The 136,248-nt window shown below is 35.7% G+C and overlaps 4 protein-coding genes across 4 annotated transcripts; 2 read left to right on the top strand and 2 right to left on the bottom strand.

Annotated features, from left to right (window-relative positions):
- The first annotated feature begins 31,257 nt into the window (after positions 1-31,257).
- On the top strand, positions 31,258-32,202 carry LOC136039116 (histone-lysine N-methyltransferase EHMT1-like). The gene has a single exon (XM_065722600.1). It carries the CDS (start codon positions 31,258-31,260, stop codon positions 32,200-32,202), a length of 945 nt encoding a protein of 314 aa, XP_065578672.1.
- A 4,682-nt stretch (positions 32,203-36,884) lies between these two features.
- Positions 36,885-66,696, bottom strand: LOC136039507 (uncharacterized). The gene is made up of 4 exons (XM_065723296.1): positions 66,553-66,696; positions 57,332-57,473; positions 45,754-45,957; positions 36,885-37,082 (listed from the first exon to the last, which is right to left on the bottom strand). Exons 1-4 carry the CDS (start codon positions 66,662-66,664, stop codon positions 36,938-36,940), a joined length of 603 nt encoding a protein of 200 aa, XP_065579368.1. The 5' UTR covers positions 66,665-66,696; the 3' UTR covers positions 36,885-36,937.
- A 174-nt stretch (positions 66,697-66,870) lies between these two features.
- On the top strand, positions 66,871-115,724 carry LOC136039508 (dnaJ homolog subfamily C member 1-like). The gene is made up of 7 exons (XM_065723297.1): positions 66,871-67,049; positions 82,695-83,015; positions 88,519-88,637; positions 96,713-97,003; positions 105,494-105,673; positions 112,118-112,382; positions 115,496-115,724. Exons 1-7 carry the CDS (start codon positions 66,924-66,926, stop codon positions 115,631-115,633), a joined length of 1,440 nt encoding a protein of 479 aa, XP_065579369.1. The 5' UTR covers positions 66,871-66,923; the 3' UTR covers positions 115,634-115,724.
- Positions 115,725-126,920: 11,196 nt separating this feature from the next.
- LOC136039117 (ankyrin repeat and EF-hand domain-containing protein 1-like) lies at positions 126,921-127,376 on the bottom strand. The gene has a single exon (XM_065722601.1). It carries the CDS (start codon positions 127,374-127,376, stop codon positions 126,921-126,923), a length of 456 nt encoding a protein of 151 aa, XP_065578673.1.
- Between the last annotated feature and the right edge of the window lie 8,872 nt (positions 127,377-136,248).

A 136,248-nucleotide genomic window follows, 5' to 3' on the forward strand; every position in this document is an offset into this window, starting at 1 on the left:
TTATGGAGCCAAATGTTCCATTCCCTTAAACAAACAGTATCAAGATCCTTGGAATTACTTTCTCCAATGACTTTAGCTTTGCCGCAGGTATAAAAAACGTGGTCAAAAGTGCAAATGCTAGTCTAAAGACTATAAACGGTATGCGTAGGTTCATTGCGACAACAGAGAGTATTAAGTATGCATACCTAGCGTACGTCCATCCCATTCTGGAATGTGTGTGCCCTGTTTGGGCGCCCTTAACACCTAGAACAGCGTATCTTTGTCAGGAGCTTGAATCGGTTTAGAAGCGAGCAGTATCGATCATTTTGGCCCGCCATGACATCGCCTATGAAAAAGGCTCTGGAGGTGCTAGGACTGCCGTCACTCCAAAACCGGTACGAAACTCTGATAATGAGTTTTGGAAAGTTCTTGCTTTCTATATCTCATCACCGTGACATTCTACCTGATCAACCTATACCATCAAGAACGAGAAAGCAAGATAAGTTAGTTCCCATTAAAGCAGGAAAAAACCGATATGGTAATTCTTTCGTCCGGGTTTTCGTCGATATGTACAATAAGAGTTAATGTTTATAGTTTGCTTTATATTTAAAAGTGTAGTTTGATTTTGAATCCGTTGTAAAGAAAAACAAATCAGCGATAGCTGCCAAGTTTTTGTTATTACACCTGACTACTATTACTGCTACTACTATTACAAGACGAGAGGTTAAAAAAAGAAAAAAAATTGTTTGATTCTATTTAAATCGATAGCATTAAAGAATCAAATTTTATGGCAATTAGAAATATATAAAATTCTGTGATTTTAATGTCATCAAGCAAACGTTATAAGCCTTAGGAAATGCACTCCATTTATCAAACAGTTCGTGGTAACAAACTGCAAATAAGGAGTGACTCTGCCCAGCAGTAACCGAAACTCTAAAAAACAGAATTTTGAAAAAAAAGAAATATTTAAGCTGATTCCAAATATGTAAGATTAATTAAATTTAGTGTTAGCTATCAGAAGCTACGACCCTGAGAAAAATTGCCTGATTTTCAAAACAGGGAGAAAACCACCGAAAATTCAAAGAGTCTTAATGAAAATCGCACCATCAGATTCAGCGCATCAGACAATCTTACCGTAGAGGTTTCAAGCTCCCAACTGCAAAAATGTAGAATTTAGTGTTTTTCGCCAGATGGAAGATCACGGGCGCATGTTTATTTGTTGCTGTTTTTTTCCAGGGTTGATAGTATCCAGCTAATAGTCCTGAAAGATCGGGAGACAGCTTGCTCGAGTGCAAATTAAAAGTTCCAGTGCCCCTTTTATTCCAGTGACCAGTGCCTGGTTCCAGTGACCCCATCAAAACCGTGGTAGTGACCATGGTGAATCTTACCAGAATACGCTATGGGATGCGTTTTATCTTCTACCCTGTAATTTCTATGCTTTCTGCTATACCATCCGTAATTTTGGTAAATACCACATGATCAAGTGTTGTTCTGTTTGCTACCTTGAATATATAATTTTACATCAATCAAGATATAAAATATAAACGTTTTTAAAAAAAAATGATAGAAAAGAGGTTTTTTTAAAAAAAAAGCAAGGGACCACATCAAAACTTGAAATCCAAATTTTGGCTACGTAAAATGTAACTAGATTTTTTTTTTTGTCCGAACGTTTTTGTTAGTAAAAAACATACGAAGCATACGAATTAACTTACGTAAGGAACCTCTATATTTGTGTATGTTTATAACGTATATGAGAGGGTTCGCGCCCTCGTCAATACCTCGTTCTTTACACTAAAGCTTGGATTTTATCCCAAATCTTTAAGAATGATCCCTGAATCACAAAGGCCATAGAATAAATAGTTGAAATTATAAAAATACTTTAGCGTAAAGAGCAAGGTATTGTGGAGGAGATGAACCCCCTAATAAACGTAATATTTTCTGTTCGTTTTAAGTTTTAATGTTGCTCGTTACTTTCAGTCGAAACAATTGTTTTTTTTTAAATTTAATTTCTCATTGATTTTTAAATAATGCTGGAAAATCCAGCGACCCCTTCACGGAAATTTTCTTCCCTCCTTATAAATTCCTCCATGGAAATATCCTCCCACGTAAACCTTGATCCCAAACCCCGAACCCCTCTCCCCACCACCGCCAGAAAAATCTCCCTAAAAACATCTGTATACTTCCCAATAACCAATACTATATGTAAACAATAGGCAAAGTTCATAACTTGCAGCCCTTCCCCCGGGAACTGTGGGGGATTAAGTCGTACTCAAAGACATATTTATAAAATTTGTGACTATGCTGAACAAAATGGTTATCTCAAAATTTTTATCTGGTGACTTTGGAGAAAAAATGTGCGAGGGAAGGGGCCTAGTTGCCCTCCAATTTTTTTCGTCACTTAAAAAGGGCACACGAACTTTGAATCTCCGTTAGAATGAGTCCTCTTGCAACATTGTAGGACCACTGGGTCGATAAGATCATCCCTGGGAAAAAAAGTAAAAAAAAAAAAAAATAAATAAACACGCATCCGTGATCTTTCTTCTGGCAAAAAAAAAAAAAACAAAAAAAAACAAAATTCCACATTTTTGCAGATAGGAGCTTGAAACCTCTACAATAGGGTTCACTGTCACGGTGAATGTGATGGTGTGATTTTCATTAAGATTTTATGAATTATAGGGGTTGTTTCCCCCATTGTCTCGAAAATAAGGCAAATTTTCTCAGGCTCGTAACTTTTAATGGCTAAGACTAAACTTGATGAAACTTATATATTTAAAATCAGCAATAAATCCAATTCTTTTGGCGCATCTATTGGTATCAAAATTCCGTTTTTTAAAGTTTTGGTTACTATTGAGCCGAGTCGCTCCTCACTTCTCTTAAAAAGAGAAGTGAGGAGCGACTCGAATAATTTTATTCAAGCGACACGTGAACAATTTTTTTTTAGTTCGTCACTCAACGGCATATGCAAATGTTTCGGCAGGCGAATTGCCGAACTTATACCCCATGCTCTGAGGACTGTGGGAAGGCTGACATCCCCAAAGACATAATTATTGAACCTTTCAATAATGCTGAACAAAATAGCTTTCTTAAAATTTTGATCAGATATGGGGAAATGATGGGCTGGGGAGAGGGTCTCGTTGTCCTCCGATAGCTACTTTTGATTCTTAAATTTCAATTTCCAATCAAATGAGTATCCTTTGAAGTTTATATGACCAGCCCTTCCTTGATTACCTATATGTCCCGGGGTACAGCTTACGACCCTTGCCATGAGACTCTTGGGGTTTGTGTCAACCTCGAAGACCTTGTTATATTATCTTAGGACCATTTATTTAAACAAAAATTCTTTATCAAAACTTTAATCGAATGCATTTGGGGAAAAACTGAACGTGGCTGAGGGGAGCTTGTTACTATTGGCTTTTAAAAATAGGCACTAGAACTTCGTATTTCCAACCGAATGAGCCCCCTTCGAATTCTATACGAAATCTCTTGCATGAGAATCTTATAGGCCCTCGGTTTACAAGCTATAGCTCTTGCCCTGTGGGCTTGGGGGGGAGGTTGTCATCCCCAAAGTCATAATTACTGGATCCTTCAACTATGCCGAACAGAAGGCCTACAAAATTTTGATTGGATTTGTTTTGGAATTTGATAGGGGTGGGTGATCTGGTGGCCCTCTAATCACTTTAGACTCCTTAGAAGGGCACGAGAAATTTCAATTTTCAATCGACTTAGTTCCCTCCGAAATTTCTACGACAACTCTTTCTGTACGAACTGCCTTGATCAGAAAAAAAGCAAAAAAAAAAAAAAAATAATTGTGCCCTTTTAGTTCATTGCTTGCGATTTACAACGTGAACATATTTTAATATTTGTTCATTTGTTGTGACAAATTACAAGAAAGTCATATAGATTACAAAAGTTTTATTTCCTCTTGACGCACCAGGGGCTACTAACTGGGTAACTTGGCTCATACAGACAAATCAATTTGTAGTTTAACTTTAAAAACTTGTTTTTTTATTGTGATAAAAAGCATCAATGGTTTTAGAGTATCTTATGACTTTTAGTAAAGATTTCATGAATTCAAAAAGTCTCATATAAAGTAGATCTTCAGGTTGACTTTCAAAATAACGTTTTAGTTATTTTTTTTTTAGTTTAACTAAAAAAAACTTAAAAAGAATTATATATTGTGAGATTTATAAATAGAACCAAAGAAACTTTCTTCATTAATGTATATTTTTGAAGAGCTTCAACATTTAGGTGAGGTGGTAAGTCCGACCTATATGAATTTGGAGCTCCAATAATATTCTATTTGATCCATGCTCACGGACTACAATTGCTGATTTTTCTCCAAATTTGAAGATTTTTTTTTTCGTTTGGTGATTCTACCTACAAATTGGTGATTCCACCCAAAATTTGGTGATTTTATCATAAAAGTTGGTGATTCTACTATGTTTGCGTAGCAGCGTCTGAATGCAATGCGGCAAATTCTGATGAAAATGCTATTAAATAAACTCGATTGTCAGTAGATGGCAAATTTACTGCATATCACAATATCCAGTCAGGAGAGATGACCATAAGCCATGCTATCTAAATTAATAACGAAGAAAATGTAATAGATAGCAGTCGCAGAATCTAAGACATGCGGTGCTTGATTTCTAAGTTCGTTTCAGAAGAAGAAAATATATCATTTATATTAAATCTATATTCACATATTAACGCCTACGTAGGTGGGTTTTTATACATATTTCATATTAGTTCATATTAATCTGATTTTTATGTTTTGTTTAACTTTACTGCACGTTTTTTAATTGTTTTAAATAGTAAATTTACTCTTGTTTTTTTCAGAATGACATGATACTAAATTATCCCCCATATATTAATCGACGTGATGCTAAATTAATCAAGTCATACAAATGACGTGATAATCCCCCTTGTATCCCTGGCCATGGAGCCTTTTGAGGGGAAATAAGTGCATTGTATTGTATTTTGTATTGAATTTTGTATTGTATAATAAAATTCTTCTTCTTCTAAGAATAAAGAATAAACAGCCCGTTTCATGCAGGTGCAGTTACTTTGTCAGCAAGGAAAAACAATTGAGAAATATATTATTTAAGGGTAGGGCTATATTCGAAAAAAGTATTGGCAGCCTGCCAATACTTGTCTCTGCCATCTATTTTATATTTTGTTTTGCTGAGTTATTTAGTTCAACGCTGAGCTATTTAGTTCATTTGGTACTTGTGTATTACGCAGAACGCACTCAATAAGTGAAGTTAGGTTCTTTCGTGAAACAAACTACGATGCAGGTACATTTTATGAGAAAATCCGGTTTCATAGCCACAAAGGCAAAACTCAATTTAGTTTGCTACGCATAGTGATATAAGATGGTGTCTGAACATGGATTTTGAAATTAAGATTTGGGACTTGCCAAAGACTGAAAAAGAGGCAATTGTATTTTACCAGGATAAGGGGTTGTTGCCCACAACAAAACATTGCGTCAATGGACACAACTTGACTTTATGCTCTCACGAGAAGGAACATTTTTGGAAGTGTAACAATAGGCCATGATATTTTGTTTTAATTCATTAGCTTTATCAAAAGTTTGGGCTAAATATTTGCACATTAGGGAGGGGGTGGTTAGTGTGCATTATATCAGATACCTAACTTAACCTAATCTAACCACCTCTATATATAAAATATTTAATTAAAATGTACCTGCATCGTAGTCTGTTTCACGAAAGGACATAACTTCACTTATTGAGTGTGTTCTGAATAATACACAAGTACCGTTCATTTATTACTTCCCTCTAAGAAGGAGGTGCCCCCGAATTTTACTCGAAAAAACTATCAGGATGTTTAAAAATTTGGAATACTTTAAGCCAGTGCAGTAAAATTTCAAGTCATAAAAATCTATACAGCTTGGGTAGTAGAAAATATAGGGAGGGAATACAAACCTCATTAGCATTGAAACACCGCACGAGTCGGACAAAACATTAAAAATACTTCAGAGCATGCCATATTTATCCAATATTTTAGAGTTTGTCCTAGATGAATCCCAACCCCCAACCCAATAAAATATATGAGATTTACTGCTGAGCATAGTTCTACATAGCCCTGATTCCACCATTTCTTTAATAGAACACATAGTCTATCATGAAATTCAAAATTACTCAAGATTAGTTAAACCAGTCAAAATTTACTGTTTTGTTTGTTAAGTTATCCTGTAGAAAAGACAAGGGTTGCACACATATCCCTCCCTGGTTCAGAAAATGTGATGTCACTCCCCCCTAAATTTTAATTTCAGTTTGCATGAATCGAATGCGCATTTTGACATAAAATGTAAAAAGATACAATTAGTAAAAGGGCAGTTTGCCTGTTGTCATGTATGTACTAATATCTAAAGCAGTGCAGCGACAAACGAGTCAGCTCAAAATAGCAGCCACTAAGCAAAAACACTTAAATTAGGAGATTTTTCCCATCTAAGGAGTAAAACATATAATAAAACTCGTTTGAATTAGGTGATTCAAGTTCCATTTTGGTCAAAACCTTATTGGTTAAAACCATTTTGGTCAGAAGGAGGCTACTTGTTGTAAGATATTGAATTATGCTTGAAATATAGACTGGAATTGGGCAGGGGACGTTTAGCTAGATATTTAATGCATAAATACATAGAAATTTTCGATAAATTTGATTAAAACCCATTTGGGTTTTTAACCTAACAAAAATAAGAAAATGGCAAGAAATGCTAAGAAACATACATTTACCCGCTATATACAGTTATAACCTACATAAGCATTTACTTATTCGTTTTTAGCATGAACGACTTTTCAAATACGTTGAGTATATAAACACTAACGCTGAAATATATTTTCTTAAAAGCCACGAATACAGATTTATTTATTTATGTTTAGTATTTTGGACTTTAAATACGTTTAGTGTTTACATACTTTTGGTGTGCCCAAGACACTCTTTCTAAGAAATTGAATTACATTAAAAAAATTGTGTGTGTGGGAAGGTAAAGAATCAGCTGGAAACTATGAATACATAAACAACTAATATAAATGAGAATTTTTGGTAATTTTGAAGAAGATACTACCAGGCTCTTGATATAACCTGAATAGGCACATTTCAATGACAGGGACCGCTAAGAAAAGTGTATTTGTGCACAATACACAGTAGCAACATGCATCTCACCCTCAAAGAAAAATTCCTACCCCTCATGGCAACCCCTCCACAGAGTTCTTCCCTTGAAAATACAACCCCGGTAAAATTTTCTCAGGAAAATTCCACCCCCACCTTGACATAACCCGAATAGTGAAATTTCAATGACAGGGACCGCTAAGAAACGTGTATCTTTACACAATACACAGTAGTAACATACATCTCACCCTCAATGAAAAATTCCTTCCCCTCATGGCAACCCCTCCATAGAGTTCTTCCCTTGAAAATACAAGCCCCGGTAGAATTCTCTCAGGAAAATTCCTCCCCTACCTTGACATAACCTGAATAGTGAAATTTCAATGACAGGGACCGCTAAGAAACGTGTATTTGTACACAGCACACAGTAGCAACATATATCTCACCCTCAATAAAAAATTCCTACCCCTCATGGCAACTCCTCCATAGAGTTCTTCCCTTGAAAACACAACCCCCGGTAAAATTCTCTCAGGAAAATTCTTCCCCTACCTTGACATAACCTGAATAATGAAATTTCAATGACAGGGACCACTAAGAAACGTGTATTTGTACACAATACACAGTAGCAACATATATCTCACCCTCAATGAAATATTCCTACCCCTCATGGCAACCCCTCACAATGCATCATGGCAAGCCCAGAGGCGCCATTTGGACCAAATCTTGGGGTGGGCATAAACTCCATCTTGGGCCCCCCTGACTCACTTTGTGTCGCGTAATCATCTAGGAAATGGGCATTTGACAGAACTCAAGAATTTTTTTATGTATCTTACCTACTTTCAAAGTTTACAATAATTAATAGCAAATAGCATAATTACCCCAAGGGTTGTCAAGTAATTACGCTCTTTGGTTAATAGGCGTGCAGTAATTTCAAATCAATTGGACAGAATGGATTATGTTGGATATAATGGATTATTATGGCCGGCAAAGGGCCCTCCCTTTGTGGTGGAAGCTTGGGCCCCCCTGGAAAATCTGGGGCGGGCATTTGCCCACCCCTGACCCCCCTCCCAAATGGCGCCTCTGGGCAAGCCACAGAAGCGGCTGGCAGATTGCCCTATTAAGTGCTACTTTTTGGCTCACAACTTTGGCTAACAGAGATCCCATATCAATTTGTCTTTTTTGGGGTTACCCAGGAAAATCGTTCTAAGAAGTTGAAATATGATTAAGAAACAGACAGGGGGAAGAATCTACTTTAAATACATAAACACCTAAAATAAATGAAACTTTTTGGTGACTTAGAACAAAATCCTATAAATTCATAAATTAATTCCGGTTAGTTATTTGAGACTTTTTAAATGCATTGAATATACAAACACTAATACCAAAATACTTTATTTTAAAATCTAGACCGTAACTAGAGGGAAGGTCTTAAGGTGCTTAAAGGTAGCTTGGGTCTTCCTGGGCTCAAGAATTTTAATGTTCATTAGAAAATACTGAATCCAAAATTAATAACTATCTTGAAAAAAGAAAAATAACTCAGCTCTAAAACAAGTCAAAAAGAAGTTTTTAAGACATAAACAAACGAGAGATTAAATGACATAATCTCAGAAAAAAAATATTTCTGATTTTTACCACCAGGACAAACTTCTGCATGTGTGCTTAATGGAGTCTATCGAAGACAACAGGAAGTTTTCCAATCTAAATTTGCAGCTGGAATTTTATAAGCTAAAAGAACCGTAAACGCTGACCTTACATGGCCAAAGACCGCTGTGAGTTTGGTATAAACGTCACGTATGCGGTCACATGTGCTTTACTTAGGTAAAGTTTATGCGGTCACTTAGGTTTTGATGAAGCAAACATAAAAAATGATCCAAGGTACAACTACAGAAGAGAGAATAATGAGGACTTTTCCCCAAAAACAGCGAACCAACAAAACTTATTTGAATATTTCGGCCCTATATCTAAGGGCCGTCTTCAGCAAAGAAAATAATAAACAATAAAACACTTACAATAAAAGTTCTCGATTAAAAATCCATTTTTTTTAAATAGTCTTGGCATCATTACTTCTAATCTAATGCAACACATTTGGTTATTATATCTCCGGTAAAAACTCGACGTACCCTCCCCCTCAATGATAGACAGATAGATAGATAGATATTTTTATTTTCATCCAAAACATATAAATTTACCATTAACGGCCACTCTTAAGACAAAAGAGTCCTGACTGTGGCCGCAATTCTAACCACCATGAATCTGCTAAATCATTTCTTCAAATGATTTTGAAGAAAGAAAAAAAATCCTTGGGGGGGGGGGGGTAAAAAAAACAAAATAATTAATATTAAATACTAAATAAATAAATACCCTTTCCTCTTATCACACTTCTCTCCTTTTTAAAAAAATGGAATTTAACCATTCTCTTGAATGATGCCAGACTTACTGCCGCTTTGACCGATTCTGGAAGGTCATTCCAGACCCTGACACCTATGTTCCTGAGAACAAATCCTGCTCTCGTTGTATTTCTTCTCTCGTGAGTCAAATCCTCCGAATTCCGGGTAAAATATGGGTGATAAAACGAGTTAGTTTAAAAAAAAATCATAAAAGTACTCAGGGCTTACCTTATTTACACTTAAACAAAAATCGCTAGCTGGTAATCACGTAGCTCGCCTATGTTCAAAATATCATTCTTTCTAAAACGCTCCACAGTATTCTGACAGTTTTGAAATTCTCCTATCAGACGCAGTGCTTTGTTTTGTATTATTTGAGTTCGCTTATAATTCATCACGAAATTGCTTGCCCAAACAGAACAACCGTACGTGATGTAAGGGTGCACAATAGCACTGTATAACAATTTGACAACTGCTACCGGGAACACTTTTTTCAGCCTCCTCATCACTCCCAATCCTCTAGCTGCTTTTGCCGACACTATTTCACCATGCTTCTTCCAAGACAAATTACAATCAATATAAAATCTGAGATATTTAAAAAAAACACCTGTGTTATGCTAACACCGTTATAAAGCACATTTTCAAGAAGTTCAGGTACACCAGTTCTACTAAACACCATAAAATTCGTTTTCCTTGGACTTACTGCAAGGGAGCTTAGAGGTGTAAAAACATGAAGCCGACTAAGGACGTGGTTCGCTTTTTGCACAACCTCTTTTGAAGTCCGGGCAAACACTGTGATAACTGTATCATCGGTGAAAGAGGTTAAAACTGAATCATTTAGGTAAAATTGAAGAGTATCCACATATACCAAGAAGAGTAATGGGCCAAGGACTGATCCTTGGGAAACACCACAATTTATAGGCATAGCTGTGCTAGATATATCACTCATCACCACCTTCATTGATTTTCCACACAGATAAGACCGAAACCAACTTAATGCTGTATCTTTAATTCCAAGGTTTCGCAGTCTTTTCAGTAGAACTTCAAAATCCACACTGTCAAACGCCTTCTTCAAATCAATAAAAATAGTTAGAGGAATCAAATTATTTTCTAACGCACTATTTACACAATCTAAAAGGTGATGAACGACATGCACTGTAGAATGACCTTTTCTAAAACCAAACTGCGAATCTGACAAAAACCCAAGCGAATTCATGTACTCGTATATTTTCTTATACACTACTTTTTCATAAATTTTTGAGAAGAGCGGTAGAATAGATATTGGTCTCCAGTTGGAAATATCTCTTTTATCGCCTCCTTTATGGAGGGGTATAACTTTTGCCCGCTTTAGTTCGTCAGGAAACACACCTTTTTGAACAGATAAATTGACTAGATATAATATCACAGGTAAGAGATACGCAGCAACTGCTTTAATTGCTTTAATGTTTAGGCCATCAACACCAGCTGCATTAGATTTGATCGATTCCACTGCTTGGGTAATTTCATCCATAGTACATTCGGTAAAGTAAAATGAGTGATGAAGACCGCGGTTATCGTCAAACTCCTCAGTATCTAGCTGTCCGATTTGATCTTTTGCCTCTTGGTTTATTTGCGATCCTATTTTGGTTAAAAAACTTACAAAACTCTTCACTAACATCTTGCCTCCCACTCACAGTTCTTTCACCTATGGCTAACTTTTCAGTTGATGCTGAATCCTTACCATTGCCGAGAACGCTTTTAATAGTTAGCCAGGTCCCTCTAATGTCTCCTTTCTGCGATTTTAATTTCTCTCCGAAATACTCCCTCATTGCAGCTCGTCGTGTAGAATTTACCCTATTTCTTGCCTTTCTGTACTCTTCCCAACTGTCATCACTCTCACAATTGAGATAATCTGAGAATAATTGGTCTCTCTTCTTCATCATTTCCAGTATCTCATCCATGGCTTCCGCGGTTGGTTTTTCTTCTTAGTTGCAGTTTTTAATGGGCAACACTGATCATAGATGGGAGACAAAATACTCATAAATTTATCAAAAGCAGTCGAGGGGTCTTCTTTCTCCGCCATGACTTCTTGCCATGATACTCTGCTGATTTCATTTTTAAATTTCCTGAGATTTTCAGCTTTCGTCATTCTGAATTGAAGCTTAGTAGTGGTTTTATGTTTACAGCCAAATCTTTTAATGGTGCAAAATACTGGTAGATGGTCAGACCCAGGGTGTAAGACAACGTCAGCACAGCACTCCACAATTGCATCCGAAGAAAGGAAGATATTGTCAATCAGGGTTGCCGAATGATCTGTTATCCTTGTTGGGATTGAAACTGCGGGATAAAGGTTATGTGAAAGCATAAGGTTAAAAAAATCAAGGTTTACTCCTTCTAGATTTAAATGATCGAAGTTAAAATCGCCTAGAAAAATACATTGGAGTTTAGTACTTGACATTCTTTGAAGAAATCCATCGAATTCTCTAAAAAATTCATCTGGGTTTGCGCTGGGCGGCCGGTAAACCAAAGAAATGATGAACTTTCTATTTTTCTCTAACTCTATTTCTATTGATAAAGTTTCGAGCTTACCTTCATTCCAGAGAGTTAAATCATGTCGAATTACGTAATCCAAAGAATTTGCTAGCAGAAAAGTCAAACCTCCTCCTCTCATTGAACTCCTTGATTTTGACACAAGTTTATAGCCTGGAAAAAAATGTGACGAGAGGAAAGTGTCTTGAGTTACGAACGACTCGCAAATTCATTATTTGTCGACTCGCATAATTTATTATGTAAATCTAATTATTATTATATAAATATTATTATATGAATATATAATAAATTTAGGAGCCCCCCTTTCCCAATGTTTTCAGAGTATAATAATAGAGGGTATTACCATGTAGCACTACGAAAAAGTCGAACTCGGTGGCTCAAAGAATCTCCTATCTCTAAGCAAGAAAAGCTTTTATTTTAGAACATTTGTTGCCAAGGTCGCTTTCCAGGAGGTTTAACGCTTTCCAAATGCTTCAAATGAAAAGCAAAGAGTTTTTGACAAGCAAAAGCTTGATGCCGTGAAAATCCAAATAAAACGTGAATGTACGTGAATCTTGGATGACTACGCATAACATATTGTCCCAAACAATGGGACTATCTATAAAACGATTAATGGGTAAGGTCCCAGAATAAGAAGGTTTTTTTTGCCAGATAATAATAATAATAATCCTACATAATTACGAGAGGACTCATGGAATCGCAAAAAAGACACCCAATACAATATTTTATGTGATAAAACCTACCGAAACTATAAAAGTTTCTTACTATTTTGCATCTAAGCACCGCATATGACCACATATGACATATGACGATATGACGTGAAGTTAGGCTAATTCTAATAAGATATATGTTACCTAAGTATGATAAAAATATAATACCTTGAAAACAAATTTGGGCTATATATTTCCACATTAGGGGGAGGGGTAAAGAACAGCGGGCCTGTTTGCCTAATGTGTTAGCTACAATTATTCTGATATTATGAAGTTAGAATTGTTTTCTAACTTCACACTGTCCAAATACTTTACCCCGCCCCCTAATGTGCAAACACTTATATAGCCCAAATTATATATTTTACATCTATTCTGTCAATTATCTTTGTCTTGTCTCACTCTAAGTTGAAAGAAAGTAACGAAATAAACCGGATTAACGAAGTGTCAATGGAGGAACAACTTTAGATGCAAGGGAGTATATCATACAAGTACCAAAGAAAGTATATCGTTAGCTTCTTTATTCAATGCTCTGGTGATATTTGCGTTTAATTTTTATATATTTCGAATAAGCGTCATAATTCGATTCTTTCGATGTATCAATTGTTACCAATACTCAGTTTCTTAGAGTTTTGGTTACTATTGAGCCACATCGCTCCTTACTTACAGTTCATTATTACGAATTGTTTAATTGTTTCACTGAGCAACATCGCCCTAACTTCATTAAAAGAAACTGCATTTGCATGAAAAAACTTTGCTCGATATGTTAATAAGGATTTGACTGCTATTTTCATCCAGTTGAGAAGTAGGTCTTATGCACAGAGAGTTCTTCACCTCACATGCAAGGTTCCCTGGCTTTGAATTTCCCGATAATTCGTAAATTCCAATATCACAGGAATTAGGTTGAAATCATTTTTTTTTTTATTATATTTCAAAGGAGTTTGCTAATTTCATGTTTAAACTTCAAATATTCGAAGCATCTATTTTTTCCAGTGTTTCAGCCCCGCCCCCCTGATTTTTCATCCCCACACACAATATGGGCAAAAATTTTCCATTTAAAGATAATTTTCCGAATATATTTACGTAACTACTTCGCGGTTACTCTCGCATTCTATTATAAATACAAATTTATGCAAGATATCTTGACCCTTGTTTTATTTTTAAAGTTTTATATTTCTAACCTTAAGCTTTGTTTTACTATTATATATAACTTCCTTTTTAACCTCATAAGCCTTGTAAAAAAAAGTCTCAAAGACGTTCTAAAACGAAGGGGATGAAATTTTGTTTTCTCTTTCGATTTTTTTTTACAAAAACAAAAAAACTTAATTCTCTAAGCTGTTCCTGAGATACACCCTTTTGAAAGCCTGTTTGCAAATTTAATAACTTACAATCTTTGCCCGAGGGTTGTGGAGATCGACGTCCTCATAAATAGTAATTGGGCCTTTCAACTATGCTGAACAAAACGCCTAACTGAAAACTTTTGATTGGATTTATTTACGGAGTAAAGGGACTTGGGAGAGGGGCTGGTTGACCTCCAGTCACTTTTAACTCTGAAAAAGAATACTCGAGTTTTCGATTGCCAGTCGAAATAAGCCCTTCCAAAATTTCTAAGACAAAGACTTCCATAAAAAGTTCCTTGGGGAAAAAATATTTGGAACCCATTTCGCTCTTTATTTAGGCAGCACTATTGCGCTGCCTATGATTGGTCAAAAATATATACACAAATATATTAACCATACCATAACAGAAATTTGACCCCCCCCCTACAAAGAGATTACCAACATCTCAACACCCTGTTTTTATCTCGGTAAAGAGAATGTTCTTGCAGATATTTTGATGATAGAATTAAAAAATTTTGTCCCAACAGAGAAATAATATCGAGTGTAGACCCCCTCAAGAAAGACGCTCTTTGCCCGTTTTCCCAACCCATCTTTAACTGAGATCTGAAAATACGTTTTGGGAGAGATCTTGTTGAAGCGAATTTAAGTAAATCTTATCCCCCCCCCTACACATACAGATATATAAAAGATTTCCAGACTAAATATGTGAAAACAAAATTATAAAACTTGGGCATACAGAAGGGGAGCCCTTGGGGAGATCTTTGAAGGAAAGACGACCAGTTTTCGGAAGACAGAGACATAAAGTAGAGTGGACCTAGCTACACCAGATAGGGGGATAGGAGGTAATCCGCGAGTAATAATTCGAAAAAAATAAAATGAGTCAAAATCTAAAATCTATTCAAGAAGAAGGGAGAGGGAGTGGGGTAGGGCAAAACCCTTTCTTAGACAGGAGTTTAGATGGAGGAAGCCCTGATTTAGATGTATATCTTGAATAAAAAGAGGCGAAAACAACTGAATGGTGCAATAAACCATGTAGATTGCTCGGAAAGGTACATATATAGTTTATCAATAATTCTTAATGAATTGGTTATCTCCAAATTTCCATTCAATTGCATTTTTGTCACCACTTGGGCCAAGATTGTCGGTTCAGGCCACAAAAAGGCAGAAAACACCACTTTGCTAAATCATAATCGGTTTTGCTGCTTAAAAAGGGCACAAAATTTCTAATATCCTTTCTAATGAGCTGTATCCCGGAATTTTAGGACCATTGCTATGATACAGTCATTCCTGTAAAAAAAACACACACAAAAAAAATAAAATAAAAATAACATGCATCCTTCGTCATCGTTCATTGAAGAATGCAAAATTTCACATTTTTTGCACATGCTAAGTTTGATGGTGAAATTTTCATCAAGGTCAGATACCTTTTTGTGGGCGTTTTTCTCCGTTTCCGAAAATCTAGCAAATATTCTTAAGTTTGTAATTTTTCGAGGGGGTTAATGCGTAACTACACACACTGATTATCTTTTGATTGATGTGACGACATAAGTCATAAGACATAATCTTCAACACAACAGGAAGACAACGATTGCTCCCCAAAATCGTAATTGAACTAAAAATTTGACATTGTGCAACCTAAACTCCGCAACCTACTTTGTCTTCAACATAATAGGAAGACAGCGATTGCTCCCCAAAATCGTAATTGAACTAAAAATTTGACATTGTGCAACCTAAACTCCGCAACCTACTTTGTCTTCAACATAATAGGAAGACAACGATTGCTGCCCAAAATCGTAATCGAACTCGAACTCGATCTTTTGATGGGCCACAATGAGCAACAGCGGTTAATTAATGGCATTTTGTATGTTCCGTCCTTTTTTACACTGTGAAGCTTCTTCAGTGTTTGAAGATTAAACAATGAAAAATTCATTGAAAAATTATTTTAATTCATTATGTATATGCTGTAATCGTGAAAGTATTGGACCTAAATCCCTATTTCTGAAAACAAAACTTGCCTTAGTGACTAATAAACTCACAAGGTACGCAAATACTTTCAAGATGAACTTTTTTATATTTTAAAGAAAATAGAAAGTCCTTTGATATTTTCAAGAATTTCGTAGAGCCGAGTAAACGCAAATCTCAAGAATCAGCTATGATATTAAACCCTGAAAGCCAAAGAAAGCTTTTCTTCACCTACCTCAACTAACCATCTTCAACATCTTCGACAGAGATTCAGCAATTACAGAACTGATCCTGATGTCCAGGCAGGGTTAATAATCACTTACCGCGCAAGCTATTTTTTCGTATTTTAAGGAAATCAATGGAGCCAAGTGAATGAAAATAATAGAGATCAGCTAAAATATTAAGTCTTGAAAATCAATAAAAAGTGTGATAAAAAGTGTGAAATATTAGGATAGCGAAAAAGGGGTTGTATAGCCCTAAGTGAAGGGGTCAAAGAGCAAAAGATGCACATAGAAGAGTTTTTAGACATAACCATTTGATTACCAGACGTTTGACTGTAAAACTTTGTTCATTTCTCTAATAGCTAGTCTTTGTCCCAATATTCTCATTACTTGTTTCTCCCAGGCGGTATGAGACCCCTAGAAGAAAAAAAATTGTGTGGATTTTTAATACATAACATTTGAAATCCCTCTTTACATCCACTCTGAATTTAAAAATTAAAAATGTTACTAAAATATAATACCAGGAAGCTACGGTTGATCGAATTTTCTGACCGGATATTCAAATTTTGCCTAAAACTCAAGTTACAATCAAATATATAAGCTCTTAAGCAGAAAAAAACTTTTAAATATCCCTATAAATAACCATAGTATCCCCATAAATGTCCTTATAAGTAACCATAGTAGATTACATCAATTGAGAAAGGAACAGACACTAATGGAGGAAAATATTTTCTGAGCAAAAACTTATGCAAAGAATAGTAAAGAGCCATGTTAACAAAATAAATATTGAACTGGAATTTTACTTACATTCAATATTTGAACGTAAATCAAGAATATTTGTAGAAAACAAATATACTCGAGGAAACAAGACTTCTGTCGGCAATGGACTAAAAAAGTGTTTCCACGTTGAGAAACACGGAAATAAAATAGTGGAAAACATAATAGCTTCGAAGGGAACCTCTGCAAATCATTTTGGGGGGAATGTCAATCCCATTTTGCATTAGATCAAAGTATGTCTTTTCATCTTTATTGATGAAAAATTCAAGGCGAGCATTTTTTTTTTCTTTTCTTTTCTGAAATTCAATTTGTGTCAGACAAGATAATTTGAAAGCAAATCCTATGGCTATATTGGCAGAGCTAATCCTCAAATTGGGAATGGAATGAAAGAAATTGTGACCAGAATCAAAATCAAGCAGGCCTGAATTAGGTTAGTCGCTTCCATAGTCAGCTCGTGTCAAGAAAAAACAATATTTGATATATAAATAAAGCAGGTACATATGATTATTAGCAGAATAACTTAGTCTTAGCAGGGAAGAGATTTTTTTTTTTAATTTCATTGTCAGCTCATGTCAAGACACACACACACACACAAAAAATAATAAAGCCGGTGCTTGTTATTAGTAGTGGAAATAATTTTGTCTTACCTTAGTATATTTTAATAATTAAGAAGGGCATAAAACTGTTTGTTTATAATTTCAATATTATTCAAAGAATATGATGAAACATTTACATCAATCTTTCATATTAATGAACCACCCTTGTAACATGAATATGTTAATAAAATTGATATATTTCCAAATGTAATATTTTGTACAAAAATTCTTGGTCTTTCCTTCAAACGGTCTTGTGTCTCTTTTTCTACCTTCAAAAATTGTCAGAAAATTAAGTTAAAAATGTTTTGGTCATATTTTTTGGGCATTTCAGGGAGCTAGAACTAAGAGCAAAGGAATTGTCATTATTCGGCTTCCAGGGTGGTATAAACTATTCAAGAAAGGAAGGTGGGATCTAAACTGAAACAAAATTATTTGTTTTCTTTTCTTCTCTGAAATTCAGTTCGTGACATACAAGATAATCTGAAAACCAAACCTTTAGCTATTAAATTAAAAGAAAGCAAGTTTTCTCCAATCAAAATAAATGGCGACGCTTAAACTTAAAATTAGCAGAAATTATTCCGCATACAGAGGGGGGGGGAGGCTTTCTATTTCTAAACCACCACTCATTACGCTAAAGTTGTATAGCAGTTTAAAAATGCTTCTTTTTCCGTATCAATGGCAGTTGTGTTTGACAAATTATTCTTTAAGGATTGGGACAAAAACAAAACTTTAGCGTAAAGGATGGGAGAAAGGGTGGTTAGGAAAGAGAAGCCCCCCTCATATAAGAAATAATTTCTTTCCGTTTTAGTTTTGGTCTTTATGAAAAAAAACTTATTTTTTATTTAATGTCTCTTCGTTTTCTATATTATACTTAGGGTTACCCTAAATGCAAGGAGGGCTACCACCCTTTCAACAGCCGATGGTAAATTTTTGGTGTCTTTCAATTCTTAGCTAGGTGGCAAGAGTACCCACCACTCGAAATGACTTGGGATGCTCTTTCCAAATATTCTAATCACTTACTTCAAAAATACTACTGTGAGAATTTCTTATTTATTCTATTTTTTTACAGCAAACACTGATCAATCGGCAAAAAGAGTCGCGCTATCGAAAATATAGTTAGAATCAAACAGTTAGTGGTAACGTAAGGAGCGATCCGGCTCAATAGTAAACGAAACTCTAAAAAACGGAATTTTCGAAAGAATCGGATTTTTATATTGATTTTAAATATATAAGTTTCATCAAATTTAGTCTTACTCATCAAAAGTTAAGAGCCTGAGAAAATTTGCCTTGTTTTGGAAAATAGGGTGAAACACCCCCTAAAAGTCATACAATCTTAACTAAAATCACACCATCGCATTCAGCGTATAAGAGAACCCTACTGTAGAGGTTTCAAGCTCTTATCTACGAAAATGTGGAACTTAGTATTTTTTTTCCAGAAGACTGATCACGGGTGCGTGTTTATTTGTTTGTTTGTTTGTTTTTCCCCCAGGGGTGATCGTACCGACCAAGTGGTTCTAGAATGTCGCAAGAGGGCTAATTCTAACGGGAATTAAAAGTTCTAGTGACCTTTTTAAGTGACCAAAAAAATTTGATCAACGGATCAAAATTTTGAGATTGCTTGAGCCATTTTTGAGCCATTTTGTTCAGCATAGTTGAAAAACTATGTCTTTGTGGCTCACTTACTCCCCCACAGTCCCCAGGGGAGGGACTGCAAGTTACAAACTTTGACCAGCGTTTACATACAGTAATGATTATTTGGAAGTGTACAGACCTTTTCAGGATGATTTTTGGTTGGGAAGGGGGGGGGGGGCTAGGGGAGAGGCTAAGGGGTAGGATCTTCCCTTGGGGGAATTTGTCATGGGAGAAGAGAAATTCTATGAAGGGGGCGCAGGATTTTCTAGCATTATTAAAAAAAACAATAAAAATAAATATGAAGATATTTTTTCAACTGAAAGTAAGGACCAGCATTAAAACTTAAAACGAACAGAGATTATTACGCATATGGGGGGTCCATCTCTTCCTAAATAGCTCGCTCTTTACGCTAAAGTATTTTTAGTAATTTCAACTATTTATTCTACAGCCTTTGTGATTCAGGGGTCAATCTTAAATAATTGGGACAAAATTAAAGCTTTAGTGTAAAGAGTGAGGTATTAACAAGGGGGCAAACCCCCTCATATACATAATAAAAATATACGAATATAGAATTTCGTTACGCAAGTTAATCTGTAAGTTATGTATATTTTTTACTAATAAAAACGTTCGTTAAAAATAAAAATTTTTAGTTGCCTTTTTAAGTAGCCGAAAAATTGGTGGGCAACTAGGCCTCCTCTCCCACCCTTTTTCTCAAAATCGTCTGATCAAAACTAAGAGAAAGCCATTTAGCAAAAAAAAATTAATACGCAAATTTTGTTTCAATTATTTATTTGCGGAGAGCCAAAATAAAAACATGCATTAATTCAAAAACGTTCAGAAATTAAATTAAAAAAACAAGTTATTTTTAACTGAAAGTAAGGAGCGACATTAAAACTTAGAACGAACAGAAATTACTCCGGGTATGAAAGGGGCTGTTCCTCCCTCAACGTCCTGCTCTTTACGCTAAAGTTATTTGCTATTTAATAAAGTAGAATTGAGAGAAAGAGTAAAACTTTAGCGTAAAGAGCGGGACGTTGAGGGAGGAACAGCCCCTTTCATACACGGAGTAATTTCTGTTCGTTTTAAGTTTTAATGTCACTCCTTACTTTCAGTTAAAGAAAACTTGTTTTTATTTTATTTAATATACAGAGTAGATTGTACATTTATCCATTAAGGGAGGGAGAGGATTAAAACAACACTCTTTTTGCATTGAGAAAAACAAGCGTTCATTATTGTTTAATGGCAGTTTTCAGAATTTATGGTAACCATTTTCTAACAAGGTGTCATTTTAGGGATCCCTTTAAGGGCTAAAAATAAAATTAATGGATGAAGCTATTGGTATATTTGGAATTAACATAAAAAGACACATTTGGTGGGATATTCACTTTTTATCTAGCTAAATGATGGGGAAAAAATCAAAATTTATCAAGAAAAAGTACTTACGTGGAGTTTTTCACAGCTCAGAGGGATGGGGACTCTACATTAACAAACGCTTTCACTTGCCACACCATGCTTTTTAATGGTGTCCTTTCACCATTTGTAGGTGCATTGCACGATCTAAACAGGCCTTTTCGGTAATTTTCACTTATCAAGTTTTGATATTTCTAAAATTAAATTTACAATTGAAAAGTTGGATAGTGGATAAGCAGCTTCAGCTGTTTTTGGCACCAGTTTAATTTATCCTCCCTTCCCCCAGAAAAAAACACTATAACAACAAGTTTACTTCACTGTACTAAAAATTTTCAATTTTTCGATGATCAGAGTTGTGTTTAGTTTAAGCTTATACCAGGCCCACTCCCTAATGCTTGGATAGAGCATTTAGCTATATTCAGAAAGTTTGATCTAAGTTTGACTAAAGTTTGACTATATTCACAAACGCTAAAGTTTGAATTTTCTCAAAATTTTTCGTAAAAGATTGTTCAAATACATTGAATTTGGATGAGAAGTTTTTTTTTATTTATGACTTTGGCGCAAAGATTGAAGGTTGAGGAAGGAGTAATCCCCCATATAAGTAAAATTTCTTTTTGTTTTAAGTTATAATGTTCCTCCTTACTTTCAGTTGAAATAGATTTTTCTTATTTAATCAAACAGTTCGTGGTAACGAACTGTAGTAAGGAGCGACCCGGCTCAATAGTAACCTAAACTCTAAAAAAAGGTTTTTTATACCAATAGTTACATCAAAACAATCGCATTTTAATTCTAATTTTAAATATTTAAGTTTCATCAAGTTTAGTCTTATCCATCAAAAGTTACGAGCCTGAGAAAATTTGCCTTATTTTAGAAAATAGGGGGGAAACCCCCTAAAAGTCGTACAATCTGAACGAAAATCACACCATCAGATTCAGCGTATCAGAAAACCCTGTTGTAGAAGTTCCAAGCTCCTATCTACAAAAATGTGTAATTTTGCATTTTTTGCCAGAAGACAGATCACGGATGCGTGTTTATTTGTTTTTTTCCTGGGGTGATCTTATCGACTCAGTGGTCCTAGAATGCCACGAGAGGGCTCATTCTAACGGATATTAAAAGTTCTAGTGCCCTTTTTAAGTGACCAAAAAATATTAGAGGGTACCTAGACCCCCTCCCACGCTCGTTTTTCCCCGAAGTCACCAGATCAAAATTATAAGATAGCCATTTTACTCACCATAGTCGAGAAACCTATTAACTGTGTCTTTGGGGGAGACTTACTCCCCCACAGTCCCCGTGGGAGGGACTGCAAGTTACAAACTTCGACTAGTGTTTACATATAGTAATGGTTATTGGGAAGTGTACAGACGTTTTCACAGAGATTTTTTTGTTTGGGGGGGGGGGGGAGAAGTTGAAGGGGGGTTACGTGGGAGGATCTTTCCATGGAGGAATTTGTCATGGGGGAAGAGAATTTCGATGAAAGGGGCACAGGATTTTTTAGCATTATTAAAAAAAAATAATGAAAAGTTTTTTCAACTGAAAGTAAGGAGCAGCATTAAAATTTAAAACGAACAGAAATTATTACGCATATGAGGGGTTCACCTCCTCGTAATACCTCGCTCTTTTCTCGCTCTAAAGTATTTTTAGTAATTTCTATTTATTCTATTTATTCTACGGCTTTTGTGATTCAGGGGTCATTCTTAAGAAATCGAGACAAAATTTAAGCTTTAGTGTAAAGAGCGAGGTATTGACGAAGGGGTGAACCCCCTCATATACGTAATAAAAACATACGAATATAGAAGTTCGCTACGTAAGTCAATTCTTAAGTTACGTATATTTTTTACTAATGAAAACGTTCGTAAAAAATTAAGAGTTCTAGTTGCCTTTATAAGTAATCAAAAAAATGGAGGACAACTAGGCCTCCTCCCCCGCTACTTTTTTCTCAAAATATTCCAATTAAAACAATGAGAAAGCCATTTAGCTAGAAACAATTAATATGCAAATTTAGTTTAATTATTTATGTACGGAGAGTCAAAATCAAAACATGCATTAATTCAAAAACGTTCAGAATTAAATATAAAAAGACAAGTTTTATTTTAACTGAAAGTAAGGAGGGACATCAAAACTCAAAACGAACAGAAATTATTCCGTATAGTAAAGGGGTTGTCCCCTCCTCAACACCTCGCTCTTTACGCTGAAATTTTTTTTTATGGTTTTAAAAATTAGAGTTGTGACAAAGAGTCAAACTTTAGCGTAAAGAGTGAGGTGTTGAGGAGGGGACAACCCCTTTACTATACGAAATAATTGTGACAAATGACATTGGACTATACGACAAAATAGCAGATTTTTTTTTCTATGGCAAAGTAAAAACTAATGATGACTTCTAGGATTTATCTAACTTGAATAAAGATCTTTTTCAAGGTTTATTGTGTATATTTTTAAAAACTAAAACATATTTTTTCTATGTTAAAAATTTTTAAATAACCAAGTTTTTTTGAAGAAAGTGACAAAAGTTAAAAGTTAAAACAAACAAGAATTACTGCTTCACAGTTTATGCGACATATATGTGAAAAACTGTTTCAAATAAATTGGCTCTTGATCTTTCGCTGTGTTCGAAGGATTCTGAAAAACCAACCTAAGAAATGAATACCGTTCATGAACTGTTGGTTTCAACCTTAAATTCCTATCCAAACAAATAGAATTATTAACTAAGCAAGTGTCTTGTATCGGATACTTGTCAACCTTTACGAGACAAGGGTAAGGGGTAGCTACAGGGTTGTGGTTCGTTTGTTCCATTAACGGACCTAGAACTAAAGGGGCGCTTGTTTACTTTGTAAATATTAAGACACAGGTCTAATCCAAACTAACCAGTTCAACCTTCGTCAGGGATTTTAAAATTCCCATTTCATGGTTTGTCATGTGCCTATAATTAGGCCTACTATTATTATTTTGTCATCATTTACGATAATATTTATTATTATTACTGTTTTGGAGCTTGGTAAAGCGTAATGATTCTGGATAGATTGTGAATTGTCTGTGCAAAAAATTGGTCAATTCTTTTTGAAAAACTAGGTTTAATCTATATGAGCAACTGATTCTACTTTCCCCGAATGATAGAGGACTTTCACTTTTGAAACTTGGTTCCTTTGATGGCTAAACCACAAAAAAGTCGAATGATATGTTAAATATTGAATCTCACATCATTGAAAGTGGATATCACTTGAAAAGCACTTTTTCACCTGGCACCATCTTTGAGGGCTCTTTCTTGATCTCTCCATGAGTTTGTTTTGGCAATAAACTGTTACTATTAGGATGAACCGAACAAATAGTTTTTATTCCTGTTTTAGCACTAACGACAAATTTTTCTTACATGACAATTTTTTTAATACGTTCTTACATTTTTAGTTTCTATGGCCTATGATTCACTCTTTAATAGTTGCAGCTACTGCTACAGCCATGAAATTCAAGTGTATTGAGGCCCTGATTTGAAAAGTTTTGTTAATTTCTAAAACATAAGACAAATGGGTATTGCATAAAACAGTATAAATGAAAAACCTCCTAAGAATTAATCAGTCAATGAAGAGAATTTCAATTGAGTCAACTTTAATCACTTCCAACAAAACGGGTTGCGTTATATTTTCCATTTGCATGGCAAAGTTAAGCAGGGTTGAATTGAATAGAGTTGGGTTGCATGAGGTAGAGTTGAATGGGGCAGAACTGTAGAATATTAAATTGTGTGAAAACCCCAATGTACCTCCTTGCTAGCAGGTATTTAAAATCTTGGGTCGGAATAATCTTGCTTTACTCAGGAGGCAGCCTGCTGCAGAGCGTTCAATGTAACGAAGCCTGGCTGAGCAATGCACTTGAGCTCAGGTTAAGGGTTTAATATGGAACAAATTATATTGAGAACGGGTGAAACTTTTAATAAGACAGTTTTACCAATTAATAGTGGTAGGAACAGAAGTGAAACACCTTTGTCTATATTTATAGATATTCGCACGGCATCTGATATAGTCGATTTTCAAACGCTACAAAGTCGGACGGAGTCGTTAGTTGTCCTCAGATAGTGCTTGAAGTGCTTTGAAAGCTATCTCACTGGGATGTCCCTCAAAGTAGTGCTGAATGATTTGAGCTCATTAGCATTTCCAGTGAGATGTGGAGTACCGCAAGGGCAGTGTTAGGTCCACTGCTTTTCCTCATCTATGTTGATCTCATGTGTTCCTGTATGAAATATGTGTGTCTTACCTCGTTTGCTGATGATATAGCTTTAACTGTGTTTACCTCACCTGTGAAGGAGCTCGTAAGGAAAGCGAATCTTGCATTGGAAAGGCTGGAGGCTTTCACTTCATTAAGTCTATTGTGTGTAAATGTTCGCAAGACGCTTTAATGTCGTTCTGTAGAGTTGGTACACCGCTGGATGTGTCTGCCCAGGTAACTTTATGCGGCAATCCAGCTCAACAAATTGATCACTTCCGCTATCTTGGGTGTGATCTTGATTGCCGCCTGGCATGGGAATGTTACAGTGATGCTATTTCATCAAAAACTGCCCGTGGGGCTGAGATACTTTGACGCCTTCAGTACTTTCTCCCTCAGAGGATACCTCTAACTATATATCAGTCGTTAGTTTATCCATACAATAGCTAAGACTACCTCCTATTGAACAGTAAATTCTTGTGCAACTATAGAGGAGTACTAGTTTTAAAAAATAAAGCTGTTAGAGCAGTTGGCAGATATGTTCAGGATGTAGATGCTACCTGTGCTTGTTTTAGATCCCTGAAACTCCTTAATGCAGGCTAGATAAGAGATTACCAAGCTGCAATAATTGTGTTTCAGTGTATGAATTGTTTACCACTGAGCATTAGCACGAATAAACACGAATCCCTAGTAAAAAAAAAAAAATCAAAAGATTATTTTTGTGGGATTACTGTTGAATTTTATTATGGCTGGTAGGGTGGGTAAGGGAGAAAAAGTGGGCTTGGGAGGTAAAGGTGAGCTTGGAAGGTAAGCGTGGGCAGGGGGGTAAGGTGGGTTGAGAGGGTAGGGTGAGGAAGGGGGAGAGTTGAGTATATAAGAGTAATGGAGACTGAATTTGTTATTATTATTTTTCTTTTATAGTTTTTTTTATCTATTATTATTTTGATTCAGTTATTTTATATTTTTTGATTAATATATAGGTTATAGTTTATTTATTTTTGGTTAATTTACAATGGATTTATTTAAATAGTAGGTTTTTTTTTAACTGTCGTGTTAAAAAGTAAGCAGTTACGTAGACTTTCGTGCGACCGTAAACTCTCATACGTTTTATCCAGCGCGAAAGTGCTGTTAAGTTTATTTGTAAAAGTAAAAATTTTAGTCTTAGAACGTCGAAAGAAAAACCATAAATTTTTTTATACTAAGTGCATTGCAAGATATGTGTTACTAATTTCGATTAGATAAAATAAAAATTATCTTTATAGTGAGCATATATTACCAATTACAAATACAAAAATATAATTTATTTTTTGCAGTTTATGGAGGATAATACCATGCATCCTCAACAAGATTCTGGTTACTCAAGTTGTATTGGCAGTATAATTGACAGAAATAAACATCTACAGGAGCGACTCAATGACTTTGAACCAAATAGAGAAGAACGGATAATAACTGATGAATCACGAAACATCATAATAATTAAAATTACTGACGATGAGGATGACAAAGGTGCGGAGTTTAAGAATGTTACAGACCTAGATATAAATGATGGAGGATTAGCTGAACTTTCCTTTGATTTACTTTTGCTGCATGAGAATGCTCTAAGTGGTGATCACACTAACCGTCTCTGCTCCTTAGTAAGGGACTTGCCCTTTTTTCGGTGCATTTACTAGCTTTCCAATACCAGTGCCTTTCTTGTGCCTTATCCACCTTTTGATCCATTTTTCTTGTCATATGAGCATGCGTATGAGCACACAGACTTCAAAGCATCGAGACTCAAAGAAGTCGACACTGACGTCGACATCTATATGTCTATATGTCTGACGTCGACATCTATATGTCTGAGTCGACACTCAGACATATAGATCCACAGAATCATTTCAATTTCAAAGGATATGCTGATGCCGATTCACACTCTACTAATTGTCTAAGAAGTATTCATGTTCATCAGTATGTATTCTATTCTGTTTATCTTTAATTTATTATAACAAATTCTTTTTGTCAAAAATTTACACGTATTAAAGTTTAATACGTGTAAAATATTAACACATATATTTAAAACTTAAACTAATTAAAAGTTTAAAAGATATATTCCTGTTCTCCAGTATGTACGGTATTCAAATGATATTTAATCATTAAGAAATACTTTATATATATAAAATTATCCGTGAATTAGTACACGTTTGACTTAAAACTATTTGTGTAAGTATTACTGTTTATAAGCATGAATTAGATTCAGTTGATATTTTAATCACTTTTAAAAACTCTTTTTGACGTAAAATTTAGCCGTAGATTAATACGTTTATGTCGTTAACTTGGTCTATGAAGTATTTTCTAAGAAACGGATGAGTGTCGTGAAGTATATACACCATAATCCTTTTTCCTTATAATTCAGACGTTCACGAAGTTTGAGAGGCCACCAAATTCAACTAAATTGACAAAAATTCAGACGTTCACGAAGTTTGAGAGGCCACCAAATTCGACTAATTAACTAAATGGACTAATTTAACAAAATTAATTAATTCATTCTTTTAATTATAAATTATAACTGAATTAATAATGAACTAACTAATTAATAATTAATTTTTAATTGAATTAATTAATTTTTAATAATTTTTTTAATAATTAATTTTTAATTGAACTAATTAATAATTGCATTAATTGAATTAATAAATTAATTCATTCTTTTTACGCCAACCTTTAGAGCTTGTCAATTGACTCTTACTGCAAGTCATTTCTTCCACGCTATAAAAATGAAGTTAGAAAAAAGTTAAATTAAAAAAAAGTATAGAATCAGAGGCAACGCGTTAGCTACTTCACAGATTTGCCTAAAATGTTCCTTTTGTCACTTTATGCGGTAGGCGTGGTTATGTAAACCTAGGAGAAGGTCATTCGATCAGATATAGAAGTCTCTAGTGCCCTTATAAGAGAAAAAAGTAGTTGATTAGTAAAATAACCTCTCCTCCATCCTTTTTTACCTCTTAAACCCTCATGGTATCTGAATAAAATTTTAGGATTATCTATCGATTTACCTTGAGATCTTGTCTTTTTTTTTGGACCTCACGGTTGAAAATCAGGCATCGTCTACCGAAACACATCAATAATCCTAATGTTGTCAATTCTATACAAATTTTCTTCAATGAAATCATCAGAATATCCCTTTATTTTTATTTTTGACTTTTAAAAAATCATTCAGATATTTAGCTCAAGCTGTAGACCGTTAACTATATTAAGCGAGTAAAATCACTAGTTTGCCAAATGAAAATAAGCAATGATCAAGCCTGCATCCAGGGGAATCAGAAGGTTTTCTGACTAACTTCTGACCACCTCAAATTTCTGACCGACTCGTAAAAACGTAGCAAAAATAAATGCAAAATTTGAAGTTTTTTTTACCCACCGCCCTAAAACTGCCCCCCTCCACCAAAAAAAACCTGGTTACAGCCCTGGAATGACCTTAAAACTTAAAAAAGAGACTGTCTTGTAAAAGTGGAGCCGCCGAAACCCCTAGCCCTTACACTTTTTCTCTCAAGTTTCACGTTGGCTTAACTGAACAATTTCTTTTATTAGAAAAATTACAGACATTTTGTATGACCACATTACATCCTTTTTACTCTGTGTTTGCTTTCAGATTTTAAAATATTTGATCGAATGACTTATTGAATAATATTTTGCTGCTTCTTAAGCAGTAGATCTTATTCCAATCAAGCAAACAACATTCTTCATTTTTGTTGAACAAGGGATACCTAACCCATTATTGTGCTACAGGTATTAAGTAGGCACATGTTTCAATTTGATCTTAGACTAGAACCTAAGGAAGTTATGAATTGTGACAGTTCCCTGGCCTCCTCGTCAAATGCACCCCAGTTTCACAAGTTTCAAAGGCATAAGTTTCAATTTGATCTGAGACAAGAAGCGAAAGAAGCTAAGACCTGCGACAGTTCCTGGCCTCATCGTCAAAGGCAAAGTTTCACAAGTTTCAAAGGCATAAGTTTCAATTTGATCTGAGACTAGAAGCTAAAGAAGCTAAGAACTGCGACAGTTCCTGGCCTCATCGTCAAAGGCAAAGTTTCACAAGTTTCAAAGGCATAAGTTTCAATTTGATCTGAGACTAGAAGCTAAAGAAGCTAAGAACTGCGACAGTTCCTGGCCTCATCGTCAAAGGCAAGGTTTCACAAGTTTCAAAGGCATAACTTTCAATTTGATCTGAGACTAGAAGCTAAAGAAGCTAAGAGCTGCGACAGTTCCTGGCCTCATCGTCAAAGGCAAAGTTTCACAAGTTTCAAAGGCATAAGTTTCAATTTGATCTGAGACTAGAAGCTAAAGAAGCTAAGAACTGCGACAGTTCCTGGCCTCATCGTCAAAGGCAAGGTTTCACAAGTTTCAAAGGCATAACTTTCAATTTGATCTGAGACTAGAAGCTAAAGAAGCTAAGAACTGCGACAGTTCCTGGCCTCATCGTCAAAGGCCCAGTTTCAAAAGTTACAAAGTTTCAAGTTTCAAAGGCACAAGTTTCAATTTGATCTGAGACTAGAAGCTAAAGAAGCTAAGAACTGCGACAGTTCTCTGACAGTTTGACAGATCTGACAGTTTGACAGATCGTCAAAATATTTCCTTATAATAAAAAATAGAAAAATTTAGAGATACAAAATGATGAGTCTTGTCCTTCAAGCCTAAAACTGGCACAATTTGTTATCACAAGCTATTTTACTATGAGGTTTCAGGTGTATTTCTTATCTAATTTTCTGAATTTATGACTAAAGCACAGGAATGGTACCAACTGTGTATCCTTTACTATATCCCAACTTTGAATGAATGTATAACATTATAATTATTGAGCAGAAAATTTTTAAAAATTAACAAAACATTCCTAATGTTAGCCAATAACAAACATGCTAATAAAAACGAATCGAAACTAATTAAAAAGAAAAAAAAATCAAAGAAAAGTGAAGAGCCATATTGTAACCTGGGTAAAATAAGAAATAAGGTCTCGTGATAATTGAAACATAAAACGGACTGAAATTGATATCAGTATAGGCTATAACTGAAAAAAAAAATTAAATTAAAGTGGATTTTCACTTAAATAAAGCGTTTGACGACACTTTGCATTTTGCCAGTGCAATAATAATTAATGCAATTAGTGTAATTGGTAAAATTACGGCAGTAATAAGCTCCTGACAAAAAATCGATTAAGAAGCTCGATACAATACCAAGGGTTGTCAGACCCTAGATGTCATTGATGGTTTTTTTTTGTCGACACTAGCTCCAGGTTCTACTTTTACAAGTTGCTCATGCTCTTCGAGTAGATGAATTTTTTTTTTCTGAAATATATATAGTTGGCCTCCTATCAAGAAGCCTTTATCGAGAGGAAACTAGGTTAAACAAGTTAATATAGACTAGAATACAACACAAAATAATGTCGTTAAAGGTTATTTGCAATATTACAAGAAGGGTAAAAAATACAATTCCGTTTTATGAGGGAAATTTTTGGTCAATTTGTATTTAGTATTGCTATTTTTTTTATAAGCTAAGGGAATTTTCAGGATAAGTTGTAAATTAATTAGTTTTCAATGTTTGAAGTCTTTTTAAAGTTTGAATAATTGACGTTGGATACCACACATGCCACCCAGTTCTGGTTGCACACAGCAAACTGCCATCTCATAGTATCACCAGCCTCCCTCTCTCTTTTTTGTGTAAACGTGATTTATGATTCTCTTTTTGTAAATTCCTTTATTTAAGCTCGAAACACTTCTGTATCAACACTTTCGCGGAAAGAGCTGAGTAAGAAAAACTTTAGCCTCGTCTCATAACAGCTATGTGAGACTGAAAAGTTATTTACAACAGCCCTGTCCACAACTCAGCTAAGCAAATCATTGATAGGCTCGATAGGTTGAAGACGGTCTGTCTGGAAAATTTGTTGAATTCCTAAGGAAGAGACTGCAACGAAGTGACAAAGTGATTAAGGATAGAAAAATTTTAAGAAACTTTTCACAACTGCTGAGAATAAAGCTGTTCAAACGTATATTCTAAGGAGAATAATTGAGAATGGACTGAAGAAGCTTTAGGTTAATAAAAGAGTTCCCTCCAATTGGTCACCTTTCGTTTTATTCAAGGCTAAAAACTCTCCTTTTTGTACTTATTACAATCTTTCTTATATACCTCACTTGAAAAGCAGTTTACCTAAAACTAAGGATGACGTCACACTTAAATTCACAAAAGTGGTATGTTAGATATATTACATTTTATCATTTTTTGAGAGAGCTTGATGACGTCATATGTGAGTTTAACGAGATCAGGTGAAAACTGAATGACGTCATCCACAGTATAAATATGGGTGGTAGATTGTTCAGCTTCATTCCAGAAATACACGTCGTAGAAGCAAATCGTTAGTTTGAGTAAAAAGTAGACACACTATGACAGTTTTACATTACAATGCTGCAGAAGCGATCATCAAAGAAAGGAAGAAAGATTTAGAAAGATTTTGTTCTCCGTTCACTCCTTTGATGTTATTTGTATATGACAATGTTGATTATGCTGCCATTGAATGTCTTCTGAAAGCCGGGGCAAATCCTAGTTACTGCTTCCAAGAACCACATGAAATCACTGAAATAAGATTGGAAAACCTTTTCTATTACGAATATATATGTGGTCAAAAACCTTTGCATCTTGCTGTTAAGAATGGAAGAGTTGATTTATGTCATTTGCTTGTGTCGTATGGTGCCGAAGTGGATGCAATGAATGAAGATAATGAAACGCCTTTAGTTGCTGCTATCAAAGCCGATAATTTGGATATGGTCAAGTATCTTTTAGAAAGTGGGGCAAATCCAAACTGTGCTCAGTGTTTGCACTATGCAGCTCAGGAAGGAAGACCTGATTTATGTAAGTTACTTATCTCGTATGGTGCTGATTTAAACGCGGTGAATGCAAATAATGAAACATCTTTAGTTACTGCTATCAAAGCCGATAAATTGGATACGGTTAAATATTTGATTCACCAGCAAATTCAGCTTAATATACGTGTGTCCTGTGAATCACTAGAGTTGTTATTTTGTATGGCCAATAGACATCTAGACAATCGTCATTTTGAACAGTGCAAAACATTAAAAGACACATGTCGACAGATAATCAAGCAAAAAACGGATTTATCCACAATATATAAACGTATGAAGAGTTGCTTAGAGTTTTACTTGATTTATGAAAAACAATTGGAATTTCTCGAACTGAATTTGTCCCCCAAGCAATTTGCAGATATGTTGGAAAAAAGTGACAACAGTAATCAGGAAAATGTTCCATCATCAAAGAGAAAGAGGAATGCAATAGATTTTGAGAGTCTACTGGCGAAAAGACGTAAACATTAAAAAAAGGAGTGTATTGTTAAGAGGTCAAGCTAATAAAGATATTCAATGGTGAACCTTAAAGAAGAGACGAAAGATGGCATGAAAAAACTATTTGCCATTTCTATGAATTATTTATTAATTCAAAATTGTTTACCTTCGTATTCAAAATTTATATATTTTTTGTGCGTATGCTAACTGCTTTTAGTTGTTTGATTGCTTCTTCTTTAATTTTTAGGTTGTCTTGGTATTTCAGGTTTTTATTTTGCTAATATCTGCTTTTGATCTTTCTATATTATATTGTTGTTCGTCTAATAAAGCTATGCTACTTATTATCTATAGACTTATAAGAGCAGAGTTATATAGGAAAATCTTGAGAAAACATTATGCTATGTTCAGATGCATAGGAAAACCGATGTGAAAAGCAGATCAGTATGAAAGAAAAAGTATTGAAACAATAGGTGCAAGATTTTTCCGAAAAACACAGATAATATGTACTTTAAATTCTATTTCTTACCACATATCCTCCTTTCCCTTGTTCACTTTGTATAGAGCAAAGCTCGTATTGTTCAAAAGATGGTGCTTCTAAACAAGAACCACCAAATCTCCAACTCTTACATAGTTATTATTATTTATTTATTTAAGAATTAACGACGCTTCTTGACTACTAAGGTCCCTGCGTCGGCCCTGCAGTGCATTCCTGCAGCGTGATTCGATCTCTCGGTCCCGTATTACCAAGCTAAGGTCAAATCCACTGCGCCACCAGAGGACAAAAATACTATTGAGTTTTTCTTTTACTGAAGATACGGAGTTGGAAATACAAATCGACGCCTTACAATGCATGGGATTGAACCTGCGAACCTTCACTTGGAAAGGCAGATCTTGTCCAGTACGCTATCGCAAGGTGCAAGGTGTAAATCTTCAGTCCGCCCTCTTACGGGCATCTTACCCTAGATGATATTTTACAGTCCGTACCAGCGGTGGCTAAGCTTACAGAGTCACGCCACTGACCCCCGTCCCAAACTGAAGAATTGGATACACTAGGATTCGAACCCGCGTCCTCTCAGACAAGGCATCCAGAATCAAGCACACCAACCCACTCGGCCAGGGCGGCTATGGCAACTTGACATGCTTTTTGTTTTCAAAAATGCTTGCCCATTTTTGCTCGACGACACATGAAAAACCGATAGGTCAGTAGGGAAACTAGAAAAACTCCAAGCCCCAAAACCGATCAGCTTTCCCATGGTACCGATTGATTTTCGAGCACTACCCCATGCGTCTGATAGGTTACTAAACGCACTTAGTGGAACCCTGAATTCGAGCTCAGCAGCAACAAAAACCTGTAAAGCTCAAAATTTGATTCTGGTGATCGGTAGCGAACGTCTCCACACTAAGAACAAGAAATAAAATCGGACCCAGAATTTGATTACCATGATAAGAAAATACGAAAACGTCTTCTCGCCAACCCCAAGAGAAAGAAGAAGAAGAAACACACTTCAGGTCCCATAGTAACAAAGAGGAATTGTATCTGAGACTGGTAATTTGGGACTTTTATGCCCTTAAGAGAATATGTAGTTTTGTGTTTTCCGTAAAGTGCAAGCTTTTTAGGAGTATGGAAACACGTGAGAAATATCGCATGTTGTTTTATTTGAGTTAGTTTTGCAGTTATATGCTGTATAAACTGCAAAGAAGCAATTTCATTTGGAGTTTCAAATTTGCTATTCACTTCCTGATCATGCTTTCAAGACTCACTGAAAGCGTTTTGGGTTTTTATAACGATGAGATTAGTTTTGCTACCGCGTTTTTATACATATCTCTTTGGAAAATGAAAAATAAAATAGCTATTAAATTTGAGAGTGAAAATTTCCGCTACTTGGGTAGCGTCATTTCAAAAGTATCGGTGTGGAATCAGGAATTGGACCGGGTTGCGTAATATCCTTGTTTATGTAGATTATTTTGACGAATTCTGTCCTGGGGAATGCAAAAAAGGATTTTGTACAACATGACATAAAATGGGGAGCTAGGACCTTCCTACAGATAAATTAAGCAAACTATTTGAATATCCCAGATAATAGAAATGATCTAAGTTTTGATGGTTAAGAGTAGAAAAATAAGTCTAAAAATTAGAAGAAGACGAAGTCACTTAGACTGGGAATAAATGACAGTGAAGTGATGTTAGATAAAGAGAAAATGGAACAGGTGGAAGACTCAAGTGAACTCAAGTCAGAAACAAACTCAAGTGGACGCAGAATACATAAAAACGCTGGAACTTTTTATTTCCTTTTTCAGTTAAAATTTTTTGGGAGAAAAAAGAAAGAAAAATACGCAAATTAACACTAGAATATCGACACTAAGTGATACAGCAAAAATATAAAATAACCAAGACACAGGATGGTTTTTTCTTTCTTCAATTTACATTGTTTTCCACAACTTTTTGTTTTCTTTTTCAGTTAAAAGTTTTTGGAAGAAAAGGAAGAAAAGTATGCAAACTAACATTAGAATATCGACATGAAGTGATACAGCAAAAATGTAAAATAACCAAGACACAGGATGGTTTTCTTCTTTCTTCAATTGAAAAACTTTTGGAAAGACAGGAAGAAAGCCTGTAAATTACCATTATAATATTGACATCCACGGTAATAACAGTGGCAATTTTTATGCATAGAAAAAACTCTTCCACAAAAGACGTTCTTCAAAGAAAAGTAAAAGGACACATTAAATTACCAACAAAACCAAATTGAGATTCAAGCGTGAAACAAGTATCACTGCCGATAAATAAACGAAACCCCAAAAGAACGGAAATCTCAATAAACAATTGAATCAGGCTTAAAACGATAAAAAACTACCACAAACATGAGCGAGCCTAACGCCCTCTAGGTCTTTCAATGACCAGAACCTTATTTGTGCTTTACTTAATTAAGTAATTTAAATCAAGTTTAGGCAATTTAAAATACGAAAATAGTAATAAAAGATGGGGGAAAATATCAGGAAAGACAAAAAATTCCCAGAGAAAATTAAATAATAAGGGCAAAAGATGGACAGGGCGCCCTAGGATAGGCATAAACTATATTACCAGGTGACTTTATCGTTAGGTGATCTAAATCCTTATGAACTTCTTGGAAGGCGGTGAAAATTAAAGCTTTAAGCAAAGTGAGATTGAGAGCGAATGTGGCTAGTAGGGCAGCTTAATGCGGTTTAGTGGTGGGTAAGCTAGCGTTCCTAATAGAAACTGGCTATAAGGCTTCAATATATTTTTTTTTTATTCAATATAATATTTATTTGATTTTTATTTCCCAAAGCCACTTCATATGGAAAAGGTGTCGGAGAAACTTCGGAGGGAACTCATTAGATTGGATATTGAAATTATCACTGAAAATTGCTGACTTTTCTGGGATTAATATACCTAATATTCTATTCATTTTAATCAGTACTTTTGAGTCATCTTGATTATTATAGGGATTTATTTTTTAATTGTTGTCAATGTTTTGAAAAACTAAACCACAATGTTCAAAATACATAGTATTTTCAATAAAACGCAACTGACACAATAGGCCTTAGAACTATTACGGTTAGGGGAGGGGGAAGGGGGCGGTAGCCAAACATTTGTTTGTATTAATTTTGTTCGTTTTAAGCTTGAATCGAATATTAAATTACATTTTTATCTATTTTAAGAATTATTCATTCATTTATGTCAGGTATCTGTTATTTTTATATTTGACGAATTTATTTTAATTTTTGTTCGTTTTGGGTTCATTTATACTCTAATAGTACGTCTTGAGTTCTAATTATCATAGGACTTCGGCTCTTTACAATTTTTTCAAAAAAATTCTTTTTCTGAAAGTTTTTTTAGTTAATCTTTCAGAAATAAATCTTTAGTCTCACTATTCATTTAACATGTGAATAAAAATTAGAAAACAATTATTTTCCTACTTTAGCAATTAAGACAGATAAACTCTTGAACGAGGCCTCGCCTTACTATCCCATCCAATCACCTAAGACAAACAGTACAACCAAACATAACCAAACAGAACAGGAGTGAGTTATAGTTGCTACTGCGGAAGGGGAGGGGGTAATAAAAGGCTTTAATTTTTTAGGACAGGATTTCTTGATATTTTCAAAGAGGACTTTGAGGTCGTTCAAAGAGGGCAGGGGATTTTCAAGATCAAAATGGAAAAAATATTTTACATTGTGAATCACAAGTTGTGCTTCTGCTAGAATCACACACAATATATTTTGAATAATTCCGGAATTATTAGTTTGCCTTCTGCGTGTTCCATTTGAGGGTTAGTATTCTTGCTTGATTTGATTCTTTGTTCATTAATTCTAAAAAAAATTTTGTGCTCTGTCGCTTTCGATATGACTCTTTGTTGAAAAGCTAGAATAATCAGAGGCTTCTACTAGAATCACGAATGATATTCATTTTTTTACACGCCTAGGGTTAGTGAATAGTTTTACTTCGAAATATTCAGTTTCGATATCAAAAGAAGCAGGATCACTAACCTGTATGGAGCAGGACGTCGCCAAAAAAGAGCGCCACCAAATAAATTTCCCAGGGAAGGGAGGGCACTTACAACTAGGAGTTTTGATCTTGCCTGGATTTAAATGGGAGTGTTTTTAACTTCCCTCTTTTGATATAATTTTGAAATGTTTTCTTGTTTCACAGGGCGGTGAACCACCACCTTCTGTTCTCAAAATAAGGGTAAAAATATAGTAAAAAGACATATATTGTGAAATATAAAATTAGTTAAAATTATACAGTTCAAGATTGTTCCTTCACAATGTCATCAAGAATTTGAAGTAGCCTCTCATCACTTCTTAATTTGTCAGTGTTATTTAATAAGAGAACCATGATGTTTTCTAAGACCGCAATACGGGCCTTCAGTTTCTTGATTCTTGCCAATTCTCTAAAAACGAGATGTACAAAAATAAATAAATAAAATAAATGGATATTGCAAAACTATAAAAACATGGTAACAATCAATAACACAAAAAGGAACTTATACTATCAAATGTTTAAAGACATTTATAAATGTTTCGCTTTATCAAGATGAAAAACAGATACAATGTTTGATTAATGATTATATTGATTCTTACCCATAAATCGTCGTGGCAAGATAGGATGGGAAAAATTCCTGGTTCTCTCAAGGAAAACTTGTAGCTTAAAACGCACATTTTACATGTGTTTGCTTCCTCTTCTGCTGAAAAAATATTCTGAACCCCCTTCCCTGTCTCGGACCCGTGTATACATGTGCAAGCTATGTAAATGGCATCTTTTCATTTAGGACTTCTAGATTTCTACATTTGCCTCAGATTTATTATCAAAAAGCTCAGAGACTCTTATATACTAACCTTGCTAAAAACCATTTAGATAGATATCATTAGTGATTGTAGGATTAACAAAGGATTAACGTCTTTTAACATTAACGTCTTAAGGATTAACGTCTTAGGATTAACGTCTTTTAACAAAGCATAGTCACGATGCAACATTAATCATATTAATCATTATTAATTAATCATTAACAAATTAACAAATTTACATTAACATTACATTATTTACATTAACACATTACAAATTTACATTAACATTTTACATTTTACATTAACAATTACATTAACATTTTACATTTTACATTACAAATTTACATTAACATTACATTAACATTAACAAATTTACATTACATTACATAAACATTAACAAATTAATCATTAACATTAATCATATATAAGCAACACAATTTGGTCATATATAACCTTCCAAGTGATACCGCAATTGACTTAAGAATTCGCTGTCTATTGATTTAGGAATTCTTTTACATTCTTAAATTAGCCTTATATTTGTAAGTAGGGATCACTAGAATCAAAATATAGTCATTTAGAAATAAGTGGCTAACGATTATGCAAATAGCATCTTTTAGATAAGTACAGTCATAGTGTGATATGAATCATATTCAAGCAGTAGAATTTAGTCATTTAAGACCATTCCCGTAGTGATCGCAGAACAGTCATGAGTCAATGACCAGGGGTAAACCATGCTTATGAGTCATTTTGGGATGGAGGGTTGCTACAGATGCTACAGGCCCATTTTGCACCCTCCAATCGTACCCATTTAAAAAAATTCCGAGACTTTGATGTCCATAAGGTGTAACATAGGTACCATTATACTAAAATATATTTTGTTCGAACACAGTTGCTTTCGTTCGACAGTTGCTTTTGTTCGAATTATTCCTATTTCCTGGATACTAATTACCCAACATCACCCGACGAGTAAGTTAATAATCCAAACCATTTTCTCAAATACTTTTAAGTTTAAAAATACTAGCGTTATATTACAAGTGGGAAAGTTTTTCCAGGGGGGAATTGTTGAATTATTGAACTGGAAAATTATGAACTGAATTGATTTAGGAATTCTTCTAAATTCCTAAATTAGCCTTATATTCGTAATTAGCAAGCTCAAAAGGCTTAAATACCAACTTTGCTGAAAAAGTAACACCATTCACTAGTAGGGATCACTAGAAGCAAAATATAGTCATTTAGAAATAAGTGACTAGCGATAATGCAAATAGCATCTTTTAGATAAGTACAGTCATAGTGTGATATGAATCATATTCAAGCAGTAGAATTTAGTCATTTAAGACCATTCCCGTGGTGATCGCAGAACAGTCATGAGTCAATGACCAGGGGTAAACCATACTTATGAGTCATTTTGGGATGGAGGGTTGCTACAGATGCTACAGGCCCATTTTGCACCCTCCAATCGTACCCATTTAAAAAAATTCCGAGACTTTGATGTCCATAAGGTGTAACATAGGTACCATTATACTAAAATATATTTTGTTCGAACACAGTTGCTTTCGTTCGACAGTTGCTTTTGTTCGAATTATTCCTATTTCCTGGATACTAATTACCCAACATCACCCGACGAGTAAGTTAATAATCCAAACCATTTTCTCAAATACTTTTAAGTTTAAAAATACTAGCGTTATATTACAAGTGGGAAAGTTTTTCCAGGGGGGAATTGTTGAATTATTGAACTGGAAAATTATGAACTGAATTGATTTAGGAATTCTTCTAAATTCCTAAATTAGCCTTATATTCGTAATTAGCAAGCTCAAAAGGCTTAAATACCAACTTTGCTGAAAAAGTAACACCATTCACAAGAAGGGATCACTAGAAGCAAAATATAGTCATTTAGAAATAAGTGACTAGCGATAATGCAAATAGCATCTTTTAGATAAGTACAGTCATAGTGTGATATGAATCATATTCAAGCAGTAGAATTTAGTCATTTAAGACCATTCCCGTAGTGATCGCAGAAGAGTCATGAGTCAATGACCAGGGGTAAACCATGCTTATGAGTCATTTTGGGATGGAGGGTTGCTACAGATGCTACAGGCCCATTTTGCACCCTCCAATCGTACCCATTTAAAAAACTTCCGAGACTCTGATATCCATAATCTGATTACTAATTACCCAACAACGCCCGACGAGTAAGTTAATAATCCAAATCCTTTCTTCAAATACTTTTATATTTAAAAAATACTAGCGTTATATTACAAGTGGGAATTTTTTTTGCAAAACCTCACTCTTTACGCTAAAGTTTGACTCTTTGTCACAACTCTACTTTTTAAAACCATAAAAAGAACTTTAGCGTAAAGAGCAAGGTGTTGAGGAGGGGACAATACCATAATATACGCAATAATTTCTGTTCGTTTCAAGTCTTGATGTCGCTTCTTACTTTCAGTTAAAAAAAAACTTATTTTTTTTTTATTTAATTTCTGAACGTTTTTGAATTAATGCATGTTTTGATTTTGACTCTTCGCACATAAATAATTAAAAATAAATTTACATATTATTTTTTTTTTGGGCTAAATGGCTTTCTCATAGTTTTAATGGGAAGATTTTGAGAAAAAAGTAGCGGGGGAGGAGGCCTAATTGCCCTCCGATTTCGGTTACTTAAAAAGGCAACTAGAACTTTTAATTGTTTACGAACGTTTTCATTAGAAAAAATATACGTAACTTACGAATTGACTTACGTAGCGAACTTCTATATTCGTATGTTTTTATTACATATATGAGGGGGTTTACTCCTTCGTCATTACCTTGCTCTTTATACTAAAGCTTAAATTTTGTCCCGATTCCTTAAGAATAACCCCTGAATCATAAAGGCCGTAGAATAAATAGTTGAAATTACTAAAAGTACTTTAGCGTAAAGAGCGAGGTATTACGAGGAGCTGAACCCCTCGATGCGTAATAATTTCTGTTAGTTTAAAATTTTAATGCTGCTCCTTACTTTCAGTTGAAAAGACTTTTCATATTTATTTTAATAATGCTAAAATCCTAAGCCCCTTTAGAAATTCTCTTCCCCATAAAAATCTCCTGTATGGAAAGATCTTCCCACATAACCCCCTTCAACTTCTCCCCCCCCCCAAACTAAAAAAATCCCTGTGAAAACGTTTGTAAACTTCCCAATAACCATTACTATATGTAAACACTAGTCGAAGATTCTAACTTGCAGCCCCTCCCAAGGGGACTGTGGGGAAGTAAGTCGACCCCAAAGACATAGTTAATAGGTTTTTCAACTATGGTGAATAAAATGGCTATCTCAGAATTTTGATCCGGTGATTTTGGGGAAAAATTGAGCGTGGTAAGGGGCCTAGGCACCCTCCAATTTTTTTGGTCACTTAAAAAGGGCACTACAACTTTTAATTTCCATTACAATGAGCCCTCTCGCGACAACCTAGGACCACTGAGTCGATGCGATCAACCCTCGGGAAAAAAAGAAACAAAAAAACAAATAAACACGCATCCGTGATCTGTCTTCTGGCAAAGAAAAAACAAAATTCCACACTTTTGTAGACAGGAGCTTGAAACTTCTATATCAGGGTTTTCTGATACACTGAATCCGATGGTGTGATTTTCGTTAAGATTGTATGACATTTGGGGGTTTCCCCCCTATTTTCCAAAAAAAGGCAAATTTTCTCAGGGTCGTAACTTTTGATGGATAAGACTAAACTTGACAAAAGTTATATATTTAAAAACAGCATTAAAATACAATTCTTTTGATGTAACTATTCGTATCAAAATTCCATTTTTTAGAGTCTCGGTTACTGTTGAGCGGGGACGCTCCTTACTACAGTTCGTTACCACGAACTGTTTGACATACAGTGAAAGGTACTAGTGAAAGAACCTGTTCGACGAAACGCATAAAAAGAAAACATAACCATAGCCCAGACACATTTCTGGAGAAAAAAGAGAAAGAATGTTGTCCGCACTCCCCCCAAACACAAAATTGCAAGTCTCCTTACAAACTACAGAAAATAAGATAGCATTATTGATCTGAAAAATTGTGATTACTTTTATCCTTCCGATTTAATTCTCTTTTCATAAAAATATACTAATTTAATTATCTTATACATTGTAATATACATGATTAACATTCCAGAATCAGGAGTAACTGTGGTATGTCACCGATTTCTTTTTCCTCCACTCCGAAAGGGATCAAGAAAACTTTGGAAAATTTTTGAAAACACTGTTCAAAATTTTGATATTTTTTTTTTTGTGATACATTTTGTAGTGTTCCACTGTCAGCTCGGTGATACTATGGCATTATTTATTTATTATTGTATTTTTATTTGTTGTTTATTATTTATTATTTATTATTTATATTTATTATTATTATTATTATTATTATTATTATTATTATTATTATTATTATTATTATTATTATTTATTATTATTATTTATTATTATTTATTATTATTATTATTTATTATTATTATTATCTTTGTAATTTTTATCCCTATCTACACTAATGCACGGCAACCGCCAGGAGACCAGTATTTCCATCTCGTCCTTCCGTAAATACGCATAATCTCTAGGATTCTCAGCGAAAATCTTGCGGATGCTGACTAAAATCTGTACATAGATATTTATCCGTATATAGATAATTATCCAGAGATGTATTACATGCAGTAAACTAAGGATCTTTGTAATTTTATCCCTATCTACACTAATGCACGGCAACCACCAGGAGACCAGTATTTCCATCTCGTCCTTCCGTAAATACGCATAATCTCTAGGATTCTCAGCGAAAATCTTGCGGATGCTGACTAAAATCTGTACATAGATATTTATCCGTATATAGATAATTATCCAGAGATGTATTACATGCAGTAAACTAAGGATCTTTGTAATTTTATCCCTATCTACACTAATGCACGGCAACCGCCAGGAGACCAGTATTTCCATCTCGTCCTTCCGTAAATACGCATAATCTCTAGGATTCTCAGCGAAAATCTTGCGGATGCTGACTAAAATCTGTACATAGATATTTATCCGTATATAGATAATTATCCAGAGATGTATTACATGCAGTAAACTAAGGATCTTTGTAATTTTATCCCTATCTACACTAATGCACGGCAACCACCAGGAGACCAGTATTTCCATCTCGTCCTTCCGTAAATACGCATAATCTCTAGGATTCTCAGCGAAAATCTTGCGGATGCTGACTAAAATCTGTACATAGATATTTATCCGTATATAGATAATTATCCAGAGATGTATTACGTACAGTAAACAAAAGATCATTGAAATTATATTCAGATATCTAGACTAACAACAGATACAATCTAGACTAATCTAGATACCTATAGATAATCTAGACTAATCTAGATACCTATCTAGACTAACAACAAATACAAAGTAGAAAAAATAGGAAAAATCTTTTCAGGAATCAACTCTGTGAATATTTCCGCCCTATGTCCAATACGAGAAAGAGAAAAAAACAATCTGCATAAATAAATAAACTTATATTAAAATGTGAGAATTAAAACTAATAATGTTTTTTTTTAAACTTTTTTAAAACAGCCCTAGCATCCTTACTTCAACGTAGTTCCACCAGGACTGACAAAAAAAAATGAAGTGAGATGATAAATTCATTCAAACTAAAGAGAACAAAGTGATTAAATGCAATTTCTCAGGGCCAACCTGGCATTTTTAGCAGCTTGTCTCAAAGGCCTTTTCGTAGCTGGTTCAATACTATTATAAATCGGTTTAGTAAAATATTTTGTTAAATCATTTTTAATTAAATCTGAGTATAAAGAATTTAATGAGTACTCCCCTAAGTTACTGTTCAAAATAGTATTATTATTTATTTTGGGACTAATTTCGGTTGATTCCCGAAACACGTGTTTCATCCCCAAATCATTACTGATGAGTGAAGATTTTTCAAAAAGTATCGTGTGGGAGGGATTATTAAATATATGCCAACCTAAACAGAATTAAATGAGTTGTTGGACCTATTCGACATTAATGCCTTGTCTATGTCTTTTTTGTAGTCGTTGTAGTCGTTTTTCTAGATTCTGATGGGTCCTGCCAATATAGTAATTTCCACAGTCACAAGGTATTTGATAGACCCCTCTTTGGCGAGTAACTGGGGTCTTATCTTTACCAGAATTTAAGAAATTAATGATTTAAAATTATTAGTAAAAACTATATACAGATTATTTTTTGTACGAATATTTTTTAATTTTGTTGTGATTTTTAGGATATACGGAAGACAGACAATATTTGAGGGCTTATCAGTAGCCTCACATTGTGAAATATCTTCTTCGGTTTTACAAGATTGTCTTTTTAGTCTACGGTTAATGAACTTATTGACAAAAGGAATGGGGTATCCATTCCCAAAAAGAATATCTCTGATAAAGTTTATTTCTGCATTTATATACTAATCGGAGCAAATGTTCAGGGCACGATCAATGAGAGAAGTTACAACTGCTCTTTTAACTTGTGGGGGGGGGATCTGAATTAAAGTGAAGATATCTATTGTTTTGTGTTGGCTTTCGATAGATAGTTTACTATGCATCGAAAAAAAAAATACAATTACAATTTAGTTATGAAAACATAAAAATAAGCTATAAAAATGAACTTCATCAACTTTGAACTTCATCTTGCCAGCACGCCCCAGTGTGCTGGCACCCTTCACATGTTCACCTAGCACTCAATAATGGTGCCGTTTTGACTTCTCCGCCACGATGAGAATTTGGACCATTGTCTACGAAGCAATGAAAAATGACTTGGAATCACTTTGAGGCTTCCACCTCTTTGGTTGGCTCTGGGACAGTGATTGTATGCATCATATCAAAGCCGTTGGATATGACGTGCCTCATGGAAAACTTCTGTTTGAGAATTTATGGACGCCAGGTTTTTTTTTTGGGAGATTTTCCATTTTGGAGGATTGTCATGTATTGCTTTTTATACGTTGTTTGTCAGAATTAAATTAAATTGTTAGCTTTATATCTCTTGAATTAAATTAAGTAGCTCCTAGTTAGGCAGGTTGTTCCGTTTCAGAGTTCAAACCCAAGAGGTATTTTTTGGGGATGTTTTGGGGTCTTGCATTTTGGAGAATTGTCAAGCATAGGTAATGAGGCTTATCAGATGAAATTATTAAATTTTACTTTATACCTCTTGAGTTAAAGCAAGAAGCTCTTAGTTAGGCAGGTCTTTCCATTTCAGAGTTCAACCTCAAGAGGTATTTTTTGGGGATGTTTTTAGGGTCTTGGATTTTGGAGAATTGTCAAGCATAGTTAGTGAGGCTTATCATATGAAATCATTAAATTTTACTTCATACCTCTTGAGTTTAAGCAAGAAGCTCTTAGTTAGGCAGGTCTTTCCGTTTCAGAGTTCAACCCCAAGAGGTATTTTTTGGGATGTTTTGGGCTCTTGCATTTGTAGAATTGTCAAGCATAGTTAGTGAGGCTTATCAGATAAAATTATTAAATTTTATTTCATACCTCTTGAGTTAAAGCAAGAAGCTCTTAGTTAGGCAGGTCTTTCCATTTCAGAGTTCAAACACAAGAGGTATTTTTGGATGTTTTTGGGTTCTTGTATTTTCGAGAATTTTCATGTATAGTTTGTGAGACTTATCAGACAAATTTATTAAATTTTACTTCATATCTCTTGACTTAAAGTAAGAAGCTTTTAGTTAGACAGGTCTTTCCATTTCAGAGTTCAAGTTACGTTTTCAGAATTTTCATAGTCCAGTTACTTTTTGCTTTAACTAAAAAAGTTAAAGCAAGAAGCTCTTAGTTAGGCAGGTCTTTCCCTTTCAGAGTTCAAACACAAGAGGTATTTTTGGATGTTTTTGGGTTCTTGTATTTTCGAGAATTTTCATGTATAGTTTGTGAGACTTATCAGACAAATTTATTAAATTTTACTTCATATCTCTTGACTTAAAGTAAGAAGCTTTTAGTTAGACAGGTCTTTCCATTTCAGAGTTCAAGTTACGTTTTCAGAATTTTCATAGTCCAGTTACTTTTAATCATCTGACTAATTACAATTAGTAATTTTATATTCCGCTTCATGAGATATACCAAACACCAATTTTTTATAATACAGTTTATGAAATAATAAAGAGAACAACGAGTGTGTTTTAAAGAACTTTTTAACAGACATACCTACAAAATACAGTACGTTTTCTAATACTAGGTCATATCACTGGGTTTTCTAATGCACTCTGGGCAAAAACACGGCAAATAATTTTGCCGAAGATGAAGAATAAAAGAAAAGTCTTACTTTCGTTCAACATCTGTTGCCATACAAGATGAATCCTTTGGAGTATCATGAAGGACGTCTTTCAATTCAGTTTTTGCTAAATTGCATTTCTTTATTACTTCAATTTCTAGCCGTGCTTCATTTTGCCTTTGCATATCTTCATCGTTGAGAATCTCTGCTCCTCGCACATGAGAGCTTAGGTCGTTGATATTACTAGGATTTACCCTGAAATTAAATCATACATGAATCCAGGAGAGAAAGAGATAAATAAAATTTAGCCCTTCAGGACCGTATCGCATGAGAAGACAACAAATTGTATGCGGTTAGAAGACAAGCGACAATGAAAATGCCTGCCGCGTGCCGAGTACCGGGGCCAGGAGCCATATTTATATATATATATATATATATATATATATATATATATATATATATATATATATATATATATATATATATATATATATATATATATATATATATATATATTAGCTGTTGGGGTGGCGTTTCGCGCCACCCCAACACCTAGTTGGTGGGGCGCTTCGCGCCCCCCCATGCCCCCCCGCGCGCGTAAGTCGTTACGCGCCATATTAGTTATGCGCCATTGTAGTTGTGTCCCTGTGTCCCACCTGTGAATATAGATAGATTTATATATGTGTTTCAAACTACGTAAAAATTGCGAATAAACAACATTCTTGGCTTTCCCATTGTCTGTGCATATACAAAGCCGTATGTACTAATAATGACGTCATATGCAAACGCTCTTTTTACAAACAAACAAACATGCATCCACACAACTCGTTTTTATATAGATAGATAGATAGATAGATACAATACAAATTAACTGCGTAAAACTTGCGAATATACAACATTCTTCGCTGTCCAATTGTCGCTGCATATAAATACATTGTCAGGTTTACCGACCCTCGAACATGCAACGTACAATTGTCCATGGGAAAAACAATCAGTATTAAGATCTATACCACATTTTTCTAATGTTTGACCTTGAGCTTTGTTAATGGTGATTGCAAATACTAATCGAATTGGGAATTGCAATCTTTTAAATTAAAAAAGCAGATCCGTTGGAATCATGGGAATGCGAGGAATAAGAACAGCCTCACCCTCAAAAGGCCCTGTCAAGATTGTGGCCTCTATTAGGTTTTCCATTGTTTTTTTTACGGCAAGTCGAGTGCCATTGCAAAGCTTTGGTGGGTTTATATTTCTTAAAAGTATTATTGGTACGCCTATTTTTAGTTGTAGCACGTGTGGTGGAAACCCTGAAAGATCTATGGAATTTAAAAATTCAGATGGATAATTAACCGCTTCATTTGGTTCCAAAACTGTGTCGACTGACTTGTAAAGGACTGCCTGGTCTCGAATCTTGGTCAAAACAATATTGTTGATTTCGTGGACGTCTATATTTTTGGGTGCGAGAATCGCTCTTTCACTTAGCCATTTATTATTTTTATAATTTTTTAGAATATTCGGAAATACTTTTTCAATCAATTCATTTTTGGACGTCACTAAATTACAGAAATCAGCAGGTAGTTGTATACGTCCTGAAATTGAGTCTACTGGGAGCTTTCCGTTTCCAATTGCCAGCAATTGATCTGAAAATGTTTGACCAGAGTCATCGTTTTGCAATCGGACACGCATATTTGTAGTTAATTTTAATATTTTTACGTGTGCCCATAAATTAGAATTTTTCAGGCAAGCAGCAGCTTCCTCGGGTGTTGCCATTGTAGGTTCTTCAGTCATTTTACAATTAGAAATTTCTCTTTCAACGGTCTTCTTACAATTAAAAATTTGTCTTTGAACGATATTCTTAAATACCTGTGTATTTGTCCGTCCGAGGCCGAGTGGTTAACGCGCCGAACTCACGAGCGAAGGGTCGCTGGTTCGAATCTCGGTGGTGCCGACCGTTTGGTTTAGGACGAGGGTTAGTGGCGTTTCCCCGTAAGACAAGCCAAAAGTCCACCCAGCTTCAAATGGGTACCTAGAGAAATCTAGGGAAAAGCACGGGAAAGCGTCGGATGGCTTGCCCCCAACCACGCATTGCACCCCGGCCGAGGGCTGAGAATCAGGAGATCGGCACCTGCGCTACGCGAACCCTAATCGGTTTGCATGCGAAAGTTTGCTTTGTGTCCTGGTCGTCATTTATATTCCCTGTGTCCCGGTCGTCATTTGTGTCCCGGTATCCCAGTCTGTAATTTCTCTTTGAGTGTCCCGGTTGTTATTTATATTCCCTCTGTCCCGGTCGTCATTTGTGTCCCGGTCTGTAATTTCTCTTTGAGTGTTTTTTTCTTTTTAGTATTTTTTAGTTTTTTACAGTTTTTCTTTTTTCAGTTTTCTTTTTCTTCTTTATTTTTCAGCTTCACTATGAAATACATATCGCCGAACCTTTGTTTTTTTAACTAAAATCTGGTAGGCATTGATGACCTTATCCAAGTCAAAATCCCAAACCCAATCATCATCGCTATCATTTTCAGTTTTGATATGTTTTGACTCTCGCTGTCCAGGTGGATCTTCATCTAACTGCGCGGTTTTGCGTTCTTTAGCCTCAAGCCTGTTTCCTTGCTGTTCTTTTGATTCCTCGGCACGCTTACTTTTCTGACTTTCTCTATCAGCAGCAAGTTTTTTGGCATAGACTCTTTGAGCATCTTCATCGGCTTTTGCCATTGTAAGTTCATCAGTCATTTTAAACTTAAACATTAATAGATTTCTACGTGAACATATATGTCTTAAATATCTTTAATGACGTCACCGTCATAGCAAAAATGACGACAACTAACTTCATGACGTCAGTCGACACAGAAACATGACGTCACCTGACAGACAACTTAAACATTAATAGATTTCTACGTGAACATATATGTCTTAAATATCTTTAATGACGTCACCGTCATAGCAAAAATGACGACAACTAACTTCATGACGTCAGTCGACACAGAAACATGACGTCACCTGACAGACAACTTATTTTTATGTATATAGATAGATAGATATATATATATATATATATATATATATATATATATATATATATATGTATATGTACATATATATATATATATATATATATATATATATATATATACATATATATATATATATATATAAAACACTCAAAGAGAAATTACAGACCGGGACGCAAATGACGACCGGGACAGAGGGAATATAAATGACGACCGGAACACTCAAATAGAAATTACAGACTGGGATACCGGGACACAAATGACGACCGGGACACAGGGAATATAAATGACGACCAGGACACAGGTATTTAAGAATATCGTTCAGAGACAAATTTTTAATTGTAAGAAGATCGTTGAAAGAGAAATTTCTAATTGTAAAATGACTGAAGAACCTACAATGGCAACACCCGAGGAAGCTGCTCAAAACGAATGTATTCAAGCCGAAGTAGCTGAGCTGGTAAAGCGTTATGTTTTAGGTTCTAGGTCCGAGAGGCTCCAGGTTTGAACCTTGGCTTTAGCATTAATACAAAAGAAGAAAAAAACTAAAAAAGGTAAAAAATACAAAAAAAACTAAAAAGAAAATACTAAAAAAACTAAAAAAGCTAAAAAACTAAAAAAACAAAAAAAGGTAAAAAACTAAAAACTAAAAAAGAAAAAAAACTAAAAAAAAGGTAAAAACTACAAAAAAAACTAAAAAAAAAAAAACTAAAAACTAATAAAAAAACTAAAAAACTAAAATCTGAAAAAGAAAAAAAAACTAAAAAAAGGAAAAAACTAAAAAATAAAGGAAAAAAAGAAAACTAAAAGCCGGGACACAGGGAATATAAATCACGACCGGGACACTCAAAGAGAAATTACAGACTGGGACACTGGGACACAAATAACGACCGGGAGATATAAATGACGACCGGGACACTCAAAGGTAAATTACAGACCGGGACACCGGGACACAAATGACAACCGGGACACAGGGAATATAAATGACGAAAGGGACGCTCAAAGAGAAATTACAGACTGGGACGCTCAAAGAGAAATTACAGACTGGGACACTGGGACACAAATGACGACCGGGACACAGGGAATGTTCGATTAGCAATCACCATCAACAAAGCTCAAGGGCAATCATTAGAATAATGAGGTATAGATCTGAATACGGATTGTTTTTCCCATGGACAATTTTATGTTGCATGTTCAAGAGCCGGTAAGCCTGACAATCTATTTATATGCACAGACAATGGGACAGCGAAGAATGTTGTATATTCGCAAGTTTTACGTAGTTAAAAACATATATATATATCTATAACGAAAAGAGAAATCTTTTCTCTTTTATCTATATTCACAGGTGGAACACAGGGACACAACTACAATGGCGCGTAACTAATATGGCTCGTAACGACTTATATATATATATATATATATATATATATATATATGTATATATATATATATATATATATATATATATATATATATATATATATATATATATATATATATATATATATATAATAGCTGGGTCTAGCACTGTCTGCGGTTAGAACACAAGGGATAATGAGAATCCATATGTAAAAGCCAACCACGTGCAATACTGGGGCCCCACGGGGACCGGTGGCAAAGCCGCCGCCAGGACCCAGTACTGTCTGTGGTTGGAACACAAGGTACAATAGAATCCGTATATAGACGCCTGCCGCGTGTCATGCTGGGGCCCTCGGGGACCGGTGGCAAAGCCGCCGGGACCCAGCACTGTCTGTGGTTGGAACACAAGGGAGAATGATAGAGCCTGCCACGTGCCTTACTTGGGCCGGGCGGCGAAGCCGCCAGGACCCAGCACTGTCTGAGGTTAGAACACAAGGGACAATGAAAATGCATATATAGAAGCCCGCCTCGTGACAAGCTGCGGCCCGCGGGGACCGGTGGCGAACCCGCCGGGACCCAGAGCTGTCTGTGGTTGGAACACAAGGGACAATGAGAATACATATATAGAAGCCTGCCACGTGCCATGCTGGGGCCCACGGGGACCGGTGGCAAAGCCGCCGGGACCCAGCACTGTCTGTGGTTGGAACACAAGGGACAATGAGAATCCATATATAGAAGCCTACTGCGTGCCATGATGAGGCCCGGTGGCGAAGCCGCTGGGACCCAGCACTATTTGCGGTTAGAACGCAAGGGACAATGAGAATCCATACATAGAAGTTTGTCGCGTGCCATGCTGGGGCCCGCGGGTTCTGTGGTTGGAACACAAGGGACAATGAGAATCCATATATAGAAGCCTGCCGCGTGCCATGCTGGGGCCCGCGGGGACCGGTGGCAAAGCCGCCGGAACCCAGCACTGTCTGTGGTTGGAACACAAGGGAGAAAGAGAATCCATTTATAGAAGCCTACCGCGTGCCTTATTTGGTCCCAGTGGCGAAGCTGCCAGGACCCAGCACTGTCTGAGGTTAGAACACAAGGGACAATATTTACAACACAGGATAGAAGCCTGCCACGTGCCATGCTAGGGCCGGCGGGGACCGGTGGCAAAACCACCGGGACCCAGCACTGTCGGCGGTTAGAACACAAGGGACAGTGAGAATCCATATATAGAAGCCTGCCACGTACCATGCTTGGGCCCGGCGACTCCAGCACTGTCTGCGGTTAGAACACAAGGGACAATGAGAATCAATATATAGAAGCCTGCCGCGTCCCATGCTGGGGCCCGGCGGCGAAGCCACTGGGCCCAGCTAATATATATATATATATATATATATATATATATATATATATATATATATATATATATATATATATATATATATATATATATATATATATATATATATATATATATATATATATATATATATATATATATATATATATATATATATATATATATATATGTATATTTATATAAAACACAAACGTATATTTCTTATATCATTTAAAATATAGTCTCAAACAGCGTGTATAATGTATATAAAATTTACTGGAGGCATGAAAATAGGCTGGTTTTTCGACAGAAATATTGTCTCTATTGAAATTCAATTCAGTAAAAAAAGTTGTCTACAGAAACATTTTTCTAATAAAACAAGAGCTAAGAGCTCATATGGCACTTATGACGAGGTCGGAAGAGCCAAGAACCAAGAGCTCATATGGTATGAGCATCAAAATTCTAATAATCAATAGATTGCTTCAAAAGGAAAATCAGAGGCTTAATGCCGGTCGGGATTTAAAATAAGAGCTCTGAGTCACGAGGTCCTTCTAAATATTAAAATTCATTAAGATTTGATCACCCACTCGTAAGTTAAAAATACCTCAATTTTTCAAATTTTTCCTCTCCCTTCAGCCCCTTAGATGGTCGAATCGGGGAAAAACGACTTTATCAAGTCAATTTGTGCAGCTCCCTGACACGCCTACCCATTTCAATCGTTCTAGCACGTCCAGAAGCACCTAACTTGCCAAAGCACTGAACCCAACCACCTAGCTCCACCAAAAAGAGCGGATCCAGTCCGGTTACGTCAATCACGTATCTACGACATTTATAAGCATTTTCCAAAATTTCCAGTTTCTCCTCTAACTACCCCCAATGTCAACAGATCTCGTCGAGATTTGAAATAAGAGCTCTGGGACATGAGTTCCTTCTAAATATCAAATTTCATTAAGATCCGGTCACCAGTTTTGAAGTTAAAAATACCTCAATTTTTCCGATTTTTCCAAATTAACAACCCCCAGCTCCCTCAAAGAGAACGGATCCGTACCAATTATTTCAATCTCGTATCGTATAAATGGGTTCTCTTTCTCCCTTGTGTTCCAACCACAGACAGTGCTGGGTCCGGCGGCTTTGCCACCGGTCCCCGCGGGCCCAAGTATGGCCGGCGGCAGGCTTCTATATATGGATTCTCATTGTCCCTTGTCTTCCAACCACAGAACCCGCGGGCCCCAGCATGGCACGCGACAAGCTTCTATTTATGGATTCTCATTGTCCCTTGTGTTCTAACCGCAAACATTGCTGGGTCCCGGCGGCTTCGCCACCGGGCTTCATCATGGCACACGGTAGGCTTCTATATATGGATTCTCATTGTCCCTTGTGTTCCAACCACAGACAGTGCTGGGTCCCGGCGGCTTTGCCACCGGTCCCCGTGGACCCCAGCATGGCACGCGGCAGGCTTCTATATATGGATTCTCATTGTCCCTTGTGTTCCAACCACAGGCAGTGCTGGGTTCCGGCGGGTTTGCCACCGGTCCCCGCAGGCCCCAGCATGTCACGCGGCAGACTTCAATATATGGATTTTCATTGTCTCTTGTGTTCTAACCTCAGACAGTGCTGGGTCCTGGGGGCTTCGCCGCCGGGCCCAGGTAAGGCACGCGGCAGGCTTCTATAAATGGATTCTCATTCTCCCTTGTATTCCAACCACAGACAGTGCTGGGCACCGCCGGCTTTGCCACCGGTCCCCGAAAGCCCCAGCATGGCACGCGGCAGGCTTCTATATATGGATTCTCATTGTCCCTTGTGTTCCAATCACAGACAGTGCTGGGTCCCGGCAGCTTTGCCACCGGTCCCCGTAGGCCCCAGTATCGCACGCGGCAGGCTTCTATATATGGATTCTATCCAAGAATATTGCTGATACGGTCGTATCAGAAATCTGTATACACATAGAATGTTCTGTTTTAGATCAAATTTTCCCTTAACGTTTCCTCAGATATTTAAAAAGAGCTATAAATTCTGATTTCAACCAAATGAGCAACCCCTAAAGTTTATACAACCATCCCTTTCATAAGGACCTTAAATGCCCCAGGGGCATAACCCTCAGGCTCTGGTGGTTTTACCAACCCCAAAAGGTCTATTTGATTCATCTTGCGAGAACATGACATGTGTGAGTGTATATTTGTGTGTAAGAGGGAGGGGGGGGGGGGGTTGCTGCACTCTGATCACTTTGACTCTTAAAAAGGACACTAGAACTTCATATCATTAATCTAATGAGTCCGCTCCAAAGCATATATGACCACACTTTCTATAACAACCTTATATGACCCAGGGCAAGCCCCCAGGGGGTGTGTGTCTTCCTCAAACAAATAATTTAAGAACCCTTCAACTACAATGAACAAAATTGCTGTCTCCAACTTTGATTGGAAATGTAATGAAACGATGAGCGTGGAGGGAGGAGGGTTGGTTGCTCTTAAATCATTTTGACTCTTAAAAAGGGCATAATAACTTCCAATTTCAAATCCAATGCCCTCTGATCATTTGGTTTTGAAAAAGGGCACTAGAAATTCTGATTACCAATCCAATGATTCCCCTTTGAAGTATATACGATAATCCTTTCTATTAAACCTTATATGCCTCCAGGGCATAACTTACAACCCTTTCCCTAAGAGCTGTGGGGGCGGGGATTGCCATCCTCACAGACATAATTTACGGACTTTTTAACTACGCTGAAAAAAATAGCTTTCTCAAAATTTTGATTGGATGTGTTTGGGAAATAGTGGGCGTGGCAGCGAAGTTATTTGCCCTCTAGTCACTTTTGACTATTAAAAATGACACTAGCCCCTTCAATTTCCAATTAAATGAGCCTTTTTAGAAGTTTCTAAGGTCCACAATAGCCATCTCAAAATGGTTAAAAAATGGCCATCTCAAAATTTCTATCAGATGTATTTTGGGAAAATACGAGGTGAGGGATGGGGAGTTATCCACCCTCCGATCACTTTAAATCTTAAAGATGTCACTAGAATTTCTGATTACCAATCCAATGAGCCCCCTCCGAAGTTTATACGGCTATCCTTTCTATATAAGCCTTAAATGCCCCCAAGGCACAAATTACAAACCTTGCTCTGAGGGCTTGGGGGGGGGGAGGTTGGTCGTCAAGGACATAATTTCCTGTAATTTTAACAGAGGTTGAACCAAATGACAATCTCAAAATTTTGATTTATGTGTAAGGGGAAATGGTGGGCGTGGGAGGGGGGTTAATTGCCCTCTTAATTACTTTCGACAATTGGAAGAGGCACAATCCCCTTCAATTTTCAATCGAATGAGCCTTTTTAAAAGGTTCTAAGACAACAAATGGTCATCTCAAATTTCTATCAAATGCATTTCAGGAAGATATGAGGTGTGGGGGAGGGGAAGCTGTCCACCCTCTGATCAATTTGAACCATAGAAAGTGTACCAGACCCTCTGATTACCAATCTCATGAGCCCCCTCCTGAGTTTATACGACCGCCCTTAAATAAAAATGTAATATATCCCCAAGGCATAACTTACAATCCTTGCCCTGAGGGATGTGGGGGGTTGTCAACCCCAAAGGCATAATTTCCGGACCTTTTAACTACGCCAAACAAAAAGGCTATTTCAAAGTTCTGATTGGACGTGTTTGGGGAAATAGTGGGCATGGGAAGGAGGTTAGTTGTCGTCTAATCACTTTTGACTAATAAAACATTAGCCCCTTCAATTTCCAATCGAATGAGCTTTTTAGAAGTTTCTACGACGACAAATGGCCATCGCAAAAATTTCTATTAGATGCATTTTGGGAAAATACGAGGTGAGGATGATAGGAGGGTATCGACCCTCCTGTCAGTCTGAATCTTAAAAAGGGTATTAGAGCTTTTGATTTTAAATCTAATAAACCCCCTCCGAAGTTTATACGGTCACCCTATCTATATAAACCTTAAATATCCCCAGGGCATAGCTTACAACCCTTGCCCTGTGGACTGGGGGGGGGGTATCATCCTTAAAGAAATGATTTCCGGACTTTTCAACTACGTTGAACAAAATTGCTGTCTAAAAATTTTGATTGGATGGGATTGGGGATATGATGGGCGTGATAGGGGGGTTAGTTGCCCTCCAATCACTTTCAACTATTAAAAAGGGCACCCGTCCTTTCAATTTCCAATCGAATGAGCTCTTTTCGGAGCTTCTACGACAACTCCTGCGATACAAAGTGCCCTGGTATAAAAACACCCCCCCTCCCCCCAAAAAATATAAATAAACAAAACATTATGCCCGCAGCGCTACTGCACTGCCTATGATAAAGATATTATTATGTAAAGGTGATAGCAACTTTTGAGGGTGCCATGTAAGTATTGAAGACTGACTATTTTAAGCCAAGGACAAAAGGCCAAGGCTGCTGCCAGAGAAGAGCCAGAACTGCCAGGACAGCCAGAGAACTGCCAGAGAAGAGAAGAAGAGAATTTTGCCCAAAAAAGTAGCTCGTACAGAGTAAAAAGACAAGAAAAGAAGCTAACATAAAAATATATTTTCTTATAAAGAAATAGTAATCCTTTGCGTATTGAAACTATATAAAATGGAGTGAAAATAAATGAAAAATACAGTTTTTGTACCTGCGTAATGAGCAATGAAACTTTAAAGAGGCAGATTCTGTCCACTTCAATTCCCCCTCCCGCCCTAGAAAGTGTAAAAAAAATATGCTTTGACCACACTTATAACATCACACTGAAAAGAACTGGTGGATTCAAGTCATAAAAGTCTACCTTTTGGAATGAGGAAGGGACATACAAATGATACAAATAATTGCGAAACTACGTCACTGCGTTGCACTATTTATGATATTGGTTTCAATATGAATCCAAAATCAAAATTTGTAAGAACTATCATAGATGCCAATAGCCCCCCCCCCACAGCTCTCAGAATTTCAAAATTTCTATCATCTGGTAGAAATTTTAAGATGGCCATTTGTTCAAGTTCTTCATTTGTTTTTGTTTTTCAGGTTAACTTCAAGAGTTATAAAATTAAATTAAAAATATAGTTTGTGTCAGGATTAATAAAATATTGAAAAAGTTTCTTCCGCATACAAATAGCAACCCAAACTATGGATTCTTATAGAAAAAACTTAAAAGATAAATATTTTTTTCCCTTGAAAAAGACTATGTCAATAGAAAAAGAAAACAAATTTAATTTAAAAGAAAACAAAAATAAGCAGAAATAAAGTCAAATAATTTTAAAAGCGTAAAACTACCACAAACCACTATCAGTAAATAAATGAAACTCAAAACGAGCAGAAATTACAATAAATAGCCAAGTCAAACTCAAAACAAGCAAAAATTTAAATGCATAGGGTCAATAACCCCCATGCTTTCTCAAGACCAGAACAGAAAAAAACAAAATACGTTTTAAATGTTTTCACTTTTCTACTTTCATAGATAAAAATTATCAAAACATTAAGGAATAAATATCAGTATATGTCAATTAAACTGACAATACATGCTCATTTGCTTTTTCTCTTTTTTTTCAGTAAAGCCGTAAATTACGTTCTGGTCTTGGGGCTATTGACCCTATGCATGCTAATTTTTGCTTGTTTTGAGTTTGACTTGGCTATTTATCGTAATTTCCGTTCGTTTTGAATTTCATTTCTTTATTGATAGAAATTTGTGGTAGTTTCACGCTTGGAAGATTATTTGACTTTATTTCTGCTCAATTTTTACTTAATGGAGCTCTTTCATTTTCTTTGAAAAACTTGTTTTGTAGAAAAAGTTTATTTTTAATTTAATACCTATATAGACGTAGTTTGGGAAGTAAAATTGATTACACCAGTATCATGTTATTTATGAAAGGAACAAGACAGGAGTATTTACCCAGAAGCAGTAACTATGTCCAGGATCAGTAACTAACTAAGACCAGTAACTAACTAACTAACTAACCCAGAAGCAGTAACTAAGTCCAGGATTTGGCTTGACATCCCAAATTTTAGTTCTGCAATCCTTAGGCTTGACATTGATGCCATCTTCACTCGCAATTTATCTCTGTCTTTTTCATCCAAAGTTGGATTTTCTTGGCTTTCATCTATAAAAAAAAAAAAAAAAAAAAACAAGGTGAATTTTTCTCTCATGTTCCTTTCAACTGACATTATGCTCTATACTTTACAGTTGTTAATTCATACTCTCTTCAAGGTGAACCTAACTTTTTGTTTGTTAAGAGAAGTGGTAGAACAACTAGATGAAAGTGGTCAAATGAACCTGATTTTTTGGAGTTGGCTATATGATGTATAGTTAACAATCATAAGGGGCAACATGTACATTTTTAGAAGAAGCATTTTTAAATTTTCCTGTTCCACAGAGTACTAATTCAAAATTCCATCATCTTCCTCTTAAAAACTATATATGTATATATATATATATATATATATATATATATATATATATATATATATATATATATATATATACATAATTAATTAAGTTTATTAATTAAATAAATTAATTAAATTGATTAAGTTTAAATAATTAATTAATACATAGTTAATTAAGTTGCAGGGCAGCAAGTTGCTAGCTCCTTGACCTTTTCAAAAATCCGAACTGAGAAATATTTTACAATTCTTATGGCAACTTTAATATCAATTTTTATTCTTGAAGTAAAACAAATCATGTTCAAAGTTTCCTTTAATAATATAAGTATATCAGTTGCAATTCTAATACAATTCCAATTGAATATATACTAATGTTTTGCAGTGTCATTATGACAACTATAGCTAGTTAATTGCTGCTTTGTTTAAACAAAGGCTGAAGTAAGTCTTTCCAAAGTCATTAAAATCACATACATCTCAAACTTGGTTACCACATACCCCTCCCCTCCAGCCCAATAGTAGTAATTCAGGCCCTTGCCATTAAGTGTGATCTATTTAAGCAAGGTAAAATGCCTAAAAACAGCTTGGGGCGTAGACACATGAGAAAACATATACATAAAACTGCTTCTCCATATTGCAAAACAAAATTCAACAATTTAAATCCAAAACTGCCAAAACAATTGTAAAATCAAATAAAAAAATTTGTCAGGAAATAGAAAACAATTTTGATTTTCATTGCCCAAAAGAACTCTTAGATATTACTAATAATCTACAAAAAGTGGATTATCAACAATAAATAAAAGATGAAGATTTGTTCTAATAAACTACCTGTCGAAAATCGAAGCCAATAGCTCACATACCCTGTATAACTGATTAAGAAATCCATCCATGTATAGAGTCATTGTAAATGGGTTTGCCAAAACCCTAAAAAAACTTCCAATGGCTACAAAGTCCATTACAACTGCTTCCCCCCCCCCCATTAGAGTTGGCCAATTCTCATAATAAACACTAATCTATCAAAGTGGACTAAAGAACTTAACCCCATTGCTTTCATCCAGAAAAAATTTCTGAATTTAATGCAGTTACATGTTAAAACCATTTCCCAATTTTTCTAGATGGTTCCAAAATAAACCAGAAGGTGGCATGTGGAGCTTTTCTCCCATCCCCCAATATTGCTATGGGTGAGAGACTGTAGGTAAAATTATAGCAGTTCATATAACTGACTTACCAATGAAGTAAACATACCACTCAATGCCTTTTTTCATGCTCTTTACGAATATAATAATCGGTTCTACTGTAAATTCAAATTTAAGCACTTTTTGAGCTCTTAAAAATGACGAATTTTCAATTAAAGTATGACTTATCACTCGTTTTCCACAAAATAATGCTATGTTTTCTCAGTGGTAAAATTATTTTTAATAAGGTTAGTTTGGGTTAGGTTAAAAAGTGCTAAAAACTTGAATTTCCAGTTGAAGCAATTATTATATTCGTAAAGAACATGAAAAAGGCATCAAGTGGTATGTTTACTTTATTGGTAAGTCAGTTATATCAACTGCTATAATTTAACCAGACTGTATGCTAATGTATCTATAATGTATGTAGAGGAAAATACTATAATCATGGCATTAGATCACATTATGAATGATCATCCTCTGATGCCTAATATGCAAAATACTATAGTTTATTCTGACTCTTTGTCAAACCTAGAACTGCTCTTCTCAGCTTCTCAATATAAGAATGGATACAGACTAATAATTAATGTTATTAATACTCTTGCTTCAAGAGGCATAAAAACATGCCTTCAGTATGTTCCAAGCCACTCAGGTATAACAGGTAATCATCAGGCTGATGAAATTGCACAAAAAAATTCCCTAAAGATTCACTAGCCAAGTGGGAGACCAATCCCCATTACAGACATATATTGTTGGAAATTATCAGAGGTACAGTTAAATATGAATAAACCAAATCTGTCTCCCTTCCACAACAAGCATCTATTTGAAATATACCATAGAATCTGTTCAGGCTCGAATGGGCTAAATTTTCAAGCGTTTTTGTATCAATTCTCGAATTCAAGGGGCTCAATTCCCTCAACCCTTCTTGGCAAACATTACAATATAAAAAAAGAAACAAATGACCATTGCCTATTTGAATGTAATTAATTTTAAAACTTTTTCCACAAGGGAAGTTTTTCAAAGAAAAGTAAAGAATTCTTCAGCTTTGTCCCCTAAAAAGAGACTTTACCCCACCTAAAGTCCCATTTCCTGTTGTGTCAGAAGTGAAGATACTTGGTGTCATTTTCTCCATAGACTTTTCTTTTGCTGCACATGCTGACAGTGTAATTAGGAAAGGTAATGCTTCCCTTCAAACACTGTCCAAAATGTGTTGCTTTGGTTACGATGTCAAAAATCTCCTCTGTGCATATCTTTGTTATGTGCAACCAATCTTGGAGTATGCCTGTCCTGTGTGGGGCCCTTCAGTACTACACACTACTCACCTGATGTACAACCTAGAGTCAGTGCAAAAAAGGGCAGTTAGGATTATCCTGGGCTCTAGAGATATTCCTTTCCAAGAAGCACTCATGATAATAAACATTCAATGCCTAGAACAAAGATTGTGTGATCTCATCATGAGATTTGGAAAAGCATTGCTTTTAGACCCAGCTATCAAGACATCTTACCTTGAGACAGCCCGCCTGACAGCAGAACCGGATAGAAGTCCAAACTGATTCCTATACACGCATGGACAAACCAATACTATAATTCATCTGTGCCTTTTTATAGGTCTATGTTTAACAGCACATAATTTTTGTTTTTAATGTTTTTGCAACTGTAAATTAGCCAAGAGCTACAAAAGTAGTTTATTAAACTGCTCTCTGATTCTCTCTCTCTCTCTCTTTCTACCTCACTCTATGCCCCTTTAGCTACTACGGTGCTTCTCATTCAAATTAAGCAGCCCTTTGTGTTTCTGCTGTTGCCTTTGAAGAATTATTAAAAAAGTCAAACTTTAGTGTAAAGAGTGAGGTACTGAGGAGGGGGAACCCCCTTACATACATAATAATTTCTGTTTGTTTTAACTTTTAATGTTGCTCTTTAGTTTCAAGTTTAGTTTGCTCAAAAAAACTTGTTTTATTGTTTTTATTGTAATGTTTTTTTTTCTTATTTAATTTCTGATCTTTTTTTAAATAATGTTGGGAAAATTGGCTCTTCTTCCATGGAAAATTACCTTTTCCCACAAAATTCCTTCCATGGATATTTCCTCCCACTAAGAGGTACTTTATAGTACTATAAAGATAAGTTTGTACAAAAAACTGATCTGATTCTGTTGAGGCTTGAATTATACAGGCTTATTTGAAAGAAAATAAATTTCAGCTGGGGAGGGAGGGGGCAAAATGGGGCCTGGGGAAAAACCAAGGTCTGGGAGGAGGAGTTGCCCCCCCCCCAGCCCAATAGCAAATTAGAATCTTGAAATAAAGGAACATTCAGGAAATAATTATCTCAAGAGAAGAATTTAGAAAAGGGGAGAATAGTTTAGAGCATGAATTGCCTAAAGGGAAGAGTTGTGTAATGGGAAAAACGTTTTGAACCCCCTTTCCAATCTTGAAATTTCCAAAATTCTAGTTAACTACTTTTACATACATCTAAAGCGCTTAGAGGTAGAAAAACTAAAAGTTCAGCATCAAATTAAAAAGATATATTATAGACCATTAGAATCAACTTTAGAGGACATATAATGTCAGAGAACAAAGTTTTTGAATTTCCCCTTCTCCCCCAACTCAAAAATTTCCTAAATTCTAGTTTAGATTTTTTTGAACTTTTCTAAAGCACTGAGAGATAGGCCATTAAAAACATCAGAATCAATTTTAGAGGACATATAATGTCAGGGAAAGATGTTTTTGACTTTCCCCTTCTCCCCCAACTCAAAACTTTCCAAAATTCTAGTTTAGATACTTCTTGAACTTTCCTAAGGCGCTGAGAGATAGACCATGAAAAACACCAGAAACAATTTTAGAGGACAAATTATGTCATAGGAAGATGTTTTTGACTTTCCCCTCTCCCCCAACTCAAAAATTTATAATATTCTAGTTTAGATGCTTTTTAAACTTTTGTAAAGCACAGAGAAATGGACCATTAAAAACACCAGAACCAACTTTACAGGACAAATTATATCATTGGAAGAGGTTTTTGATTTTCCTCTTCTCCCCCAACTCAAAAACTTCTAAAATTCTAGTTTAGAAACTTTTTTAATTTTTCTAAGGTGCTGTGAGATAGAATGGAAATACATCAGAATTGACATTAGAAGACAAATTATGCAATGGGAAGATGTTTTTGACTTCTATCCTCTCCTCCAACTCAAAAATTTCAAAAGTTCTAGTTTAAGCACTTCTTATTGTGGTTTCAGTAGTAGCTGTGACCTAGTAAAGAGCAAGCCACAGCTCATAGTAACCACAAGTAAAAAAATACATTTTGAAAAAAAACTGCCCAGTGAAAAACATTGCCATTTGACACTGATTCAGGAATGGTGACTATTATTTCAGTGTATCTTAAAGTAAAAATATGTTGCAAAAAAAAATTTATGGTTATTTTGAAAAAGAGCCTGAAACTCCTAAAAAATGGTGTCAGATCAACATAAAAATTGCACCATTGGAATCAGTATGGCCAAAAACCTTGCATAGGGTAATTAGAGTCCCCAACCTTGAACAACAAGGAAAATCATTTTTTTTGGCATGGGTAGCCCTGATATACTGCCCTTTGTAAGTGACCAAAAGGATTGGAGGGTAGATAACCCCCTCTCCAAAGGTGTCCAATCAAAATTTTGACTTCACCAAAAATTTGACTAGTCATTTTTTTTAGCATAGTTGAAAAGTCCAATAACTATACTTTTGGTGATGAGATGACCTGCCACAGTCCCTGAGAAAGAGTTTTCCATGGGAAGGAAACAGGAGAAATTTTAGAAGAGGGATTCAAATTCAACTGGAAGTAAGGATTAACATTAAAACTTAAAACAAACGGAAATTATTTTTATTAGAGGGGGGCTATCCTTTCCATAATAAAAATAAAATAGTCCATGGCAGTATGATTTATATGATTTATTTTGAAAGCATTTTATAAGACTCATGTTCTTCCATGCTGAGTGGCAAACTTGTAGCTACATGAAGTCACACTCACCCTCTTCCACAGTGTCAAGCATGGTACCTTTCTTCCATGAATGCCATATATCACTTGTTGCAAACAATTTTTGAAGGTGGGCAAACTCTCACTTCACAGTTTAACCTTGGGAAAAAATTGAACTTGGCAGACGCTGTTAGGGTTTTATGCCTTCTATATGATTTTTTATTAAAAATGGGCAAAAATTAATTTAAAAAACAAAGTTTTCTGAGGGAAGTAAAGAACAACGTTGGAACTTAAAATAAACATGTAGAAGCCTCACAACAAGAAACTATTGGGTTTTCAAATATTTGAAGACATAATATTTTTGGCCTGATAATTATGGAAAAGCTGCCACTATATTTTCTTGAGATTATATTTAAGAATACCTTATGACTGAGGAAGATAAATTATGTCATGGGAAGGTGTTTTAGAATTACCACCCCTCCTCCAGCCCAAATAATTGGCCATGCTGATTCCAATGATGCGATTTTTAATTTGACCTGACAGCATTTTTGAGTAGTTTTAGCCTCTTTTTCAAAAATCACCATAAATTTGTTTTTGCAATAAATTTTTACTTTTAAGACAAACTGAAATAATAGTTACCATTCCTGAATCAGTGTTAGATGGCAATTTTTCCAAAATGCATTTCTAAATTTTGGTTACTATGGGCTGTGGTTTGCTCTTTACTAGGTCACAGCTACTATTGGAACCATAATAAGAAGTGTTCAAACTAGAACTTTAGAAATTTTTGAGCTAGAGGAGCTTCTATAGCAACCATGATAAAAAGAGTTTAAACTAGAATTTTAGAAGTTTTTGACTTGAGGGAGAAGGAGCAATTCAAAAATATCTTCTCATATTATAATTTATCCTCTAAAGTCAACTCTGATGTTATCACTGGTACAACTCTCAGTGCTTTTAGAAATATTTAAAAAGCATCTAAACTAGAATTTTTGTGTTGGGGGAGAAGAGGGAAGTCAAAACATTTTCCCATGACATAATTTGTTGTCTAAAGTTGATTCTGATGTTTTTACTGGTCTATCTCTCAGCACTTTAGAAATGTTTAAAAAGTATCTAAATTAGACTTTTAGAAATTTTTAAGTTGGGGAGAGGGGAGGAGTCAAAAACATCTTCCCATGACATAATTTGTCCTCTAAACTCAATTCTGAGATTCCACCAGTCCATCTCTCTGCACTGTAGAAAAATTAAAAAAGTATCAAAACTAGAATTTTAGAGATTTTTGAGTAGGGGGAGAAACAGGAAGTCAAAAACATCTTCCCATGATATAATTTGTCCTCTAAAACCAATTCTGATGTTCTACTGGTCTAATTTAGAAAAAATTAAAAAAGTATCTAAAATAGAATTTTAGAAATTCTTGAGTTGGAGGAGAGACATGATGTCAAAACATCTTCCGATGACATATTTTGTCCTCTAAAGTCAATTCTGATGTTCTACTGGTATATCCAGTTCCAAAAATTCTCTCAGCACTTTAGATTTTTGAGTTGGGGGAGTAGGGGGAAGTCAAAAACATCTTTCCATGACATAACTTGTCCTCTAAAGTTAGTTCTGTTGTTTTTTATGGTCTATCTCTCATTGCTTTAAAAAATTAAAAGTATCTAAATGTTGTTAACATACAACAACATCATGTCTCCAAATCAGCATGGTTTCCAAAATGACCATTCTACAGACACAAACCTAATACAGTCATACAATGAAGACACCTGTGGACATGATTTTGTTGGATCAAGCAAAAGCATTTGACTAAGTCACACACCTAAGCCTGAAAAGAAAGCTTCAAGCTTGTTGCATCCACTTGGACATCATTGAATGGATTGTAGACTTCCTGGGAGAACAAACCCAAAGAGTTGCTGTTATTAATGATAAAGGAGTATGTGTACTATCATCACCTATACCTGTTCTTAGTGGGGTTCCCCAAGGAACTGTGCTTGGGCCATCACTTTTCAACATATATATCAATGATGCTCCTGAAATACTCTAAAACCTTCTTACACTTTATGCAGATGATTCTAAGCTCATTGGGGCAGCATCATCTTGGGTGGAGGCTGCCTCAATCTAAACCAATCTTGACAAGCTGGATGACTGGGCTAGACAATGGCTACTTGAATTTAATTCAAGTAAATGTAAAGTTTTACATTTTGGCAATAAAAATCAAAGACATATTTACACCATGCAAAATCAAATAACTGGTCAAAGAGAACCCCTGGTTGCAGTTACAGAGGAAAGAGACTTGGGTGTCATAGTTGACTGCCAGTTAAAGTTTTGAAATCATACTGAAAAGATTATAGCTAGTGAAAACCATGCTTTATGGACAATTAAATGAACATTCACAACTAGCTCTCCACAAACAATCACCAAGCTAAACAAAAGTCTTGTCAGACCAAGGCTAGAAACTGGCATGTCAATTGTATCTCCCATCTATAAAGTGGACAAGCACATGATAGAGAAAGTACAGAGGAGAGCAACAAAGATAGTAGACAGGTGCCAACATCTTCCTTACCCAATGAGACTGGAAACTCTGAACTTATGCAGTATGAATTACTGAAGAAAAAGGGGTGACATGATTAACACTTTCAAATTGATTCACAACAATCCAATTCAGGGTCTCTTCTTCATCAATTCATCAAAGCGGACAAGGGGCCATTCTAAGAAGCTCATAAAGGTCAACGCTCAGAGGAGGGAATGCCATCACTTCCTAACCAGCTGGGTAGTAGACCAGTGGAACTCCCTGAGCAATCATACTGTATCCAGTAAGACCATCAAAGAATTCAAAGTCTCCCTTGACAAGGAGTGGAGCAATAAGGAATGGAGGCTGGAATGGGACACCTTGGAGTCTCAGACCAGAACATAAACCCTAGTCAATAAAACCAACTCAATATTCAAAACAATTCCAAATTGATCCACATAGCAATTTTTGAAGAAATGCTGAGCAATGCTACAGAATGGAAAATCCTTCAATTGCTCCAAGTTGTAATTTAAGGTGAATTTTAGAAATTTTTGAGTTGGAGGAGTAGGAGAGAGTCAAAAACATCTTTTGATGATGTGATCTATCTTCTAGAGTTGATTCTAATGTTTATACTGGTCTATCTCTCAGCAATTAAGAAATATTAAAAAAGTAGACTATCTAAACTAGAATTTTAGAAATTTTTGAGTTGGGAGAGAAGGAAGAAGTCAAAAATATCTACCAATGACATAATTTGTCCTCTAGTAATAAGAAAATGATAGTAATAGGCCTAGTAGCTTGATAGTATTCCCCAAGGTGTAGCCTATTTCAGCCCTGTATTAATTCCTGAAAGATTCATTTAATATACTTAGAAAGACAACAAGAAAGTCTTCAACTAGGATTTTACCAAATTTTGGGATCTTACAGAAGACATTCCCAACAAGATATGTTTTGGGCTTTAAAACCATCCCTGAAAGTTTCAGAAACCTAACATGCCCTAACTCAATAGTTTCCTATATACTTTTAAAACTCATCATTCAGAATTTCACCTTCAGATAAAGATGGTTAATTGATTACCTCGGTTTTTCTAACAAATTAGCAAATAAAATATCTGTCTTTTGAGGTATAATCATATATTAAAACACCTTCCTGGACTTCTTAATTGGTACGAAATTAGAGAAAAAGAAAATTTACGCTTTGGCCTTTCGGAAACCATGCGTCGGTTATATTTGAGCACACAGAGACTCTGGTATTCATCAATAAACTTTTGAAGTTTATCTAATTTGCTGGGTGCCACGGATTGCATTTTTGAAATTTTGAATCCCTCAAAAAGCGAATTCATTTGTCAAATAGTGTTTTGCCAAAAGTGAATAACAGAACTTTACTGTTCTGTTAGCTAGGAAGTTACATATTAACTTAATTTGAAAGAGATAAATCTAACCTATTTTTTTTCTCTAAGCGTCTAATTTTACCTTTTTTGTCAATAGATCAATATAGCTTTCAAGGATTTGAACATTACGTTTGACTGTACACATATTTAAACATTTAAAACGCGGCTTTTTGAAATGAGAAATTTACTACTATTCATAAGTTTTGGGCTCTGTGTGGCATGGGAATCATTCGAACTTGAAATATTTGATGTTGTTGAAGAAGTTAACAGGAATTTTTATGAGTTTTTAGACGTTGCCCCTGTAAGTAGGCTAGTATCAGCTCACCTAGGCCTAGTTGAGTTAAAACTTCCTTATAAAGAGTTTTCTTTTGGTGATTCTCCTTGAATAGGTAAACTTTATGGTAAATATATCTTGGTCATATTATTGAATTACTAATAAAGTGAACATACCACTCAATGCCTTTTTTTATGCTCTTTATGATTATAATAGGCCTAGGGTATTGCAAATTCAAGTTTAAGCACTTTTAGACCTAACTAGCCTATAAATAATTTTGGAACTGAGAAAGTATAGTTTTATCAGCTATTTTTGAGTAGGCTTGTCGTAACCCAGAGAAGCCAACAGTTAAAGCTTGACTTTGCCTATTAAGAGTCTTTAGGCCTACTTCTTTCGTTTCACCATTTACATAGCCTATAGGCTAAAGAGTCATAGCCTAGGCCTAAGGTATAATTTTTCAGATATAGGCTAATTTTAAGAATATGGAAAATTCAGAAAATATTGTTCTTGAGTGGCTAAGATCATTATCACTCTGCCATTATGGCCCTTCTTTTATTGATAATGGCTATGATGATCTTGAAATTTGTAAGAAAATTGGTGAACAAGATCTAGAAAAAGTGATGATGGTGATGCAATATGGCAACACCAGCTGTTTTTTGCTCTGTGAATAATAGTGAATTGTGGTGGACATAGAACACTAACCAAAGAACAAAATTGGCAAATATACTAAACCAAAACTGTAGAACCAGAAAAAAGAACTTTTCCTGTGTAATATGGACCAGTGTTAGACTTCCAGAACCGCGGTTGTGAATAAAAGTGCTGCCACCTACGAGTACGAACTAATTACAGACTTTTCGAGAAAGAACCACAGATGGCATCGCAGTCATCTAAGTGGAAGAAAGACAGTCCGATTAAAGGCCAAGACAAATGCTCAGCGTGCGCGGTAGCATTAGACCCTAACTCATCTGCCCTTGAATGTGATTCTTGTGAAAATTGGCTATGTATAAAGTGTTTGGAGATGCCCCTGGCTGAGTACAATCTTTTCACAAAGATGACAAGGCGAATTGGTTGCCAGTGGGTATGCCCAGTGTGCAAACTCAGGGCACCGCAGTCGTCCAATCAAAGTAACATTGGTAACCAAGTAAAAACCCTCCTTTCCGAGTTTGAAGATCGAATCACAAAAAAGTTTGATGATTTGTTCAACTTATTTAAGGACAGTATCACAAAAGAAATAAGCGAGGCAGTAAACCCACTCAGTGATCGGATCTCCAACATTGAAAGAGACATGGCATCTAAGTGTTCTGTTGCTGATGTCGATAGCAGAATTTCTAAACTAGTCGCGGAGGGAAAAGTTGGTAGTGACCTAGAGGACCAAGTCCTAAAAGTGATGAGGCAGGATAGGGACAGACAACGCAGGAAACTGAACCTCATTGCTTACGGTGTCTCACCTACAGACGATGATACAAACTTTGTGATCCAGCACCTAGCCTCAGATTATAGTCTCCCCGGCGTCAAAATTCTGAACCTGAAAAGACTCGGTGCAAACAACCCACCCACCCAGCAAGTCCCAGACCGCCCTCCCCCAATTCTTTTTAGTGTTACAGACATTGCCACCAAGGTAAAGATCTTGAAAAAATCCGTCGAGCTGAAAGCAGACATACAGTTCCACAGCGATGAGTCCCAAGAGGACAGAGCTAAACATAAGAGCGCTACAGAGGAACTTAAAAGACGGATTGCAAACGGTGAGACTGACCTCGGAGTACGGAACGGCAAAGTCGTTTCAAAAAACGGTCAGCAAGCTCCACCCCCAGCATTGGGGGCGATGGAGCACTAGATGCACAGCCAGACGAAAGACATGTAAATAGTAGTTTAGTGTCATTTAACAGTGTATTATATAGTAGTTCCATATCAGCTCAAGAACATTCATCGGAATGCAGTTTTGAAACTGCCAAATCTGACACTAGCTGCGTTCTTTCTGTTGAATCGGAATACAACTCGCCAGATTCTTATTCAACTGACGCAGCATCTAGCGAAGCAGACGAAAGTCCGTCATCCAACGATGACGTGCTAGTTCCAGCGGGCTCAGGAAGAAGAAGAAGCAGACAGAAACAAGTGATGAAAGTGTTGTCAACAAACATTGACTCCTTGCCAAACAAGCTGAATGAGCTAAAAGTGTTGCTGGCTCACGAAGATATAGACGTTGTGTGCTTAAGTGAAATTTGCCCAAAAAACTCTCAAAATAGACTGGAGGATAGCCATATTCAGATACCAGGATACACAGTCATTTCGAATCTGGACAGACCCAATGTGAGGAGAGGAGTTGCCATATACATCAAGTCAGCCTTGAAGGTAAATAACATTGACCTTTTCACAAGTGCCAATTATTTTTGGGTAGAGTCTGTCCTGGTTGAATTGACAGTAGGGTCTGAAAAGTTTAGAATTGGCGTGATTTACCGTAGCCCTTCCTCCCCCAGCTCCGAAGAATCATTTCAGTATGTGGCAAATATTATAAATGAAATGACAATATGTAACCCCAAAAATGTCATCATCGCAGGAGACTTTAACATGCCGGACACCAGGTGGGTCGATGGTTTAGGCTTTACTCTTCAAAACAACTATACCAATCCAACTCTTGAAGCCTTTGCTGATAACCTGCTGGTCCAGACAGTTGAGTTCCCTACCAGACATAGAGATCATCAAACTCCATCTCTCCTTGATCTCGTTCTGTCAAACAACCCTGAAAAAATTATGTCAACAGCAAACTTACCCCCCCTTGGAGCAAGCGACCATCTTTGTATCCTGAGTGCAATAATCTTGAATCAGATACCAACCAACAAAATCAAACGAACGTTTGTTGATTACAAGAAAATACGCCAGGACCTACAAGAGATTGAATGGGAAAACTCCTTGCAACAAGACACTGAAGCATCCTGGGAGCTTTTCAAGGACATACTACTGAGTCTTGAGTTGAAGCATACAAAAACTTACTTCTCAGAACGTCCCAGAACCCTTCCGTATATGTCACCACAGCTAAAAAAAGTCATTAATAAGAAAAAGAAAGCTTGGAAAAGGTATAAAAATTGTGAGAGTGCAGCCCATCTAGAGCAGTACAAAAAGGCCAGGAACAAACTGAGAAATGCGACCAGAAAAGCAACCATAAGATATGAGGAGTCGATAGCACTAGAGGCAAAAACCAATCCAAAAAAGTTTTGGAGATATGTCACTTCAAACAACCCAAGCCGCAGGTCGATCCATCATTTTACCTCCAGCGATGGAACCAAAATAACCGACCCATTGGTAATGGCAGATACCCTCAATCAATGCTTCTCGTCAAATTTCTCTAAAGACCCTGGATGCCCCCCACCGGATATGCCAACCACCCACATCAAACACCCTATGCCACCGATCCAGTTCACAGCTTGTGATACTTACAAGCGCCTAAAAACTTTGGACCCATCCAAGGCAAAGGGACCCGATGGCATCCATCCTAGGTTGCTGAAGGAGACCGCAGCTGAAATAGCGGAACCCCTGACAAGAATATTCCAGATGTCAATAGCTTCCAAAACTATTCCCTCTGACTGGAAAACAGCAAATGTCATGCCAGTTTTCAAAAAAGGACAGAAAGATAAACCACAGAATTACAGACCCATCAGCCTGACTTCTGTCCCATCAAAAGTCATGGAAGGCGTCTTAAATGATGCAATCGTTGCACATCTGGAAACTAACAGCCTGTTATACGATGGACAACATGGTTTCAGGAAGGGTCGCTCTGTGGAGACAAACCTAATTCAATCATATGACATAATCACCAAGATGATTGAGGAAGGCCTTCCAGTTGACGTACTCTTGCTGGACCAAGCCAAAGCTTTCGAGAAGGTAGTACACTCGTACCTGGAAAGGAAACTAGAGTTCTATCAACTCCACCAAGATGTAAGGGAATGGATTATCCAGTTTCTCAAGGATAGAATACAGAGGGTGATGATGTATGATGAGGAGGGGAATCAAATCATGTCAAACCCAACTCCAGTGCTCAGCGGAGTTCCGCAAGGAACTAAACTGGGACCTACCCTCTTCAACATGTTCATCAATGACTCAGCCCAGTCAGTGCAAAATGACCTTAAACTGTTTGCAGACGACTCGAAATTGTTTGGCCCAGTCGCAAACAACCAACAGTGCGCAGCTCTGCAGGCAGATCTGCACACCCTCAACAACTGGTCCTCTTCCTGGTCCCTCGAGTTTAATGCTGAAAAGTGCAAAGTCCTACATCTTGGCCCTAAGAACCCAGGAATGACATATACAATGACAGATCGTACTGGGAAGCTCATAACTTTGGAAACTGTCACCAAAGAAAGAGACCTTGGGGTCATTGTTGATGACAAAATGAAATTCCATAGTCACAGCAAATACCTAGCTGCAAAAGGCAACAGGTCCCTTGGTCTCATCAGACGTAGTATCACCAGTAGATCTCCCAGGACAATCAGGAAGCTATATACAGGACTGGTCAGACCGCAACTTGAGTACGGAGTCTCTCTTGCTGTTCCCCACTATGTCGTGGACAAGAAGATCCTTGAGAGCGTTCAGCGGAGGGCTACAAAACTACCAACCAAATGTAAGAACCTCTCGTACCCTGAACGCCTCAAGAAACTCAAGCTCCCAACCCTGACGTACAGGAGGAAAGGCGGAGATGCAATCCTGACCCACAAGCTGCTGGAGAATGGTGTCACACCAGGGCTTTTTAATAAGTCGCTCTCTAGCCACACCCGGGGCCACACCAAGAAGCTCCAGCAACAAAGAAGCTCACGGAGAGAACGTTCCAACTTCTTCTCAACTCGTGCTGTTCCACTGTGGAATTCCCTTAGTGAAGAAACAGTTCAGTCCAAAACTGTTGACAACTTCAAAAAAGCAATTGACCGAGACTGGGCAGCGATGGAGTGGAAACTACACTGGGAGGCCAGTGGATCTACTCAACGGAACTAGACAACGCACTTCCACCTCCATCACTCAACCGGCGAATCTACAGGATGTTCACCCAACCTTATTCGCCGGCCAGTGCGATTTAAGGTAATTTAAGGTAATTTATTTTGTCAAAAACAACTAAGAAAATAGCACTGACAAATTGTAGTGTTATATTGTCAAAAACATCCAATAAATCATACTTTAATTTAAAATTTGTCATTTCTAAGAGCTCAAACAGTGCTTAAATTTGAATTTGCAATAGAAGTGATTCTTATATTCATAAAAAGCATAAAAAAGGCATTGAGTGGTATGTTCACTTTATTGGTAAGTCAATAATATGAACAGTGATATATTTACCAACTCTAGGTATTGGTAAAATTCTAGTTGATTGACTTCTTGCTATCTCAGAAAGGGGCTAGGCTAAGAAAATGAAACTTGCAGGGATGGGTCTACAGGCTAAAGTATGTCCTAGGAAGGTATCTTGAAGTGCCTACCTCCACTCCTTCTCCCTCTAGAGGGCCCTCACCTTTGAAGACCTTCAAAATATGTGTGTTATAAAAGCAAAACATTGCAAAATAGATCTTCTGCTTGAATGAAGTACAACAAAATTGTTTTCAGCTTCACAACTTTGCTCAATTCCAATTTATAAGGTTTTAAAGATATACAAATACATTTCCTAAATTAAAAAAAAAAATACATTGATATGGCTCAGAATTCTACTCAAATAACAGGAATTGCATTTTCAGAACTAAAGGCAGAGAAAAAGCAACTGGTAATGAAAATTAAGGTAAAATGTTATTTTGTCAAAATTTCAATAGGTATAGACCTGTCATATAGGCAAATTTCAGGGCTCTCTAGAGAGAGAAGGATTGAAGGTGGTTACTTTAAAATACCTTTCCAGGATATACTTTAGCCTGTAGACCCATCCCTGAAAGTTTCATTTTCCTAACCTAACCTTAATTACCTTAATTTGCACTTTGGAGCAAATTAGTTGTGAGAACTGTGATGCTCCATAGTTGATTATGGCAAAAAAATCTGGTTGCTGTGCTAAGGTCAAGCAACAAACCATAGGGACTAGAGAGATGCAATTCAAGCCCACTTGGTAACAGTGATCACATGGTAGGTATGGTTCAAGGACCATTCTCCAGTGATTTAGAGTTGGCACCACTGCACAACAGCAACTTTGGATAGAGTGTGTGAGATGGTTGGGTATGACAAGCTGCATCATCCTCCAAGCTAACTCTCTATTGTCTTCCATGACTGTTATGGTAGTGAGGGCTGGGAGGAGTTTTCCCACTGGAATCTCCATGGTTTGGCCCTCATTCCTTGTTGAGCCTCTTTTTGAATTCCTCAGGCGAGGTTGCAGGGACTGTCTCTTGGCTCAGTTGGTTCCAATTGTTCACCACTTGCTGGCTGAAAAAATCTAGTCAGACTTTGCTGTTAACGCTTGATTTGAACAGCTTTTTGGAAAGTCCCTGTGTTTGCTTTTGGTGGGGAGAGAAAGTGAACAGCTTCTGATCTGCTTACTGGAGGTACCCATAGGTGAGCAGCATGTCATTATGCCTATGCTGAAAAAGGAGTGTTGGGAGGTTAACAGATTGTAATCTTCTGCAGTAGGGCTGACTGCATAAACTGTCAATGCATTTGGTGGCTCTCCTCTGGACACCCTCAACAAGCTGGATATCTCTCTTGTAAAAAGGACCAGCAAGACATGTTCTGAAATCTAGGATTGGCCTGACCAGAGCTTTATATAATTTCAGAAAAACTGTGGAGGATTGACTACTGACAGTTCTTTTCAGGAGTCCCAAATATGCATTTGCTTTCGAAACTGCTTTGGCGGTGTGCTTGTGGAATTTTAAGCTGTCATCCAACAGGACTCCCAGGTCTCTACCACTACTAGAAGTAGGAATCAAGACTGTCAATGACGTTTTGCTGTTGTACATAGTGTACTGGTGCTGCAGATTGCCATGGCTGAAATGAAGAGTGATGCACTTTGAGATGTTGAAGGACAGAAGCCATTTATCTGCCCATGGTTGAATTTGGTTGAGATCGGCTTGTAGGCTAATGTTGTCTGTGTTACCAAATAGCTTGGAGTCGTCAGTGTAAAGAGTCAAATGGTTTTTTGTTTCAGCTACCAGGTCATTGATATAGATGATGAATAAGGTCAGTCCAAGGACAGTTCCTGGAGGGACACTGCTCAGAACTTGGCAAGGTGTTGAATAGATCTTTTCTCTGTCTGTGGTAAAGAGCCAAACCTTTTGCATTCTGCCACCAAGGAAGTCCATTAGCCAGTTGATTAGTTTTTTTTATCAATGCCCATGGCTGTAAGTTTGGAGTGCAAACAACTATGGGGGACTTTGTTGAAGGCTTTGGCAATGTCTAGTAGAATTAGGTCAACAGGAAATCCTCTGTCAAGAAGCTGAGTAATTAGTTCATAAGTTTTGAGTAGGTTGGTTTTGACTGACTTCTCAGGAAGAACCCCTTTCTGAGATAGCAAGAAGCCACTCAGCTAGTATTTTACCCCAACTTTACATTCCTAATATATTGCATAACTAAACTCTCAAATTAGGGTAACATGTGAAGAGAACAGATGATAAGCTATTATCAGATCCTCAGCAGAAGATATTAAAAAAAATAGGCCTATTGTAGTTTATCATGAAAGGGTAGGAAAGCTCTAAAAGTCTTTCCATTCATTGAGCAATTTGAAGGCAATTAGAGATCCCAAGTAAAAGTTCTCAAAGATTTATGACTGACCATATCCACAGGACTTGCAGGCAATTGGTTAACTGAGATTGTTCATGTTATATGAGCTTTGCCTACTGGGAAAGCTTCCTGGAATTCCAATGGAGATAACCAAGATTTTTGAGTTGACTCATGATGGACAGTGTGCACTGGACTTGTATGCTAAATAGGGTAGCCTACTCAAGTCCTAAGCTCATATTTCAAAACCTTCCTTATTTTGAAGATTTATAAAATTGAGAAAATTTATATAATAGTGGTTCCTCAGAAGAGGCAGACAAGAAACAAAAGAGGTATTTATAGCTAAATTATGTTATGTACTAGACTATTTTATTGTTAAAGTCATATTTGTGACAATTGAATTTCAGCTCCCCCCTTCTGTTGATCTAGGCTATATACAAAACAAGAGTAGTGCACAGTTAGGCCTACTCAGAAAGAGACACCTAAATCATGAATTCCCATAAACAATATTCAGATTATCCAGCACAACATAGATGAGCTACAAGTTTGGACCCAAGACTGGCTTCTCTGATTTAATGTAGGAAAGTGTTGTGTATTACACCTTGGACCCAATAACCCAATGGCAAACTACATGATCTACAACCCCACCACAAAGTAAGAGAGCAACTAGAGAACAGAGCAGAATTAAGGGATCTTGGTGTCATTATGGATAATAAACTTAAATTTCACAGCAATGTCCAGCATGTTGTTTCCTGTGCAAGCTACAGTCTTGGACTACTAAAACAAACCATCAACAGCAGACAGGCATCTATATTTATAAAACTATATAAGGCTCTTGTCAGACCCCATCTCGATTTTAGCATGTGTCTTGCTGGCCCTTCTTATTGACAAGATGCAAGGCTCATTGAAAACGTACAGAGACAAGCAACAAAATGCATACAAAGTCTAGCATCAACCTCATATGAGGACCACTTGAGGCACCTCAAACTACCAACTCTGGTTTACTGAAGTCAGCAATCTTTGGTGGCAATCTCAGTACCAGCCACCACAACACAAGAGGACACTCCAAGAAGCTACCAAAGTCAAGCTCCAAATCTAAAACTTGCCAAACATTCTTTTTGAGAAGAGCCATAAACCATTGGAATCAACTGAAAGATTCAACTGTCAGTGCTCCCTCCATCCAGTCCTTCAAAAACCAACTTGACAAAGAGTAGAAGAAGAAGCAGTGGAGATTTGACTGGCAGTCATCAACCCAAGATCACTACAGGTCTGGAAGACCTTAAAGCTCTCAGATGGATTAAGGTGATTAAGGTGATTAAGGTAAGGTGATATTGTCCAGCCAAATGAGGATTACTGGTCTGTGATGATAAGAAACCATTCACTCTTTGTTTTCCATAGTTTGATAGATTAACTTTTGTCTGCAGAAATCTTAAAGGAGAGACTATGGAAGCATAGGCAGCTGATATGCATTGTTTGATGACTTCTGCTAGGAGATGACAAGTATGAGAAATGGTATTTCTAATGGGAATACCAAGATAAACAATTTGGTCAGACAGACAGATTTTCAAGTACAATTTCATGAGGAAGTGGCCTTTTCAGTTAAAAAGCACAACATTGAACTTTGCAGTGTAAAATTCAAGAAAAGATTTCAAATAATCTGCTTGCAGTTTTTGTAAAATTTCAGTAATTTTGTCCAAAGTTCAGCTAATGTTAACAATGTCATCAGCATAAGTGACTAAGGAGATATTAAGGCCAGAGAGAATGCAAGGCATCTCACACTGGTCCTGAGCTTTGAGGACATAATTATTGAAATAACAAAGTGAGGCAATTCCACCTTGTCTTGCTCCTCTCTTACCTGGTATAGTCCTTTCCTGTGGCATTGCCATTTTGTCTTGCTTAAAAGGGATTTTAAGATGGTCTCACAAAACCCTTGTACAATTTGTTCATAACTTTTTGGACATCTTTGGGGAAATGGTGGGTGTGTGATGGGGGGCTGGTTGCTTTCAAATCACTTTTAATTCTTAAAAAGGGCTCTAAAATTTCAAATTTGTAATCAAATGAGCCCCATCTGAAATTTATACAACCACCCATTCCATAAAAACCTTATATGCCCCCAGGGCATGACTTTCAACCTTATCCCCAAGGCACTGGGAGGTTATATCAACCCTAAAGGAATTGTTGTATGTTCTTTGGACTATTTTGAGAAAATTTGCTATCTTACAATTTTAATCAGATTTGTTTGGTGAAGAGGTTAAGTTGGGGGGGGGGGGTAGCTACCCTATTTTACTTTTGACTCTTAAAAGGGAACTAGAGCTTCCAGGTTTCAACCAAATGATTCTCCTCTAAAGTTTATACAACCATTCCTTCCATAAAAACCTTAAACACCCCAAGGGCATAACTTACAACCTTTGCTCCAAGGCTGTGGTGGTCTTTGTCAACCACAAGATGTTGTTATATGATATGTAGACTATTTTGAATACAATAGCCATCTTACAATTTCTAGTAGATGCATTTTGGGGCAATACAATATGTGTGTGGGGGGGGTGTAGCTGTCCTCCAATGCACTTTGACTTGTAGAAAGGGCACTAAAGCTTCTGATTACCAATCCAATAAGCCACTTCTGAAGTTTATATGACCACACTTTCTGCAAAAACCTTTTATGCCCACAGGGCATAACTTGCAACCCTTGCCCCATAGGGGGGGGGATGATTTATCATCCTCAACAACATAATTTCCAAACCTTTCAACTATGTTGAAGAAAATGGCTATCTCAAAATTCTGATTGGAAGTGTTGTAGGAAATGATTGGTGTGGGGGGGGGGGTGGCATTTGCCCTATGATCACTTTTGACTAATAAAAAAGGCACTAGTCCTCTCAATTTCCAATTAAATTAGCCCTTTTTGAGTTTTTTGAGTACTGCACTTCCTCAACCTGCTTTAATAAAGAACAATTTATTGCTATTTCACTTGGAAGATTAGGAGATATGCTAGTCCAATTAAATAGAATATAATTACTCTTTGCCATGGTAATGCTAAGTAAGCTAGTGCCTACAAACTCACTAAACCCTTTTTTGTGGTTTTGGTGCAAGGAGTGGTTGTATTAACTTTGGAGGAGGCTCAACGATTGGAAATTGAAGCTTCTAGTTCCTTGTTTAAGAGTCAAAGGTGATCAAAGTGCAGCCAGCCCCCAGGGCAAGGGCTGTGAGCTATGCAAGTTGCTTTGTGTTACCTGTACACTTGGATTTACTGATTTATTGGGTAACTTTGATTTACAAGGCAAGGGCTATAAGCTATGCAAGTCACTCATTGTTACTTTGATATTTTGTCTACTTTGATGCTTTCTTTACTTTGATACTTCGTTAGTTTGATACTAGTTTTGGTACTTTGATAAAACTTAGATGTTGAAAAAAAATTGATATTGAAATAGGGAATTCTGCAAAACTTGAAACGTTGGCTATCAAAAACGAACAGAAATTAATTAAGAGAAAACTCTCCAAAAAACGAAGTTTTTCAAAGAAGAGTAAAGGCCATATTAAGCTTAAGCTCAGCAGGAATAAAAACCTAAAATAAGATCAGCTGAAAACACAAAATGACCAGAAATTACTGACTTACTTGACTTAAGTCCCATCCATCCTTGAAGGTTGTTTGGGGTCTCTTCATTCACTATGTTATTGATTTGGCGTCTATATAAGCATCTATTTTCAGTTAGGTCTAGAAGTTGCGGCAGGTTGAGTGTAGAGAAATTGTCTTTCCGTCTCTTTGGGGGCCAATCTCTGTGGTGAGAACAATGCACGCTACCATAAAAGACTATTTTCGGAAGATGGGAATTTTCCATATGCTGGCTAACCACCTAAGTTGTTGGAGTTTTATTTTGTCTTGTATGGTGTGTTTGATCTTGGTGTCTAGTTATGGTGTGTTGGTGTGATCTTGTTTGAGTATGTTGGGTTAGGCTTTCTAACAGCCTAGTATTAGAGATCCTGTCCGGGTACGTAATGCCCACAATACGGCCAAGTGACTTTGTGTTGATTGTGGCTAGGCGACGTTGGTTATCTGTTTTGAGCGTCCATGATTCACAAGCGTAAATGGCAGTGGGGATAATCAGTGTGCTGAAGAGTCTTGTTTTTATCAGTTTTGACAAATTCTTGTTCCTCCAGATCGGCATCAAGGCTTTAAAGCTAGAGTTGGCAAGCACCAGGCGCCTCCTAATGTCTTTCAAGTGGTTATTATTGGACGTTATAAGGCTGCCAATGTAGGTGAAATCTTTAACCCATTCTATGTTGTCATCACCGAGCTGGAGGCCTAAGCTTTCTTGGTTTTCCGGCTTTCGTGAATAAGAGCATGGCTTTCATCTTTGAGGAACTGAGGGTCATTGCAAAGCGGATGGTGGTTAACTGAATGTTGTCTGCCTGGGACTGAAGATCCCCAAGGTTCTCATTTATTTGGTCTTTGTCGTCTGTATAAGCTAATTTATCAATCAATATTCCCCTGATGAGGACACCTGACGATTTGTCAAGGAGTGATAGGACAGTGGTAATGAACAGGTTAAACAGTTCCAGTGAAAGCAAGCAATCATGTACTACACTAGTCGATGTTTCAAAGCTATCGGAAAGGCCCTCTCCCGTCAAGACGTGGCTTCTGAACTTCGAGTAGATATCTCTGATCAATGATACTAAGTTTTACGGTATACCAAGATGGAGAAGAATGTGCCTCATACCTCTCAATATGACGTCGAAAGTCTGCTTAAAGTCAATGAAAAGGTGGAAAATACTACGTCCAAGTTCAAGATATTTTTCCATCATCTGATGGACCGTACATATATGATCAATCGTTGACCTGTTTGAGCAGAAATCGGCTTAATATTCTGGAATTACAGTTGAAGATATAATTTTTATACGCTCCAGCGCTACTCTAATGAGTATTTTAGTGGCATGGCTTGTAAGGCTTATAGGCCAGTAGTTATCACAGATTGCTTTCGATCCTTTCTTATGGAATGGAACTATCATGGCTTCACGTCATGAAGAGGGGAAGTGACCTTCTTCCCAAGCAGCAGTAGTAATTTTTAGGTATAAGTCGACAAGGGGATTGCAATTTAATTTTAGTAACTCCAATTGGATTCCATCTGGACCTGCAGCTTTGTTTGTCCTTAAACCCTTGGTAACCGATTCTATCTCGGAATGAAGTGGGGATGGGTTTGGGTCTGCGGTGATTACAGGGAGGCTGTTAATCACAGATGGGTCTGGGAGGAATGTTAAATTTAATTTACTCTCAAAGTTTTCTTTCTATCTGGTTCGGATACCCTCTGTATTTTGTATCTGGTTACCACCTTCATTGAGTAGGGCAGAGGCTTTCAGTCCCTTTTGTTGATTAGTTCCTGCACTCGCCTGTACATGTAGTGAGTGTCATCTTTCTTGAATGCTATTTTGCATTGCTTACATTGCTCCCTTATATAGCAGCAATGAGCACGACGAGTGGCTTTCTCTACCACACTTTTCAATCGTTTGTACATATGCCGACTTTCTCTATCTAGTTTGTTAGTGTGGTTGCTTTTTTCTTGGCATAATGAGATTATCTCATCCGGGATCCAAGGTTTTTGGTCCACCTTTTGGACTCTCAGGGTCAACTGGACGACATCGCATATAACCTGTGAGCCACTCTTTGCAAGATTATCGATGTCGTCCTTTGATAGAGTTAGCGGGTATGTAGAGAGGAGTTCAGAAATTATCTCGGAAAGCGTAGTGGTGCATTTTTGTTGGATAGTTTGGTGTTCTAGGAAGTCTACTCTGAATTCGGGGGGGCTTTTTGGAGAGTTGTGCTGCCACTTTTATACGTAGTTTAAATGAAGTCAGTAACAAGCGAGTGGTCGCTATCGAAGTCGTCACCAGCCAAAGTGACTGTGTTTGTGATGGAAGATTTCCAGCGTGCAGATACGAAGACATAATCTATTATATTCTGATTCCTTCCATCTGGTTAGGTCCTGGTTGTTTTACGTCAGGCTCCGTGTTGGAGAATGTTTTGCTGAAAACAAGATCACTATCTTGGCAAAATTTGATTAGGTTAGATTGATTAGCTCACCTCTTTTGTTCAGTTGGCCATGGCCAATTTACCCATAACATCCTCATTGTTAGATGGGTCGTCACCAGCAATGGTGATGAAGTCCTTGATGACAAACGCTATATCTTTTTTTTTGTGGCATGGAGTCTACTAGACACTGAAGCTGGTGGTAGACATTTTTAGATTCTTTATCATCTCTACTAGAATCAGGTGGTGGATGATTGTGAGATTCACTGGTAAGCCTCTCATGTGGATCATGACCAGATGTTCAGAGATGGGTGTTGCCACGATTAGTGATCTTCCAATCTTACTGGAGAGTAGTAAGCCAACTCCACGCTGGTTTTTCCCATCAGGACATCCTGACAGTGTAAGGGTTGCAACATCAATTATTTCTTCGTTGGTGACTGGGAGGTGGGTTTTGTATAGGCCGACAACGTCCCAGTTGTAACGGTTTATCTCTAAGGAGGAGTTCTTTTTTTCCTTGTTTTACAAGTGTTCTTATGTTGAGGGTACCAATGGGTAAAGTTGATTTAGGTGATATAATGGCCTCCAAGGGTGAAGTTGTCAAATTTGAGGCATTCGCGGGATTTGCGGTTGTCGTATTTGCGGTTGCAGTTGATCTACCACGTCCAAATATGGACCCGGTAGATCTAAACCCACGGCCATCGTCAGTTTCCCCATACGCGGTAGCACTGGCTCTCACATTCATTTGTTTGCTCATAATCATCATAAAAGTAAAAAGGGGTGTTTCTTGGCTGACGTAAGGACAGCGGTAAGCCACTCCCTTCTGTCCTTAGCAGGGGCTGATTATATCTCCTACTGATAATGTGCCCTTATGGCGTCTGCATCACCAGCAATTTACCCATTGCTGGGGGAGTGGGTTATGACTGGGGAGACGTGTCCACACGCCGGTAGGCCCGGCCCAGTGCCCGTTAGAGGGGCCATCCTCCTTCTCCACCTGTATTTATGTCAGAAATTACTAGTAGAGAATAAATAAAACCAAAACAACAGAAATTAATAAACATTCATAGCAAACAAACATACAACAGGTACTAATACAGGTGAATGAATAAATCTTAAAACGAGTAAAACCTAAATTGAATGTGCAAATCAAGCTTAAAATGAACGAAAATCACTACAAACAAGAGTTTGGCTACTGCCCCTTCCCTAACTGTTAGACTATTGCTTCATTGACGCTTTACTGAAAACTATGTTTTTTGAACAGTCTTGAAAAGAACTAATAAAATTTAGCTGAATATGATATATAATAGTATTAAATGCTGAAAGCTCATCAGTTCAAGATTTTATTTCACCGTAATTTTAATTCTATTTTCAATATTGTGATAAGTACAACGTGATATAATTCGTTTTGAGTAAGCTCCAATTACGTTGTAGGCCTTAGAGTTTTATAGTTAGGGAAGTGAGCAGTTGCTAAACTCTTGTTTTTAGGGAAAACTGTATGTATTTTGAACAGTCTTGGAAAGAACTAATGAAATTTAAGGGCATATTTGATATGTAATAATATCAATTACTGAAAACTCATCAGTTCAAGATTTTGTTTCACTATAGTTTTCATTTATTTTCAATGTTGAAATAAGCAAAAAAGAAAATTTATTCTCAGATCTTTGAATTAAAATCGACTTGGTGGAAGTGATAAAAAAAACACTTTTGATCTATGGTAAATTAAATTCATGTACATCATTGATATCGTTATATATCTAATATTGAGTTTAGTTTTATTAATTCTTTCCAATACTGTTCAAGACAGCTATAGTTACACTTGCATTTTTTTTTCAAGAATAATTTTGTTCCTTATTTTTTTATGCTCATCATAAACTTTGTAAATGTAATTGAAAACTACATAAAGTATAAACTGCTTCCAAGTAAAACTACTTTTTTCAGCTTTATCAGCTGGTCAAAGAAGACTTATTGGACACCCTAGGTAAACTTTACCTTTTTTTTTTCAGGATGCCTCATCAGCTGATATAAAGAAAGCTTATCGAAAGCTTTCACTTCAGCTGCATCCGGACAAAAATGACAAACCTGATGCCGAAGCTCAGTTTAGAAACCTTGTGGCCATTTATGAAATCCTCAAAGATGAAAAGAAGAGACTTCGTTATGATAGAGTATTAGTAGAAGGTCTGCCAAATTGGAGGAATCCCTTATACTACTATAGGCGCTACCGAAAAATGGGAGGAATTGAAACCTCAATATGGCTTATAGTTTTGACAAGCATTATCCAGTTTGCTGTTTCCTGGACTGCATATTGGGAGAAAAAGTTTGAAATTGTAAGTTAATCCAAAAGTATTAATTTTTTTTACCTCTTTCCCAGGACACGGTGCTGCAATATACAAAAATACAGATAAACACTATAACCTTCATTATCTTCTTCTTATATTTGGGACTATCAAACCAGTATTTCCCCTTTATCTTCTGTTCTGGATTATGAGCGTTTTAGTTTTATGAATTTCAATTTCTGATGGCTAGAAACTATTTTGCCTTCTTCTTATTTCTCTAGTCATGTTGCGGTGCAACATGAAAGCCTTTCTTATAAAGGCTCCAAGAAAGCCTTTCTTATTCATAAATTAAAAACAAAGAGAGGGAAAAAATATCTTAAGATGAAGAAAACAAATGGGACTTCTGCCGGTAGAAGAAAAATACAAGCTAAAACGACGCGGATATTTCAATTGTATAAAACAGGCGTCTTCAACGCTACAAGTAGATGAATAAAAAAGAAAAAATCTAAAATAATCTATAAAACCTAAAATTAAATGAAATCTAAAACTAAAATAAACCAATATCTATATACATACAATTAATACTGCTGTGATTGAGAATTACAGAAGTTATTTAGAGTTACTTCAGTAGTGAAACTAAAGCGACTAGATAAAATAAAAGAAAATTAATATGAAATTAATTATTTTGATCCACCACGAGGTTTTAGATGACTGTTGAAGGAGCCAACTGAGAAACTTTTAGGGATAACGTCCCCAGGAACATTGTTTCAGATCGAAGTGCAACATCGAAGGAAGCTGTTCTTCAAGAACTCTGTTATCAATGTACCAACCTAAGGATAATTTGTCCAAGCTGTGTGCCTTCTTGTCTGTCTTGACGGTGGAACAATGGGGGGCATAATGCTAGAAAGCTGTATAGAAGGTGGTGAATTTAACTACTTGTAGAAAACAGTCATTGACACTATATCAAACCTTTCACTAACAGAGTAGAGAGAGCAATAGGGAATGTGTGAACTAGCCCTATTAGCCCTATTCTGGTGCCCTAATAGCCCTATTCTCTATTAACACTATTCTGGTGTGATGTCAACAACGTTTGTGGAGCACCAGCATACAGCAGGCATCCATAATTGGTAATAAATAATTCATTTATAACCAACTTTTATGCAGACCAAGTGGAGTAAATTACACTAAAAAGGAAGAAAAGACAAATACACAGAAACATAGATAACTTAAACCTTAATCACAGACAAAAACACACGGTGACAGAGCTTTATGGTGACCCCCCCCAGCCCCTAAGTAGTCCACTATCTTTTAACTCTGATTAGAAATAATTATAATCTTCGCAATACAAAAAATCATATTCAAGTTCCATTTACTCCTTGTATAAGGGGTAGCAGTGTTTTAACGCCACCGAAGTTTTCCGCCTCCTTCTAATTCAGGTATGTCAGAATAGACAAAGATATAGAGATAAGAACAGACATAGACATAGAAATAGACATAGACTAACCTAACCTGTCTATGCTGACCCAACTAATGCTCTTGATGATGCAAGATTTCCTGGGTGGCTTGGTTTGGGCCTAGGGACCCAAAGGCATGTCTTGTTAAATTAGCATTAAGCAACTCAAATGGCTGGGTAATGCCGGTAGCATCATGCTTCTCAATAATACGTGTATTATGATGTGTTATCCATTCACCATTTTGTTTGTATACATTCTGTCTTCTTATCTATTCTGTTTTCTATTTTTATTCTTTTCTGTTCTTTTTCTGCCTTTTATTCTTATCTGTCTTATCTATTTTTTTCTATCTTTTATTCTATCTATCTTATCTATTCTGTTTTCTATTTTTATTCTTTTTCTGTCTTTTATTCTTATCTATTCTTTTTTCTATCTTTATTCTATCTAACTTATCTATTCTTTTTTCTGTCTTTTATCCTATCCATCTTATCTATTCTTTTTTCTATTTCCATTCTTATAATAATAATAATAGTTTATTTATAACCCACTTTTATAAAAAAAAATAAGCGGAGTATATTACACTAAAATGGAAGAAAAATCAAATCGCCGTTTACGCCTAGGGACACAAAGGCATGTCTTGTTAAATTAGCACTAAGCAATTCAAACAATTGGATAATGTCGGTAGCACCATACTTCTCAATAATACGTGTATTACCATATGGAATGTGAAGGTACAGTAAAAATTTGCAATATCTAAAATAAGCAATATGGATTTGACGCAAATCATTCTTATTTAATAACGAATAAATTACTCTTAAAACCAGGGTGAATGGTCACATTATCTGAAATACATTTCACCTAAAGCTCGGCATAAAAATTTTCCAAGGTTAGGTACAATTTTCACATATCCAGTCTTCAACCTTTCTTTAATATCCCTCAGAACCTGAAGCCGTAAAAAAGGGAGTTCAGAACAAATAGTAGTCCCTAACCATCGTAAACTTGCACCATTGCGAATTACTGAGGATGCAAGCTAAAATTGGGAACAATCTGGGCGGTAGAAGTTCTTAAAATAATCTAGTTACAAGCCTAGAGAGATGTTGAGAAACTATTTCTTCTCTAGACTTTTAAGCGTTTGATTTAACATTTCCAGTTCTGCACTATTCGAAAGAGTTTAATCCCCCATGCTCTTGAGGGTAGATGTTAGCTTGTGAGACTGAAAGCAGATAAGTAGCCTAAGTTGTTCTGTTTTATGCTGTGCTGACAGCTTGTGTAGCTGTTTTGTGACTTGTGTAGCTGTTTTGTGACTTGTGTAGCTGTTTTGGTTGTACTGCATAATCTACAGGACTAGAGATAGGAAAAATCTATGGAGCTGGGGATGATTTGAAGATCGATAATAGATTAGAATTAGTTTTGTCATCTCACTAGAAAACATTACCAAACTCGTCTCTGTTGTCCTAATTGTTAATATAGTTTGAAAAAAAAATACACCAGTTTCTAAGGAGCGATTGTGGCTTACTACTCTTGATAAAACAAAACAATTCAGAGCGGAAAAAAAAAATATCAAATCAATATACATATAAAATCAAGTCTAAAAAGTGAAAAATCAAGACGTAAAAAGTGCGAACTTAAAAACTTAAAATGTACAATTAGAAAGCCTTTTAGCTGATAACAGACTATTAAAAGTATTTTATAAATTGACTAAAATGGAAAATTTGTAACAATTGCCGAGATAAAAAAAAAGTCTATGGAATTAAAATGGGATGATAACAATTTAACATGAAGTTAAACAAACACAATGGGGCTAAAAAATAATGTTGGAAACACTAGACGATAAAAACTTCTTTTGTAGCTGTCCGTCTTGCAACGAATTGGAGTGACAATGGAGACCTTTTGAGATAAATTTTCTGAGGATTTTTCTGACTTAGAAACTGTTTTTCAACGTTTGCATCTTGTTAAAACTAACATTAAGTTTGACTGTAGTCGATTCAACTATTATCCAACTAATTCTTAGAAAGGTGCGTTTATAAAATCCCCTGAAACCCTCTGGGCACGTACCTGCTAGTATGTTTAAGAACTTAAAAAATAACTTAAGTCTCGGAACTCACCGTGAAAGAAATACAATACTTAATTTTATTATACTATTTACAATATCTTTTGTGTTTAACGGAAAAGTTATGATGAAAATAATTGTGAAAAAATTATGAAAATGATGAATAATAATGAATGATGATATGATGAATAATGAAAAAGTTATCATGAAAATAAAGAGCCTCAAATCTTGTCCGAAACATAAGCAAACTAAATGAGGTCCTTACTAAATGAGGTAATTACTCAGTCGATTATAATAAGTTACTTATCACTTTTCCTAGGGTTATTAATTTTTTCCTCAAGAAGCAAGCATCTTTTAGTAACTTCTGAGATTAGAATCCCTCATCCTTTCATTGTTTGAATTATTAATATATTCAAACTATATGAGAATAATCAACGCATTCATCTTCCTTAGAATTACAGTTTATGAAGGAGCTCTAGGGTTATCAGTATTAGTATCTTTAGTATGTTCATCAGGATCAGATCAAGTACAGTTTTTAAATGAATAAGTGGTTCTTTACTTCAAGTTTATTATACTTGATACTGACATACAAGTTAACATCCGAATTCCATTTAGAGTGGGGGAGCACTTTATTGACTTTAACGTCAGGAATTTTCTTTTTAACCTCATTTAGAAAATTAAAGGCATTTTCTGGGACTATTTTTGTTTCTTTGAGCTGTTGATATAAAGTTTTGTTGTTGTGTAGAAATACAAATGCTGACAAACAAACGTTAATTAGCATTGTATTGTCTTGGATTAACGCCGCTTCTTGACTCCTAAGATCTATGTGTTGGACCTATAGGGTGCCGCTACAGCTTCACCCTATAGGAAACAAAATAATTATTGATAACAGTTTTAAAAACGAACTTATTTTGGAACAAAATGTCACATGTCCCTTTTTGTTTCCATGTGGAAGCAAGAAAGTCACACGCTGCCACGTGTGTATCCTTACAAAAAAGCCGACTCGTATTTACTTATTCAAAAATATGAGGTACAAAGACTCTGACGGTATAAATCAATTTTATACACAAATGTATAAAATGTCTTATTATCTTTAGCAAATTATCCCTAGCATGTTTTCATCACCAGATCAATCCTCGGGGGGCAGTGTGGGTCATGTTGGGTCAATCTAAAGGTATAATTTTACAATCTGTCAATTAAGCTGAACAAATTGCTATATCAAACTATTGATCGAACAATTTTTTGGGGAAAAAGGGACGATGGAGGGGGCTAGTATTCGTCCAATCTTCTTTTTTGTCAAATGAAAGGGACACCAGAAAGACACCAGACACCAGAAAGATTCCCTGTAAAGGGAATCTATGTGTCGGACCTGCAGGGTACTGTGCACAGGTGCACCTGTGCAGCAGGTGCAGTCCCGGGTTCCGGTTCCACAAGCTAAGATCAAACCCTCTGTGCCCGGTATTTCTCTTTCTCAGAGTTTCCTGCTTGAGCTATGTACCATTTATATGTGCTATTATATGTGTTAGACCCAGATATCATATATTCTAGCGCTGTAGTTTAGGAAATGCTACCTTGTTTTTTTTCTTAGGAACGTGACACATGAATTTAGTTGGCGGTCTTGAAGTTCTGAATTATAAACGATGCAATTGTCTTAGTTTGGAAGATATAGTACAAACCGCACAGTCTTGGAATTTTGGGAGTAACTTAAAGGAGTAACGCTTTAAAGGAGTAACGCTTTTAATCATCCTGCGTTTTATTTTCCCATGATGTTTGAGGTGGCTATTAGAAAAACAATAATATTCCATAAGAATTTTATTCGTGGATACTTTTCAAAAGTAAAGGTGGCCTTCCATTATTGAGCTGGTTAGAAAATAAAAACAACAGAATTAATATCAGAAAAACTGTGATGGTGTTTCTCTTTTATATTTGAATCTATTTTTAGAATAATTAATGTAGTACGACAACTGAAAAAAAAACAGGACTAAGAAGCTCTAATAATGTAAGCTTAGAAATTCATATATTAATCAAAAATTATTAGCTTACCTTTTTTTAGAGAGAAGTATTAGGCAGTAAAGCAAAAAAACAGAAGAAACAATCAAAAAAGAAGGGCACAATACAAGATGAAGAGATTGATTTAGTGGAGGAAGAAATCAAACAGATCCCCAAACCAAGGTACTGTCTCTAATATTTCTCACTCTATATCTGAACATATTTTCTTTATTGTGTTGCTTTCAGTTTAGGCTGATTTTCATTCTTTCACTTATTCAAAAACAGCCCATTTCAAAGGTAGAGGCATGGGAGTAATGAGAAAGATGGATGCTCTAGATTAGGCTGGAGTGAAGTTATTTAGATTGCTAGAAATGTTGAAGGTTTCATTGAGTACTGAAAGTAAAAACCTTAAATTCGTGAAACAGAGCAAATAGTATGAGTAACTTATAAAATTGGGAACTGGCGCTAGTGTCGACATAAAAACTATTAACGCCATCTAGCGTTAGACGATACTTGATATTTTTTAAAGCTTTGTAAATTTTTTTCTGTCGGTAATAGGATTTAGATATTTATTACTACGCTAGTTTTACCATTTAGTGAAAATTAAATTAATTATTCTTGTTATTACACTTAAAAAAAAATGCCAACACCTAAATGGCAATGAGGTTTTTTGTCGACACTATCGCCAGTTCTCACTTTTGTAATTCAATTCATGATTTTAAAAGGGGTTGAAAGCTGTGGATGAAACTTGTCCTTTAGGTGTACCATCCCCTCCTTCCTCCATCTTCGCAAGTTATAATATGACTATTGCATTACATTTTACGCTTAAAATCGTTTTCTAGTAAGAGAGGACCTGCCAAACCCTCAGCATGGTTAAAGAAAATTATTGAAAATATATTACTGCAAATGAAGGAAGGTCAGTGGGGAAATTTTGTCCCTCAGCATCAATCTGAAAGTCTTCGAGACCAATTTTGGTTTAATAATACACTTTTTGAGGCCTATTAATCCCCCCCCTCCAACCAGAAATATCATTCGCTCTCATTAAAAGCTGTTAGGCAAATGTTCAATACTGTACATAAATTAATAAGCATAATTTGAAATTTACTGAAAAAAATACAAATGAATGTGCGTTTTCTGTTTAATACACATATGCCGATATTTATTCCTTAAAATGTTAGTAATATTTGATTAAATAAGGTTATAGAAGTGAAAATATCTAAATTTTTTTCAATAAAGTGCAAATTATGTTCTGGCCTTGGGAAGGTATAGGGGGTTTTGAGCCCCACTTATGTTAATTTCTGCTCTTTTTGAGTTTGACTCGGTTATTTATCGTAATTTCTGTTCGTTTTGTTGATTTGTGGTAGTTTTACGCTTGGTAGATTATTTGATTTCATTTTTGGTTTAATGAGTTGTTCAATTTTCTTTGAAAAACTTTTTTTTTGGAATAATTTTTTTTAGTTAATTTCTGTTCGTTTTATGCTGAAATAGTCTTTTCAGGGAAAAAGAAAATATTAGTTTAAATCTTTTCGGTATTTCGTTAAGAATTTATACTTTGGCCTGCTATTTGTATGCTGGAGAAAATTTTTCAACAATTTTTAACAACATACACCCTTTTAAAAATCTGGACACAAATAGTATTGTTCAATTTAGTTTTATACCTCCTCTAGTTGACCTGAAAAATAAAGTTTGATACTATTCGCAAGAAAATTTACCTTTGGTCTTTGGCAACTTGGATACACTCACAATCTTTTGATTTAGTTAAATTTTAATAGGAGAAGTAGTAATAGAAATTGCCCCGAAAGTTTGAACATAATACCCTCTGTCATTCTTGGGATTGGTAATTATTGGTAATAAGCATACACAGAGTGCCTTTTGATTTAATCTTACGGCAAAACTTAGTTTTTAAACATAATGGGCAAATTGCATGACTGTGGGGGGCTGACCTTCACAATAGTCCTAGAGATACAGTTATAAGACTGTTCTACTATGCTGAACAAAATGGCTATCTTAAATTTTGATTGGAAGTGTTTGGAAAATTGTGAGCTAAAGAAGAGGGCTTATTGCCCTCCAATCACTTTTGACTTTTAAAAGTATACAAGAAATTGGAATTACCGATCAAATTACATCCTTTAAAATATCAATGATATTACCTCCTATGATAGTGCAGCACTGCCTAAGATATTGTTTATATACCCAATTAATGCTTGCATGTGTATAGTTTTTTCGTTTAATTGAAACCCCCCCTCCCTAAACACTCCAACTTAATACCGTTAGTGTCATTAGCTACAGTAACCGTAGAAGTAGCATCAAAAATATACACACAGTGTCTTCTGGCTAGTTCAAAATCTGTCACATTCTACCCTGAAAGGTCTAACTTAATAATGTAAGCCGCTATCGTGATATTGCTTTATCACCCTATTGACAGTCTACATGATTTAGTTCAGAATCCGCTTAATATACCTTGAAAGCTTTACCTTAATACCCTTGGCTTGTGTAGTAGCAATAGTTGTAGTAGCAGTAGTAGCATTAGTAGCTGTATGTGCATAGCACGTTTTTTTCAACATCTCCTTCAAAACAGGATGACGTCTTTAACTTAATACCATCAACCGGTCCTGAAGTATTGCTGATACGTAATCTTGACAACTTATGCGGGGATAATGTCGTTCGATTTATTTCAACACAGTTACAATATTGCCCAAAATTTTCGCCTTAATACCCTTAAGTGTATTAGTATTAGTAGTAGCATCGGTAATTATAGTAGTAGCAGTAGGAATACAGTTAATGGTAGTAGTCTTGTCTTTAATAGCAGTAGTAGTACTAGCAGTAATAATAATAGTAGCAGTAGTAGTTGTAAAAATAGAAGCAGTAGTATTGTGATGCAAATATTGTTTTTTGGTTAGTTGAACATCCTCCACAACAAGCGTTGTAAGTTTTGATTACATACTCGAAACTGTTCTTAAGATAGTTCTGATATGTCCTTTTTACAACCTGCATACGGATGGCAGGTTGTCATCCGTTCAACAGAAATTTTCAGAAATATTCTCTGAAAATGTCACCTTGATATCCTTAGGTATAGTTGTAATAGTAGTCACAGCAGTAGTATAATTGCTCAACTTAATACAATTAGCCATTGCTATGATATTGTCGATTTGCTCTTTTGATAACCTGAATATTCATATACTTCTTGATATTTTCATCTTTATGCTCTTAACCTTACAAGTAGTTGCAATAGAAGTAGTAATTGGAGCAATAGTAATAGTAGTAGTAAAACAAGTAAATGTTGCAGTAGCATTAGTATTAGTAATAGTGTGTATGTATTGACTTTTGGGTCAATGGATCTTTCCCTTTAAGTATTCTCGGAGAGTTCCAACTTAATACACAAATCAATTCGAAAAATGCCTTTTTTTGACAATCTAATGCGCCTAGTGTCTTTTGTCAATTCGAATTTGCCATCAATATTCTCTCAAATTTTACCTTCATAGACTTAGCCTTAATAATACTATTATCACAGTAGTTTTGGTGGTAGTAGAAGTAGTTGCAGTGTTAGTGTTGTACTAGTAGTAGTTGTAGCAGAAGTAGCAACAGCATTAGTAGTGGCAGTAGCATGTGCATATGCCTTTTGGTCTGTTGAACATCGCTTTTATGGTACCCTGGGAGTTTCACTGTGACACATTAAGCCGTTCCAAAAGTATTGTTGATGTGCGCTTTTGACATCCTTTTGGCGCCCTTTTTACCTTAATACTCTAAGCCTTGTAAGTTGTTGCAAGTGAAGTAGAAGTTGGAGTAGTTTAGTATTAGTAGTAGCATAAGTAAAAGCAGCAGTGGTATTATTGTTAGTAGTGATATGCTACCTTTTTGTCGATTGATCTTCCCCTTTAAGTATTTTCCCAAAGTTTCAACTTTTAGATATGCCCTTTCGACAATCTGCATGCGCTTAGTGTGTATTTATTTAGTTTAAATCCCCCTCAATATTCTGTCAACTTTTCACCTTCATACGTGTAGCCTTAATTGTACTAGTATCATAGTAGGAACAGTATGTAGGAACAAAAGTAGGAACATTAGCAACAGTAATATTGTATAATTGTTAGTAGTAACAGTAGAAGCACCAGTGTTAATAGCAGTTATAGCAGGTACATTTTGCCGTTTGGTCAACTGAGCATCCCACTCATGATGCCCCTGAAGTTTCCTTTTGATATGATAAGCCGTTTCAAAAATATTGCTGATACGTCCGTATCAGCAATCTGTATACACATAGTACGTATTGATTTAGTTCAACTTTCTCCTCAACGTTTCCTCACATATTTTTTTCAATATCCTCAGCCTTAGTAGTATTCGATATAGAAGTAGCAGATTTAGTGATAGTAGTGGTAGTAGTAACAGTACTTGTGGTAGCAGTAGAAGCAGTTGTAGTTGTAGTATTAGTAGCGTGCAAATATTGCCTTTTTAGTCAATTCGTTATCTCCCTTTTTATTTCCTGAAACTTCCAAATTAATTTACTCAGTCATTCTTGAGTTATACCCTTTTGACAACCCATAATCACATACCAAATTATTATTTAATTCAACACTACCTTCAACATTCCCTGAAAGACTCGCCTTAATGCCATTCGTATTTTGGGAAAGTAGAAGTCAAGCACAACACCTGAAAAAAATAACATATATATATATAAAAAAACTAACTTTAAAAACTAAAACTAAAAATGGTTAAAAAAAAAGTCCTGTTTGAACTTTGTTGTAGTAAGGATGCTAGGGCTGTTTCAAAAAGTTCTTTTTTAATATTTTTAGTTTTAATTTTTGTATTTTAATGTAAGTTTATACAGACGGCCCTTCGGAGATTGGGCCGAAATATTCACTGAATTGAATTCCACTGTCTTGGAAAAATTTTTCCTATTGTTTCTAAGTTGTGTTGGTTTTTTATGGAAAGGCAGGGTGGTATCCGTCGTTTTTTATGGAAAGGTATGAAAACGCTAAAATACACCGACTTACCCAAGCACAAAATGGAGGCCAGGGATGTCTCCCTATTTTTTTCATCCATATTTATTTGTTTAAACACAAAACAAAGCTACAACATATGGCATTCCTGCCAGGAAAGCATGAAATGAGTCCTTGGCTTGGGCTGGGAAATAACTAATATTAATTAAACTGCAAACAGCAAACGGAATAAATCAACCGAACACTAAAAAAAGGAAAGGAAACAAATAACCGACGTTATAACCTAGGTTTGACTACTTAATAAAAAAAGGAAACTATGGAAATAGGTAACTAGAAATAAAGAAGAAAATGGGGGGGGGGGTCTAAATGAAGAGAACACTAAAGATTTTCTTGTAATGACCTTTCGCTGCCCGCTTGAATGAATTAAGATATTTCGAATTCCGGATATCGAATGGTAGTAGATTCCAAATATTTGGCGCAAAAAATCTAATTTAAAAAGAAACTATTTTTGTTGAGGGCGCTTCACGGACGATGTTACAACAATGTCGGGTGTCGCAAGAATGCAGATCTTGATTTATTGTGAATATATTTCGGAATGCTGACGGAAGGATGTTATTAAAATACTTAAAGTAAAAAATTAGGATATGTATGTCGAACTGGAGATACCATTTGAATTGCTCTATTTTGGTTGATTCGAACTCTTTTATAATGAGAAATAAAATAATATTTTTTACTATATATTTTACCTATAAAGAGTATTTTAGGATAGACAGGATTCCCACGATGTTTTGGGAAGAGAAAATTTCGTGAAAATGTACGATATATATATATATATATATATATATATATATAGAATATGGAAAATATCTAGAAACACCAAGATGCATAAAGTTGTCAAAGTGCACAGGGGAAGTCAGGGAATCTTCTGTCTAAGAAGTATATGAGGATTTTCTCCCTCTGATCTTGGGGAGGAGAGAAAATTGTGTGAAAATTCGTACGGGAGAGTGTGAAAGTGCTAAGACGCATCTAATTACTCAGCTTTAGAGGGGAAGTTATTGAAACATTTATATTAAGGAGTATCTTCCCCCCCCCCCATTTCGAAGAGAGAGGGAGTTTGGTGAAAATGTGGAAAATATATAAAATTACTATGATGGAGACGCTTATGCAAGTACAGAAGGGATGTATTAGAAGTTTGCCTCTCAGGGGCATCTAGGAATCTTTCCCCCACAATTCTTTTAGGAGAAAAAATTGTGCGAAAATGTGTAAATAATTGTGAAAAATATGCTATAAAGGTAAAATGCTCATACCTTTAAGATGGCAATTAAAACAATACTTAAAATACCTGCTAATTTTTTTCAGGACAAAATTCAATACCCGTTTGTAATCTAATTTAGTTGGACAGATAATACTCAGGTTAAATTAATGAAATTAGTAATGTATAGTTTCAAGTGGGCAGATATAATGGAGCCTATGTCCCCCTACCAATGTCATATTTTTTGTAACTAATCACATAACTAATAACCAAACAGCACTTCTGTACAAAGAGATTATGTTTATTCATTGTTAACATATAATAGATGGTGCTGGAGGAGAATCACTAGGAAAGCTCTCTTGCCTGGTGACCAGACAGAAAATGGATTTGCCGAAAGCTTTTGTGTATTGTGTTTTGTGGAGAATGTATCTCACCGTGTATTTTGTGTCTCACAAAACACTGTACACGGCATATGCACAGTGCACAGATATGCACTGTACAATATACACACCACACATAAGATGCACAATACGCAGTTGTGCATCTCACAGCGTATTTTTTTGTGAAGTGAATCGCCGCGAGACCCTCTCTGTGCGTATTATTTTGTTGACCCGTAACACCCATCCTATGAAACATCCCACGCAAGCGGTTGAAACACTTGCATATTGAAACAAAAGAACTTAAGGTGACTAAAAGGTTAATAGTAGATGTCAATATTTATCTAATAATTTATGGCAAAAGTAATCTTGGTCATAAAATGTGTTTTTGTTTGGCCCAGAAGTCGTGGGAAAAGATCTCATGGGAGACGAATTTACCATTTAAGGATGTGGTGCACTCAGCAAAGGCTTCTGTACTATTTCAACAGTATATCATCCATGAAAGTATAACCAAAGCCGACAATATGTTTTTAAATAATGAGGGAAGGATCTACCTGCATTTCTCAAATTTAAAATATTTTGCCTTTGTCATGATGTGAAAAGACTTAGATTTCATTGCTGTGGGTTTGCGTTGCGGAATCTACTGAACTGCGTTTTCTTTTGCTCGTCTGTTTATATGATCTTAAGGTTATTTTCATTTTCTTTTTGAGCTTTACTGACAAGCCGCAACGCAAATTAACCAATGAAACGGCAAGAAAACTGTTTTTTTCAATACAGCCCAGGGAAATGCGGTTTCCAGTTGGCCGATCCATTTGGCGTTTTCTTAATGAAATAGCAAATAGAAACGTTGCCTTACAGGGAGTAATTTTTTACATTTATCCTTAATATTAAATTCATGGCGCTCAAATAGAATCTAAAGAATGTAAAATAAACCACAAATTCTAATTTATGAGTAATCTGTGATGGTGTCCTACCAAGGGAAACAAAAAATGCTGATATCTGGTTTTTAATATGAAGAGATTGAAAGATGTTTTGAAGTTTGAAGTACATTTGAGGTACAGTTTGAAGTAAAAAGATGTTTGAAGTACATTCGTATTTATCAACACTGCTTTGAAGAAATTGATTTTAGGAGAAAAATAATCTCATTAGTTTTAATCTCTTGTGTAATATTTATTTTTGTAATTCAATGTTATAACTTCCTCCATAAAAATTGCAATTTCTAGGTATGAACAACCTTACATGGGTCAAGTAAATTTGGGGGAAATATTTCCCCTTAAATGAGGGGAAATACGACGTTTTTATTGTGATTTTTTTATGTTCCATTTCAGTGTATTCTTCTATGGGAAAATCAAAAATTCAATTTTTAATAAAAGAGAAATCAATATGCAGATATGCAGTTTTTGACAGTAGTGGTTGCATAGTTGAAAAGTGGGAGGGGGTAAAAAAAAAAAAAACGGTAATATTAGAATTTTGTCAGCAAAAAGTATCATCAAATTTAACTAATTATTTTTGGCTATTTATTTTCATAGTGTAATGTAACAGCACTGATTACAATTCGGTACTTCCCTTGGTAAGCGTGGTACTGCCCATAAGTTCGTAATAACTTTGAAACAGATTTAAATTGATCCAAGGGGTAAAAGATATTTTTATTTGAATTTCGTTTGTACTTCAAAAATAATATAATTGTCTCTTTTTTAGAGTGTGGGATTTGGTTCCGTTTCTGTGTATTCGTCTTTGTATTTGGACAGCAAAATTTATTGTATCTACTCCTCAATTATATAAAGCATACCAAGAAGAAAAACAAAAGAAAGAAGAAAAGGCCAAGATTGAAGAGGAAGAAAGGCTGGAAGAAGAGAGAAGAGTTAAAGAAATTGATGCAGAAAGGAAGCACAGAAAAAAGAAAACTCACAAATTTGAAGAGAGAAATGGTGATATCTATTCAGCTGGACTTCCTCCTAGTGTTGAAGAAAGCGGGTCAGTTATAGTGAGGTAATGCTTATGACAGATAAAATTAATTTTATAGGTGTTATGTGACATTTATCACACAGGATAAAATACCCTCCTTTTCAAACAGTTCAGGGTAATGAACTGTAAGTAAGGAGCGACTCAGCTCAATAGTAACCAAAATTGTAAAAACACAATTTTGATATCAATTGACACATCAAAAGAATTGGCTTTTTATACTGATTCTAAATGTATAAGATTCGTCAAGTTTAGCGTTACAAAGAGCCTGAGAAAAATTGCCTGGTTTTTGAGAACACCCCCTAAAAGTCAAGGAATCCAAATGAAAATCACACAGATCAAATTCAGCATATCAGAGAACCCTTCTGTAAAACTTTTAAGCTCCTATATACAAAAATGTAGAATTTTGCTCTTTTTTTTTGCTAGAAAAATGATCACTGATAGTCTTACTCGCATAAATGGTTGTAAATTAAAACGTCATCCTAATCACAGAAATGTCAATGTCATCCTAATGACAGATCAATGGATTAAGTGATTTTTTTGAAATTTGTCTTGCCCATTTTGAATTTGGTTAATATAGGAAAGTAATTTAAGAATTAGGCCAAATTGACGTTTTTTCCTCCGTCATTTGAGCCCTTTATCAAAGGCTAATTTACAAGATATTTTGAGTATGGAATCTGATTGCAGATTGTTGATTCTCAAAACATGAAAGTTACCTTAGTCCTTAGATTAAAGCTCATTAATGGGTGTGAATAGTTGGGAGGGGTGGAGTAAAGGATTATATGTAGCTGCGTCAGGACTTGGGGGTGGATGCTGCAATAATTATGGCACTTGGTATTAACCAATTGACATATAGCGATCGCAACTTCCGTCGGTCGGTCTGTCCTGATTTTGCTAGTTTCGGCACTTCCAGATAAGCTAGGACGATGAAATTTGGCTGGCGTATCAGGGACCAAACCAGATTAAATTAGAAATAGTCGTTTCCCCGATTTAACCATCTGGGGGGGGGGGGTAATTCGGAAAAAATAGAAAAAATGAAATATTTTAAACTTACGAACGGGTGATCGGATCTTAATGAAATTTGTTGTTTGGAAGGATGTTGCGTCTCAGAGCTCTTATTTTAAATCCCGACCGGTTCCGGTGACATGAGGGGGAGTTGGGGGGAAACCTAAAATCTTTGAAAACGCTTAGAGTGGATGGATCGGGATGAAACTTGGTGGGAAAAATAAGCAGAAGTCCTAGATATGTGATTGACACAACCTGAACGGATATGCCAATCTGGATGGATCGGGATGAGCATACACCAACAACTAAAATAAGGAACGGATGAGTTAATTTTGGCGCAGGACATACTTCTGGAATTATTTAGGCGTTCTAGAATAAAGGGGATAAAACATTTCCGGAACCTCTCAGTAAGTGTATGGATCGAAGAATGCGTAGGAATTGCCAAGGAAGCTAAGCGGGGGAGTTGGGGTCGAATGAGGTCGTGAAAATCGGGAAAGACGTCCCCAGTACGGGAATAAGATATTGCAAATTTAGCAAAGCGCAAACAAATTTGTTCTCTCCTCGGATTTAAGGAGGAGGGAGTATGGAATTTCGTTTTCTTTGTAGACGATCCCGAGCGAACGCTTTTGGACCGACTCAATTTTGTCACTAAGCTCACTTGAAAGTTGTGAGTGCCAGACAGGACATGCATATTCCAATGACAGTCAGATAAATGATAAAGAAATACGGATGGATCTTAGGGAAATACGGAGGGGATATACGGAGTATCTTAGGGCAATTAAAATTGGTTTAAAAGTTTTAACATCGATAATGAAACATTTGCTTGTTTAACAATATTCGAAACATGCATGTCCCCCTTAAGATTATTTGAAATTGTGCTACCAAGGAGTTTAACATATTTCACAAGCAATTCAGGTGGGATGGGGTCAAGGAAAGTAGAAGAGGATTTCAAGATATTTATCGTCATTATATTTGATTTAGTAAAATTTACTTTTATATTTAGATTCTTAGCTCCATCCAAAACATAGGTTTAGATTTCGATGGGGTCACTTTTAATATTCCTGTGACATTCTTCAAGGATAGATAAGTCATCCACGTACTTCCACCTTTTGGGGGAATTCCTTACCTATATCGTGAATCATAATTAGAAATGAAAGTGGTCCCAATAAGGTTATTTGAGGAATTCCACAATATATAGGGAGTGGGCTAGAGAATATATTTTTGTATTTTACAACTTGAGATCTATTTGAAAGAAATGATATACCAATATTTACTAACAGAGAATCAAGTTCAAAGTTAATCACTAGTAGTGAGGTCAACCAGGTCAAAGGCTTTTTAGAAATCAACTAAGACAAGGTTTAGCCAATCTGTTGGTTTCTCAAGGTTACTTACGATGGTATGTATTAAGTGCACAACGGGGGGTGGAAGTCTTCCTTAAATTACCAAACTGTCGGACGTCAATACGTGGACGAATTTTACACATTTTACAATTTTAAGTTTAAGCCAGTCACAGAGGAAAACTTCGTAAAGTTTGGAGAAACTGAAGTCAGTATAATGGGGCGTTTGTTGGCAAAAGTCAGAGTGGTGCATTTTTTTGGGGGGGGGGGGAAGTTGTTATAAAAACTTGTTTCTAGCAACTTGGGAATTAACCAAATTTTGTGATGTGATTAAAAATATTTGATAAAGGCTCAGCAATTTTGCATGAAAAGGCTTTAAATAAGTCAAAAAGACAGGTATTTGATTTTCTAAGCTTTAGTATTTTATTTGTATCATCAGAAGGAGAAATTAGGGGGGAAAGAGGTATTGGGAAAAATAATAGAACTTAGGCAAGTGGAAGGAGGGAGACTTTGTACGATAGAAGCAAGGTACAAATTGTTGGCAGTCTTATTAGGGGGTAAAAAAAAGTAAGCAAGTAAAGTGGCACTAGACCCTTAAGGTTCAAGCCAGTGGTGGTGATTTCCATTTCATGGCCCTTCAGCCAGGAAGTGCAATGAGGGGCTGGGGGCCAACCATCCTATGCTTTCACACACCTTTCCTGCTTACCTTCCCCAGATTTCTCCAGGTACCCATTTAGAGCTGGGTCGACTTCACTGAGCCCCGTCCCAAAACCAAATAACTGGTCACAAGTGGGATTGAACCCATGCCCCTTGGATAAAGAATTCTCACGCCAGTGCGCCAACCACTTAGCCAGGACGGCTTATCAGGGGTTCAGGGAGATGAAAATGAACTTCAGAAGGACTTTTTCTGCATATTTCTTCAATTTTTTTGAACCATTGCTTGGGTTTGTTAGAATAAAAATCTTTGACTTTACTGTTATAATAATCAGAAGCTGCTTTTCTGATTTTTTTTTTTTTTTTTTTTTTGCTGGGAACTTTTTTAAACTATTAGCTTCAGTAATACGACCTGCCTTGAAAAATGATTTTTTTTTTTCTTACAAGTTTTTTAAAAGCCTCAGTAACATAAGACTTATCTGTAGAACGAGCTTTAATTTTTTTTTTCTCAGAAAAATGGAATTCATAATTACTCCTCAATAAATTTTGGGCGGACAAAGCCTTGTAGTCAAAATCATTTATTTTATACAAAGTGGACCAATTTTCAGTAGTAATCCAAGAGCCAAAATTGTTGAGTCATGAGTCAATAAGAGGTCTAAAAACGGTTTCAGTAATTGAAAACGACTGTTTAACTTTAGCCAGGGGCGTAGCTACGGTATTTTTATTAGGGGGGAAGAGGGGATGCTATTGTAGTAGGTGCTATTTAAGCGATAATGACGGAAAGTTAACTATAGTGTAAACAACTTTTCGGGAGGGCGAAGGTGAATGTCGTATGCACTCGACTTTTTGAGGCAGATTCACCACTAATGCTGCAGTATATACCCCCCCTATACTTCCCCCAACCCCCACGCCCAGCACATGATGCTCAATCTCATAATTGAACCAAGGTCTATTCTAATAGCCCCAGGTTTCATAATAGTATAAGTGATAAGAAAAAGTCACTTTAGAGACCTAGATCCCTATGTATTTGCCCTTTTGTCTTCAGATCTTTACTCAAGTAGCTTTCATTTGATAAAGGCATTGCTACTTATTAATGCATTTAGAATGTTTCAGTTTATTACCATTACACCTATTCATTGACAAATGGCTAAATCCCACGTCCAGCTCATTGAAGTTGACACTTCAATGAGTGATAACTCATTGAAAAAATGGCTATGGTAAAAAACAAGGAAAAGTAAACTGGGAGAAAAGACACCACTTAAAACAGTCAAAATTACAAAGGTGGCAACCCTGTCTGTGAGTGCATTTGGTATCTATAATCAAGGGATAGTTATGGCTCTTTTTTTCTTGTATTCCCATGAAGTAGACCATAAATAAGCAAAAGAATTTGCGTATAAATAGTAGAAAAAAATATAAATAAATAAATAAAACAAATAAAATTCACGTATAAAAGTAGATAAATAAAAGATTCGCGCTATTCATTTGCTCGAAATTTGAATGGATTTTTCCTCTGTAAGATTTAATTTTTTGTACTAAACTTTTGAATCTGTGTGGTTTATTGAAATATTATTTATGATTTTTTATTAAATTGATTTCCTTGCGGCTCGCCAATTTATATAAATAAATAGTATTTATGTCAGTTTGCAACATAAAGCCGAAACAAATATAATACGCAGCTAAGTAAAAATAGAGGATAAGTCAACGTATTACCACAGATTGTGTAACATTATATTGTGACATATTCTCCACAATTTAACGACTGTATTTCAAATTAAAAAGCAAGCGAAAAATAAAGTTTGACCAGAAATCTGAAAATAAAGTTGAAAATAAATAAAAAATAAATAAATAAAAATAAAAAATAAAAATAAATAAAAAAAAAAATAAAAAAAAAAAAAAATAAAAATAAAATAAAAAAATAAAAAAAAAATAAAAAAAAATAAAAAAAAAATAAAAAAAAATAAAAAAAAAATAAAAATAAATAAAAATAAAAAATAAATGAAAATAAATCTGAAAAATAAAGTTTATCCAGAAATCTGAACAGTCATCATGGTAGCAGCAAACTTAGATTAATTAAAAGTTTCCAGGGATGTCAATTGGAAGGAAAAATTGACTCCTAGAGTTTGAAAATTACCTTTCCCTTTGTATCTTTATTTAAAAAAAATCTATAAAAATTACACATAAGTTTTTCTTGTTTAAATCACGGTATGGGGGGAGTATATATTTCCAGGGGGGGGTAGACTAAATATCGTTTTTATGTCTATAAATCCCTTCACAGGCAAAGCTTGGTGTCCAATAGCTGCATTATAAAACTGATAACAATAGAAAAAAGGGAAGGGTGCTGCTTATAGGTGCACTCAAAATTTCTAAATTGTAAGAAAAATGTTAATATTTTGTTTAAATTAAATTTACTCTGTTCTCAGCAGACAATTCGTACAGCATGGTGATATGGAGATATATTTCCCACAAGTAGCCCTGGGGTTGTGTGAAATGCGACTAATTTTTTCAATAATTTTTAATAAATAATTAATTAATAATTAATTCAATTATTTGTTTGGAGCTGGTTTAAAGAAATATTTAGAAAAGTGAAAATAGCAAGAAGTCAGCATGGTATTATACATAAAGGTAGTTCTACATTTATGGGTTAGTATGTGAATCCAAAACCTAAGGAATAGGACGTTTTCAGCGCTTATTAGACATTTTAATTAAAAATAAGAGAATCAGAGTTTCCATTAAATACCGGAAATAAAAATTAAAACAATTAATTGATTCCTGGAGCGGATCCCCCTCTTCAAAATTTCATGACCAAACTACAATCGATTTGACCTATCTAGTTGTAGTACGAATATCATTATAAAAAGTACTAAGTCTTATTTTCTTTTTCAATGATTGCTTCTTCATTTAGGAATTATATTCACTGCATATCTACCTTATTATTCTTCAATGATATCATTTCTATCCAATTTGTAGATGGTGAGGGTGTATTTATTTCTACTTTTGGAAGTTTTGTAGCAAGAGAATCTAATCTTGCACTATTTTTTCGTTTTTCCTTATATTGAAAACGAGAAAGGATTCATTATAAAAAAAATTATCTGCTAAAAGTAAAAAGCAAATTTGACTCTTAAAACGAGCAACAGCTTTAAAGCTACTTAACAGACTATAGTTTTTTCCGAACTATTGGGGAAGGGGTAAATGCCCCCACCCCCTCAACGACGCCACTGACTTTAGCCAGCGGCGATAGGAGAAGGCTAAAGTGGTAACTATCCCCTATAGGAGGCAGAGTGGAGACGGATTTGTAAAAGTTCGAAAGATTGGTGCAAATTAAATCAAGAGTAGTATAGCCTTTGATAGTTGGGACCTTTACGCTCTGTTTTAAATTAAAAGTATTACATGTAGATTCAAGTTTTAAATCATTTGCGTCACCCATCAGGAAAGTTCCTTCATTTGGGTATTTTGATAGTACAAAGTCAGCACTTGCATGTGATTTTTCGATAAAATTTATTTTGCCGACGGATCTCTTATTAGGGGAGTAATGAAACATCGCAGGACTATTAAATTGAAATGACGTGGGAAGACTTTAGGTCGAACATACAGCCACATAATCTTATCAAAGGGAGCAAGACATTGAATTAAGATTTCACTCGGGTACAAGTCATTACGGAAAATGAACAGAATTCCGCCACCTTTCTTACCCAGAGGGTGGTTTTCTGGTCTGAGTTTAATAAACTGTGAAAAATTGTTAATTTTTAACATGTGTAAATTTTAAGCTTGTACTTCAGTAATAGCGATTACACCTGATCTATATATTTTAGAAAGGGTTCTAATTCCTTAAGGTTTCAAAGCTGAGGCTCTCAGCTTTGCTCAACAAAAGTGTGGGGGATTGAAAACGATTTGTAAAGGTACTGTTTTTTAAACATTACTTTTTTGTATATCAGAGATGAGGTCAGGGGCTCTAGTGGAATTCGTGTCAGGGACTAAGCTCGTGTAGTCAGAACAAGGGGCTGGGGTCATATCCATCTGTTTCATATGCAAGGACATTTAATTGAGCAGGCACTTGGGGAAACTCTAAACAGCAGTAACCAAGTAGCGGTTGAGATTGGTTTTAACTGGAGGAATAGAGAGAGATGAGGTTATTTTTGCAGGGATATGGTACGAAGAGTCCCCGTTGAGTGGGCTCATAAGAAGGCGGGAAAGGATAGATGGAAGGGTTTGAAAATGCTGGAAAACAGACGGAAGGATGATTTTGAGGGCGGGTGGGCTTATCTTGGAAAAAGAAGGGAGGGGTATGAAGGTGGATATGGAGGCGGGGATATCCTTTGGATAGGTACTCGATCGGAAAGGACGGGAGGACTCTTGGCGGGATGACTCTTGGGCTTTCTTGTGTACGAGCGATGGTCTAAAAAATGATTACTAACATTCGCAGAATTAAGGTGGCTTCTGGGCAGCAACGTTTTGTGGAACGATCCTTAATGTGGAATTTAATATGAGCCTTTGCACAGTCAAAGCATCTTCACTTGAATTTTTTTTTTCAGATATCAACATGGGGTATTTACACAGATTTTTTGTACAACAGCTAAAAGCATAAAATTTACAAATGTGTAGGTATTTACAATTACTAGACATCTACTGTCTAAAAAGCTAAAGTACGCATTAGGTTGATTACACTTAAAAATCACTTTTTTTTATTTTTAAAAGAATTAAAAAAATTAAAATTAAAGCATTTAAATTTAATTCAAAAAAATTAAAAATCACTGAACTCATTTTTTTGAATATTTGATTGCATTGGGTGAGAATTTCGAAGTTCGACTTGGTTGTCAATTTTTAAAGATGTGTCATTAACACTGGATTTCAAGAATAAATCATCTTTAGTTAAAACAAGGCGTAACCTTTTTAATCCCTTGAGAAAATTATGACGAAAGCATGAATTTTGTGGGTTTTATTGAGTGCATAATTTGAAATCATCCGCTACCCCGCTATCTAGCGACTGCTGAGGAAGATTGCATTTTTTCTTCTCCTGTTCCTTCCTAGCTATGGAGCCTTGTGGGAAAGGCTATGTTGAAGTTGCTTTTGTTGTTGTAATTTTTTTTTTTTCAAATAGACCAACCCAGCACTCAGAAAGATAAAAATAGAGTATAGAGAAATATTTCAAGATAGAAAAACGAAGAAAATGGAAATAGAAATAGAAATTAAAAAAATATCTAGTGAAAACCAAAGGAATGGCAGACAGGATAACCGAATCTCCAAAAGGTGCTGAATGGGGGAAATAGAGGTTTTGCCAAGATTGTAACGTAGGATGATTAAAAGCTATTATTTACCTAAAATCATACTAAAGAAAAGAAATCCCACCCTGTCTCTTTTTTCTCTCTTATCCTTCCCTCTTTTTTCTCATCTTTCCTTTTCTTTTTCTTTCTTTTTTTCTGGCTGTTCTTCATTTTGTCCGTCTTGATTATTTGTTTGTTTGTTGGTTTTGTATTCAGTGCTCAGTCCTACTGTAGACCAGAGCCTGTTAGACCTATTTCTTTAGACCCGAGCCTGTTATAAGTGGTGGGTTTTGGACAGACGAGGATATTGCAGAGTTGGTAAAGCTCATGAAGAAATACCCACCGGGGGTTCCAGCGAGATGGGAAAAAATTGCTGAGGTTATGAACAGGACCGTTGCTGAAATCACCAAAATCGCATACCGAGAAAAAAATAATATTCATAGGTAAGTGCCTAATTGTAGTTACCACATATTTTTTGGAAGGGGTAGATGATAAAACAAAGTTTTATTTGATAACTTGAATAAGTTCCCAGAAATTTAGGATCTTGCGGGGAGGGTGGGTCCGTTTAAATTGGAAGTGTCTCAGAAAATCCAATTAACAAGTTTAGGAATTTCATAAATGTAACGAAGTTAGCAGCGTCTATTGGGGGGGGGTAAACGTTTCCCCTTGGATTTTGAAAAAAAATGCCTTTTTTGAGGAGAGGAGTATTCTAATTTTAAAATATCTTTTTTGGTATAGCTCTGTTTTGGTTTTCTTTGGTGTGATCCTTGAATAGGTCTGTAAATCAATTTGCCAATTCCATTAAGCTATTATTTTAATTATGAATATTAAATAAATTAACAACTTTTAATGCATTCAAGTCTTTTGATCCAGATGCCTCTAGAATGTCCTTCATATTTTAGCTTTTTGTAGTAATAAAGGGCTCAGTTCCAGTACTCAGTTACCACTGGGTTTTAGAACTAAGTTCCAGAACTTGAGTTCTAGTTGTGTTTGACAACTCAATTATCGTTAATATTCATTAATTTATTTTTGTTTCCTTCAGCCTAAAATGGCAGACAAAAACCAATTTATACACAAAAGTATTTATAGTACATAAAAAGGGCCGATATTGTGGTATATTTCGAACTAGAAGGAATGCAAACCGTTTACAATTGAGTATTATCCACTGCCTCGGAACGGAAATAATTAATTATAATTATTTATAATTGAATTTTGGAATGCACCCAAACGCTGTAATCATGTTCACATATTCTAAAAAAAATCCATTTTGTTGCTTCAGTCAACTGTGAGTAGCAGGCACCCTACGGTTCCATAATTCACAAGTAAGTATGTCATCGGGAAAACAATTAAAAAAAATAATTAGTAAAATTAATTCAAAAAAATTCAAATAAAAAATGAATAATCATATATTAATTCATAGATCAATTATAGGGTTGATTAATTTTGTTATAAATATTTTAAAACCAATTATAATTTTTAGATAGCCTAAATAAATATGTTTAAAGATAAATTGGTATTTTTAATATAAATTGATACTTTAAAGATAAGTAGATATTTTTAGATTAATTAGATATTACTAGAATAATTGGATTAAATAGATAGATAGTTTGATTAGATAGATAGATTGCTTAGAGAGATCAATTATAAATTAGTTCATAGATTGAAGAAGAAGAAGAAGAAGAAAAAGAAATTTATTTAATACATAATTCAATACAAAATACAATACAAAATGGAAATACAATACACGTATTCCCCCTCGGAATGCTCCATGGCCAGGGATATAAGGGGGATAATCACGTCATCTATATGATTCAGCAAAATATAATATCGAATAGATGGAAGAGACAAGTATTGGCAGGGTGCCAATACTCTTTTCTAATATAGCCCTACCCTTAAATAGTATATTTCTCCATTGTTTTTCCTAACTGACAAAGTAACCGCACCTGCATGAAATAGGGTGTTTATTTTTTATTCCTAGAAGAAGAAAAATTTTATTCAATACAATACAATATACAATACAAAATGGAAATGCAATACATTTATTCCCCCTCGAAAGGCTCCATGGCCAGGGATACAAGGGGGATAATCACGTCATCTATATTGTTTTTCCTATCTGACAAAGTAACTGCACCTGCATCAAATGGGGTGTTTATTCTTTATTCTTAGAAGAAGAAGAATTTTATTCAATACAATACAAAGTTTAATTCAAAATACAATACAAAATGGAAATACAATACATTTATCCCCCTCGAGGCTCCACGGCCAGGGATACAAAGGGGATAATCCCGTCATCTATATAACTCAGCAAAATAAAATATCAAATAGATGGCGGAGACAAGTATTGGCAGGATGACAATACTCTTTTCAAATATAGTTCTACCCTTAAATAATATATTTCTCCTCCGACGCAGGGACCTCAGTAGTCAAGAAGCGTCGTTAATTAAAAAAAAAAAAAAAAAAAAATTTCTCCTTTGCTTTTCCTATCTGACAAAGTAACCGCACCTGTATGAAACGGGCCTTTTATTCTTTATTCTTAGAGGAAGAAGAATTTTATTCAATACAATACAAAATTCAATACAAAATATAAAATGGAAATTCAATGCACTTATTCCCCCTCGGAAGGCTCCATGACCTGGGATTATGATTAATAACTAATCATAAATTAATTCAAGTAAAACCTTATTCATTAAAATTAATTTTTCTATTTTCGCTTGTTTATAGACATTATTGACATATTCGTTTTAAATTCTTTTGTATTGTGCTGTTCATTTTGAAATCCTATGGCCAGGTACATGAGAAACTGATAAAAGAGGAAACGTTTGTGCTTTGACATGGCTTTAATAGGTTTGTCATGTTCAATATCATAATGTGTTTAATGTGTAACACGTTTAACGCTGTGTTTAACGTAATCATATGTTAACTTGTGTAATAACTAAATTCATTAACATGGCTTTAAACAGGTTTTTTTTTTTAACACAGGTTTAATAAAAAATTATAAAAAAATATAATTTTTTTATAATTTAAAAAAAATTAAAAAATTTAAATTATAAAATTTTAATAATAAAAAACAGGTTTAATAAAAAAAACTACCGCCACTGCTGGTGCAGCCTTATTCACTAAATCTAAAAACAAAAAAACTCAAAACGCTAAAGGTACAATAGGCATTAGGCGACTATCTGTCACTATACTCAAAAAAGGAGAGGGGCTTTTTCTCGAAAGAAATGTGGTAAATGCTTACCCTTACCTTTTTTTTGTTAGTTTGTAAGATTTTAATTTATTGAAACTTGGATTTTAATGAAAGATTGAAGTTTTATCTAGTCTTGACTGGAGTTTTCTGAATGTAAACACTTTTTTTTTACTTTAATGGATTTTAGGTAGAATCAAATCAATCTGCCGAACACAGAATAATTCAAAAAATTTAATTTTATTTTAGTCTATTTTAAATTTATCTATTTGTTAATGTATAAAATTGAAATTTATTGATTTCAATTAGTATGTATTAAAAAAAATTTAAGTTTTCATTTTAGTTTAATTTCTAAAAAAAATTTATTGGTAAACAGTTTTTTTCAGATTTTTTTCTTTATATTTTTTGCTTTTCAAGATTAACTCTAGGACCAAATTAGTCTCCAGAACATAGGATAGAATTCATTTATTGTAATTTATTCTAGGTTTTTATATTTGCTGGTTGAAATTCTCTGATCGTAGGCAAATTGTTTTTATTTTTTTACTTTTTGTATTTTAGTTAACCTCAAATATTAGTTTGCAGAGCATTAATAAACTTTATTTATTTGTTTTATTTTTAATTTATGTCTATTTAGTTCCGAATTAATATTTATTCATTTCATTTACTATTAAAAAAAATTTTGATTTCTGCTCATTTTTCAATTATTAAAATTTTGAATCTTAATAAAAGGTCAGAGGTTCATTGGATCCAAACTGAATTTTTTTAAATGCAAGGAGACTGTTATAAACAGGAAGGGTGAGTGAAAGCACAAGATGGCTGGCCCTCAACCCTCTCTTGCACTTCCTGGTTAAAGGGCCAAGAAACGGAGATCGCCACCACCGGAAAAGACTGTAAAGTCCGGTGCTACATCCTTTACCTTTTAACTTGCTTTGACAAACGGATAAAGGAGCAGACTTGGCGCTTTGCCAGGGATAAAAAAATGCTAGTGGCGATGTTTTTTGAGTAGAATTAGAAAAAAAATTAATTATAATGTCTTTGATGCCACTTCTTTGAGTGCAATCAAACTTGTCATCGTACTGATCATATGATCATACTGTCATACTGATCATACTGTCATACTGACCTTGACTGATCGTATATCAAATAATAAGCTCTATGGTTAGATCTATCTCTAAGATAATAATGGACGAAAGGTTAAGATGGCTTGGCCACGCTTTATGGATAAAGGATGGCAGATTGCCAAAAATTGTGGCTTTTGGCCATTCATCTGAGGCCAAACAAGAAGCAGGTCGCCCCTAAATTGGGTTGAGGAGGGGTTATAAAAATGATTCACAGGAGGCTGGAGCTCCATGTGAGTTGGTAAAGAGTGTATTCTGAATAGATTTAGTTTTGAGAAGTGTGTGCAATGGTGTTGTCCTCAGGTGACTTGGTGATCCAGTGAGTTGTGCTTTTCGGTTATTCATCTGGGGCCTAATAAAAAGAGCCTGTCCTCTTATAGGATGAGAAGAGGTTATAGGGAAGGATTTAAAGGAAATAAGAACTTGATGGGAGAAGATAAAACCTGAAGCTTTGAACAGATCGGATGGAGGAGGAAGTGTAATTTTTTCTCTATTTTTCAGATATAAAAATAGGGCTAAAACATTGGTTTCAAACTTACTTTTTCCTTATAAATCCATTTTATCAATGTTATATAATTCACAAGCTTTGATTTGTCAAGATTAAGTTGAATAAAATAAAAATTCAAAGCAATTTCTCCATTTTCCTATCTGCCATGTTTCTTCTTTTGGCTTCGATATTTTTCAACATATAGGTGAAACAGCAGTTTTTATGGCACTTAAATAGTGCCATAGAAATATATAATAGAAAATAAAGGCCACAAAAATACACGAAAAACGGCTTGACAAAACGTAATCTATGCCCTTATAGAAATACGACGCTTGGTAACTTCGGAATATTGGTAACAGTGCTCAATCAAAGAAGAAAAGCGGTTGCTATATAATAACAAGTGTCTGTTTGCTTAAAATGTAAACAAAACGAGAACAAAGGATGAATACCCAGAGGGGTTGAAATACAAATTCACAAGCTTCAAAGTTCAAGTAAGCCGTACCACACACTAAGGAAAGCCACTTAAAATGACACTACTACTACTACTACTACTAACAACTCACCGCAGCCCCAAGCCGCCTGAGGCCAACACTGCTATGTACGCTCCTCCTCCATCCCAATCTATTCAAAACCTCCCTTTTTACATCCTCTTAGGAAGTTCCATTTCCTTTAAATCTTTCTCTATGACATCCTCCCACTCCAGACGAGGACGACCTTCTTTCCGTTTAGCCCTAGACGGTTGGCCGAAAAGGACAATCTTCGGCAATCTGTTATCCTTCATCCGCAGAACGTGCCCTAGCCATCTCAACCTTTCTTTCACACCTAGGATAAATATAAGTAAAAAATAATCAACATAGAATAGGAGAATGTCTTTGTCTCACAAATTTGGCCTGTGATCCTGTGTTTAATTTTCACATCAACGAGTCGCTGTTGTAGGTGATTAATCAATATGTGCCGTATTTCTAAACTTATCATAGTTACTCAAACTTTTCATCCTATTATCGAAATTATTCAAAAATTATAGCAAACAGTTACAATAGAAAACCTCGAATTTGTAGTTTGCCTTCGTGGAATGTCGAGACACTTCTTATGTCTACTACTGCGTTTGTGGAAATCAAGTTTTAAAGGAAAACTTCGGTAGAAAAATTTTCGGGAAAAAACAATATGCAGGATATTAAAACATAAATACTATTGTATAGAAATCTCAAAGTCTCCGATGAAAATAAGATCCTTGCCACTCAGAACAATAAAAGTATCAAAAATACAGGTAGACGTGTTCTGGTCTCCATGCTACCATGCAAACACAACACAGTACAAACATGTACTGTTTCATGTACATGACATGTACTGACAAACCTAACATGTACTGATAAAATGTACATGTACTCTACAAACATGTACTGTTTCTTTCACGTCACCGGTAGTATCCTAAGGTGCTTAGAGTAGTCGCCTCTAGCTATTCAGGTCAGTGCTTCCACTTTCCTGGCATAGTCCCCCTTAATTTCTCGAAAAGAAACGTGGGTTCTCCGAAAACTAACGCTCGTTAAATATACGAGCGTGAACATAAAATAAAAATGTTAGTTTTTTACGTTAATTTTTAGGGAGATTTCTGGAGACCCAATTTTCATTCGATTAGAGAAAACCCCTAAAAAATTTGGTGGTTTGGGTAGTAGAAGGTCTGGTCCAAGTGTTTGATTTCCCCCATTCTTATTATATGCATAGTGGCTGTTCATCTGCTCGTATATTCCAGTGCTTTTTCCTCAAGGGCGTATCCAGGATTTTGTTCGTGGGGAGGTGGGCTGGGGGGTATTCTTTATGGGGCGAGGTACGGAAAAACTTAAAAAACGCATTAAAAATTTGTTTATATGTACTTTTGTTAAGTTTTTACGAGTCGGAAAAAAATTTCGGGGGGTGATCAAACTCCGGTCCCCCACCTCTGGATACGGCCTTGCTTTTTCTGTATTATCCTGCATCTATTCAGTTATTAAATATGAAAATATGCAAACCCTTTTAGCTGATTCTTACCGAAATCTGTGTGATCCTTTAATTGCGTTACAAATCAGTTGGTTGGCTGATTCTGATTATTTCTATTTTTAAGGTCAGAGGCTAGATTTGAAAATGCTGCTGAAGATAAGTGTAACCAGCCTAATGAGGAAAAAGAAGACGAAACTGCATTAGTCAAGAAAAAAGTTAAAACCAAAGGGGGCAAGTTCGCTCAAGAGGCGTTGTCAAGTGATGCAGCAGCAGATTGTAATTGGAGTCAAAAGCAGCAAAAAGCGTTAGAAACCGCCCTTGGTCAGTATCCAAAGGGCTCTTTAGAAAGATGGGACAAAGTCGCCAAGGCGGTTCCAGGAAAAACGAAGGTAATGGGATTTCAATGGCAATTTCTCTCATTAGCCATTTTTTAAAACGTGTTTTTTGGGTTGGGGGGGGGGTTCATTCTCTACTAGGTTGCAGCTACAGCCACAACCATCATTTTTAATCACACACTGGAAAAAGTCTTCGGTTTTTTCTTAACTGGATTTAGTTAATTCAATGGTTTGAACTTGAATTATTTTAATGACCGTAGAAATTTTAGTCTGTTATTTCATAATATTCTGCTACGGTCAAATTTACCTAGATTCAAGACATTCATTTATAATTTGGATAATTTTTACATGTATCGCCTGATTGTAAACATTATTGGTTGAGTTTGTCTTACGCCCTTATATAATTTTTGGAACGATTTCAACCTTTTTCTTAAGGTGCGTCGACAGTGCTGAGTGAATTATTTGGAAGCAAGCAGAAGAGGGGAGAGAACCTGTCGGAAGCGCCGCATAGGTACCTGCCGGTTTTAATTAGCCTTAAATTGCAGGGGACAGGTGAGCAGATCTCGACGCTTCTCTTGCTCCTGGTCATCTCTCTACGGCTATTCGACCTTCTTTCTAATTAAGTCAGATACCTGTTGTATGTTTATTTGCTACATACAATGCGGATCCAGCAGCTTGTATGGTCTCCATACAATCTTGAACTTTTTACGCCGTGCCCGGGCTGTGGGGAATGTTCACGCCGGTATTGCGAAAACTGATGCGGACTTTTTTTTTAGCACTGATTTGTTTAATGAAAGAAAAGACATTATTGTAGAATTATGCAACCTGCACGAATCGCCCAAGGGACCGAACTGAAGCTGCAGATAACTGTTTGAACATGCTTAAAATTCCTGAAAAGTTTAAGTTTCTTGCTGTAAGATCCTGACGAATTACTAGTTATCGTAGGGGAATCAAGTGCTACGCTTACTCGCAAAGTTAACGAACTATGTGTCAAATTCGATAATCACGTCCTGTGGAAGTGCAACCCGTTGCCACTTTGTCTCAAGCCCCCACAGTCATCCAAACCCTCTTTTTGCCGTTATATTAAAGAATCCATCTAAAGAGCTGAACCACCTCAAGGACTGCAAAACTTTTATTGATAACTTGTGTGATGACTCGAAGTTGACGATAACTGAGCTTAGACCGGGAAAAGATACTTGGCATCTCGTCGTAAGTGATAAAAATGAAGCTATTGCTGTAGCTGATGCTATCAAATCAAAGGACCAATCGCTAAGACTACAGCTAAAAGTCCCAGTGTATTGTGGAATTGCCTGTTTCGTTCCTAATAGTGTTACTGACGGTCAGTTGCAGAACTTGATAACTAATTATACCGAAGTCTCCCGTATCGGCAAAACTAGGTCCTGTAAGCTTCAGTTTTTTTCTCGAGGAGACTTGTTAGCAGCCATTTCCGTGCAGCCATTTATCAGTGATAATCGAGTATGAGCGAATCCGCATCGAGAAGTTTTTCCCTCTTCCTCCTCGCTGTTTTTTGGACATTCGACCAAGCTGGAAACACCCTGTCAAAATAAAATGCAGTGTGCGCTGTGCAACCAGGCTGACCATGGTTGCACAACCAGGCTGACCTTGTTACAGCTACAAATGTCTTGTCGAAAATACGACTGCTATAGCTATCTTGAGTGTTTTGTTGTGACTTCAATCATAATACAAGAGGCGGATGGTTGCCCCAGATCTGTTTTGTCACTTACGAACCAAACATCTTTTTTTGTATTCAAGATTGAATTTGCCCTCTTCCAGTATTATGCGGTCATTGTCTACTATATAATGAGACACTAGAACCTTAATGTTTGCAATCAAAGGATTCTTTGCCCATCTTTTTTGTGATAATTTGCTTTATATTTTAGAACTTGGGAAAAAATTTAGAATAAATAGCCACAAAAGAGATATCGCTCTTTACTATGTCTTTGCTATGGTATAGGCTGGCTCTAAAATACAAAATACCCATGAAGCAAACCGTGGTTACAACGGCAACGGCAACCTTGTAAAGGACGAATCTTGACCAATAGTAACCCAAAATTAACTTTTTTGAGGCTACATCAGATTAAAATAAAAAAGACACCATTAGTATCCCCATGGCCGAACATCCCGGACATGGAACTTTCAGTCCCGTGGCATTAACAAAAAGAAAAATCGCTTTTTTGTATGGGAAGCAGTGACATGGCCTCTTTTTCTTCAACTGCTATCGGGACGTTGGAACATCACAAAAAGCTTTTTAAGTGCTTATGTTAAAGGAAATTTCTACATGTACTTGCTTTTGTATTTAAAAAAGAACATATTGTTTAAAAAAAGTCAAATTCTATGAACATTTTTGACTAAGTTGTGCATAAACACAACTTAGTCTTTTCCAGTACATAAAGGTAAAAAAAAGTAAAGAATACGGCATGGGACTTTACAGTCCCTACCGGCGGTGCTGATCTCTGTTTCTCGGCCCTTCAGCCAGGAAATGCAATGGGGGGTTGGGGGGGCAACCATCCTGTGCTTTCGCACACCCTTCCTGTTTACTTTCCCCAGATTTCTCCCGATACCCATATAGAGCTGGGTTGACTCTGGCTGAGCTTACAGAGTCACGTCACTGACCCTCGTCCCGATCTAAATAATTGGGTACACTAGGATTCGAACCCTTGCCTTCTCAGACAAAGGATCCTGAATCCAGTACATAAGCGCGAAGCTTTTATTTATCATAAACAAATATCTCTTGCAGGACTAATTTGTTATTCAACCGTAGTCAGAAATAGGAGGGGAACGAATATTTTCCCATTTGAAGACACTTTTAATATCGAAAAATGTGAAATTCTCCTTCAGGACCAAAATTTAGTGATATTCTCTTTACGAACTGAAATTCTCTTTCCGAATCGAAATTCAATTCTTGTCATAACCGAGCGGAAATCTTTCGTTGGCGTTTCCCGTTCACATCTGAAAACTAGGTCTTAGTGCAAAAAAGGGGGACACTGGGAAGTATTATGTGCTATAATAGACCTGGGAACTCAGCAGTCTGGTGAGCCAAAAGTGGGCTTTTAATTCGAGTTGGGCTATATCTGAAGGCTCTGGGGTTTATTCTTGGCATGTGGTTTGTGTCTTTAGTGTCACTCTATAAGTTTATTTGTTTACAGGAAGAATGTATGCTTCGGATCAGATATTTGGCAGAATTGATTCGAAAGAAGAAAGAGGAGGAAGAAGAAGAGAGAAAAGTCAACGAAAGTCTACAAGAAGATGAAAACATGAAAGAATCTCAATCAGATGAATCTTGAGCTATTCTACAACTAGGAACATTTTTTTTTAATTCAACTAGGCTCTTTTATTACTTATTTTGTGATGGAGTAAATCGTTGGTAACTTTTCATTTTTTTTTTTATGTTTTTTTTTTAAGATCACTGCAGCTCTTTGCTCGTCAAAAATCAAATCCTTAACGTGCTTGATTAGATGAAATCTAATGAAATCCAATATCTTGGCACTAGAACATCGTACAGAGCTGTTTAATGACTCATTTTAAATGAAATTGATGTGTTAAAAACTTTTTGTAATTGAAAATATATTTTGATAATGTGATTATTTTTTTTACGAAAAACTGAATTTTTCTATAACATATTTTGTAGCTCATGTTATTTTTTAGAGAGAGAGCAAACATTTATTATTAAACCAAAACAAAAACAATAATAACAGCCACTCCGAGAAATAAAAAAATTATCCGAGGGGGTGACAAAAATAATTAGAAAATAATAAAAGACAAAGAAAAGGAAAATTATAAAACCAATAATACGGCCTAATTGGCACGAAAAGCTTTACAGCAAACAAATTCGAAAACACTAATAAATCATACCCTTAGAGGCCAGAACAAATTACTGAATTAGTTATTTACACCTCCCCCCCCCCAAAAAAAAAACATACAAAAGAACTAAGATTCATGCTTAGTGAAAAGGATTTCTTTTATTTAAAAAAAAAAAAGACATATCACTATCATTTTTTAAACTCTGGTCAGTATTATTCCAACTTCTAATCCCCCTATGAAGCACAGAAAACGTCGACTGGGTTGAAACAGTCAGGGATTATTAATTTCCCCATAAGCTCGAGTGCCATAATTGTGGATCATGGATCTCAAAATAACTAAACTGTCAAAATATGAAAGATTTGTACCCTGATGTGGCCTAAAAATAAACAAAAGTGTGTATAACTCTCGTAGTCCAGAGGCTGGTAGTATCGTTATTCGCTCGTAGACGTTCCCCACCGAATCGCGGGGTTGTAGGCCAACCAACAAACGAACAGCATTGTTTTGAAGAACTCGTACAGACCGGACAACGGAAGTAAATGCAAACGCTACTACAATACAGAAGATGTGGATGGACAAGGGAAAAATAAAGGAGGCGTAGGACATATGCAGGGAAAATGCTTAAGTTTCTCATTTTACCTAAATTAATCGATAAGGTACTATAAAGCACGATAAAGCATCGATAAAGCACGCTTTAAAATTCCACAATGTGTAACAATTTCATTAATCCATGGATAAAAACGGTAGATCGAGAAAAAATGACAAATTTTGCCAAAATTAATTTTAAGCCTATTTGCGATCAACCAAGAATGTAACCTATCCACATTATCTTTCAACGATGTCAGGAATAATTTTCCCGTCTTTGCTGATAGCCACTGTGTCATCCACAAATAATGACACAGTTTCATTCCGGAGACTATTAGTCATGTCACTAAGGCTAAAACAGTAATTTTTGAGACAATTAGGCATATCATTAATAAACAAAAGGAAAAGAATGAGGCAAATAACAGATCCCTGCGGGACACCACAACTGACTGGGCGCAATTCAGATTTTAAGTAATTTCTCTCTACAAACTGGTACCGGTTACTCAGGAAATTCCGTAGAAAATCAAGAGCTTTATCTTGGATTCCATAAACTTTACACTTTTCCAAGAGTAAACCATGGTTAACTTAATCAAAAGCCTTCATTAGGTCTAGAAATACTGCAGCAACCTTTAGTCCTTTGTTTAAAGCCATATTAATAATACTTGTCAAAATATCAATGCATCCTCCGTTTTCCTATTCCTTCGGAATCCAAAGTGATTAATATTGAGAAGATTAAACTTCTCAAGACTTCAAGATGCATCAGTTCACGGCGTAGACAATGGCCCAAATCCTCATCGTGGCGGAGAGGTAGAAGCGGCACAATATTGAGTGCTAGGCGAATACATAAAGGGTGTCAGAACGCTGGGACTTTGTTGGTCAAATAAATCCCCAAGAAACATACATGCGTTACGAGAGATAATAACGGACCTACTGTTCATAATAGTGGCGGCCCAGGACATGATAATGTATTTCTTATGTGCTACGGGACATAATAACGGACATAACAGGGACGAACACAGTACATAATGACGATTTAATGGATTATAATAACGGATATACTTGACAAAACAGGGACGGTTACAGGGCATTATAGCCGACAAAACAGGGACAGACACAGGATACAATAACACATTTGTATGTGTTTTGGGACATACACGAACGTACTGGCCCTAACAGCGACGGACACTCACGTGGTAAAGCATTTTTTGTGCTTTATGGGATATAATAACGGACATTTAGGACATAACAGGAGGTAGAAACGGCACCAATATTGAGTGCTAGGCGAACACGTAAAGGGTGCCAGAACGCTGGGGCTTTGTTGGTCAAATAAATCCCCAAGAAACATCCACGATCATGCCAAATGTAAATAATGCATTATAGGGCATAAAAACGGATATACATGACAAAGTAGGGATGGACACAGGACATAATAACCCATTTTGTATGTGTTACGGGAGATAATAACGGACCTACTATTCATAATAGTGGCGGCCCAGGACATGATAATGTATTTCTTATGTGCTACAAGACTAATAACGGACATAACAGGGACGAACACAGTATATAATGACGAGTTACTGGATTATAATAACGGATATACTTGACAAAACAGGGACGGTAACAGGGCACTACATGGCATTATAGCCGACAAAACAGGGACGGACACAGGATACAATAACACATTTGTATGTGTTTTGGGACATACACGAACGTACTGGCCCTAACAGCGACGGACACTCACGTGATAAAGCATTTTTTGTGCTTTATGGGATATAATAACGGACATTTAGGACATAACAGGAACGGACATTAGTCAGGTTGATGAACTAAAATTAGTTCCTATGTACTTTATTTAGTGTTTCACGCAATGATTTTTCTTCTGGTGGTTCTTGATTTAACTCTCTTGCTACAAAATTTCTGTTAGGATTTAACTTTGATTAATATTCTGAACCTGCAAGAAGTCCTAACAGTTCAATCCATATTGTTTAGCTTAGAAGTCTAAGGTTTCCTTAACTATTAACGAAACTAAGACCTTGCTTTATTTAAATTGTTATTTAAGGTCCTTAAACTAAGGAATATAAGTCCTTAAACTAATGAATATAAGTCCTAATTTGTCTTTTCTCAAAGTTGATGAAGTTCATTTTTATAATTTATTTTTATATTTTCATAACTAAATTTTAATTGTTATTTTTATTTTATTTATATTCTTATAGCTAAACTTGGTCGAAGCTCATGATCAAAGCTTTCGAGCATACGAGCACTTACTTTGAATCATTACGATAAATGTACCAAAATGTACGATAAATGCACATTTACATTGGCTCGTTATAAAATAAGAACGTTTGGTTTTATTTCCAAAATATGGTATGTATTGCAATGAAAACATCTGCTGAAATATTTGCAGAATTTCATTCTCCATCTACCGAATTTTTGGGGAGAATCTTAGAAATTCTGCGTATTTTCGGAAGGACAAGATGGAAAATCTGCTCTCCTGGTGGTTGCCTTGCATTAGTCTAAATAGGGATATAATTTCAAAGATCTTTAGTTTACTGCATGTAATATATCTCTGGATGGATAAATATCGATGTACAGATTTTAGTCAGCATCCGCAAGATTTTTGCAGAGAATCCTAGAAATTATGCGTATTTTCGGTAGGACAAGATGGAATACTGGTCTCCTGGGCGTTGCCGTGCATTAGTCTAGATAGGGATATAATTTCAAAGATCTTTAGTTTACTGCATGTAATATATCTCAGGATAATTATCTATGTACAGATAAATATCTATTTTCAGATTTTAGTCAGCATCCGCAAGATTTTTGCAGAGAATCCTAGAAATTATGCGTATTTTCGGTAGGACAAGATGGAAATACTGGTCTCCTGGGGGTTGCCGTGCATTAGTCTAGACAGGAATATAATTTCAAAGATCTTTAGTTTACTGCATGTAATATATCTCAGGATAATTATCTCTGTACGGATAAATATCTATCTACAGATAGATATTTATCCGTACCGTGAAGTTTTCCGTGTCCGTCAGTCAGTATCCGTGAAGTTTTTGCTTAAAATCCTAGAGATTCGACAGATTTAAGATGGAAACACTGCTCTCTCGGTGTGTGTCTTGCATTAAAACAGAAACTGAATGATAGTATGACCTTTTTTAATTTTGCAGTAACGATCGTGTAATAGGATACCTTTTGGCGAGAGTCAAATTTAGCCAAATTTTCACCAGATTTAGTGATCATATAGCTCGAAATTGATTCATTTGGTTCAAAATTAGATCATTTGGCTTAAAATTGGATCACTTGGCTCAAAATGGGATCATTTGGCTCAAAACTGGCTTGTTTTGCTCAATTTAGTGATCAGCTATCTTTAAAAGCAGTCTACCAATAGAAGAAATCCCCAGAAGGCCATCGTTAAACCTCCAAAATGGTTTGCTGTCGTTTTATATTGTAAGATCAATGAAAATAAAAATACAATAATAAATACGTTTATCGCCATAGTATCACCGAACTGACAGTGGACTTTATGCGACAAGCAAATATAACACACTACAAAATGTACAAATATAAAAAACGAATTATCAAAATTTTGAACAGTGTTTCCAAAAGTTTTTTTTATTTTAGAACTCCACAGAAGCCGATAGATACCGTTTTTATTCCTTTCGGAGTGGAGGAAAAAGAAATCGGTGACATACCGACGTTACTCCTGCTTCAGGAATATGAACCTTGTATACCACAATCTATAAGATAATTAAATTAGTATATTTGCATGAAAAGAGGATTAAATTGGAAGGATAAAAGTAATCACATTTTTTTCAGATTGATAATGCTATCTTATTTTCTGTAGTTTGTAAGGAGACTTGCAATTTTGCGTTTGGGGGGAGTGGGGACAACATTCTTTCTCCTTTTTCTCACCGAAATGTGTCTGGACTATGGTTTTGTTTTCTTTTTTATACCTTTCGTTGAATAGGTTCTTTCACTAGTACTTGGTATGTCTTACAAAAGAGCGAAGAACTATTTTCAAATAGTTCAACCCTAAGTTAGATTTTAATGAATATTCTTTTATTTTGAGCGATGTAAAGTAAAAAGCGTTGTATCTCCTATGTATTTTGTTCGCAGGAGTCTGTGTATATAAGAGATGATTGCAGAAAATTGAGTAAGGGCCCTTTTAATCGCTTATTCCTAGTTACCTATATACTTAGGTCCAGGACATCCTCGTGGTAGGAAAAGGTACTTCAATCTATCAGATGGTGTAATGGCAAGTGAGTTATCTTAACTATGAAGTAATCCTCTTTTGTCATTGTGTTGCCTGTTTCGTGGATGGAAAGATCCTTAAAGGAAGATTTAATGATGACAGCGCGGCTCTATTCTTAAATCTAGTTCAATGTAGTCCTATCTCAATTTTAAGGGCCAAGACTGTTCGGACGGCAATCGGGTGGATTAGAATTTCAAGATATATACTTTGGTCAAAACTAGCCTACCCATTGCGCGTTTCTGCGATCTGAAATGATAAAAATGCAAGTAGAACTTCCCCTAGGCAGAAAACTCTCCCCATGTATTAATAGTAATCGCATTTTTAAATTCAAAAATACTGAACAGTTCTCCCTCTAGAAAATTCCCCCGTGCTGAACCCCTCTTCCACCGAAAATTCCCTTGTGATGAACCCCTCCCCCACCGAAAATTCCCCCTGGAAAAATTTTCACACTTGTAATATAACGCTAGTATTTTTAAACTTAAAATTGAAAAAATGGTTTGGATTATTAACTTACTCGTCGGGCGATGTTGGGTAATTAGTATCCAGAAAATAGGAATAATTCGAACGAAAGCTACTGTCGAGCGAAAGCAGTTGTGTTCGAACAAAATATATTTTAGTATAATGGTACCTATGTTACACCTTATGGACATCAAAGTCTCGGAAGTTTTTTAAATGGGTACGTTTGGAGGGTGCAAAGTGGGGCTGTAGCATCTGTAGGAACCCTCCATCCCAAAATGACTCATAAGCATGGTTTACCCCTGGTCATTGACTCATGACTGTTCTGCGGTCACTACGGGAATGGTCTTAAATGATTAAATTCTACTGCTTGAATATGATTCATATCACACTATGACTGTACTTATCTGAAAGATGCTGATTGCATAATCACTAGTCACTTATTTCTAAATGACTATAATTTGCTTCTAGTGATTCCTACTAGTGAATGGTGTTACTTTTTCAGCAAAGTTGGTATTTAAGCCTTTTGGGCTTGCTAATTTCAAATATAAGGCCAATTTAGGAATTTAGAAGAATTCCTAAATCAATTCAGTTCATAATTTTCCAGTTCAATAATTTTTCTCTCTCTTTTTTAATTCTATCCTAATTTGTATGTCTCTCTTCTCTTCTTTTAAAATAATTTTCAGGTATGTGTTAAATCTCCTTCTAAATCTTCTATCTGTTAAATATCCTATCTTTTAAATGTCCTTGTCCTTGTCTATTTTTTAAATGTCCTTGTCTTGTTACAGTGTTTTTTTGTTTTTTTTTGTATATATTTTATAAAAGTGCTTTATTCTTGTTTCTTGTGGTCCATTACAAGCAAAGCTTCTTGGGCCTAGTAACCGCTTTACTTTTGTAATAGTTTTATTTTAGTATTAATAAATTGATTGAATAATATAAAAAAAAATAAACATAGACTTCTTAAGTCAATTGCGGGATCACTTGGAATGGTTATATATGACCAAATTCTATTGCTTGAGTATGATTAATGTTGCATCGTGACTATACTTAGTTAAAAGATGCTAATCGTATAATCACTAATGATATCTATCTAAATGGTTTTTAGCAAGGTTGGCATATAAGAGTCTCTGAGCTTTTTGATAACAAATCTGAGAATAACATTGAAATCTAGAAATCCAAAATGAAAAAATGCCAGTTACATAGTTTGCACATGCGTACACGGGTCCGAGACAAAGGGAAGGGGGTTTAGATGATTTTTTTCAACAGAAGAGAAAGCGAACATATGTAAAATGATAAATGTCATTAAACATTGCTAGCATAAGTGCCTTTTTGTGTTATCGATTTTTTACCATGTTTTTACAATTTTGCAATATCCATTTATTTTGTTTATTTATTTTTGTATATTTCTTTTTTAGAGAATTGACAAGAATCAAGAAACTGAAGGCCCGTATTGTGGTCTTGGGCAACATCATGGTTCTCTTATTAAATAACACTGACAAATTAAGAAGCTATGTGAGGTTACTTCAAATACTTGATGGCATTGAGATGACATTTTTCTAAAAGATGAACTAAAAAAAACTTTCTGAAAAAGATTTTTTTCGAAAAAATTGTAAAGAGCCAAAGTCCTATGATAATTAGAACTCAAGATGTACTATTAGATTATAAATGGAACCCAAAACAAACTGAAATTAAATTAAATTTGTCAAATATAAAGATAACATATACTGATATAAATGAATGAATAATTCTTAAAATAGGTTTAACTTTAATTTAATATTCGATTCAAGCTTAAAACGAACAAAAATTGTTACAAACAAGATTTTGGCTACCGCCCCCTCCCCTTTCCCTAACCGTAATAGTTCTAAGGCCTATTGTGTCAGTTGCATTTTATTGAAAATACTATGTATTTTGAACATTGTGCTTTAGTTTTTCGAAACATTGACAACAAATAAAAAACAAATCACTATAATAATCAAGACGACTGGAAAGTACTGATTGAAATGAATAGAATATTTGTCGTATTAATCCCAGAAAAGCCATTAATTTTCAGTGATAATTTCAATATCCAATCTAATGGGTTCCCTCCAAAGTTTCTCCGCCACCTTTTCCATATGAAGTGGCTTTGTGAAATAAAAATCAAATAAATAATATATTGAATAAAAAAAGAAAATATATCGAAGCCTTATAGCCGGTTTCTACTAACAGCGCTAGCTTACCCACCACTAAACCGTATTAAGCTGACCTACTAGCCCACATTCGTTCTCAGTCTCACTTAGCTCAAAGCTTTAATTTTCGCCACCTTCCAAGAAGTTTATAAGGAATTAGATCAACTAACGATAAAGTCCCCTGATAATATAGTCTATGCCTATCCTAGGGCGCCCTGTCCATCTTTTGCCTTTAAAAGATTTTCCTCTTTTGAATTCTTTGTGTTTCCTGATATTTTTCCCCTCTTTTATTACTATTTTCTTATTTCAAATTTCCTAAACTTGATATAAATTACTTAATTAAGTAAATCACAAAAGACGTTCTAGTCTTTGAAAGGCATAGAGGGCGTTAGCCTCGCTCATGTTTGTGGAAGTTTTTTTCGTTTTTAAGCCTGATTCAATTGTTAATTGAAATTTCTGTTCCATTCGGCTTTCATTTATTTATCGACAGTGATACTTGTTTCACGCTTCAATCTCAATTTGGTTTTGTTGGTTTAATGTGTCCCTTTACTTTTCTTTGAAGAACTTTTTTTGTGGAAAAGTTTTCTGAATTAATTAAAATTAAGAAGGGTGTCGTCTCTATGCATAAAAATTACCACTGTTATCACCGTGGATGTCAGTGTTATTATGGTAATTTACCGGCTTTTCTTCTTGTCTTTCCAAAAGTTTTTCAATTGAAGAAAGAAACAACCATCTTGTGTCTTGGTTATTTTACATTTTTGCTGTATCACTTCATGTCGATATTCTAGTGTTAGTTTGCATACTTTTTTTTTCTTCTCTTCCAGAAACTTCTAACTGAAAAAGAAAACAAAAAGTTGTGGAAAACAATTTCAATTGAAGAAAGAAAAAACCATCTTGTGTCTTAGTTATTTTACATTTTTGCTGTATCACTTCATGTCGATATTCTAGTGTTAGTTTGCATACTTTTCTTTCTTTTCTTCCAAAAACTTTTAACTGAAAAAGAAAACAAAAAGTTGTGGAAAACAATTTCAATTGAAGAAAGAAAAAAAATCCTGTGTCTTGGTTATTTTACATTTTTGCTGTATCACTTCATGTCGATATTCTAGTGTTAGTGCATACTTTTCTTTCTTTTCTTCCAAAAACTTTTAACTGAAAAAGAAAACAAAAAGTTGTGAAAAACGATTTCAATCGAAGAAAGAAAAAACCATGCTGTGTCTTGGTTATTTTGAATTTTAGCTGTACCACTTCATGTCGATATTCTAGTGTTAGTTCGCACACTTTTCTTTCTGTTCTTCCAAAAGCTGTTTTTGCTTCCACTTGATTTTGTTTCCTTTCTTCTACTGTCTTCCACTTGATCCATTCTCTCTTTATCTAACATCACTACACTGTCATTTTTTCCCAGTCTAAGTGACTTCGTCTTCTTCACGTTAATTTTCAGATTTACTTTTGTGCTCTTAGCCATCAAAACGTCTAAAAAAAATCATTTCGATTATTTGGGATATTCAAATTGTTTGCTTAATCTATCTGTAGGAAAATCCTAGCTCCCCATTTGATGTCATGTTGTACAATATCCTTTTTTGTATTCCCCAGGACAGAATTCGTCAAAATAATTTAAATAAACAAGGATATTACACAACCTGGTCTAATTCCTGATTCCACACTGATACTTTTGAAATGACGCTACCCAAGTAGCAGAAATTTTCACTCATAATTTTAATAGCTATATTATTTTTATTTCGCAAAGAGATACGTACAAAAAACGTGGTAGCAAATCGAATCTGATCGTGATAAAACCCAAAACGCTTTCAGTGAGTATTGAAAGCATATACAGGAAGTAAAGAGCAAATTTGAAACTCAAAATGAAATTGCTCCTTTGCCGTTTATACAGCATATAACTGCAAAACTTAACTCAAATAAAATAACATGCGATATTTCTCACGTGTTTTCATACTCCCAAAAAGCTTGTACTTTGCTGAAAATACAAAACTGCATATTCTCTTAAGGGCATAAAAGTCCCAAATTACCAGTCTCAGATACAATCCCACTTTGTTACTATAGGACCTAAAGTGTGTTTCTTCTTCTTCTTTCTCTTGGGGTTGGTGAGAAGACGTTTTTGTATTTTCTTATCATGGTAATCAAATTCTGGGTCCGATTTTATTTTATTTTTCTTAGTGTGGAGACGTTCGCTACCCATCACCAGAATCAAATTTTGAGCTTTACAGGTTGTTGCTGCTGCTGAGCTCGAATTCGGGGTTCCACTAACTGCGTTTAGTAACCTATCAGACGCATGGGGAAGCGCTCGAAAACCGATCGGTACCTTGGGAAAGCCGATCGGTTTTGGGGCTAGGAGTTTTTCTCGTTTCCCTATGGTACCTATCGGTTTTCCATTTGTCGTCGAGCAAAAATGGGCAAGCATTTTTGAAAACAGAAAGCATGTCAATTGTTAACTATGTAAGAGTTGGAGATTTGGTGGTTCTTGTTTATAAGCACCATCTCTTGAACAATACGAGCTTTGCTCTATACAAAGTAAACAAGAGAAAGGAGGATATGTGGTAAGAAATAGAATTTCAAGTATATATTATCTGTGTTTTTCGGAAAAATCTTGCACCTTTTGTTTCAATACTTTTTCTATCATACCGATATGCTTTTCACATCGGTTTTCCTATACATCTGAACCTGGCATAAGGCTTTCTCAAAATTTTCCTACATAACTTCACTCTTATAAGTCTATAGATAAAAAGTAGCATAGCTTTATTAGACGAACAACAATATAAAATAGAAAGATCAAAAACGAGATATTAACAAAATAAAAACATGAAATGTCAAAAAAAAATTAAAGAAGAAGCAATCAAACAACCAAAAGCAGCAAGTATAGGCTACAGACACAAAAACATGTAAATCTTGAATAAGAGGGTAAATAATTTCTAATTAATAAATAATTTATAGAAATGGCGAATAGTTGTTTCATGCCACGTTTCGTCTCTCCTTTAAGGTTTACCATTGAATATCTTTATTAGCTTGACCTCTTAACAATACACTCCTTTTTTTAATGTTTACATCTTTTCACCAGTACACTCTCAAAATCTATTTCATTCCTCTTTCTATTTAATGATGGAACATTTTCCACATTATTGTTGTCACTTTTTTCCAACATACCTGCAAATTGTTTGGGAGACAAATTTAGTTCGAGAAATTCCAATTGTTTTTCATAAATCAAGTAAGACTCTAAGCAACTTGGTATGTCCAAACTCTTCATACATTTATATATTGTGGATAAATCCGTTTTTTGCTTGATTATCTGTCGACATGTGTCTTTTAATGTTTTGCACTGTGACGATCGTCTAGATGTCTATTGGCCATAGAAAATAACAACTCTAGCGATTCACAGGACACTCGTATATTAAGCTGAATTTGCTGGTGAATCAAATATTTAACCGTATCCAATTTATCGGCTTTGATAGCAGTAACTAAAGGTGTTTCATTATTTGCATTCACCGTGTTTAAATCAGCACCATACGAGATAAGTAACTTACATAAATCAGGTTTTCCTTCCTGAGCTGCATGGTGCAAACACTGAGCGCAGTTTGGATTTGCCCCACTTTCCAAAAGATACTTGACCATATCCAAATTATCGGCTTTGATAGCAGCAACTAAAGGCGTTTCATTATCTTCATTCATTGCATCCACTTCGGCACCATACGACACAAGCAAATGACATAAATCAACTCTTCCATTCCTAACAGCAAGATGCAGAGGCTTTTTTGACCGCATACATATCTATATATATATAAAAATAAGTTGTGTGTTTGTGTGTCTGTCTGTCTGTCCGCATATGACGTCTGAATTATTTCATCATATACCAATTCAAAAACGAATGTATTCAAGCCGAAGTAGCTGAGTTGGTAAAGCGTTATGTTCCAGGTTCTAGGTCCGAGAGTTCCAGGTTCGAACTTTGGCTTTAGCATTAATACAAAAGAAGAAAAAAAACTAAGAAAGGTAAAAACTACAAAAAAACTAAAAAGAAAATACTAAAAAAGCTAAAAAACTAAAAAAAATCTAAAAAAAAGGTAAAAAACTAAAAACTAAAAAAGAAAAAAAACTAATAAAAAAACAAAAAAACTAAAAACTGAAAAAGAAAAAAAACTAAAAAAAGGAAAAAACTGAAAAATAAAGGCGAAAAAGAAAACTAAAAACCGGGACACAGGGAATATAAATGACGACCGGGACACTCAAAGATAAATTACAGACCGGGACACAAATGAGGACCGGGATACAGGGAATATAAATGACGACCGGGACGCTCAAAGAGAAATTACAGACTGGGACACAAATGACGACCGGGATACTGGGAATATAAATGACGATCGGGACACAATTACAACGGGGACGTCGGGGGCACAGGGGGATATATAAATGACGAAACCTGACAATCTATTTATATGCACAAACAATGGGACATCGAAGAATCTATATATATAAAAATAAGTTGTCTGTCTGTGGATGTGTGGATGTGTCAGGTGACGTCACCTGAAAAAACTGGATCAGGTGACGTCAAAACTGAAAAAACTAAAAAAGGCAAAAACTACAAAAAAAACTAAAAACTAATAAAAAAAATAAAAAAGCTAAAAAACTAAAAAAACTATAAAGGTAAAAACCAATAAAAAACTAAAAAGGCAAAAACTACAAAAAAAAACTAAAAACTAATAAAAAAAGTAAAAAAGCTAAAAAACTAAAAAAACTAAAAAAACTAAAAAAAGGTAAAAAACTAAAAAAAATAAAAAATAAAAAAAAACTAAAAAAAAGGAAAAAACTGAAAAATAAGCTAAAATAAAGGTAAAAACCAATAAAAAACTAAAAAAAAAAAGGAAAAAACTAATAAATGACGACACTCAGAGAAAAAAAAGGCAAAAACTACAAAAAAAACTAAAAACTAATAAAAAAAATAAAAAAGCTAAAAAACTAAAAAAACTAAAAAAAGGCAAAAACTACAAAAAAAACTAAAAACTAATAAAAAAGCTAAAAAACTAAAAAAACTAAAAAAAAGGCAAAAACTACAAAAAAACTAAAAACTAATAAAAAAAATAAAAAAGCTAAAAAACTAAAAAAACTAAAAAAACTAAAAAAAGGTAAAAAACTAAAAAAACTAATAACTAAAAAAAAACTAAAAAAGGTAAAAACTAAAAGAACTAAAAAAGAAAAAAATAAATGACGACACTCAAAGAGAAAGCGACCAGGACAAAAGGAATGTTCGATTAGCAATCAACAAAGCACCGGGACACAGGGAGTATAAATGACGACCAGGACAAAACTAAAAAATCTAAAAATCTAAATAAACTAAAAAAGAAAAAAAAAAAGAAAAAAATAAAGGAGAAAAACAAAACTAAAAAACGAATGTATATACAGACCGGTACACCGGGATACAAATGACGACCGGGACACAGGGAATATAAATGACGACCGGGACACAGGGACACAACTACAACGGGGACACCGGGGGAAACAGGGGGATATAAATGACGACCGGGACAAAAAAACTAAAAAGAAAAAAAAACTAAAAACTAATAAAAAAACTAAAAAATCTAAAAATCTAAATAAGCTAAAAAAGAAAAAAAAAGGAAAAAAATAAAGGAGAAAAACAAAACTAAAAAACGAATGTATATACAGACCGGGACACCGGGATACAAATGACGACCGGGACCCGGGACACAGGGAATATAAATGACGACAGGGACACAACTACAACGGGGACACCGGGGGAAACAGGGGGATGTAAATGACGAGAACAGGGGGATATAAATGACGACCGGGACAAAAAAACTAAAAAGAAAAAAAAACTAAAAACTAATAAAAAAACTAAAAAATCTAAAAATCTAAATAAGCTAAAAAAGAAAAAAAAAGGAAAAAAATAAAGGAGAAAAACAAAACTAAAAAACGAATGTATATACAGACCGGGACACCGGGATACAAATGACGACCGGGACCCGGGACACAGGGAATATAAATGACGACCGGGACACAGGGACACAACTACAACGGGGACACCGGGGGAAACAGGGGGATGTAAATGACGACCGGGACACCGGGACAGGGAATGGTCGATTAGCAATCACCATCAACAAAGCTCAAGGGCAATCATTAGAATCATGAGGTATAGATCTGAATACAGATTGTTTTCCCATGGACCATTATATGTTGCATGTTCAAGAGTCGGTAAACCTGACAATCTATTTATATGCAAAGACAATGGGACAGCAAAGAATGTTGTATATTCGCAAGTTTTACGTAGTTAAAACCATATATATATATCTATCTATATTCACAGGTGGGACATAGGGACACAACTACAATGGCGCGTAACTATTATGGCGCGTAACGACTTACGCGCGCGGGGGGGCTTGGGGGGGGCGCGAAGCGCCCCCACCAACTAGGTGTTGGGGTGGCGCGAAGCGCCACCCCAACAGTTAGTGTTGTATATTCGCAAGTTTTACGTAGTTAAAAACATATATCTATCTATATTCAAAGGTGGGACACAGGGACACAACTACAATGGCGCGTAACTAATATGACGCGTAACGACTTACGCGCACGGGGGGGCTTGGGGGACGCGAAACGCCCCCACCAACTAGTTGTTGGAGTGGCGCAAAGCGCCACCCCAACATAGACTAGCAAAGCTAGTCTATATATATAAAAATAAGTTGTCTGTCTATCGAGTGTCGTCATGTTTGTGTGTCGACTGATGTCATGTTTGTCGACTGACGTCATTATAAGGATTGAGCTGTATGTCGTCGTGAAGTTGTTTGTGGACTGACGTCATGTTTGTCAACTGATGAAATTACAGACCGGGACACAAATGACGACCGGGACACAGGGAATATAAATGACGACCGGGACACTCAAAGAGAAATTACAGACTGGGGCACCGGGACACAAATAACGACCGGGACACAGGGAATATAAATGCCGACCGGGACACAGGGACACACATACAACGGGGACGCTGGGGCACAGGGGGGATATATAAATGACGACCGGGACACAGGGAATGTTCGAAGAGAAATTACAGACCGGGACACATGGAATGTAAATGACGACGGGGACATAGGGAACGTTCAATTAGCAATCACCTTCAACAAAGCTCAAGGGCAATCATTAGAATAATTAGGTATAGATCTGAATACGGATTGTTTTTCCCATGGACAATTATAAGTTGCATGTTCAAGAGTCGGTAAACGTGACAATCTATTTATATGCCAAGACAATGGGACAGCGAAGAATGTTGTATATTCGCAAGTTTTACGTAGTTAAAAACATATATATATATATATCTATCTATATTCACAGGTGGGACACAGGGACACAACTACAATGGCGCGTAACTAATATGGCGCGTAACGACTTATGCGCGCAGGGGGGGGGGCTTGGGGAGGACGCGAAAAGCCCCCACCAACTAGGTGTTGGGGTGGCGCGAAGCGCCACCCCAGCAGCTAGTTTGTAATAAAAACGTTTCGTTAATCTTATTTCAGTGATTTCATGTGGTTCTTGGAAGCAGTAACTAGGATTTGCCCCGGCTTTCAGAAGATATTCAAATGTAGCATAATCAACAAAGTAACATCAAAGGAGTGAACGGAGAACATAATCTTTCAAAATCTATATATATAAAAATAAGTTGTTTGTCTGTGTGTCTGTCTACTGACGTCATGTTTGTGCGTCGACTGACGTCACGTTTGTCGACTGACATCATTATAAGGATTGAGCTGTATGTCGTCATGAAGTTGTTTGTCGTCTGACGTCATGTTTGTCGACTGACGAAATTACAGACCGGGACACAAATGACGACCGGGACACAGGGAATATAAATGACGACCGGGACACATCATATACCAATTCAAAAACGAATGTATTCAAGCCGAAGTAGCTGAGTTGGTAAAGCGTTATGTTCCAGGTCCGAGAGGTTCCAGGTTCGAACCTTGGCTTTAGCATTAATACAAAAGAAGAATAAAAACTACAAAAAAAACTAAAAGAAAATACTAAAAAAACTAAAAAACCTAAAAAACTAAAAAAAAGGTAGAAAACAAAAAAATTAAAAAAAAAAACTAAAAAAGGTAAAAACTACAAAAAAACTAAAAAGAAAAAAAAACAAAAACTAATAAGAAAAAACTAAAAATGAAAAAGAAAAAAAACTAAAAAAAGGGAAAAAACTGAAAAATAAAGGAGAAAAAGAAAACTAAAAACCGAGACACAGGGAATATTAGTGACGACCGGGACACTCAAAGAGAAATTACAGACTGGGACACTGGGACACAAATAACGGCCGTGAGATATAAATGACGACCGGGACACTCAAAGATAAATTACAGACCGGGACACCGGGACACAAATGACGACCGGGACACAAGGAATATAAATGACGACTAGGACGCTCAAAGAGAAATTACAGACTGGGACACAGGGACACAAATGACGACCGGGATACTGGGAATATAAATGACGACCGGGACACAGGGACACAACTACAAGGGGGATGCCGGGGGCACAGGGGGATATATAAATGACGACGGGGACACAAGGAATGTTCGATTAGCAATCACCATCAACAAAGCTCAAGGGCAATCATTAGAATAATGGGGCATAGATCTGAATACGGATTGTTTTTCCCATGGACAATTTTATGTTGCGTGTTCAAGAGTCGGTAAACCTGACAATCTATTTATATGCACAGACAATGGGACATCGAAGAATGTTGTATATTCGCAAGTTTTACGTAGTTAAAAACATATATATATACTAGCTGTTGGGGTGGCGCTTCGCGCCACCCCAACACCTAGTTGGTGGGGCGCTTCGCGCCCCCCAAGCCCCCTCGCGCGCGTAAGTCGTTACGCGCCATTGTAGTTGTGTCCCTGTGTCCCACCTGTGAATATAGATAGATTTATATATGTGTTTCAAACTACGTAAAAATTGCGAATAAACAACATTCTTGGCTTTCCCATTGTCTGTGCATATACAAAGCCGTATGTACTAATAATGACGTCATATGCAAACGCTCTTTTTACAAACAAACAAACATGCATCCACACAACTCGTTTTTATATAGATAGATAGATAGATAGATACAATACAAATTAACTGCGTAAAACTTGCGAATATACAACATTCTTCGCTGTCCAATTGTCGCTGCATATAAATACATTGTCAGGTTTACCGACCCTCGAACATGCAACGTACAATTGTCCATGGGAAAAACAATCAGTATTAAGATCTATACCACATTTTTCTAATGATTGACCTTGAGCTTTGTTAATGGTGATTGCAAATACTAATCGAATTGGGAATTGCAATCTTTTAAATTGAAAAAGCAGATCCGTTGGAATCATGGGAATGCGAGGAATAAGAACAGCCTCACCCTCATAAGGCCCTGTCAAGATTGTGGCCTCTATTAGGTTTTCCATTGTTTTTTTTACGGCAAGTCGCGTGCCATTGCAAAGCTTTGGTGGGTTGATATTTCTTAAAAGTATTATTGGTACGCCTATTTTTAGTTGTAGCACGTGTGGTGGAAACCCTGAAGGATCTATGGAATTTAGAAATTCAGATGGATAATCAACCGCTTCATTTGGTTCCAAAACTGTATCGACTGACTTGTAAAGGACTGCCTGGTCTCGAATCTTGGTCAAAACAATATTGTTGATTTCGTGGACGTCTATATTTTTGGGTGCGAGAATCGCTCTTTCACTTAGCCATTTATTATTTTTATAATTTTTTAGAATATTCGGAAATACTTTTTCAATCAATTTATTTTTGGACGTCACTAAATTACAGAAATCAGCAGGTAGTTGTATACGTCCTGAAATTGAGTCTACTGTTTGACCAGAGTCATCGTTTTGCAATCGGACACGCATATTTGTAGTTAATTTTAATATTTTTACGTGTGCCCATAAATTAGAATTTTTTAGGCAAGCATTCATTTCGTCTGCAGGAGTTAAACTACGTAAAAATTGCGAATATACAACATTCTTGGCTTTCCCATTGTCTCTGCATATACAAAGCCGTATTAGTATATGTGCGAGTGGCAATCCTCGCTTTTGCCATTCCACTGAGTACAACCAAAATCGCACTGACTCAAACGCTTTAAGTTTTACTATGTAGTTTGTCAGTGTTTTCAACTTTTGCCGGAAGACACGGGCCGTAATGTCATGTCTATGAGCCACCGATTGTCCTTGAAGTAAATGCTGCTGCATCTCGTCCCAAGATTGATTACATGTAAATGTAATAAATAAATCAGGATGACCATAGAGACGAATATACGCAATAGCATCTTGAGCATATTCATGCATATTACGGGGACTGTCAGCATATGGTGAAGGTAAAATCGTTAATCTTCCAACGTTAGTGGTATTACCGTCATTTACAACTGCGTCTCGCAAATGAATGTATTGTTCAGAGCGGAGCTTGGTCTGATTCAGACTGATAAATAGCAAACGTTCTGATTCAATCTTTGCACCTATATCAACGATGTATTGGTGAAACAATTGACGGCATTTGAAAATATAATTGTCTTCATCCTGCCGAATCATTAGTCTATAGGAATAATAATGCATCGCACTGCATTTCTTATTCATTTCTTTGTTAGTGGCTGGATTTATCAATTTAATATTAAAGTGATAGCCGTCGGCTCCATCCCAAAAAATGATAGGATATTGTAGGGCATCGTAGCATCGATGAGTTTCAGCAATTCTTACCAACTGAGCGTTTCGCTTATGAAGAATAATATCTCGAGGTAAAAACTGATCACCGACTATAACAATTGCCACTTCTTCGATAGTTGGAGCATTGTATCTACGCACATGTTGGCCAGGAGGCATTTGTCAGCGGAAATAACAATTTTATGCGTGTCAGTAGGCATCAAATCGATGGCTGTTTTGAACAGACGCACAAAATTATTATTTTCATCGAAAAGATGTTGCAATTGGGAAACGATAGTCCTTTTAACGTCGGGAGAAATTTCGCAACGTGCATTCAATTCGGAATTTCTATCACCGATGAAGTACAGTTGTAAAAATTTATTATTCTCACCTGAGAATGGTAGAAGGGAACCTGCTCTATGATAAATCTGCCCTTTTACTTTGAAAGTATGCATAAATTGATCTTGATTATTTATTTGGGCACCAAACGACGTCATTTGGAAACATGAGTTATATTTTCTGATGTTTAACAAAAAAACGCTTAGATTCTGACGTAGTTCCAGTAAGCAAAGTCTTCAATGGCTCTGGTGGTGCAGCCAGTTGAAGAAGTTTGACTTTTCCTGAGGCACAAAACATTCCCATTGTTTCACCATTAAATTTCAAGGCTCTACAATAGGGACAAATTTTGGACATAGTCCCGATTTGAACACATCTACTCAAGCTATAATCATCGACTGGGCTGTACCTGAATGCCAGGCGATAATTTTCAGGTTGCTCTTGTTATTCCTCGGCACGCTTTCCTTTGGCATTATCTCTTTGAGCCTCAAGCCTGTTTTCACGTTGTTCTTGTGATTCCTTGGCACGCTTTCTTTTGGTAATCTCTCTTTGAGCTGCAAGCCTGTTTTCACGTTGTTCTTGTGATTCCTCGGCATGATTTTTTTTGGTAATTTCTCTTTTAGCCGCTAGCCTGTTTTCACGTTGTTCTTGTGATTCCTCGGCACGATTTTTTTTTGGGTAATTTCCTCTGCACGCTTTCTTTTCTTACTTTCTCTATTAGCCGCAAGGCTTTTGGAATTAACTCTTTGAGCAGCTTCCTCGGCTGTTTATTCTGCCATTGTAGGATTTATACTAAAATTTCTCTTTGAATTAACTCTTTGAGCAGCTTCTTCGGCACGCTTTCTTTTGGCAATTTCTCTTTGAGCCGCCAGTCTGTTTTCACGTTGTTCTTGTGATTCTTCGGCAGGATTTTTTGGTAATTTCTCTATTAGCCGCAAGCCTTTTGGCATTGACTCTTTGAGCAGCTTCCTCGGCTGTTTCTTCTGCCATTGTAGGATTTATACTAAAATTTCTCTTTGAATTAACTCTTTGAGCAGCTTCCTTGGCTGTTTCTTCTGTCATTGTAAGACTTATACTGAAATTTCTCTTTGAATCGCCTTCTTATGTACTTATAATGACGTCATATACAAAGCATTTGACGTCATATACAAAACTGAGTTTTGGGGGATGCCATTGCCCCCTTCCCTATTGCTACTCTTCTGCTCGTAACAGAGCTTAAGTTTAAAGAACTCAAAAACTCAAACCGTTTTTGGTTGTTGAGAAAAAGAATGTTGAATCTTGCATATGAACTCTTTCAAACTGCATTGCTCAGAACCGTTGCTCAGAATTCGCGAGTTTCTTGACTGACAGGGGTAGCCTAGGAATATAGTTCGTTTTGGGCGATTTTTTTTTTATCTGCTTTCTTCGAGAAGGATAGGAAAATGTGAAAAATTCTATAATAACGAAAAATATGATACTTTTCTTGAAAAAATTACCTTTTATTTTAGTTTTCGCATCCATTCCGTGAAAAATTCTTGCAGGCTTACCAACTTCACAAAAAAAATATGGGTGCCCTTGGTTATTCTGTGAAAATAATTTAGAAGATTCCTTGAAAACAAAATGTACAATAATGCTTTATTTTAAAGCTCATA

Source organism: Artemia franciscana, chromosome 19, assembly GCF_032884065.1.
Source record: "Artemia franciscana chromosome 19, ASM3288406v1, whole genome shotgun sequence".
NCBI classification, from domain to species: Eukaryota; Metazoa; Arthropoda; class Branchiopoda; order Anostraca; family Artemiidae; genus Artemia; species Artemia franciscana.

Excerpts from the sequence above, each read along its gene's own strand:
- LOC136039507 (XM_065723296.1), bottom strand. The coding sequence starts at position 66,664 with ATGCAATCCGTGGCACCCAGCAAATTAGATAAACTTCAAAAGTTTATT. Across the intron at positions 45,958-57,331 it reads GACTTAGTTACTGCTTCTGG|GGTAAATCCTAGTAATATCA; the intron begins GTTAGTTAGTTA and ends ATTTAATTTCAG. Across the intron at positions 37,083-45,753 it reads GCAACAGATGTTGAACGAAA|AGAATTGGCAAGAATCAAGA; the intron begins GTAAGACTTTTC and ends TCTCGTTTTTAG.
- LOC136039116 (XM_065722600.1), top strand. The coding sequence starts at position 31,258 with ATGACAGTTTTACATTACAATGCTGCAGAAGCGATCATCAAAGAAAGG.
- LOC136039117 (XM_065722601.1), bottom strand. The coding sequence starts at position 127,376 with ATGCGGTCAAAAAAGCCTCTGCATCTTGCTGTTAGGAATGGAAGAGTT.
- LOC136039508 (XM_065723297.1), top strand. The coding sequence starts at position 66,924 with ATGAGAAATTTACTACTATTCATAAGTTTTGGGCTCTGTGTGGCATGG. Across the intron at positions 67,050-82,694 it reads AGTTTTTAGACGTTGCCCCT|GATGCCTCATCAGCTGATAT; the intron begins GTAAGTAGGCTA and ends TTTTTTTTTCAG. Across the intron at positions 83,016-88,518 it reads GGGAGAAAAAGTTTGAAATT|AGAGAAGTATTAGGCAGTAA; the intron begins GTAAGTTAATCC and ends ACCTTTTTTTAG.